General features: G+C 41.3%; 4 protein-coding genes and 1 pseudogene across 5 annotated transcripts; 3 read left to right on the forward strand and 2 right to left on the reverse strand.

Moving 5' to 3' along the window:
- Positions 1 to 429: 429 nt before the first annotated feature.
- Positions 430 to 40,568, forward strand: fa2h (fatty acid 2-hydroxylase). The gene is made up of 7 exons (XM_080875907.1): positions 430 to 827; positions 31,398 to 31,523; positions 34,557 to 34,699; positions 36,288 to 36,388; positions 36,500 to 36,672; positions 37,480 to 37,732; positions 37,823 to 40,568. Exons 1-7 carry the CDS (start codon positions 546 to 548, stop codon positions 37,888 to 37,890), a joined length of 1,146 nt encoding a protein of 381 aa, XP_080732033.1. The 5' UTR covers positions 430 to 545; the 3' UTR covers positions 37,891 to 40,568.
- A 1,894-nt stretch (positions 40,569 to 42,462) lies between these two features.
- Positions 42,463 to 64,305, forward strand: ano10b (anoctamin 10b). The gene is made up of 16 exons (XM_080872264.1): positions 42,463 to 42,887; positions 43,007 to 43,069; positions 44,697 to 44,959; positions 47,497 to 47,670; positions 48,566 to 48,703; positions 58,086 to 58,202; positions 58,373 to 58,489; positions 59,785 to 60,123; positions 60,216 to 60,398; positions 60,548 to 60,603; positions 60,691 to 60,765; positions 61,092 to 61,256; positions 61,438 to 61,629; positions 61,705 to 61,842; positions 61,921 to 62,037; positions 62,128 to 64,305. Exons 3-16 carry the CDS (start codon positions 44,704 to 44,706, stop codon positions 62,149 to 62,151), a joined length of 2,091 nt encoding a protein of 696 aa, XP_080728390.1. The 5' UTR covers positions 42,463 to 42,887; positions 43,007 to 43,069; positions 44,697 to 44,703; the 3' UTR covers positions 62,152 to 64,305.
- A 2,300-nt stretch (positions 64,306 to 66,605) lies between these two features.
- snrkb (SNF related kinase b) lies at positions 66,606 to 83,819 on the reverse strand. The gene is made up of 5 exons (XM_080872269.1): positions 83,497 to 83,819; positions 81,339 to 81,696; positions 80,830 to 81,224; positions 70,308 to 70,449; positions 66,606 to 68,524 (listed from the first exon to the last, which is right to left on the reverse strand). The coding sequence occupies exons 2-5, from the start codon at positions 81,572 to 81,574 to the stop codon at positions 67,438 to 67,440; spliced, it is 1,860 nt and encodes a 619-aa protein (XP_080728395.1). The 5' UTR covers positions 81,575 to 81,696; positions 83,497 to 83,819; the 3' UTR covers positions 66,606 to 67,437.
- A 3,464-nt stretch (positions 83,820 to 87,283) lies between these two features.
- Positions 87,284 to 95,492, reverse strand: LOC308392517 (putative E3 ubiquitin-protein ligase HERC3). The gene is made up of 23 exons (XM_080875588.1): positions 95,237 to 95,492; positions 95,020 to 95,140; positions 94,734 to 94,810; positions 93,880 to 94,101; positions 93,691 to 93,782; positions 93,314 to 93,444; positions 93,074 to 93,198; positions 92,912 to 92,985; positions 92,717 to 92,832; positions 92,550 to 92,609; positions 92,129 to 92,234; positions 91,357 to 91,552; positions 91,095 to 91,243; positions 90,869 to 90,985; positions 90,583 to 90,681; positions 90,034 to 90,189; positions 89,803 to 89,943; positions 89,529 to 89,698; positions 89,270 to 89,333; positions 89,110 to 89,180; positions 88,830 to 89,013; positions 88,611 to 88,710; positions 87,284 to 87,843 (listed from the first exon to the last, which is right to left on the reverse strand). Exons 1-23 carry the CDS (start codon positions 95,460 to 95,462, stop codon positions 87,626 to 87,628), a joined length of 3,015 nt encoding a protein of 1,004 aa, XP_080731714.1. The 5' UTR covers positions 95,463 to 95,492; the 3' UTR covers positions 87,284 to 87,625.
- An 8,249-nt stretch (positions 95,493 to 103,741) lies between these two features.
- On the forward strand, positions 103,742 to 114,058 carry LOC308392751 (E3 ISG15--protein ligase HERC5-like; annotated as a pseudogene). Its single transcript has 15 exons — positions 103,742 to 103,812; positions 104,068 to 104,164; positions 105,604 to 105,734; positions 105,927 to 106,051; positions 106,740 to 106,798; positions 106,926 to 107,044; positions 107,156 to 107,215; positions 107,309 to 107,414; positions 108,381 to 108,479; positions 108,902 to 109,070; positions 109,167 to 109,307; positions 109,412 to 109,581; positions 109,777 to 109,840; positions 109,930 to 110,000; positions 113,860 to 114,058. The product of its transcript is annotated as an E3 ISG15--protein ligase HERC5-like (transcript).
- The last annotated feature ends 18,436 nt before the right edge of the window (positions 114,059 to 132,494 follow it).

The raw sequence follows: 132,494 nt of genomic DNA on the forward strand, positions 1-132,494 counted from the left end.
TTTCATTTGGAATAATCAACATGAGAGATGTTAATTTTCAGCTATTATATTGTAAAGCAATTTATAATAGTCTTTAGCAGCAGGTTGGGTCCACGGAACAGACTTCTTAAGCGGTTGTGTCGCTTGTATCGGTTTAACAGCAACAGGTGCTTAGGAGAGTTATGCTGTATTCGGGGAGGGTTTGCTTTTGCTATTGTGTAAATATAACGGCTTTTCTGGCTACTGTTATAAAATATTAAAATAAAATATTAAAAATCTGCAATCATAAAAAAAAGAATAAGTAATCACCGTAGCATATTATTTAGAAGTTTTCGATGCGCGTATATGCAGACGTGATTGTAAGTCAGTTTAAGACCTACTAACTACGACTTTGGTGAACGCCTCACAAACCCCGCCTCTCTCGTCAGTGTCTCGCGAACGGCAGGAGTTTAAAGCCTCCAGTGTCATTACGAAAGTCAGTTCATTAGTCAGGTCGACTGTCCACTGAGGAGGACTTGCTCTCAGTTTTCAGTTCAGGTGGACCTTTTTACATCTCCACTAACAGGATGTCTCCGTCCACGTCCCCCCGCTACTTCACGGAGACGGAGGTAGCCCGCCACTGCACCAAGGAGTCCTGCTGGGTGCTGATGGGGACCAGGGTTTACGACGTGACAGCCTTCTTGCGGATGCACCCGGGTGGGGAGGCACTAATACGCAGCCGCTCCGGCAAGGACGTGCGCCAGGCGATGGAGGGACCCCCACACCGGCACTCGGAAAACGCCCGGCGGTGGATGGAGCAGTACTACATCGGGGAACTGAACAGAGACAGTGTCACCGGCGAGGCACAGGTACCTCCCTTCCTCCCTAACTAGCTAGGATGACACCGCTGACCTCAGAGTAAACAACTTAAGAGGAATATATATATATATATATATATATATATATATATATATATATATATATATATATATATATATATATATATATATATATATATATATATATATATATATATATATATATATATATATATATATATATATATATATATATATATATATATATAACCTTTTTCCCGCATCTTCTGTCGATGTAGTTAAAGATGTGTTAAAGTGATATCTCATTTTTGAACCACACACCTGTTGAAAGGTTAAAGTTTAATATCTTTCTTGTGAACTTAGCTCTGTGGACTTTAGAGTCATAAAAATGTAAATCGATCCCAGATTTCCGTTGTCAACTTTCAGAAGTTTCTCGCATGTTTGTCATTTGGCGTCTTTAATCCCCCCTGCCCCCCCCTCCCCACGAGCCCTGGCAGGTGAGATCAATATTCCTCACACCTTGTTAAAAAGCTGTCAACAGTCTCACATTTTCTACTGTAAGGAGGTTTAGAAGTGTTTATAGACTTCATTTGATTCCAGACCCAGAATTAGGAGAAGGAAACTAGTCCCGGGCTCTTGGAGCAACAGGTGTATAATTCGCTCTCATTTGACTTTATTGGGCGTTTTCCTTCTTAGGTAACGAGGAAAAGGGAACTGGTATTGATCATTGAGGACGGGAGTAAGGTGTTGGTGATGGAAAAGCAATGCTTGTGTAATTCCTAGGTGGAGGAGGGAGGGGCTAACAGGTGACATGAGAGACCTGTGGGGTTTTGGTGAGCTCTGGTGGGTGTGGAGGGGTCAGACCTGTTAATGAATGATTCAAGGCCTGTGCCTGTGTGCGTGTTTCTGAAAGAAGGCGAGAGAAGGAAACTGGTTCGTCTTGTCCTGGGAGAGGGGGGCTGCAGACTGGGGGGAAACATGCCCCCTTCTGTCTCTGTAAAATGAATCCACACCCAGCCAGGTCCTGCAGGTTTCTGTGTTTCTGTGCGTGTGAGGAGGGAGTTTGCATAAATCTCTTGCAGACACAGTTCACATTTACATGGCTTGCCCACTCTCACGTGTGTCCTTGCTTGTTGGTTGCGTCTCTGCACAGAAAGTTTACACAACTGCTCTAACAAAATGCTCTGTGGGACTTTGAGGGTTAGTGACTGATAAGCTGTAAGTACAAAGGAAATTACTTTTGGACCCCTTTGTCTGTCAGCTGTGAGTTCTGCACATGCATGTAGTTGACAATGCATGCATGTGCATTTGGGGGGGGGGGGGCTGACAAAATGTGGGTGAGGGTGCTATGACTACAAAGGAGTCAGATTGACCCAAAAGATGCCAGACCCTGCCTTTTACTACCACTGGATCCCCACACTATAGAGGCCAAGCGTATGGGTTTTTCCTTTAATTTGTCATTTTTAATGTCTTGTCTTGCTTATGGCTGATGGAGGATCTGCGTGGCAGTTATGTAAACACACATTTTCACACCGTTTCACATGAGCTGTTTGTGATGTTGGTGTTTGTCTCTTGAAGCAACAACAGCAGCTAAGAAAAACAATGTAAAAACGAGTTTTTCAAGACTAAATTGTGCCTCATTTGGATGCAGTTCACGACTGAGGTCAGTGACTGGGTGTATGGAGGACCTGTTTTGACTCCTGTCAAAATAATCCGTATTTCATTCGTCTTTTATGTGACAGAAGCCATTTTAACTAATCATGCCCTTCAGGATTGAATTGAATTGATTGATATACCTTTATTAGTCCCACAAGGGGAAATTTCAGATGAGACTTAAACCAGCTTTCTTGGGATTGGCTGTCCCTCACAAACCAAAAGGGTTAAACGGCATGTGGGAGGGGCTTCTGGGTTCAAAGGCAGATTGGCACAATGTCTGCTCTGTACCAGAATGTGTTCTGCACAAGGGCAAACGAGGCTTCTTCCTCCCTTTCACAATAAAAGTCCTTGACTTATAGATCACTGTGCATGTAAACTGTTTACAGAAGTGTATTGAAGCAATTCACAACAATTTCAAGCAAAGTGAGAAGAAATCAAGAGTCAGATGAAACGAAACCTATAGAAACAAGAGAAAAAATATAAAGGGGGGTGGGTACAAAGTTTTAACAACAGCAAGAAGTGTTAGAGTGTGTGTGTGTATGTGTATATATATATATATATATATATATATATATATATATATATAACTACCGACCAATAACCTGCCTCAGTACTACATGGAAGCTCCTGTCAGGCATCATATCGGCTAAGATGAACAGGCACATGGGTCAATACATGAGCGGGACACAGAAAGGAATTGGCAAGAATACCAGAGGCGCAAAACACCAGCTACTGGTAGACAGAACAATCAGCCGAGACTGCAAGACCAGACTGACCAACCTGTGCACTGCCTGGATTGATTACAAGAAGGCCTATGACTCAATGCCCCACAGCTGGATACTGGAATGCCTAGAATTGTACAAGATCAATGGGACCCTAAGAGCCTTCATCAGGAACTCAATGGGGATGTGGCGTACAACACTAGAGGCCAACTCCAAGCCCATAGCACAAGTCACCATCAAGTGCGGGATCTACCAAGGAGATGCTCTGTCCCCACTGCTGTTCTGCATAGGCCTGAACCCCCTCAGTGAGATCATTAACAAGACTGGCTACGGATACCGACTACGGAATGGAGCAGTTGTCAGCCACCCCCTGTACATGGATGACATCAAGCTGTATGCCAAGAGTGAACGAGACATCGATTCACTGATCCACACTACCAGGCTATACAGCAATGACATTGGAATGTCGTTCGGACTGGAGAAGTGTAGTCGGATGGTAACAAAGAGAGGGAAGGTAGTCAGAACTGAGGGGATTGAACTACCAGAAGGCAACATTGCAGACATAGAGGACAGTTACAAGTACTTGGGGATCCCGCAGGCGAATGGGAACCATGAAGAGGCCGCTAGAAAAGCTGCAACCACCAAGTACCTGCAGAGGGTCAGCCAAGTCCTGAGGAGTCAGCTGAATGGTAAGAACAAGATCCGGGCCATCAACACGTACGCCCTGCCCGTGATCAGGTACCCTGCTGGGGTAATAGGCTGGCCAAAGGAGGAGATAGAAGCCACTGACATAAAGACAAGAAAGCTCCTTACCATGCATGGAGGGTTTCACCCCAAGTCCAGCACCCTGAGGCTGTACGCTAAGCGGAAGGAAGGGGGCCGGGGACTGGTGAGTGTCAGCACCACAGTCCAGGATGAGACAAGGAACATCCAAGAATACATTGGGAAGATGGCCCCAACTGACCGAGTGCTCAGTGAATACCTCAGGCAGCAGAAACCCAAGAAAGAGGAGGGAAACGAGGAACCATCATGGAAGGACAGGCCCCTGCACGGTATGTACCACCGGCAGATAGAGGAGGTGGCTGATATCCAGAAATCCTACCAGTGGCTGGACAAAGCTGGACTGAAAGACAGCACAGAGGCACTAATCATGGCAGCACAAGAACAAGCTCTGAGTACAAGATCCATAGAGGCTGGGGTCTATCACACCAGGCAAGACCCCAGGTGCAGGCTGTGTAAAGATGCCCCAGAGACAATCCAGCACATAACAGCAGGGTGCAAGATGCTAGCAGGCAAGGCATACATGGAACGCCATAACCAAGTGGCCGGCATAGTGTACAGGAACATCTGTGCCGAGTATAACCTGGAAGTCCCGAGGTCAAAATGGGAGATGCCCCCAAGGGTGGTGGAGAATGACCGAGCTAAGATCCTGTGGGACTTCCAGATACAGAAGGAGAAAATGGTGGTGGCTAACCAACCGGACATAGTGGTGGTAGACAAACAGAAGAAGACGGCCGTAGTGATCGATGTAGCGGTTCCGAATGACAGCAATATCAGGAAGAAGGAACACGAGAAGCTGGAGAAATACCAAGGGCTCAGAGAAGAGCTTGAGAGGATGTGGAGGGTGAATGTAACGGTGGTCCCCGTGGTAATCGGAGCACTAGGTGCGGTGACTCCCAAGCTAGGCGAGTGGCTCCAGCAGATCCCGGGAACAACATCGGAGATCTCTGTCCAGAAGAGTGCAGTCCTGGGAACAGCTAAGATACTGCGCAGGACCCTCAAGCTCCCAGGCCTCTGGTAGAGGACCCGAGCTTGAAGGATAAACCGCCCGCAGGGGCGTGCTGGGTGTTTTTATATATATATTATATATTTATTAGGGGTGCAACGATATTCGTATCGATATTGAACCGTTCGATACAGTGCTTTCGGTTCGGTATGCATATGTATCGAACAATACAACATTTGTAATTTATTTTATCAACTTTCCTTCTGACGATGCTGTCTGTGTTGAACCCAGAAGCCCCTCCCACATGCCGTTTAACCCTTTTGGTTTGTGAGGGACAGCCAATCCCAAGAAAGCTGGTTTCAGTCTCATCTGAAATTTCCCCTTGTGGGACTAATAAAGCGCTCAGTGAATCTGTGTTCGACTACTCCGCCTAGGCTGCACTGTCGAGCGCAGATCCACTGAGCGCTCAACACAGACAGCATAGTCAGAAGGAAGAGCGCAGGGCACCTCCCCCACCCTCATTCAGATCTGGCGTTTGGAATTATTTTGGTTTTCATGTGACGTATGACCCTGAAGGTAAGCGAGTCATGGACTAAAGTAAAACAGTATGTTGGATGTGCCATGCAATGCTCAATTACATGGGTGGGAACTAGTGTGTTAGCGCAGTTAGCTCGTTAACGTGTTGGCCGTCTAGCCCCATGCACGATCGGCGGTAGCTCGTTAACGGAGATTTGCCGTGTTGTGGCGTTAAGGTCATTTCAACGAGATTAACCTGAAAGCACTAGTGGGAACACAACGAATATGACTGCACATTTACGCTGACATCATCCTAGTGCAAAGACAAAAACAACAAGCATGCTACTAACTTTAGCCGAGTCATTTAGACAGCTGTTAGCACATGATTCTCCTTATGCTGCTGAGAATATAGCCCAGAAGAAGCGGATAGTATAGCTTTTATTTTGGAAAGAGACATTTCTCTGTAATAAACTCTCTTTTCCAAAGATGAGTGATTCCTCAATCAGATACAGGGCTCGCAAAATCGCTAGCCCGACGTCCTGGGCTAGCGATTTTTTTTCAGACGGGCTACCCTGCCCGTCGGGCTATTGTAGGAAGGAAAAATATATGTCAATGCTTTTGCATTCTTTCAGAAATGTAGCTGGGTAATTATGTCATTGGCATCGGTGAGCCACTGTCAATATGTGACATATTGAAATCGCGTTTGAATTTGCGCTTGTTTTTTTGCTTTCACTTTGCAATCGTGCGAACTGTGTATAGAGAGCGACAGCACTGATCTGTGAGTGATGATAATTTGCGCACCAATTCCTCTGACATCGTCTTATTAATCATTAGCTTACTAATCGTTAGCTTACTATGCAAACATGACAAGTGCAATCTCCCGCAGCAAGCTTAAACATGTGAGAGGTTGATCGCGCAGAGAATCGCTGAGCTTATGTGAGTGCGTGTGTAAAACCAGCAGAATATATATTTTAGTTCTGCTGAGCCAAATAAGACAGGTCAGGGTGAAGAAGTGACAGCCAAAGAAAAGCTTACCACAAAACGGAGAAGTTATGACAAATGAGACTATAAGGCAAAAAGAAAGTGCAGCTTTATGGTTTCATGGACAAAATAATTTCTGTGGCTGCAATATGACGAGCTAAATAACCAGGGCTGCACATAAGTGGTCCGCAGGTGCGCATTCGCTGTCAAAATAAAAAGCACGCACAAGGGTTAGGGTTAAATTTAAAAACTGTACTTTTGAGTTAAAATATATATTTATAATTTTAATAAATGACAAATTAAAAAGGCATGAACATTTTTTTTGTATCGAAAAAATATCGAACCGTGACACCAAAGTATCGAACCGAACCGAACCGTGAATTTTGTGTATCGTTGCACCCCTAATATATATATACACACACACACACGTATGTGTATGCCTTGCCTGCTAGCATCTTGCACCCTGCTGTTATGTGCTGGATTGTCTCTCTAATCATTCATTTAGCAGGAAAAAAAAATCAGGCTTGCTGGGTCAGCTCAGGTCAGATCTTAAAGATATGTGCTCTTAATATCATATAACGCCAAGAGTAGATTATGTTGTCACTAGATTACTTTTCTGAATGATGACTAATTATTGATTTACCATGGGTGTGAAATTCTGAAAGTATGAACACGTAGGTCACATGACAGACCAACTGACTCAACAGGATATTCCAGTCATTTCAGTGAAAGATCACATTTGTATAGTTCGTTCTCTATTCATGGCTGACGAACTGCTCACCCTCTCCCTTCCCAATGAAACTGCTGCGAATGTGTGTGTTTTGTTTTGTTTTTTCTCTTTAATAATTTGCTGATTGGCTGTAACTGGCATTCTCACATCACCAGTGCAGAAACACACTCTGAGACTTTAAAGCAGTTTTAGTTCTTTGTTTTTTGATGGAAACAAATTAATAAATCAACCGTTTAGTGATAAATGTGATATACATTTGTGTGGACTGGAGAGAAAAATCAGTGGAAGTACCACAGTTTGGGCTTCAGACATGAATCTCAATACTGTTATTATTCTTATCAGCTATATTATTAGCCAGAGGTGGGCTTTCTGTGTTTGTGGGAAAATCTGCTTGCAGAAAAAGAGAAACCAAAGTTTAGTGCTAAACTGATTTCGTGCTTATTCCATAACTGTAATAAGAAAGAAATAGTCTTCTAAATATTAAGCCACTGTTTTAGATGCCATCTAAAACACTCCCATTAAGACATTTATATTTTTGAGTCATCAGTAAATAAATTAATTGTTCTGCATGTTTGATCCCAGCTTGAGGTCGATGCTCCATAAGAATGCTCCTAGTTTTCTTATTCTAGGAAGAAGCTGTGGAGCAGCGGGTTAACCCCCTGCTAAGTAGAAAGACGTACAGTCTATTCTCTGTCTCAGGGGAGACTGCCTCATAGGAAAACTATAAGACTGCAAGCAAGTCTGTATCTAGAAAGCTGTGAGCTTGTACAGCGTGCTGTTTGAGGAAGCAGCAGTATTTAAGAAAAAAAAAAAAGAGATTAGAAGCAACAATTTCGTAGTAGGAAGCATGCATCCTTGAGTGAGAAGGAAGAATCTAATTGTTTTCAATCTCTATTTTTTTTTTCTAAACGGTACCTCAGAAACTCAAATGTCAAGATCACCTGAGATTGGCAACATCTCTTGAGTGATAATCTTTCTAAGAACTGCCAGTTAAGAGTTGATCTTCAGATGGTAGATGCTGCACTGCAGTCAGAGCAGGAGGCAGGACTCTCTTTTCCCAGGTGTGTGAATGACAGGTTGTATGTGTATACGCATTTGGGAGGTTTACTATCAAACACTAGGTAATGTTTACACTATCAGCAAATCGAACTGGTTTGTAATAGTTGTTCATTTCTCCTACTGACAAATGGTGTTTTGAAATTACTTTTTTTTTTTCCATGATTTAAAAACAAACTAAAACAGGAAGTAGTGCAGTGTCTTCTGAGATCGACTGCTCAGATAATGTGTAACCATAGATAGTTTAACATTAAAGGTGCTAAAAAAAAAAGGATTTTCGTATACTAAATGATACTAAAGCTCACTGTTGTATTAATAGTACTCATTCGCAACAGTATTGATTTGTTTCAATTTTTTTTTTTTTTTTTAATTTAAATATATACTAGAGGACTGAATCCGAAGTGGACCAGTAAGAAGAGAGCAGAGGCATCTATCACTGTATTCATAACAGCTGAGTTCTTTTTCAATAGGTGTGCATTTTAACCCTCTTTTAAGAGCACTTTAAACCTCTCAAAGGTTGAAAGTGCTTTTAACTTCATTCACTTTTGTTTTTTGTTTTTGGTATGACAGATGATCCGTTTATCCACAAAACCTGCTGACACTCACATCAATACTTTTTTTTCTTTTTTTTCTTTGTCTTTTAGGCTACTGCAAATTTAGATTTAGAAAATCTAGTCATCTTATTAGACCTGACTCTACACAAATGTTTGACTACGCTGAGAAGTTCTCCTGTTGATTAGTAACTATGCATAACATTGTTTCCATGTTATTAAAGTGAACATGTGATGCATATTTTAAGCTCTGTATTGTTGTTCTTACAGCTCTGTCCTGTTCTTCTAATAGAGTAACGTTGTATGATTCAAATTTCAAAGTAATCCCTCTTTATATTAAACTGGGACTTGTTGAACCTTACCTCTGCCTCCTCCAAAAACATCCTTTTTTTTAAAAAAAAGAAGAAGAAGCCAACCTCCTTTTGATTGGCTGCTCTTTGTAAACAGAAGGTTTTGAACAGCAGGTGGGTGGGGCTTCTGAGCATGGTCATCACTGTGAGCACATCCTGTGTATCATTTAGAGTGAAAAGTAGAAAAGCTCTCTTAATTGTTTTCATTGATTACTTGCACATATGCTGATATCATTATGTGTGATATCATTTGTGTGCGCATTTGTAGCAGACTTAAGTGAAGTACAGGGTAGAAGCACTACTGCAATTGCATAGCAATTTCTGTTTTGCAAAAATTGTATAAATTCTCCCACTGATTATCCACTTCAGCACTTTCTAGTTCTCTTCATGCATATTTCAGGTCAAGTGAAAACAGAACTGCACATTCATTCCCAGGTGCAACTTTGTTCTGTGACCCTGCCCCTGTTGTCTTGAAGGAACTGAGCCAACACTGCCTATCAGCCTCTGGACAGTATGTGGAAATACCTGGCCCAAAAGTGCTGAACACATTCCATCCATTTTGTGTCATTCAGCTTGTTTGTCGCACTTGTTCTTTCTGTAAACTGCAGACAGAGAACAGAAGCTGGCATGTAAACTCCTCACATGCAGGAAAAAGGAGCTGCATAGTCATGAACTTGAGAGCATAGTAGCTGTATTCTTAAATGTAAATCTCTAATGAGGGGATTGTGTACATGAATGAACAACAGCTGAACAGAGAGTGGCCATATTTAAGATAGCAGTGTTGGAGTACAACAGCCTAGTTATGTACTTTTTGAGTGGGTGATGATGAATATAAAGTATAAACTCAGGCGTGCCATGATGGTGGCTGTTAAGTTTTGTGGACTGAATTCTGGAGGGCGTCCAGTTCGAGCCGGTGGATCGTAGGAATGCAGACCTTCGTGTGCACAGGTCTTTCCCCACTCAATGGCGGGATTGTCTTTTATCAGAGGGCACAGAGAGGAAGACGGAAGGACCTGATCCAAATATTACCTTTTAATATCAGTATTAAAACATGCTAACTGCCACATGTGTGTGGCCTCTAGCTTTCAGAGCAGTGAAATGATTGTTTATTAAAGACTTTGTCCTTCAGAGCAGGTTTTTTGACCTACATTTTCCTTTTCCTTTAAAAAAAACAAACAAACAAAAAAAAAGCCCTCTTCTCCAGGACCTGTGTCATCACTTCTCCCTCCACCAAGCTGTACAAGTGAATTACTACCTCTTTTACTATTCTTAAGCGCCGCCTTTCCTCTATCGCCATGGTGATACATTACCAGTAACATTGTTGACCTTTGCTGCTATAGGGACTGCAGACGCAGCAATTAGTGCACAGGTGCAGGCCTCAGGTGGCTTACGCCATCACCACAGAAACACCTGAGGAAGGGTGGGGGTCAAGGTGGAGGTGCACTAGGTGGATGGTCAGAGGGGAACAGAACAAACATATGCCTGAAAGATTAAGGTAAAGGTCCCACAGGAGTGACACCGAAGCCTGCCAGCAGTCTTTTCTCTTATTGATTCATTTCACCACAGCATTCCTTAAATATTAATTTGTGTTCATGCACACTGGTCTCAGGGTACGTGGTTGCCCTTAACAACTTACAATTTTTAGTAGTTTTATCCCCAAGTACCCTGACCTTAAAAATAATGTCCTTTTTCATCCTCCACAACTTAGGTTAAGGGTTTAGGGCAGTCTCTGTCAGCTTTTGTCATAAAACAACCCCCCCCCCCCAAAAAAAAAAAAAAAAAAGAAAAACCCAAAAAACTTTGTGGAGCCACAAAGTGCGTCCAAGCCTTTCTAATTAAGGTGATGCAGATTATCAATTATAAATGAAGCCGTCAACATTACTAATAAAAGCTTTTCATTGTAACTGTGTGAGTTCTTTCTTCTGAAATATATATTTATATTTGTTAAACAAATACCACAACATGGAGGGGAAAACCTGCTGTTTTATTTGTCGTGATTAGCTGAGAGGTATTAGTCATTAAAATTCCTTCCACCCCACCTCTTTCTCTAGCTTTACACAATGATAAAAGCACTCTTTCCAGCATGTAGGCCTTGATGGGGCTATGTGTGTGTATACAGATTTCGTGGATGCAGCAGGTTGACTAATAGCTCAGGGGGAGAGCCCAACACATTGACACACATGCATATGCTCAGAGGTGTGTTGTTTCAGAAAAACAAACAGTTAAAGGTGTGGGAGAAACAGACAAGACTTTCAGTCACACCCAGAGAAGGTGCAGGAGATGAAAAGGCCTGAAGAACTTTGCAGTATCGTCTTTAGGGAGCGAAAGTGTTATTAAAGGGGGAGACTTTGTGTGCAGTACAATGTGGCTGCTCATCAGGTTAAGGTCTCTAGACAAACTTTTGTCTCTGGGGAATGCTGTGAAATGAGTGCGACATCTTAGTGTCTGGTGAAAAGAGTTGGCTCACAGCAGTACACAGTGGGAGCAAGAGATAAATGTGTCAGATATCTGGGGAATTTGCTCCTGCCTTTTGGATTTGGGTCTTGCTTATGGTCACAATATATTATACACCACAGGCTGGAAACCAGAGTAAACATACGGGAGAAAGCTGTTAGGCTTTTGGTCCAGGGAGAGTATAGGTATTAATAAGAGGTGTGGTCATTAAAGTCCTGGAATTTTCTTGTGCACCTCTGTAATGGGTTATGTGCAGCTGCTGTTTTTCTTTTTTTTTTTTTTTTCCTTCAGATTACTCTCTACACTCTGTTCTGAACAGTTTTCTCTCGTGTTTTTGTGATTGACACACGAGCGTGTCAAATCAACAGCTAAACACTTGAAGTCAAAGAGAGCCAAATCTGGGTAGTTGGGTGAGAGGTGAGGTTTCGGTGTGCTGTGTGACAGTTGTGAAACTATAACATGCACTACACTTCAGTTAGGGTTGTTTTTTTTGTTTTTTTGTTTTTTTGGTTTTTTTCCCGTATTACAGATGGGTTTTGATATTACAGAGACTCCTGGGGTAAAATGTACAGGACACTGCTTCATGATTTGCTGGTGGGGTGTAAATGACAGTCATGCTACTGGCTGAACTTCTGCTAATTCCTCCTCTCAAAACTGCTGTTTGGTTTGTATTCAAATACTTGTTTTCTTCATCACCACCACAGTCATGTGACACCCAGCCTCGTCTGACACAATAATTAATGTCAGCTCTCTGCAGAAGTTTGAGCTCTGCGATAAAGATACAAAGGAAGTGGTCAGAATTCTGTAGCGTAATTCTCAAATAGCAATATCTGGATGCAATCCAGATATTTATTTCACACTGTGGCTTAGCATGCCCATATGGAAAAGAGATAGATATAGAGATATATATATATATATATATATATATATATATATATATATATATATATATATATATATATATATATATATATATATATATATATATATATATATATATATATATATATATATATATATATATATATATATATATATATATATATATATATATAATCTTATAAAGTTTGTATCTGTCTTGTGTGAGACTTGTATGAAAAGCATATAAGAGTGAAAACAGATATAAGATCCCTTGAAAATTTATATAATGAAACTTGTATGTTTTGGATACTTACTAAAACAATGTATGAAAGTAATGAGAAAGTGGCCACTTTCATGAGTAATCACATATAAGTTTTTACTATCTCTTTTCCATATGGGTGCTCACACAAACAGCATGCTCACACAAAGAGAATACCAATGTAAAAATAACATTATTTGGGGGGGCAGCATGTATATTTGATATTGGTTTGATTGGCTTGATCGGCATCTCTTAAAAAGTGACGTAGCTCTAGTAAAATAGATTTGAATGTTAGTAAAGCTGAAATCTAATTAATAATAATACATTATTTATAGGCGCCTTTCAGACCCTCAAGGTCACCTTACAGTAGCACGTAAACAATACCATAAAAAACATTAAATTTAGACATAAACGGTCATAAAAGTATAAAAGCAAATATAAAAACTGAGCAAGGTAAAAATGGCCTAATCAGGTGTATGCAATTCTAAACAGATGGGTTTTGAGTAGTGATTTAAAAGTGGTGAGACAGTGTGTGGTCCGTAGAGCAAGTGGAAGTGCATTCCAAAGTCTCGGGGCAGAACAACTAAAGGCTCTGAGTCCCGTGGTAGTCAGGCGAGCAGGTGGAACTGACAGAAGGGAAGCTGAAGAAGAGCGGAGTGTATGAAGGGGCGAGTATGTATGGAGAAGATTGGATAGATATGGAGGATCAAAGTTATGAAGCGCTTTGAAAGTGAGAAGCAGGATCTTGAAATTGACATGGAGGTGAATTGGAAGCCAATGGAGCTGTTTAAGAACAGGTGTTATATGTTCAGTGGATCTAGTTCTGGAAATAATACGAGCAGCTGTATTTTGAACCAACTGCAGTTTATGGAGGGATTTATGAGGTAAACCATAGAGAAGAGAATTACATTAATCTAGACGAGATGTGACAAGAGCATTGACAAGTATGGCGGTACTGTGTGGTGTGAGTGAGGGACGAAGACGGTTAATATTATGGAGATGAAAGTAGGAAGACAGAGTGATATTATTTATGTGCTGTGAAGGACAGAGTGCTATCGAGAATGACACCAAGACTCTTAACCTGAGGGGAGGGTGTGACAACAGAGTTAAATGGTAAATGGCCTGTATTTATATAGCGCTTTACTAGTCCTTAAGAACCCCAAAGCGCTTTACATATCCAGTCATCCACCCATTCACACACACATTCACACACTGGTGATGACAAGCTACATTGTAGCCACAGCCACCCTGGGGCGCACTGACAGAGGCGAGGCTGCCGGACACTGGCGCCACCGGGCCCTCTGACCACCACCACTTCACCAGTAGGCAACGGGTGAAGTGTCTTGCTCAAGGACACAACGACCGAGACTGTCCAAGCCGGGGCTCGAACCGGTTACAAGGCGAACTCCCAACTCTTGAGCCACGATCGCCCACAAAACTGAGTTATCAATGGATAACGAAAGACTGGTTGGAACTGTAGTCAGTTTTGATCTGGTGCCTATTAAAATTAATTCTGCCATTAAGTTTAAGAAAGTTGGGAGTAAACCAGACCTTGATTTCACTTAAACAGTCAGAAATGGATGTGGGTGGGAGAGTAGCTGTGGGTTTGGAGGATAGGTAGAGCTGAGTGTCATCTGCATAGCAGTGAAACTGGATGTTATGCTTCCTAAAAATATTACTTAGGGGTAGGAGATAGATGATAAAAAGTAAAGGACCCAGAGATAAGAAGTAAACCATGCGAGTACTGTACCATTGATGCCAATAGATGCTAATCTGTGAAGGAGGATGCGGTGGGAGATAGTATCGAAAGCTGCTGTAAGGTCAAGGAGAATGAGGATGGATATAAGTCCAGAATCAGCTGCAACCAAAAGATCATTGGTGATTTTTACTAGGGCTGTTTCTGTACTGTGACATGAACGGAAGCCGGACTGAAACTGTTATTTCCAATGAGATGATGATGATGATGAACCTGTGCAGCCACTATCTCTTCAAGAATTTTTTGCTAGGAAAGGGAGATTTGAAATTGGCCTGAAATTATTTAGATTGGAGGGATCGGAACCGTTCTTTTTCAGTATTGGAGTTATTATTGCAGTTTTAAGAGAAGAAGGAACAGAACCAGATATGAGAGAGGAGTGTACGATATTAGCAATCAGTGGGGCAAGATTTGTCGGCAGTGGATCAAGTTTACATGATGATGACTTTAAGTTAGTAATTATGGAAGATAGCTGAGTTATTGTGGGAAGTTCCAAATGGGATAGAGAGGATCACAGCTGAGAAGGACAAAAAAAAATGCAGATAGAACAATTGACCATTTCACAGGACGAGGGCAGTTGTTGATGAAGATTCTCAATCTTGGTGTAAAAAAAAAAAAAAAAAAAGTCCATAAATTTGTTGCAAACTGTGGCAGAGTGTGTATGTATGGCAAAGGTATCTGGGGGTTTAACAATATTATGCAATGTAGAAAACAAAGTGCGAGTGTTTCCTTCAGCAGATTCAATAACACAGGTGTGGTAAGCAGATTTAGCATGATGAATAGCTTCTTTATAGTGTTGTATATGACTGAGATACATGTCCTTGTGAATAGTAAGTCCTGTTTTCCTGGAGAGACGTTCTAGGCAGCGTCCAGTAGCTTTAAGTTGGCGAAGTTCAGATGAGTACCATGGTGCAGAGCGAGAGAAAGAAACAGTTTGAGTTTTTTGGGGAGCCAAGGTATCTAAGAGGTTGATAAGTTCATTGTTATAGTGAGATACCAGGTCGTCTATGGAAGCTGAGGCATCAATGGTAGGTAAGTTATTAATGCCATGGGAAAGAGCTGATAGATCAATGCCCCTACTATTTCTAAAAGTAATTGAGCGGTTTAGTTTATTTTTGTATAGTGGGAGACTAGCATTGAATAAAACTAATTTATGGTCTGAAAAAGGCATGTCCAAAACAGCACAATTCTTAGGGGTGACACCAATACAGCAAACAAGATCCAAAATGTGTCCTTTGGAGTGTGTGGGAACGTCCATATATTGGTGTAAGCCAAAATTGTCCAGACAAGATATAAAATCTCTTGTGGCTGAATTTGATGTGTTGTCCATGTGGATGTTAAAATCGCGCAGCAGTAGTATATTTGGAGATAAAAGTAGGGTTTCAGCGAGAAAGTTAGAAAAATCAGTTAAAAAGTCAGAGTTGATTTTAGGTGGATGGTAAACGGCAACTGATACTGTGGGGGTTGGTCCATTAATTTGAATCAGCATGGATTCAAACGAGGAGTAGGCAGGAGCAGAAAGAGGATACCTTATACTTGCTGTTGTACAGGATCGCAAGGCCACGCCAATGTCCCGACACACGGGGCTGGCAGGTGTAAACAAATCCAAAAAAATTAAAAAATTAAAGGGTTTATATATGACTACAAATAGGGCTGTTCGATATAACGATATATATCGGATGACTATATAAAAACGCCTATCGTTTCATTTTACGCTATCGTTTGTTTCGTGGTGTTGCAAAATAAACTCTTTATGGCAATTTTTTTTTTTTTTTTTCACCGTTTTGATGGTCACTGTAGTGGCTAGATTCATTTCTTAAAGTTCTCTCTTTCTCTTATATTTAATATAACCACACTAGGGACGGACAAGCGCCTGTTTTTATGCGTTGTGGTTAGCAACAACGACTGTAACACCATCGCGTGTCCGCTTGTTTATGTTCCACATAAACCTTTCACAATAAAGCTCAAGATCCTGTTGAGACTTTTCAAAATAAACTGAATCACGCGAAAGAGCAGATTATTTACGGATGAAAATTAAAAAAGAGCTGCCAGGTGCTAAAAAATAAACCTTAGACTCAAACGTTAGAACGGGCTTTTCCCCGCAGCACGCCATGTAATAAATACTCACAAAGAAAACAGTGGCCATTACAACTTATGTCTAAAAATGTATAGTTTCATGCATCGGTTAAAACACTGGACTCCAGCTACATGACGCGCAGCTGGAAACACTTCCTGCAAGACGATCTGCCTGAGATTCACAGAATTTACAGAAAATGTTACATTTTTGTGATTTATATCGTTATCAGGACGATACAATTCTTATATCGGGATATGAGATTTTGGTCATATCGCACAGCCCTAACTACAAATAATCCGAACAGGTGATTGGTGTGTATCTAACCAGGTTATGTCGCCGAATGAATGAGGACAGGAGAATGAATTACACATGCGTACGTGACAATTGAGCAAAAAAGATCTGCAAGGGAATAAATATTTGAATGGAGTACAGAAAGTCTGAGAGCCTCACAGTGTTCTGATCCATTACCAGTGAACTGTCACCTGATATTGAAATTTAGTTGAATGGAAACACTTCCTCTATAGATTGATGCAAACAGACACAAATGTTTTGCTGCTTCCATGACTAATGCAGCTGAGGGAGTCGAATACCTTCAATAGCATTAATTGTAATTTTATGATCAAGGGCCTTCAGATTCGGTCTGCTCGTTGCTTATGTTGTTTCATGGTCAAAGTGCATAAAGAGCATAGCAGCATAGTGAAGGAGGTTGCATTGTGTTTGTATGACACTCACTACTTAACATGTGTCATTGTGGGGAATATGACACTATATGGACAAGCTGGCTAGCTACAAAGAGCCTTTGATTCTTGCACAGACAAAAATTCACAACAGCCAGAGAGATGGAGAGGGTGGAATCTTGAGCCCTGGTCAATCAGGTTTGACTGGTTCTTTTAGTGATCTTGTAATCAATGCACGCACACACATACAGTTATGCATCATCGCCCTCACCCACCCTCCATTCCACCATCTTTTTCTCCCCCCTCCCACCTCATGCAGGATATTTGCCCCTCTGTGCAGAAGGTCTGCCTTTCTAGATTCCTCCATAGTTGCAGCTGATTTGGCATTAAACAAATAGATACAGGAACAGTACAACCCTGTGTATTCATTGTACACCTGAAATGTTGTTTACATTGAGACATTCTGAAAGAAGGTGATGACAGGGACTTCTTTTTATTTATTTATTTTCTTCTTAGGTCTTCCTGTCAAAGAAATCATGGCGATAGCAGTGTAGTCAGTAGTCGGCAGCGTTAGTGCTCCTATTTGCATGTCTTTATTCACTTTTTTCCTAACCAGGTAAAACCCTTATCACAAAGATGTTGTAGTAGTTTTTTGAGGTTTTGCTCAAATGGCACTGGATAAATGAACATTTTATTTTATTTGGGGGGGGGGATTCTTTTTAAAAATCCAACTTGTATGCACAAGTTTTTATTTCAGCTTAATGTGTGTGCCTGTCACGCTTTCTGCCATTTACAGCTTCTCTCCCCTCCTCTGCTCTCCGTTTCACCGGTCCTGCACCTTCTAAATATACAAGAGAATTCTTTAATCCACTCGGCAACAACTAGTTATATGATTGTATCTGAACTGGAAACTTTATGGGAAATGTTAAACGTAACGTGCCGGTAAATCAGAACTGAGGACCTGTTTCCTTTCACCTGTATTTCGGCTTTCCTAAATGAACTAAACATGGAACAGCAGGGAATTTAATCAAATGGATTGACCCATAATTAGGGAGGCAGAGCAGATCCACAACCAAAATCAGTATCTGAGCTACAGACTTTGGATTAAAGATGCATTGAGTCGGAAGAGTTCTGACCTACACCTGAGGACAAAGGGTTTGGCCACACTTATCCTAATCCTGGTGTGTGTTTGGCTAATTTGGGAGCGGTGAAATGTTTCATCAGTGCATAATGCATGTTGAGTAATATAAATAATGGGTGCAGGTGCAGCTGTTTCTATATTCATGGAAGAGGAGAGGTGACTGTGCGTGTCTCTCTGCATCTAGCTATCGTGTGTGTGTGTGTGTGTGTGTGTGTGTGTGTGTGTGTGTGTGTGTGTGTGTGTGTGTGTGTGTGTGTGTGTGTGTGTGTGTGTGTGTGTGTGTGTGTGTGTGTTGCGTTCAACCTTCACAGAAACTCATGTGATCTTCCGGCTGACACTGATGTCATTGTTATCAAATCTAAAAAAGCAGGAACAGGCCTGGGCTTATGAATGAGCAATAGGCTAATAACATATATTTTAACTGGTTGTGGTGTACTTTATTCTCCCCCACCCTCACACGCCACACACACAGAGCCAGTATGTGAGACTTTGAGATGTTTTAATGCAGAATATATCATCAATATTTGGTCATCACCATTGGCCTCACTGTTAAGACAAAACACTGACATATGTATTTATTGGTCACAGGTTTTATACCGTGTCCCTGATTAAAATCTGAAGCATAGATGAGCTCCATCGTTCCTATTGGATTATCAAGTAAATAATTTACTTGAGGTTTTCTGTAAAATGTGTGAGTGATTGCAGATAAGTGATCATCAGGATTCAGAGCTCACGGCCTTTTCAGTGTTATCAAACCCTCTGCTGAACTTCAGCCTTTACACGTGTATTCTACTAGGCAACGGCACCTGACACGCCCTCACATACATGTTCAAACACACGCCCACACAATGGTCACAAAGCTCTTGCACAGGTACAGTTTTTCAGAATAAACTGCTCGCTTATCAGGTTCCGCTTCAGGTTTTCCCAGGCTGCCCTCAGACTTTTAGTCCCCATACTGGACATAAAGTTGGGGTGTGTTGTTCGTGAGATATGTGGGGCACACAGTGTTTTTTACATACCCTTTAATTCCATGACAATAATTCTCACTTTTATTTTTTGCGTGCTTTGTTCTGACTTGCCTGACGTGAATCGTAAATGGTACAAGAAAGTTTGTTTTCTGTGCACAGGTTTAGAGTGGCTGATGTGGAATCAGGAAGGGTCATAAAATTTAAGAAGATATAAGCAATAATAAATGTTTAATCTAAATGTTTTATTTTTTTGATGGCAGAGGTTTTCTAGGGCCCTGCTTAATCTTTATACTATCTTTCTGGATGTAATAAACCCCATCAGCCTCCCCAATTGCGCTGACTCGCCCTCCTCCTTCTGCTTTGTAACTAGAGACCAGTGGTTATAAAAGCTGTCCTGTGGATCTGCTGCCTTAAACGGGGCCTATCCTTTGTTATATATGTATATACTGTTACAGTGGCACAGCCTCATACTGAAAATGGTAAAAAATTCAGATTGTGAGGTCAGCATATGTTCTCAGGCTTCAGAGTGCTTGAAAAACCCTGTTATAAGGTTTGTTTGTTCTGTTGGCTCTATATGATGTCATTGATTTCTGGTTGTTAGCACAGAAGCTCCACCCACTTGTTGTTCCGTTTGCAAAGGGGAGCCGATCTGAAGAAAATTATTCACACTCATACAGAGCCAAGAGTTAAACTGTCTGAAATCAGGCTTGTAAAGGAGGATTTATTTGCACATATGCTAATCTTGTTATCTTTGGCCCTGTTTTAATGTGTGCGTCCATTATTGTAACATAAGGGGAGATATAATAAGCCTTTGTGCCCCTCGCAGCCCTCAAAATGTTTAATTCCCTCTCACCACATTCATTTAACTCATCCACCCACCCATCCTTTCTCCTCCTCCCTCTCTCCCCATGGCCCCTGACTATAGTTTCAGTGTTGTGTTGGTACCAGGCCACATTTACACCCCACTCTAAACATCTCCTTTGTTTGTTTTTTTTGGTCTGTCATTCTTGCAGATTTCTCCTCCTCCTGTTGGGACAGAGCGCTGCTTATGTGTTACTCCTCTATCTCATTCCCTCCATTAAATAAGATTATTCAATCTTTGAGTTTTCTTTCTGAAGTGTTGAACCATTCTCATCTTATCATGAGAGGCTAGTCTGAGCTTATGATCTCCATGAGCTTTGGCTTGAAGTTTGGGGGTTGGGGTTTAAAAAAAGGCCTCAAAGGATTTCTGGTGGTTTAGAATATATGTTGTGAGTATATGTAAGCTTGCTGTATGCCCATTGTATAAGACAGAACAGTAATGCCAGGTCTTAAGTGTCCTGCTTCTTTATAATGCAGTCAATAGGTGTCATTCTTGATGTTCTAATGGGTGAAAGTCATATCAACATTGCAGGCATACTACCCATTGTCTCTCTTAAGGCCTGTGGTGTGTACATAGGCACTCCTCCATAGATACAACTGAAGATGGACAATCAGTTACTGACCTCCCTGAAATGTATGAAAGCGAGTAAACAAACAAAACAAACTTATAAACATCGGTGCCAAGGTTGCACATCTAATCTTGGACACTTTTAAACCCGACCCTTCCTGGCCGCCAGAGATTCTACGCGGCGCGGAGAACAACAAAGTACGGGCCGCTCATCCGAGGCGCAGAACAAAGAAGCGCCGGGGGAAACGCGCTGGTATTAGGAACAGACTGAGACAGCAGGCGCATCGCGCACCACTGCCCAGTGTCCTACTGGCCAATGTACAATCCATGGAGAACAAGCTCGACGACCTAAGAGCAAGGGTCACCTTCCAACGTGACATGAGGGACTGCAACATTCTGTGCTTCACGGAGACATGGCTGACCCCCACCGTGCCGGACCAGGCCGTAACTCCGTCGGATTCATTCTTTGTGCTCCGCGCGGACAGAACGGCAGAGTCAAACAAAACCAAAGGTGGGGGAGTGTGTTTCATGGTAAACAGAAAGTGGTGTGATGCCAGGAGCATTTCTACTCTCTCCAGCGGCTGCTCGCCACATCTGGAGTTCCTGAGCATTAAGTGCCGCCCTTTCTATCTGCCCCGTGAGTTCACCTTGGTCATCGCCACGGCGGTCTACATCCCACCCCAAGCGGACACAGGTATGGCTTTGTCCGAATTACATGATGTGCTGAGCTCGCTTCAAAACAAGGACCCGGGCGCAGCCCTCATTGTAGCAGGGGACTTTAACAAAGCGAACCTCAGACAAGTCATGCCAAACTTTTACCAGCATGTCTCGTGTCCAACGAGAGGGGATCGAATTTTGGATCACTGCTACACGCCATACAAGCAGGGCTACAAAGCTGTCTCACACCCGGCTTTTGGGAAGTCTGACCACAACGCCATCTTCCTCATCCCCCAGTATAAACAAAGCATACGGAGGGAAGAAGTAACCACGAGGGAGGTAAAACGGTGGACTGCCCAATCAGAAGCTACGCTACAGGACGCACTCAACTACGTCGACTGGGACATGTTCAGAGCATGCGCAGTCGACATCAACGAGTTTACGGAAGTAGCAGTATGCTTCGTCAATATGCTAGCGGAGGAGATTATCCCCACTGTGAGAGTCACCACATTCCCAAACCAGAAACCGTGGATGGACAGATCGATCCGCACTGCAGTAAACGCCAGGACCGCCTCCTACAACGCGGGTCTCGCCACTGGCGATATGAGCGCCTACAAAGCGGCCTCATACGGCGTGCGGCGCGCGGTGAGAGATGCCAAATGCCGGTACCGGGAACGTGTGGAGTCCCATTTCCACCAGGGCGACACACGGAGTATGTGGCACGGACTACGCACCATTACGGACTACAAAGCCAGGGACACTGCGCTGATCAACGCTGACTCTGCATTCACCAACGAGCTGAATCAGTTCTACGCCCGTTTCGAGGTTAGCCAGGCGGCTAATGCTATCTACCGCCTGACTACCGAGGACAGTGACGTCATCAGCGAGAGACCGGTGACCAGCATCGCGGAGCATGACGTCCGAGCGGCACTGAGGAGAGTGAACACAAGGAAAGCGGCGGGGCCAGACGGCATCACCGGACGTCTGCTGCGCTGCTGTCCTGACCAGCTAGCAGGTGTGTTCACTTACATCTTCAACGAGTCTCTGGCGAAGTCTGTGGTCCCCACATGCTTCAAAAGATCCACCATCATCCCTGTGCCCAAGAACCGCAAACCCTCATCCCTGAACGATTACCGGCCAGTTGCACTGACCTCGGTAGTAATGAAGGTGTTTGAGAGGCTGCTGAAGAACATCATCTCCTCCATCCCAGACACCACAGATCCGCTGCAGTTCGCCTACAGATCCAACAGATCCACAGAGGATGCCATCGCCCACGTCCTACACACCACTCTCAGCCATGTGGACAAATAGGGTAACTATGTGCGAATGCTGTTTGTTGATTACAGTTCAGCGTTTAACACAATAGTGCCCTGCAGACTGTTCACAAAGCTGAGGGATCTGGGACTTAACAGCCGTCTGTGTGCATGGGTGTTGGACTTCCTCACTGGCAGAACTCAGGTGGTGAGGGTGGGCAGGTGCTTCTCCAACAGCATCACCATCAATACAGGAGCACCTCAGGGATGTGTCCTCTCGCCACTGCTCTACTCCCTCTACACTTCAGACTGTGTGGCCACCCATGGCTCCAACACCATTGTGAAGTTTGCTGACGACACAGTGGTGTTGGGTGCCATCTCCAACAACGATGAGACGGCCTACATGGATGAAGTGAAGAATCTGGCATCGTGGTGCCAGGACAACCACCTCCAGCTGAACGTCGGCAAGACCAAGGAGCTGGTGGTGGATTTCAGAAGGGGTCAGCACAGAGACTACAAGCCCATTATCATCAATGGAGCTCCAGTGGAGAGGGTGCAGTCCTTCAAGTATCTTGGTGTCCACATCTCCTCAGACCTGACATGGGCTGCCCACATTCAGGTCCAGACCAAAAAGGCTAGGCAGCGCCTGTATCACCTACGACAACTGAGGAAGTTCAGGGTCTCCCCAAAGATCCTCAGGATTTTCTATACAGGCGCTGTGGAGAGCATCCTCGCACAGAACATGACATCGTGGTTTGGGAACAGCTGTGTGAAGGACCAAAAAGCTCTCCAGAGAGTGATCCATACAGCAGAACGCTGCTGCAGGATTGCTCTCCCCCCGCTTCAGGACACCTACACCAGGAGATGCCGGACTAGAGCAGCGCAGATACTGAAGGACCCGTCCCATCCTGGCAACAAACTGTTCCAACTTCTGCAATCTGGTAGAAGGTTCCGCATCTTCCGGGCAAGGACAGAGAGACTCAAGAGGAGCTTCTATCCCCAAGCCATCCGTGCCCTAAACACACACACCTGCCCTCTCACATCATCTATAATTGACTGAGACAGGACTCTTCCAGACACTAAACCAACGCACAATGTACATTTCAATTCCTTTAATTTTAAATATGTTTATATTGTCTATCCTGTAAAATAGTCAGATGTCTATTCATATTAATGTACAGAATTCACCTGCTTGCTGCTACTACTGCACATTCACCCAATATGTGTGTGTGTGTGTGTGTGTGTGTGTGTGTGTGTGTGTGTGTGTGTGTGTGTGTGTATGTATACTTCCTCTACACCCCCCCCCCCCCCCCCCCCCCCAATTTTTTTGCACATGTCTAGGAGCATGTCAGGCTACATTTCACTGTGTGTTATACTTGTATAACTATGCATGTGACAAATAAAGAACCTTGAACCTTGAGTGGAGGAGAAAAGGCATTGGGGTTGAAGTGTTAATCAGGAGATTAGCGCAGCTTTGTTGCTTAGTCCCAACCCTCTTTGAACCTTTACCTGAGTAAAACTAATTTGCATTACATACATTTGATTCCTATAGTTAAGCCACAAGTATTTTAACCAAAGTGGAAAATCAGTACAGTTTGAGTACAAAGCAAAGAGGAACTCTGAGTTGGCTTGTGACTGCTGTTCCTCTTTGGTTAAACAGCGATCAGCTTCACCACACTCTCATGATGGGGTTTAGAGCTTCTGATGTGACTGTATCTGTCCTCATGCAATGAGTAGAATTCCTAATACTGCCTTGCTCCTTTTAGGGGTGGACACTGGGAATCATCTCCCTCTAGCAACTCTATATTTAAAAATTGTTTTGGTTTTGGGCAGTCTTAGTGCTGGTATGTGAGGTTAACTTTTGGCTGTAGTGCCAAGTTATCGACTAATGCTAGAAAGCTTGGTTAGCAACGCACAGATGCACATAACTGCTAATTAGTGCTAAGTAACAGAGTGTGTAACTATAGTATGTTATTAATCTTTGAGTCTGTGTCACACAGAGCCATATTATTTCTATAATTCTACTAAAAACCCAAAACACTGTGGATACGTCCAGCTCGCTGAGACCAAATGGGGAAAGTCAAAGAAAACAGTCTCTTAAATATACATAGCGATGTTTAGTTGAAAATTTCATTTCACAGTTTACTGTGAACCAACCAATATTTAGATATAGTGGTTTTACAGCATCCATGGTATGAACATTGGTCTACAAGTATGCTCAAGTATGTAATTTCCTCCTTCACTTCCTGGTGGAACTTAATGTTAATTTTGCCTTGAAATCGTCACCCACCAACACTAAATGGCTCAATTTTTTTTTTTTTTTACTTAATGTATTCTTGTCTTTGGATGGGGTTTTGACTTAAACTAAGTAAACAGATTTCTTTGTGGATGCAGATGTCGTTAACATTTTTAAGGTTTTGTGTACCATAAAATTACTACCCCTCAGTGCTTGTTAGAAATTGTTATGAATACAATAAAACTACAAGCAGATTCATTAATCATGGATGAAAAATGAGAGAACAAAACTGGATTGTATGAAGTTATAGTTTTGGTATTTGTTCAAGTCCTAATGTGTGAAAGTTTGGGTTATTAGAGTTGATGCATGTCTCTTTTTCGGTGCTCTGTTTAAAATTTATGTGATTAACAAATGTCTAGATATTAGGGATGTCTTTCCTTAAGTGGAAAAGTAGAACCACAAAGAGACGCCACATCTCTTCATAGTTTTCAGTTGCATTCCGAAAGACTGTTGTGGTTTCACTGTGTTGTTTCAGACTAATTTAAAGTAGGTCGCTTGCAGCCTAGATGGGGGTTTTGTTTATTTGTTTCAGGTAAATGGCACATATGTTTTATTTGCTTGAGGGAAACCATATTTGCTTGCTCAATGGCAACAGGACCTGTGATCTTTTTTTTTAGTCTGCCACGAGAAATAAGGCGATTGATATCAAATACACAACAAAGGAAATTGCGCAGTCTGCACTGAGAGTACTTATCATTTAAGTGTGTACACGTATCAAGTGTGAGGGGCATTCTTGTCAATGTTAAAAGAATAATGTAAAATTCACTTTGTTTTTCTGTCTAAAAGATACAGTTTAAAGGTGAGGTCATTTAGCTATAAATAATAGTGACCACTCTGTTAATTGCTGAATTGCTTCCTGTCTTGGTTATTCCAAGTCAGGTGTGCAAACAAAGCGAAACTTTGGCGACTTGTTAGATGAACAGCCTGAGGGACACCTTGTAACTATGGCGCTGTGGCTTTAAATTTCCCTAATAGCTATTGTTTTTGTTTTGTATTACTATGCAAAACCTCAAAGGCTCACCTTGGCACACTCTTACTGTCGCTGCTCTTTCCTGTGTCACAGAAATGTCCTTTGTTGGCTACCAAGCTGCCATGTGACGCCTCTCAAAGGTGAATGTTAAAGCCGTTGATGGCTTCGCACATTTTGCTTTTGCTATCATAAAAGGTAATCATTACAGTTGGTTTAGTGAAGTTTTATCCTCATTTACACCTTCAGTGCTTAAAGATTACTGGTGAATAACTCCAGGAAAAGTCATCAGACTATCCATGTTATTGATTTGATGTTTCATGGTTAAACAAGACAAATTTCATGTCTTGACTTCATTTGCGTCTTAAGACTGAACACTGTTGTTCTGATCTAAATTGAATTCTTATTTAACAGTAGCAATGATAAGTATAACTGAACTAAATAGCAGTTATTTACTAGTATAGGGTTGTGTGTTTCACCTTACAAAAGAGGGGGGGAAAAAAACCCCAAGTGTTCCGAGTATGTAACTGTCAGAACTGCCGAGTACTACACCTTTCTTTCACATCCTAAGTAATTTAGTGTCAAACAGGACAAAAGAACTTGAGACTTTCCACATTATTCTTAAATTTGGTTTGGTACATGCCCATTGCACAAATTTGACCGCTTTAGTTTGACTGTTTTGTATCACGCTTGTCCTGTTCATCTAGCCTGTTGATGCTGTTCCATTTTATTGCCAAGAAGAAGAAGCAAACAGACACAACATGAATGTAATGTTGTTTGTTGATGACGTTAATAGCAAGTCTGTCATCCACTCACTTTGTTTGCAAGTTTGAGATTAGCATGTACTGCAGGAAGTTTGATGTTATCTCTTGTTTAGCAGCTGGTTTTGAGCTATTAAACAAACATGAAATGCTGTTATTTTATTCCATAACTTCTCATATCGATTGATCAGATGTTTTGTAAACAGCTTAAATTACACTTTTGTAAGAGTAAAGATTACTGTTATATATATATATGTGTGTGTGTGTGTGTGTGTGTGTGTACGTACACGCACGCACGCACGCACGCACACACACGTGTAATTTATTAATTAGGGGTGCAACAACACTCGTATCGATATTGAACCGTTCGATACAGTGCTTTCGGTTCGGTACGCATATGTATTGAACAATACAAAATTTTCTGTTGAGCGCTCAGTGGATCTTCGTTCGACTACTCCGCCTAGGCTGCACTGTCAAGCGCAGATCCACTGAGCTAGCAAGACAGAAGCTAAGCTCGTTGCAACATGGCTACTGCCTCAACGCTACCCGAAACTGAAGCTGTGTCCCAAAACGTCGGCTGCATCCTTTGGAGGACCCGGCCTTCGCGGTCTACGTGGGCCGGGGTCCTTCACAGACATGGACAAAAGTAAAACAGTATCTCGGATGTACCACGCAATGCTCAATTGGTGGGAACTAGTGCGTTAGTGCAGTTAGCTTCTTAACGTGTTGACGCCGTCCAGCCCCACGCACGGGGCGATCCGCGGTAACTCGTTAACGGAGATTTGCCGCATTATGGCGTTAATGTCATTTTAACGAGATTAACGCTGACAGCACTAGTGGGAACACAATGAATATGACTGCACATTAACACCGACATTATCCTAGTGCAAGACAAGTGGAAGCAGACAAAAACAACAAGCACGCATGCTACAAACTTTACCCGAGTCATTTAGACAGCCATGATTCTCCGTATGGGGACCTGATATGTTTAATATGCTGCTGAGAATATAGCGTATAGTATAGCTTTTATTTTGGAAAGAGCCATTTCTCTGTAATAAACTCTCTTTTCCAAAGATGAGTGATTTCTCGATCAGATTTATTATTTTGTTGTTTCAGCAACATTAAATTTAAAAACTGTACTTTTGAGTTAAAATATATATTTATAATTGTAATAAATGGCAAATTACAAAAAAATGTTCATGCCTTTTTATCGAAAAAATATCGAACCGTGACACCAAAGTATCGAACCGATCAAAACCGTGAATTTTGTGTATCGTTGCACCCCTAATATACATGTGTATATTTATACAGAATTTCTCTTTTTCAGTATAAAGTTGACTTGGGTTTACTGATCTTACAAAAATGATGACTTGAATCTCAACTGGAGGATTGAAACTAAAAGATCCTCTGCTGCTCTAATGCGAGCATTGTTCCTGTGTACTTATATGTTTGTGGTGTGTGGTGCTGAGTTCCACAGTGGGTATGATTTATTGTTAGGGGGTTATGTAATAGAGGGTTCACATGTAGGGTTTGTGTACTGTCTTTACTAAAAACAATTTACTTTAAAGCGGTATGTGAAGGTTTGAATGTATTTGTCAAGGCATGAACGTGAGGTGTGTGTTTGCATTACCTGCTGACCGAGACTTGAACAGGTAATATTATATTTATTTTAAAAGTTGGTAAATATTGATGCATATTTAGTGAGGTTTTGCTTAGTAACCAGATGAATGAGTATCTGCCTGCTTTTTGGGGGGATTTTTAAGCTACTTTCATGAAAATGCAGGTAGTATTTTTTTACGTTTTGGGGAGCTGGGTGTCATTTATGTTTTTCAAGCACAGTTTTTGTTTAGTTTTTGGTTTCTTTTTTCACATCAGACTTGCTGTCTAAAATCATCTGTAAAAGCCCAGTTGAGTCAAAAATCTAACACATTGTTAGTTCCTGCACACTGGGCGTGACTCTGATCACCTGTTCTCTGTACTGAGTCCTTCTGCAAGCCGCTTTGCAGCCCACATCAACCCCAGTTCCTCAATTTCATGCTTTTTGTGACTTGGCCATTGTCATTTCTTTTTCTTTTTCCCTCTGAGGGTATCCTGGTGCTGATCTCCCTGATTTTTGGCTTTCCATGAATGTACATGAGAGGTTCCCAGAACAGAGCGACACCAAAGCTTTGAACATTTAAAAAAGAAAAGGGGAAAGAATTGTTTATTTCCTGACCTTTTGTATTTATTTCTAGCACAAACAAATACAGGCTCTGTAAACCTGCAGCAGCTTATCCAGGATCACTAACCTCATCCTTGCCAAAAATAGGCCGCAGATCCTCCCATTTTAATGAAAATCTGGTGGAAAATTTACATTCGCAGTAATGGCCACCCTCACCCTGAGCTCACCACACCTGCAGGGTTCACTGACGGAACAAGGCCTGAGTCACATTTATTCGATCATATGTATAAAGTGGGACGAGGTAGCGCTCAATAAACATTGCATTGCTCACTGTTTCACGTAGGCCATGGCTGCTGCAGATACAGAGGGTGTGTCTGTTTATTGCTTTCGCCATTACGTGTGTGTGTGTGTGTGTGTGTGTGTGTGTGAGAGAGAGAGAGATTTTTTTTAAAAAATGGAGGCGTGGTAGCAGCTATAAGCTGTTAGTTTCTGCTTCTAATTAGCGTCACGAGTATTCTCATATCTGAACCACATTGGTCATAACCACCAACTTCTTTATGAAACTGGCTTAAAGGATTTGGCTTGTTTATAATATTTCTGCTGTTTTAATTTAAAAAAAAAAAAAAAAAAAAAAAAACTGTGGAAGGTTGTTACCGGCTGTAAATTCACAGATACGATGATTTATTGTAATATAAAATAAGGCGCGAGCGAGAGTCACGAAGATGAGAATGTGAAAATCAAGTTAAAGAAACATTGAGCTCTGCTAGTTCAGGGTGAGCTACAACTTCAACACTATTCTCTCAGGATGAGTATGGTGTGATAATGGGGGGAGGGGGTGTAGCGTTGCCTCTGTAGGTGTTGAATTGCCAAGGCGATGTTAGTAACAAACCATAGGAGGCCTTATGTGTGACTCCAACCAGCTGATGAATATTTCACCTGACTGACGTGGGCTGTCGATCAGAACAGGGCGTTAATCCGACAATTCCCAGAGCTGACTTCATACAAACAGAATGTAACTTGACATGCATTCTAATTTTTTTATGAAGGCCGCAAGGATAATCTGCCCACAGTCTACTGCATGAAGACTTGGCAGGTGGCTTTAAAAGGCCAAGCTGCTCTTATTTTCATGGGAAAGAGCTAATGTATCTTTTTGTGGGTTTTTGTCCGTTTGTTGCTTAGTGCAGTTTTGCATAAATCAATTAATTTGACTAATCAAGGCTTTGTTGACAGAACATCAGTCTATCACAGACCTTTTTGTCCTTTTTTTTTCTTTTTCCTTTTTTATTTCTTTGTCATGTGACCTCTTGTTGTTTGCATTTTGCATCTTGATCAATTAAAAAAACAAAAACAAAAAAAAAACAAAAAAAAAATATTACGCAAGCCTATCAGTCATTAATTGGCTCCAACTCATATAAGGTAGAAGAGATATCAATATCAGATGGTTATGTGCTGTGTCACAATTTGGCTCTGGCAAAATATTCAAGAATGGTGTGATGAAGACCAGGACACATGTTTATTCTTTATAATGAAGATAATGAAGAGGGCGATCGTGGCTCAAGAGTTGGGAGTTTCCCCTTGTAATCGGAAGGTTGCCGGTTCGAGCCCCAGCTCGGACAGTCTCGGTCGTTGTGTTTTTGCGCAAGACACTTCACCTACCGCCTACTGGTGATGGCCAGAGGGGCCGATGGCGCAATATGGCAGCCTCGCTTCTGTCAGTCTGCCCCAGGGCAGCTGTGGCTACAACTGCAGCTTGCCTCCACCAGTGTGTGAATGGGTGGATAGGTGTGTAAAGCGCTTTGGGGTCCCTAGGGGGGACTAGTAAAAGCGCTATACAAATACAGGCCATTTACCATTTCTTTAAAAGTAAATGATGCACTACACAAAACATCTGTTGTGCTTTTATAAATCTTCAGCACTGTGTCTGCATTAGCTACAGCTCATCTTTGGATGTCAGTAATCAGAGGACAAATCTGATCAGCAAAACACTCAGATGGTTTTGGACTCCTTGCATATTCATATCACCTGCTGTCATCATTATCCACATGGCTTCTCTCCAGTTGCAACAGCTGTGCCTTCAGTGCCTTTTTAAATAAGAATTATGTAAACATATGTTTGAGTCATTTGTATTGCGTATTGTATTACATTTATATCTGCATTTCCTTCTGTGTAGCAGAACACAAACTAAACATCAAACCAAAGTAATGACTGACTGTCAGTGTTCCAATATGTGATAGCATGATCCTTTGTTGGAGATGTCCAGCGATACAAAACGATTTGAAGGTTGAAAGCATTATGGTATATGTCACACGTGACTGTAACCATTAAAACCCGGTTTATGGGGCTGAGGTAAAAGGGCAAAGGGCAGATGGGCCATAATTGTCAAAAAGACTGACTCCTGTTCTATTTATATATCTTTAATGAGACATAGCCTATGTAATAGGTACTATATTGTGCAGCTGTCTACCTGTTTTGCATAAGCCACGCACTATAAATATGTGTATCTGTCTTTCTCCATCTGTGGTTGGCTTAGGCCATTTTAATAATAAATTATACTTGCTAATGGCATCCTTTTTTCTTTTCTTCTTTTTTTTTTCTCAGACTCTGAGAGTGAGAAATAAAGCCAATAAACAGACCGAAGGAGAAAGGGCACAGCAGATGACAGAGGCGAAAGACGAGGATGAGCGCGACCCATACAGCCTCTGCAGCTCTGTGGACCTCGATAAGGTGGGTGCGTGTTTTGAGACGGGGCTAATATGCGATCAAATGAAGAGTGCGTCTTTTCTGCATCTTTTTTTGAGTCAATGTGTGCTTTTGCTGAAATTATGCAGCAATCGATCAGACACTGGAAACAAAAGGTGGAGGATGACCTAACAAGTGTATTTGCTTACCCGTGACGGGGTAGGTGAACAGCCATCTGGTTATTCACCCTGCTTCATCTGTTTGCAGATTGCATGATTTCCCACACTGCCAGACACAAGCATGTACAAAACAGAAGACAAAGCAGCATTGCTGAACTCCTAAATCTAAGCCAGTGCTGAAAGTCTAGACTCAAAATGGTGCAGGTGTTTTTTATATGTTCATACTAGAAGAATTTGTCCCTGCGTGCTGAAATCTACCTTCAAGCACACACAGTCAGACATTCATTTAAACTATGCTCATGTGATGGTGCAGTTTGACACGTGTTTTTCCACTTTAACAGGCTCAGCACCACAATGACAGATTCAACCAGTCTGTATCGCTCTCTCTGCTGCCAGGCAACGCTTTATTGAACGAGACCCATGACTCTTGACTTCACACACTTAAGTTTTGCAAGGCCGGTTTCAAACACCAGTGTTTTTGTGACACAGGGATCTGTCAGTTTAAGCCCTTCATTCTGAGGGTTTGCTTCTTCCAGTAACTTGAATCCTGATGCTCGGACACTCCCTTCACACATCTCAAACATGGGTAACTGTACCCATGTGCAACACTCATGCAGTTTCTGCGCTATGCAAAATGTTGTTATTATCACCAGCACACTTGTCATGTGCTAGCCTTCCTCATTTAAAAAAAAGAAAAAGGCCCGCTTTTTGTTTTCAAACTGGTTAAGCTGGATCGTAGCCGCTTTAATGTCCTGGTTGTTCGATACTCACCTTTACTCAAGCTAAATCAGTCCGTCCACATTTGCAAGCTGCGTAACACCAGGAATCTGAAGCATGTCTTCACACTTGGCTTGGCTTTGTTCACCTGTTATTAAACACAGAAACCGGTTTCTGTATCTTTTCTTATGCAAGCGAAGCACCACTGTAAATTTTCAGACTTCTTGATATTTAGAGTAAATGTTGAGCTTGGGGCTTTATATAACCAGCAAATGCTAGCTGGATTGTCTTTTTTTTTTTTTTTTTTTTTTTTTTTAAGTCATCCCAGTATATCCATCAGTAGGTTACACTCAGTGACTGTACAAGTATAAAATGCAATGTTTTCTACTGTCATTGGTTCCACTTCAATATGACAACAGTGGAATTTAATGTGATCTTCCAGCTTTTTTTTTTTTTTTTCTTTTTGTGTGAAATCACTTGTTTGTGGGAAGCTCCTTGCAGCATGTGACAAACACAATTTCACTTCTTTCTTTTTCTTGTTATATACAAGACGGTGTTGTAAAAATTAAACTTTCTCTTTGTATCTCTAAGAGTTTGTCTGCAATCACATTTTCTGTTTTAAAGGTTTTTGACTTTAACATTTCTTTACTTTATTGTGCACATTTATTATGTATTTTTCATCGATATGGTTTTGGTTAAAGCAACAACCAAACTTTGTTATGGCAAAGAGAAGCTTCTATTTTCTACTGGCATTGTTTCATTATTCATGTGTGAGAGACGACTGTAAAATGTGTTTTGTATGTCAATTACTGCAGTGAGAAGTAGCAGAAAAGGCAGATTTTCATTCGCTTGGCAGGTGTTCATAAGTCGATCTGCATATGGGCAGATTATGTAAACATGTAACGTCAACGTGTTGACAGATACTTGTGCCTGGTGTGTTCACAGCTCTGATGCAATTCTACCAACTAATTTCCCCCAAAATAAATAAAACAACACGCTGATTTTAATAAATCCAAACCCGAAGGTGTGCTTGTGTATATAGTATACCAGAGATGCATACAATTGAATGGATGTGAGCTTTCTCAATGAGTTAAACTGCCTCGGGTGATGCCAGTGTTAGTTGGGACTTAAGCATACAAATCAAAAAATAAAATAAAGATAGATATGCAGAGAAGTGTGGGGATGACTGCAAGTGAGCTTACCAGAACCTCACCCTCGGGATTAAATCAAGTTAGACGTTTGCTTTTCGAGTAATTTACAGTTGATGCCAAGAAACGGAGAGCATGTGAGACAGAAGATGCAGCATCTCTGGTTTTGCTTTGTTTTTTGGCTCCCCCCTTATTTAAAGTTGAACTTTGTAGTCGTATCAGCAGCTAATCTGTGGATAGCTTAAAGTATTTTTATTTTTTTTGCAGTTCACAGCTGTATTTATGCCTTGAATGAGCAGGGGTAATAAAGAACAGAGATGGTAGTGTTCCAGCGCAGCGCTTCTTCAGGGTCGCTAGCTCCATTAAAACAATGTGATATGTGTCCGGTAGCTAAACAGTCTGCTGCAGTAAACAGCCAACACATGATTAATTGCCGCACACGGAACAGTAAAGGTCCGGTGATTGTGCCTGATGTCATGATAGGGGTGTCTCTCACACACACAGTCATCATCACATGGTCACTAAGCATCATTTTGTGACTAATCACAGGAAAGTGTCAGGGTTAAGAGGAAAATTAAGATTAAAGAGTGGACTTGCTGCTTCTCTTTCACTCTTCTCAACTCACACCAGTGGGGCCATAAGGTCAAGTTCTGACTCAGGACTCCTTCCCACCCTGTTTCCTTACCAGAATGATTCCACCTGATATTTCCAAATGTTATAGTGTGAAACCTGACAGTCTTCGCATCACACACCATGGCAGCCCATTTCCTGTGTGGCTGTAAACACAGGGAACTTGTGAAAAGCTTGTAAAAGCTTTCACTTAGACTTAAGTAAACCTGCAAATGCACACGCACGCAACAAGCAAATTTCACATGCAACACTTCCTGGTCTGACCAGTCCTTTGAGCAGTATAGTTTTTACCTCTATGCTGCCACCTGCTGGAGAAGTTTTGTTTTACTTTTTGGATTCCCCCCCCCCCCTCCTCGTGTATAGAGAACGGGTTTTACTCATTTCATTTCGTTGTACTTCTGCAGGATTTGGTGGACTGGCGGAAGCCCCTGGCATGGCAGGTGGGCCACCTCAGAGAGAAATATGATGCGTGGGTACACCAACCAGTTGACAGACCTATCAGACTGTTTGGAAACCCCATCATGGAGGCCATCACTAAAACTTCTTGGTAAGAAAGGAAGCTTGAAGAAAAATTAGCCATTTATCAGATAAGAACATACATTCAGTTTTGCAGGCTTGGCAATCACTCGTGCAACATTTTCACAGAATTTTACTGTTATTTATTAAGTTTATATTTATATATCAACCAGCTGCAGGTGAGGGACCGGAGACAGGACAAAAGAGACACTGCTGAAGAGAGCTAGAGATTAATAATTCCTAATGACTAATACACTAGCAGTTTATAAACATACAGGGAGTGAAAAGAGAAGCTTGGACCCATTGCAGCATAACTAAGAGAGAATTCAGGTTCACCTGATCCAACCCTAATTATGCTTTATCAAAGCCTGATTTTAAAGTATAGAGGGTGTCTGTCTCCTAAATTCAAACTGGGAGCTGGTTCCATGGAAGACAGGCCTGAAAGCTCTGGGCTCTGCCTCCCATTCTACTTCTAAATACTGTAGGAACCAGACATAAGCCCGCAGTCCGAATGTGAAGTGCTCTAGTATACAGGTACAATGGTCCAGCCTAGAACTAATAAATCACGAACTAGTTTTTCAGTATTACTCTGAGACAGGATGTTTCTGTGTTTGCAGGTATTGCACAAATACAAGAAAAGTGTCCTGCATACTTGTTTGTTGTGGTCTTTGAAGGATACATCCTGGTTTAAAAAAAATAAACAAATAAAATAACTCCAAGTTTCCTCAGTATTACTGGAGGCCAAGCAATTACTGAGGGAAAGTAAATGGAAACATTTATGCAATGGTTTCCGCAAATCATTGTGTGTAATGGCCACACGATGAGGGCTCTGATGTAAAGAATATTTCCCACCTTGAAAATTCTGTCGGCAGTTCTGTGATTGCCAAAGGATAAGCAAACACATCTGCTTCAGTGGCGTGATCAAAGATTGAATTATAATGAAAAGTGCAATTTTATAAATGTATGCAATTTTATGCTTGTTCAGCCTACCTCTGCAAGCTACTTTGCAACCCACCTTCACCTGAGGTTCCAGTCATTTCCGATTTAACCAGTGTCACACCTGTGGTCACGTCCTGCTCTCTCTTTTTCCTGTTTTGATGCATCGTGGACAAAGCCATACACCAGGGGTGTCAAAAATAATGCCCAGGGGCCAGAAATGGCCCAGCAAAGGCTCCAGTCGGGCCAGCTTGACAACTTTGTGAAATATGAAGTGCATAGATTTTGTATTTTTAAAAGATTTACAACTTTTTCCTATTGATGAAGGACCCCATATTCATACTACACCAAAGTAATTAAGTAATAGATTAACAATTAAATGATAAAGTTCCTGTTTATTTTTGTTTCTTTTTTATTTATTATTATTATTATTATTATTATTTTATTATCTACTACAGAAATCCCTTTCTATACCAGAAGGGGAAATAAAACAATGTAGTACAACAAAATGTTTTTTATAATTACTGGAAAGTCTGGACTGAGAACGTTTCCTGTAACTTTACCTCATGTCGTTCACCATTCTGGCCCAGTTCAGATTAATGGCCCACATCGTAAACTAAATACACTGTCCTCTAGTAACAGAGTGAGAGCGTGAACTAATGCTTACACTCTCTTGCTTTCAGGTATTGGGTACCTATTGTGTGGCTCCCTATTGTGTTTTATCTGAGCTGGCACTGCTATACCACCCTGGCACAGGGCACCACCAGGCTAGCCCTCACTTCAGGTAACTCACACACACCTGTGTTTGTGCCACAGTCACTTGTGTTTTCATTTTCATTTGTGTGTCCACATTTCTGTTTGAGCCATCTATAGCCGAGCATGTGTGTGTTCCCAGGCTTCTCTATCCCTATCCACAAGTACTTTTTCCCTGTCCTCTTTATGATGGGCTGGTTCTTGTGGTCATTCATCGAGTACTGCATCCATCGCTTCGTCTTTCACATGAATCCACCAGCTCATAACTACTACCTCATCACGCTACACTTCCTCCTGCATGGACAGCACCATAAGGTATGAACAACCACTGCTGAGGTCACAGCTGTGAGTCATCAAAGCAATATTTGTTTTTGTTTAAAATCATCCTTTATGGCACCAGCTGAGGTGGTAATCTTATATTGCAGGGAGGAGGGGGGCCGCAAACGTCGTCCTGTTTCCAAATACTTTTATGAACTGAATACATATCAAGTATAAGTAGTTACGGATGTGCAAATATTGTAAGTTAAATTATTGTAACATTAACCACAGTATAGTTTAAGCCACAGGGGGAAACTGATTTAGCTTAGCTTAATAAAGAGTTAAAATAAACAATGCAGAAGCATGTGGGGAAAAATGCTGTTCATCTCAGTTTCTGTTTTACTAGGTTGTAAAATTAGAGTATTTTTTTTATTAGCTTCTTCTATGTAAAACCTTATAACTGATAGTCGGTGTAATTAGGAAATGTGATGTTTTTCCTGTAGAAGCTATAAAAGTCGCACTACAAAATCTCACAAACCCCCCGATTCCAAAGATTCTGGGACTATCTATAAGCTGTAAATAAAAAAACACAATACAATGATTTTTCAAATCTTACTAATCCATATTTTATTCACAAAAACAAACATTAGAAAAATATTGTAATATTCAGACTCTAATCTGAGTTTGACGGCAGCAACAAGTTGTTGGGAGAGGCTGAGGAAAATGCTGTGAAAGATATCGCCACTTGCTGATCATTTTTGAATTACTGTCTGATGAATACCTGTGATGGCTTTTTGTTGCGGGGGGGAAAAAGGACATAAAATGGCCACTGTACATAAATCTTTATTTATTTTCTCTCTCCAGTCTCCGTTTGACGGCTCTCGGCTGGTCTTCCCTCCCGGCCTCGCCTCCTTAGTAGTGGCGGTCTTCTACATGTCCATCCATTGCGTGCTCCCAGACATCCTCGGAGTATGCGTGTTTGTCGGTGGGCTGGGCGGCTACGTCGTATACGATATGATCCACTACTACCTTCACTATGGCTCTCCGAAGAAAGGCTCATATCTGTACAGCCTGAAGGCCTACCACGTCAAACACCACTTCGAGCACCAGAGATCAGGTGAGGATTACATTTGCTAACGGCCTTAGAAGAAATATGGTTTTGTTTTTTCTTTCTTTTTCTGATGGGGATCTTTATTTTTCTCACCAGGTTTCGGGATCACCACCACATTCTGGGACCACCCCTTCAACACAACCATCCCTGATGAAAAATTCTGACATGGAAACGGCTCCCCCGAAGGGCCACAGGACTTGTCAACCACCCTCTTTTAGCCCCCAGCCTGCCTTCTCCAACCATCCCAACTCCTTATTTACATCTCTGCAGCCATATAACTTCCACAGACTAGGAGGAACTTCAGGGCCACTGCATCCAGTCCATTAATACTCTGTGTAACACATTAACCAGCACCACAATATTACCTTAAGCTCAGTCACCTGGGTGTGTGTCAACCTGCCTGCACTATTTACTCACTGTGATCATTTCCACTAAGATGTGAGGGCTTTCAGTGCCATTTTTTCCTTCTACTACTTCTTCTTCTGTTTTCATTTAAGAAATCTGCCCCCTGTGCTTTACCAACACCAACCTATCACCTGATCACCACTCAGAATGTCGCCGCATACAGCTGGGAGGGGGCCGTGGAGAGAAAAATCTCTTTTGTGATGCATGTGGTCAATTTGAATTAGATTTAATCTTTTAGTCTAAAATCATACAGGGGGACAACTGTGATTAAAATTACTAATCTGACAGCACAATGCTCACACAGCTCACAAACGCACACTGTTCAAGAGGTAACAGGAAGTGATAGATGGTAGGTGAATGTTGAAGACGGGTGGAGCGGAGGGGGTGAGAGATGATTAGAAAGAGTGCATGTGAGAGAGAAAGTGTGACAGAGATTGAGAGAGAGTACGCTAACTATTTAATCTACTGAGGAAAAAGGCTTCTTCCCGCCTTCGCATCATCTACAGCTTACATATTCCTCGTCACTGTCACTTTTCTCTGCTACGCTGCTATAAACTGTTGCGCTGCTAACAAATCACAAAAGTTCCCTCCACCACATTTGGGTTCGCTTGATTTAAGAAGCAGCCGTGCCTGGAAAACCTTCAGTTTCACATTTGTTTTTGCTGAGATACGTTTAACTTATTATCACCAAATCTGCAGGAGTGAGTTTATACTGTAGGAGGCTAATTCCATGTACTGTTAATGTGATGTAAAAGCAGAGTTCAGAATGTCTGAAACCCCTGTGGAGATATATTTTTGCAAGTCTGTAATATTTCCATCTTTTTATTTTTTTCCTCATTAATAATTCAACAAAGATGTAAAAATAATATTTTGTATGAAGCTTTGTACAGTAGAGGAGATTCTTTAATCGCACAGTCTTCATTTTGTCAGGTTGACTATATGTTAGAGAGTGAGTGTGGTTGTCAGGGTGACGGGGGACAAATCTGAAGGCATGAAGCCAGGCTGTCTGATTTCCTGCTGTGGGGATCTTGGGGTCAAAGGTCACAGATTTTTGGAAGTGTTATTTTCTAAAAGTAATCTTGACATAGAGATTACTTCCTTTTAAAGGGGACCTATAATGCAACTTCTAACACCATGTTTCAAGTGTAGCTTGGCATGACTCACACGTCAAACTAATGCTTATTTACATTATACTAACAAACCATCTTAGCTCTCTTATCCCCTCCTCTTAAAGCCAACTTTCTTCTGATTGGATGCCTCTCAGAGCTGTGTTCCTTAGTTGAATATATATAAGGGATATCTGCTCTCTATGACATCATACAGAGCCAGGAGTAAAGGAAAGCTATCTGAAACTTGAATGTTTAGGGTAGTTTGAAGCCTGAGCTTCTGTCTCATGGATCACTTGCACATGGGTACGAACCTCTGTAACGGCACAAATATTACAGAAAATTAGGAAAAGCATAATAGGACGACTTTAAAGTCGGTGGTTTATTTTGGCCCTGCAGACCCTCCCTAGGATGACGATAAATCAACAAATCTGACTTTACAGCAGGAAGTCTTGACACTGACTGGTGGATCCGCAAAATGTCTCCTGAAAAATGCCCGACAACGCCGATAAGTGAAGTAGAACAAACTTAATTCGCACTCTTTACATGAATAACTGAAGAACAGTAAGAACATACTGCTGCTGCAGGAAATTTATTTTTTATCTACTTTTCTAGCTTGAATAAATACTTCCACTTATAAAAGTGTACATACAGCTGTATGTAATCTAATCCATCTGAGTTTTAACCATTCAAGAAGATTTGTAATGCAGAACCTTAACACCATTTATACTCCTCTTTTTTTAAAAATAAATAAATAATTGTTTCATTTATTTTTATACAAATTCTCTGCAGCAATAACAGTGAAGTGTAAACCTAAAGAGGGCTGAGGGACCCCAAAATGTTTCCACTATGACGAGATGAGTGGATTTATTAACTGATTTAGCACCAAAATGTGTCATTGTCTACAAATATCTGTTGATCTTTAGCTGTGATTATGATGATTATGAATGTTCAAGACTTTGTGCAGAAAGCATTAACTCATCAAAAAGAACCTAAAGAATGTTTTTAATGTCTGTTATGCTGATGGTTCTAATAATAATGATAAGACATGATTGTGCCGGCTGCTAGGCAAAGTGAAATGATTCCACTTGTTGGAGTTAAATTTTAAAAAAAAAAAAAAAAACAGATCTTATTTATGTATATTTATATGGTAAGAATGGAAAAACAGCAAATATGATTCTAACTTGTGAAATTTTTCTCTTGTGCTAAATTTTGCAGCAAAAAGAAAAATTCCTAAATTTGTTTACTTTCATGTCTTAACTTTTGTTTTGGAATTTTTAAGTCCATGCAAATGCAAAGGTATTTGTAAATAAATATCTGTATATTTCTGATGTTGGCCTGTCCAGTTTTTTATTTTTATTCGCTGATTGTGGTGGCTTCCATTCTGCAACCGTGATGCGTGATGATGGATGATGACTTTAAATTACATTGTAAGAGATGAAGGGTGGAGTATTTGAATCTTTTAATCTTATATTTTAAAAACTGAGGTGTTGCTTTTGCCTCTGAATGTAGAGATGTTTTGGGGGGGTTCAAAAGACTTTCAATGTGACGTGGTTGTTCATGTCAGCGGTCACAGTAAAATATCTGGATCCCTTTGAGCTAAAAGAAAAGCAAAAGTAACTCAAAGTCCTTACAGCCAAGGTTTGCAGGCGAGCATCTCCGAATGCACAACACATCAAGCCCTGAAGCAGAACAGCACGCAGTCTTTCTGTTCCTCCGGTCAGCTGTGAACAGGAAACTGTGGTTGTAATTCAGAGGCTCACAAAAGCTGTACACCAAAAGGGTGAAAAAACTTTGCGCTGTGTGATGAGTCACGATTTCTATTGCAACACTTTCAGACACAAATTCGGACAGAATGTGGCGTTAACAACATGAAAAAACGGATCCTTTCTGTCTTAAAGTTTTAGGGTGGTGGTGTAGTAATGTTTTTTTGGTACACTTTGGGGCCAAACAACTTCCTATGAATTATTTAATCATCTAGTTTAATCATTAAGCAACTACTTTTCTGAACACGATAAGCAGTTCACTGCACTCAAATGGCCTCGACAGCCAACATACATCAATCAAACAGAGCACCTTAAAGACATGGTGGAACAGGAGGTTCACATTAGGGGTGTGAAACCAACAAATCTGCAGCGACCGTGTGATCATCATGCCTTAGTTGTTATATACCAGGAAGACTGAAGAAAAAGGCATCCAATCTAATACTGTCAGTGTGTACCTAATAAAATGACCGTGTATTCACTGCATGTGTGGATTAATTTGAACACAAGAAGCAGGGTGTGCAGGGTTATTTCTGCCCTAATTTATTTTATTTTTTTTAAAAAAAAGGTGTTTTATGAAAGAAAACAGATACTCGACAGCAGCTCACAGTTCATGGTTGTGTCCTGTGCACTGAGGCTCTCAGGAACATGTACACTCTAAACAGGTTGCCCATCTGTCACAGGGACAGTCACGCCAATATAAGCCATAATTATTAACACTTATGGACTGTTTGCACCATGTTATAACCTAATAACAATCTAATTCGAGTAGCATCGTTGTGCGTAAGCAGCTTTTTATTGTTTGTTTGATCAGTGGAGATCATTTTAACTAATCTTTGCTACTCTGTAGCTATTGGTTACCGATTAATCTGCTGATAATCTCTTCCCTGTTTTACAAGAACACCATTAGTAAAATGCAGGTAGCCCCAGTCCACCGCTGCAATCACAATATTTCACAGAATACAATTTCCATTTGAAGGATGAGAGAGTAGCTTTTGACCTCAAAATGAAGCCTTCAGTCTTAATGTTTCCTTAGTTAGACTTTCACTTTCACCTCATTGATCTGGGGTCTTGACTAAAGGCTGGTTTGCCAACTTAGATCACTTAATCTCTGGTTTTCCTTCCACAGAGTCTTTTAACCTGTCTCCCTCCCCTCGCCCACAAGTGGCAGCAGGTGGCTCGCCCTCCCTGAGCCTGATTCTGGGAGGTTTCTTCCTGTTAAAAAGGACTTTTTCCTTCCCACTTACCCCAATGCTAAAGTGATTGTTGGGGTTCTCTGTATCATTGCAGGGTCTTTACCTTGCAATATAAAGCACCTGGAGGTGACTGCTGTTGTGATTTGGCGCTATACTGAATTGAATTGACTGATCCAGGTTGAGAGAATCTGATTGGCTCCAAATTTGCATTAAAACCTTACCCACGCATGCTCTGTGTCTTCAATGTTATGGTTCTGGTGTTGTAGGAGGACAACAACAAAATCTTTGTGTCAGCAGCCTACTGTGTACACTTCTGTGTGCCTCGTGTTTCTGTTGCATAAGATCCTGTTTCTGTGTTTTCACAGATTTACTCACGCATTTCTTTTTCAAGACTTTATTCTTTGGAATATTCAAAGCCAGCGGTATAGGTTAGCTGCAACCCCCAAACCGTCTGAACATCTGTAGGTTTGTCTGTTTTTAACACAGCAGCAGAGGTGCAGTAGGACCCTGGGGTGCGGCTGCAGCAGTGTAACCGTGAGCAGACAGGAGGGAGGAGCCTGAATAGAAACCAAACAACCCTCCACACCCTGTGGCCTCTGGGAAGTTTCTCCGCATTCCTGCAATAGATTCAGACACACACACCTAAAAATTAATAGACAGGAAGCTGGAAGGAACCTGAAGCTGAGGCTGGGTAAGTGTGTGCAAGGCTGAGAGTGTGCTGCTCTTTTTCACAACAGCTCATCAGTTGTTGCCTTCATGTCCACTGTTGTGTGTGTGTGTGTGTGTGTGTTTGTGTGTGTGCTGAAACAGGAGTTTGGAGGGGCTACTGCTTTAGGACTGGAGACCAGAACCTCATCATCCCCGCCCTGCCAGGTGCTGTATTTTCCTGACTCATCCTCTGTTTTACCGCTGAATGCTTCTCTGTCACTTTCCCCGCCTGCACAAACATAACTCAGTCACAGGAAGTGCTCTACTGCTTTCAGTTACGTCCTCACTAAGCGTATCTCTTGGTCAGTGTGTGTTCAAGTGCAGATACAGTGAAAATAGAGGAAGCTATTTTTCTTTAAACGTTGTTAGAGCTGATATAACCACAGCTTCCACCCAAGAAACTGCAGCATTTGTAGGAAGTTCGTATTTTAAGAGTTCACCAAGTAACTGAAATGACAGCCAAAGCATGCAGATGTCTGCAAAATGACGTGGTGAGCCTCACATGCAAATCTAAAACCTCCCTTGCTTGCCTGGTAGTTACCATAATGTAATAGCTGATGCATAAACATACGCTAGCAATAAATAAGCTGTTATATTATTGTACTCATGGTGTAAATAATGCGTTGTAAAAGGTCTCAGTGGAGTCACTTAATATGATAAATAACACGCCTCCATCTTGTCCTGCATTATAAAAAACGCTGCATTTAACTTTATTTATGCTACTTTTGAAGTATATGTTTAGTTAGATACTTTATTGATCACAGGAGGGAAGTAATGTGCTACAGCTGCAGGATGATATTTGTGTGCAGTCTCATGTCTCACAGGTATGTTCACCTGTCACAGAAACAAGAGTTATGATTCAGTTTTAAAGTGAATGGTAGGAATGATTTCCTGAAGCATTTGTCACTGTAGGGCTGGATCAGGTGACTCTGAATCCTCCCTTAGTTGCACTGCAATAAGCCTAAGCTGCTGGGGCTTCTGGGGGTTTCCCATGATGCACTGAGTGTTTCTTCTTCACTCACCTTTTTTTTCTCCACGTATTATATGGGTATACACACACACTCTGCATTTAATCATTAGTTATTATTCATCTCTGGTTCTCTTCCACAGTATGCTTTTGGTCCTGTCTTCCTCCCCTTCTTCCTGTTAAAAGGGTGTTTTTCCTTCCCACTGTCGTGAATTTCCACTGTGTGTTCTGGCTTTCTCCCACTGTCCAGATATATGTATGGCGTTAATTATAATTCTAAAGTGCCCATGAATATGAGGTAAATAAAGTTCTGTATGTATGTGTGGTTAAATGTGACTTGTGTAGTCTCTAAAGTGTTTTGAGTGGTCAGTAAGGCTAGTCTGCTCACAGTAACAGTGTTAACACACAAGTATAGCTGAGGTTGATACAAATGTCATTAGTTGTGTGTGTATTTAGTCACCAATTAAATCTGAAAAATAACTTTTTGACCTTAAATGAAAAGTTGAGGATCAGTGTCTGTGAGCTGTCTATAGCTAACCACAGCCTTGTGATCTTTACAGGATGCACATGCTGAAACTTTAGCCTGCTGGCGGTTTTTGTTATACAGTCATTAGGCATTTATCCTCTGGGTACGGTTAATTTTGTGGCGATCACCATGATCAGTCTTCTTTACCTCTGGAGACCGTGAACAGTCTGTCACAGTTGTCACTGCTGACCCTTGAGCCACGAAGCTAGTGTGACTAAATAAGGGGAATAAGGTGGCGATGTTAGCACTGAGGGTAAGAGCACCAGTTAACATACCGTTTTATTGTCATTTGTGTCCAGTCTTATCATGAGTAAGGCAGGCGCTGATGAAGGTGGAGCTGGGGGCTGCGGTGATTCAGCCAAACAGCTGGAGGCTAAAGATGAAAAAGGAGGAAAGTTGCTGAGCAAACCGTCTGCTGGATCCGGCTGGACCAAAGTGAGCTGCCCCTGCTGCTTCTCAGAGCGGGTGGAGCCGCTGGTTCTGGTGAAGCTTGGCGGGAAAGTCGGCCCCGAGACGAAGCGCTGGCTCATCAAGGTGATTGGAGCTCCTCAGAAAGATGGAGGTGAGGGCTCAGATATCAGCAACAGCACAGAGCTCACTTCAGTTTCTGCATCGATTGGAAACTCGCTTTCAAAGAAAAAGCATGCGGATCAAACATTTATGAGGATTTCTCTTGTGCCAGGAATGAACGTAATAGGAGAATCATTTCCAGGAAACATTGCTACTCTTTAAACATTTGATTGAATTTGCATTTCCAAGCTACATGTCAGATAAATGCATTTAAATGACTCCTATGAAAATGTCTGACATGGCTGCACAGAAAGCATATGCCAGCCATAAACCACATGTCATATCAGATAAACACACAGACACAAAGAAACTACTCTTTAAGATAATAATATTTATGTTCTTTCACTTTGTTATCATTGTTATGGCAACTAAAGATGTTTGGACGAATGGATAAAAACTGCTCTGTCCACGACTCTTTGCAGTGTTTTGTGTTGAAGCAATGCTATGCAAACTAGACAAACTCATCTCCACATAACACCTTACTGAAATTCTAGCAGGGACCACAAAGTTGGGAAAGGTTGGGGAAATCTGTATGAAAGGATGAACATTCGTGCTTTATGGTGCAGCGAGAAAAAACAGTTTTATTATTAGACAAGGATGGCCTGAGTAAGTACAAAGTGCAATTTCTAAATTCATTTATTAAAGGAAAAAAGTGGCCTTGTGTAAAAAGGAACTGCCCTCTAAACCCAGTAACTGGTTGTGCCACCTTTGGCAGCAAGAACTTCAACAGCATTTGCGATAAATCTTTCAGATTGGGACAAAAATTCCTTCAGCAATCTTCAAAAAGCCCCTTAAAGTTCTGCTTTTGTCTAATCAGTCCACAGAATATTTCCCTAAAATATTTGGGAATCATCAAGAGTTTTTTTTTTTTGGCAAATGTGAGACGAGCCTTTGTCTTCTTCGTGGTCAACACTAGCATGGATGCAATTTTTGCCAAGTCTCTTTCTTCTTGTTGAAACATGAACTCTGACCTTAACTGATTCAAGTGAGACCTGCAGTTCTTAAAATATTTGTATAGGGCTCTTATGTGACCTCCTGTGAGTCGTTGATGTGCTCTTGGAGTGATTTTGATTGGCTGGTCAATCCTGGGAAGGTTCACCGCTGTTCCACGTTTCTTATATCCGTGGTTCTCTGGAGTCCCAAAGCCTTAGAAATGACTCTGTAACCTAGGGGTAGGCAACTCCAGGCCTCGAGTGCCGGTGTCCTGCAGGTTTTAGATTGCACCCTGGGTTAACACACCTGAATCAAATGATTAGTTCATTACCAGGCCTCTGGAGAACTTCAAGAAATGCTGAGTAGTCATTTAGCCCTTTAAATCAGCTGTGTTGGATCAAAGACACATCTAAAACCTCCAGGACACCGGCACTCGAGGCCTGGAGTTGCCTACCCCTGCTGTAACCCTTTCCAGTGCCATTGTTTTTCAGTTATTTATTTAGATCGTTGCATGATGCGTTGCTTTTTTAGATCTTTTAGCTCCTTCACTTTGTCAGACAGGTTCTATTTAAATTATTTCTTGATTCGACAGGTCTGGCAGGCCTGGGCGTGGCTAGCGAAAGTGTACTCAATGTTAGGTTTTGTATTGTTGATTGTCATTTATGCTTAGAAATATTTAACCATATATGCTTAGAGGTGTATAATCAATTGTGTAGTGATAGGATGTGTGATCTTTAGCAGGCTGCAAAGGCTTGGTGTGTATTCCACACTGGAATGCACACCTACATCCTGGGAGCATGGGAAGAGGTCGTACCTTGTCTTATTGTTTTATGGCAGGATAAACGTGGCTTTATCTGTTTTAGGCCAAGTGCCTTTTGTTTAGATGAACTGTTGGACTTCCAGACCAGCAGGTTTAGGGAAGTTATTTATGGGGTCACACTCTGACCCCACACACACACACACACACACACACACACACACACACACACACACACACACACACACACACACACACACACAGGCAAGGTACTCTTTGTTTGTATGTAGACGTCATATGTTAATGAACCTATGCATATTCATGTAACCTCAATAAAAGAGCAGTGTTACGGGGGAGCAGACGAGAGCAACTGGGGTCAAGCGAAGGAACGGCGTTTGTCCGGTTCTCTCCCGTGCACGAGAAACATGAAGAACTTTGCCTACTTCGTGTCTTGCTTGCTGTGTAATTATATTGTCTTCAACGTTCCAGCGAATAGGTTCAAGCTACAAACATATCACTCGGCTTTCCAAGAAATGGGGTTAATCACAGATGATTTGTGATTTACTTTTTTTAAATAGATTTTTTAGATTTTTTTTCTATTAATAAATAAAATCATAATTTAAAAAGTGCATTTTTTATTGACTCAGGTTATCTTAATGATCTGAAATATGTAAATGTGACAAATATGGAAAAATTAAGCTATCAGGATGGGGAGGAGATGCTTCTTCGCAGCACTGCACGTGTTTTAGACTGAATTGATTCTCTCATTCCTGAATGTAAGGATGTTTAAGGTTTTTCAGCTCTTTGTCCCCGTTTAACCATTGCTTCACTGTGAACAGGTGCTGCATTACTGGCCCACCCGGGTGAGGACGCCAGCGGTGATATCATCGTGGTCTCGGCCCCCCGCTGCACGTTACTACGAGCCGCTGAAGAGTTGGGTCTTTGTAAGACTTACCGCAGCGGGGACATGGAGGCCTTCTCCTACAATGACAGAGACAACTTTAAAGATTCAGGTGCAGTGGAGCAGCTTTGGGGGAGCACACTTTACATGGTTAAACAAGACATTAGGAAGTACCCTGTAGAGCTTAGGGAGACTTATTAGAGCACTGTATCCAAGAACGATTTAGGAATATCCACAATTATTTATTTTGCATGAATTTCCTCTCTAATAGTAGCTTCCTAAAAATAATAAAATGACTTGCACAAACACTCTGGCAGGTGTTCACAGTACAAAGTCCAGTCTGTGTTCTTTCATTACTCGTGTGGGTTCAAAGAGCATTCGAACAGTTGAGTGAGCTTCTTACTACTGTGCTCAATTTGAGCTCCTTATTTTTCTTCGTGGATTCCACTACAGTAGCTTTGCATGATGCACAGCTCAAAATAATCCTCATTTGTCTGCTGTTGCGTCTTGATGTAGCTCTTTCACTTCAGCAAGCAGTTTCAGTTCCTCAGTTTGACAAAGCTGTAACAGATGACAGAAAGTCAGGAAAAGCATCATGGGTAAACGTTGAAGCGATTCCAACTGATTTTTGAGTATGCTGATTCAAAGGATGATAATGGAAAAACATTCACCAGTCTACTTGAACCAACTGAACCATTAGAAAACACTTTATTGTGAAAAGGCCAGCTAATGCATTTTTTGGATGTTTTAGCATGACAGCGAGGGTCATCTGATGTTACAATCTGAGCTTGACCTTTTGCACAAATCTCCTGTATCTGCTTAGATTGATCTTTTATAATACCTTTAAAACTTTGTTAAACTGTGCACTCACGTATTGTACAAAATAAATGTGGGATTTCATTAAAATCTTCACTATTTGACCTTTAAATGCTTTCTGGGGTCAAGGAAAAAAAAGATTAATCTCTATGTGCGTTTGTTTAATGCATCTCTGTTCATGTGTGTGACAGATAACATGGAGGTGTTTCTCACGCTGGCGGAGCGACAGTACATAGTGAAGTATGAGCTGGATGGACTGCGGGTGCAGAGGGACCTGAGGATACCCGGCCTGCCTGAGAGCCGCATGCTGCAAAAAAGAGACAACATCTGTGAGTGTGGTTTGTGCTTTTGTCATGTTTTCAGTGTGAAGAAACAACATCCACGTGTGTGTTAGTAATTTTTCTTAAGTCATTTATCATCATGGTGCGTTTGCCAGGACCCCCTTCCAGCTGTGGGCTAATACAGCTGCAACCCTACAAAGGTTTATGGATTTTCAAGGCTTTCATGACTTAATTTGTGGCTGGTCTAATAATTAGTTTAGTTTGTAATTAGGGATGGGTATCGTTTAGGTTTTATCCGATACCGGTGCCAAACCGGTTGATAGGTTTGTAGCTTGAACCCATCCGCTGGAACGTTGAAGGCAATATAATTACACTGCAAAGCAAGACACAAGTAGGCAAGCTTCTTCATGTTTCTCGTGCACGGGAGAGAACCAGACAGGCACCGTTCCTTCGCTTGACCCCAGTTGCTCTCGTCCGTTCTCCCGTACCACTGTTCTTTTATTGAGGTTACATGAATATGCATAAGTTCATTAACATATGACGTCTACATACACACAAAGAGTACCTTGCCTGTGTGTGTGTGTGTGTGTGTGTGTGTGTGTGTGTGTGTGTGTGTGTGTGTGTGTGTGTGTGTGTGTGTGTGTGTGTGTGTGTGGACTGCTGATCAAAGGGTCAAACATCCTTGGTCAGGAAGAGGGTAGCCTCCCCCTCACCCTAGATGGTTCATCCTAGATAACACGGTGAGGAAGTCCTGCAGTTCATCTAAACAAAGAGCACTTAGACTAGAACAGACGCAACTACGTTAATCCTACCATAAAACAATAAGACACGGTATGACCTCTCATGCTCCCAAAGTGCTGTCTAATACACACAAAGTTTGCAGACTATCAAGGATCAAAACCTCTACCAATCTACAACTAATTACAAAACTCTAAGCATATATGGTTAAATATTTCTAAGCATAAATGACAATCAACAATACAAATCTAACATTTCCCCCCTTTTTGACCTTTATGCTTGAAAAGTTCCCAGGTATGAATACCTCATGTCTGACAGTTTCAATGCAAACATTTTTATACTCAGCATACGTCAAATCACCCTAAATTACTGAAAAGGTACACAGTTCAACAAATGTATTAGCAGTTATCCCATTCCTCATTGATCTCATCTCATGGCAAACTGCATCCTATGAGCAAACAAAGAAATTGTTAATTTAATAGTGAAACTAAAAAAGTAACATTTTCAAAAACATCTCAGCTTGGTGGTGCTTCCTCCGGGTGTGCACATCACATGTCTCTCTGCAGAGTGGTTTGAGTTCTGCAGGGCGTCATGAATGTCTCTTCCAGTTGTTTCCATCACTGTCCATAGGACCAGAGTCCAAATGTATGTAGAATAAACATTCAAACATACCAGTTGGTTTTGTTGTTCGTCAACATGGGTCTCAGCTATTTCCAAGCTGCAGACCTCTCAGCACTCCAGTTTTATGGCCTCTTACCAGCCCCCATCACCTGACTTCAGACCTTCGTCTTGTGAGGGGGATATTTATGACTCCTTAATTGTCCACGCTCTGCAGAAAAAGCTCTCTGTGGAAAGGGTGCTGGGTTCCGTCATCTTACTGCTGTTATGATCCCAGCAGCCTTCAGAGTGTCATCGTATGCACAGTACAGTGGCACAGCATTAGATGATGTTCATAGGAAATTGCTGTCATCACCACCATAGCTTCTGGTTCCTGTGCTTTTCACAGAATCATGATGTCATCCTCGAACTCCTTCTGCGCTGTCGATGGAGCCCTCATCCCTCGAGTTTTCATATCCCAACGCTGCTGAAGATTTAAGGCAGAGCACGTCGTACACCTTAATTGTCTTTCTCAGCGTCAATATTGAATCTTTCATTTTATTTAAAATCTTGCTGTGGGAAGTCTCCTCTTGATCTCCTGGAAGCTCTCTGTGTGATGTCTGCTGTGCTGAAGATGATCTCTGATCCTCCTGAAGCCTCTCTCCTGGCCTCAGCTCCCATCCTGTGGACGATCCTCTCAGGCACTCCTTCTCGTCATGCATAGTCCTGATTTTGGGCCTGCTGGATCTGTCTCTCTTAGGTGAGAGTTGTCATGTGTCCATCTCCTCTGCCTTCCTCCTGGTTCAGCTGTTTCCGGCACCAGCTGGGGTCCTATAAGGATGAGCGTCGTAGTCAAGGTAACCAAGAGGGTCCTGGTCGCACACAGGTCCGTCACGCCTCGCACTTGGTTGCCCTAGAGTTGATCAGAGGCTGGAGGTTGAAGGTCTGATCTCATGATGGGCCCCAACCAGCTTGACCTTTGACCTCAACCACTGCCTGGTCCTGTCAGCTATGCGCTTCTCACTGGGCCTCTGAAGATTTCTCAGGAGATTACTGCTGCACCTGTATTTCCTTGCTAGGAAGACAAACTATTTGGAGAGTATGTCAACAATCATCAAACCACATTCTTTAGTTCAGTGAACTTCACTTATAGGCCATCAAAGCCTCATCTGAACATGGGTGCACCACTTGCATAGGTTTAATATTTGTAAATAAAACGGCTAATCACACAAATCACTGCAACAATAATAAAAAACATTGTTTAATGTTAATCCTTGGACCCCTCCTCTTGACGCATGGACACACCCATGCGTCAACTCACCAAACCTGGATTCCTGTCTTAAAGAAAAAGATTAGCTAGATCATATCCCAGGCAACATCAGGGCATCTCCTCCCCTGGAGCAGCACCACCCTGGACCTATAATCCTGCAATAAAAATGTTAGTGTGTTTTGCATAACACCTGGCTCTGCCAGGAGCCTGCATACACACCATCATGGCCTGGAAAGCAAAATCTGGAAGTGAAATCAAACGTCATACCTGTAAACAATTATATCATAAAAGTAATAAGCATTCAGCACTAGCAAGACAAGTGTCATGTGCAGGTTTTCTCAAATCAGTAAACTACAATTATTACCATAATTTGCCTCAGACATGGATCATCCCATGTACTCAGTCAACAGTAATGTAATCAGTGACTTCTCGTAAGCAAAGTCACTCCACTCATATATTATTTATGGGCTCAAGAGTGGCCAGCAAATGAGCCCATATTAACTATTCCATAACACCGCATCTCTTATTTGTTTGTCTCATGTCACTTGTCCGCTTCTGCTGAATCTTGTACATGCAGTCTCAAAAAACAAACATTAGCAACACACATTGATTGTCCTGGTGGGCAGGCGTCGGCCATCCACATTCCAGAGGTGCCATAAAAACACCATAAAGTTAGCCATCCCTAGCTGTAGAAAGAATGTCATACACATATAAACCCAGAAATCCTATAGTAAAAAAACATTAAGTAATCCTCTTATAAATCACATGATCAAACACATGAAAAACTGCAATGCTGTAGAAAAGAAAATGCAAATGTTAGCGCTTGCGCAGGCGTATTGCATACTTTGTCACCATTACCTCTGTAAGCAACACAAGGTAGTGAATAACACACACATAGTAAATTCACAGACAGAGAAAATGGCATTTAAAAGATTAAATCGTCATGCAACCTCGAATGTTGCTGTCATCTTTCTGCTCCTGTAACAAAAACACATAAAATCATCCACCCTTTTGTCCTGTCTAGGTGGAGGTTAACCTTGAGTCGTGGTCAAGTCCTGTCAGCTTTTACCAGTCAGTCAGTTTGTTTTTATTCTATTTCCATTCATTCATTCATTCATTCTTTCTTTCTTTGCTGATAGTGGAACCTATCGTCGCATTTAGTTTCCACTCTCAGCAAAATGACGTCATTTCAAAAAGAAAAAGAAGTTTAGATAGGATTACATCGCTGAATCCTTTTTAGGACAGGGACTCTCATTTAATATTGTCCCAATAAGTAGCTTTCTCCTGAGTCCATTTCAATGTGGAGAAAACTCACTTGTAACAGCTTTCTCGACAGGTCGTATAGCACTTTTAATTCCCGACGTGCAGATCTGCTTAAAGAAAAGAAATAGACAAACAAAATCAGTGCCTGTTCAAAAAATAAAAATGAAAAATAACAGAGATTATCAAACAAAACTTTCAGTGCACTGTGAAAGTATCAAAATAAAAAGGCCTTGTTAAGTCATGACACAAACTCCTCATCAACTTCACAACAGGAGAAGAATCATCAGCTAGATTCACTCCAAACCAACCATCAGCTGCACAACTCACAACATAAGCCTAATGTCTTCTTTAACTTATGAGTTTAATCACCAGGTCTGTGCTCTTCACTCATTTAGGCCACAGATCTATTTTATTCAGTTTTCCTTTTTTCCCTTCATCATAAAACATGTGACATGCTGTCATGCACTTCACAAAAGAAGTTTGTTCTGACGTATTCAGAGTTGTGTATCTAAATACAGGATTCACTCGCACATCAAAACAGGAAACTCAGTGTTTTAGAGTCTCCACTCAACACACAACAAACTCCAACACATCTCATTCACTCGTGCTAGAATTCAATCACCTTTCATTAATCTAAAACCGATCAACTAATTTGCATATCAGCTATTAACCCACTAAGTTGACAGGACAACAGAAAAGCATGTTCAAAATAGTATCACAAAAGACAATTTCCCTCATACAGTAAATTACATGTGCTGCCTCAATCAAGCAGGAAGCTTCTCCCAATTTACCATTTTAACAACTAAATTTATTGTCTGATCACTGGTTGGTCAAACCAGGATCTTTTTTCCCACAAAAGTTAAACTGTTGTCCTGCAACCTGGAGAGTCAATTTTTGCATTGGATAAATTCAGTATTTAATAACAAGTGTCTGCTAAATTGACACTATTTTAACACTGATGAAAGATAACAAGCTAATTTTCATTGCATGGGTGTTTGTGCCTTTCCTACACATTTCTCTGCTATTATATAATCATTTCTTAACTAATGTGCTATGAGTCCACTGGTCTTTGCATCACACTAAGTGACTTGGACAAGATGATAAACAGACTCACATGCTGAAGATGTTGTCTAATCTTCATGAGCTCTCTTGTGTTTGTGTTAGTAGGGTTAATGCATGTTCTGCTTGTGTGTGTGATTTTGTATATGATGTATATGTTTTTTATATTTGCATATATCCAGACTCCTTCTCAATTTTCCAACTTAAGCAGTCAGTTTTCTTTTCCCCAGGTTTGCTAACCCAAATTTTGATTTCCCACATTAAATAACAGCATTCCTCTGTGTTCTCACCTAGTCTTCTCACTCTTTTGTCCTCTCCCACTTCAACAGTCCATACAGCCGGCAGTTCTCCTTCAGCTTTGTCCTGTGTTCCACTGTCTCTTCTTGCCATTTTACTCCACAGGTGGCAAATGTCAAACTCCAACTGTTCAGTTCTCCTCAAACGTTTTCTTCACATGCACAGTGAAGTTGCAGCTTGTTGTAAACACAGTGCCATCCATCCGATCAGTCAGGATGATGGGTTTGCTCTTCTTCTCTGATGCTGTTTGTCCACATTGCTGCTGCTTTGCTGGGACTCTTTGCTCAGGACTTGCTGCTGTCTCTTTATCATGTTATTGCTTTGGAGCTGCATTCCTTGTCTTCAGGGAGGGGTGAGAGCTTGCTTGCTTGTGAGGTTGAGAGACACATGGCGCTGTAAATAAGTCAGCCAGAAACTTGGCCTGCATGTTTCCAATGATGTTAAACTATAACTTTCTTCCGACTGCTGCATGTGGAAAATTGATTCAGGTCTGCTTTTCACCTGAAAGTGACAAACTAAGACATTTCATTATTATCATCACTGCTTAATCAACACACATCTCTCTCTCTCTGTGTGTGTTTTTGTGAACAGTCTTTTCTTAAAAGCAGAAAATGAAATTGTAGTTGTTTTTGGCTGATCAACACAAAACCTTTTTCCTATGATTTTTCTTTTTCACTCTTTTTTTTTTCTTTTTTTTCGTTACAATAGCTGGTGACCTGCAGAATCACCGCTCTCACTCACAATCAAAGGCAATTACTTTTACACAGCGCACAAAAACACTGTGACGTCAGACACATTCACACTCACTTTGTCATCTGCAAAAATAAATCACATGGCTGATGATATGTGCCATGGTGATCCGTAAATATGATCACCAGTTTATTTAACTATTTTTCAACCCATCAAACAAATAAACAAAAACATGATGCTGATGTTATGAACACGCTACACACAAGTCAAGATGCAGGAAAACTGCTCATGGAAACGCTGCACACTCCAGTTATCACAGTTATCCTAGCTCTGTTTCCCTCTCTTTGAGTAGTTCTCAGACAGCTCTTGATCTGATAATGTGTAGCTTGCTCATCAGCTCAGAAGAAAAAGAAAAAAACGCAACGCAACATCACACAGTAGTTGCATGCTCTTCCCACAGCGGCAAAGTCTTACACTTTCATATTCAACACAGCTTCTCCATCACGTACTTTTAGATGTTTCATACAGGGTTCAGCATATTAGTTGTTTTCACAGGTGTGCGGTATATCTCAACAATGGCTCATAATAAGACGACAGTCTTTCACACAGGTCAAGTGCCTCTATGCACTTCATTAGCTTAAATATTTATCTATAACACTTCACCTCATATGTCATTGTACTGAATTTGAGCAACCACAAGCTTAATGTAGATTACTTTTAACAACTATCCACCTAAATTAAATCTATGGTCTGGCACACAGGCTGTTGTCGATCAGGGCAAGCTAAAGAATAAACATTGTGTCAGCAAGGGGTGGGGGGAAAGCCATTCACCAGAGCATATCTTAAGTGCTGTGGACTGGCCTTCTCCACACGCTCTTCAAGGCTGGTGTGTTTTCTGAAAACTTCTAACATTTGAATCTCTTCCATTTATAAGCCTGCGATTAACCGCACGGCTCAGGTCCGCGTGACCGCGCTCGCGTGAACCCGCGCAGCTAAGGAGCCATCGCTCTCTCTCTTTTTTACATAAATACTTTGTGCTGCCAGGAGCAAAGTCCAGCACAAACGTCTGTCTCCCTCCGACTCACTCTTGGTTGCTTAGAAACCCATGATAACAACAGCAGTCGGTGTCACAGACCACATGTTCTGCTCCGCACACACTCACACAACAACAACAACAACAACGACGACGACAATGACAACAACACAAAATAGGCCTACTGTCCAGCACAATCTGGACCCCGCGGAACCTCTCAACGCCTCACAAAGTGGCGGAGAACTCACCTCTCGCTGCACAAAGTAGCAAGGAACCTCTTACCCCACAAAGCGGTAAGGAACCTCTTACCCCACAAAGCGGTAAGGAACCTCTTGCTGCACACAGTAGCAAGGAACCCGGGTTTCGCTCCACAAAGCAGCGAACTTCTCAACGCCTCACAAAGTGGCGGAGACTGCACAACGACATGGTTATAGAGTCGGCCTCTGTAAACTTACTTGGTGTTGCTTAGCGTGTAATATCAGCATCGAATCCCGCCGATCGCCATTCATCGAGGAGAAAAGACAGACAGCGAATCCACAGGAACTTCCTGGCTGACGTCAGTCTTTCAGCGTGTCCCTCCTCCCCTCGGTGAATGCGATTCCAGGGCTCCGGCTCTCGAAGGACCAATTAATGATAGGTTTGTAGCTTGAACCCATCCGCTGGAACGTTGAAGGCAATATAATGACACTGCAAAGCAAGACACAAGTAGGCAAGCTTCTTCATGTTTCTCGTGCACAGGAGAGAACCAGACAGGCACCGTTCCTTCGCTTGACCCCAGTTGCTCTCGTCCGTTCTCCCGTACCACTGTTCTTTTATTGAGGTTACATGAATATGCATAAGTTCATTAACATATGACGTCTACATACACACAAAGAGTACCTTGCCTGTGTGTGTGTGTGTGTGTGTGTGTGTGTGTGTGTGTGTGTGTGTGTGTGTGTGTGTGTGTGTGTGTGTGTGTGTGTGTGTGTGTGTGTGTGTGGACTGCTGATCAAAGGGTCAAACATCCTTGGTCAGGAAGAGGGTAGCCTCCCCCTCACCCTAGATGGTTCATCCTAGATAACACGGTGAGGAAGTCCTGCAGTTCATCTAAACAAAGAGCACTTAGACTAGAACAGACGCAACTACGTTAATCCTACCATAAAACAATAAGACACGGTATGACCTCTCATGCTCCCAAAGTGCTGTCTAATACACACAAAGTTTGCAGACTATCAAGGATCAAAACCTCTACCAATCTACAACTAATTACAAAACTCTAAGCATATATAAGTAAATATTTCTAAGCATAAATGACAATCAACAATACAAATCTAACACCGGTACTTTTGAAACGGTGTTGGTGCTTAAACGGTGCTCAAACCGGTGCTTAAAGAATGGAGAACACAAAATTGGTCCAAAAACCTCTCATGTTCAGCTGTTTTTTTTGTAAAAATATAACAATGTTAGCCTTTTCTGCAGCTATGGGGCATATATGGTATCACTCTTGGCTGGAAGCAGTGCTTAAACAATGGAAAAAACACAAACTTTGTCCAAAAACCTCTCATGTTTAACTGTTTTCCACTTTTTCTTTGGTCATTTTAGCCTTTTTGGCCAGGGTGAAGGGAGTATCTGCCATTAAACAAGAAGACAGCCGCATGTAACTACGATGATGTTTGCTAGTTCACCTTACATGCATTAATGTAATAACGTGGTTAGCCTACTCAACGTAAATTACACACCAACAACATTAAGCTACTCACGCAGAGAAGAACGGCTGCTGCTGCATCATCATCCTCATCATTTCTGCTACACTGGCAGGGTCCGATAACCGGCAACCCACCCGCAGTAGATGTGCTCGGTGTGAGGTCTCGCAGCAAGCTATCAAATATGGTGCATTTTTTGGCTTTTAAAAAAAAAACGCTATGCGTCGCCAGGTGTTTCATCCGATTTGAGGTGTTACCTCCTTTGACAGTATCACAGTATCACCTTAAAGCACTTGTTGCAGGCTGCTGAGTTTACATATTTTGCTGTGAAGTACAGCCAGACTTTTGACCGCTTCACCTTGGGCATTTTTAATCTGTAGCTCTGCTCTAAAGGAACGTACGTACCTGGGCCCGCCTACTATCCTCAGAAACATAAAAAGATTGGCTAGAATTCAAAGTGTATGACATCTCAGGAAAAAAAAGCACCGAAATAAAGCATGTGCGCTGCTTTTCGGTCTGGTTACTACCGTTTATGTTACTACCGGTACGGATACCGGTACCCATCCCTATTTGTAATGAACATCACTTTTGCTTAGGACCTACTTTTAGCTGCGGCTTTATGTGCAGTTATTCTTCTTTGGTTTGTGGGACTGGCATATGAATGGCAAAGTTTCTCGCTGATCTGAACTGCTTCCCTCAGATGTGCTTATATGTACAGTTTAGGGATTATGATTATTTTTAAGTCTTCAAGTCATCCTGGGTTGAAGAGATTCGATGTGATGACACTGAGTGATGTTGCAGGGCAGAAGCTTTCCTCAGCCGGTGTTGTTGTGGACACGTTTCCCCTCCACAACCGAAAAAAACTGAAGGACCTCGGTGAAGCCTGGTACTCGGGGAATCAGCTGGCTCAGCCACTTGGTGGGTGGAAATACAACACACTGCTTTTAAGCTTGCGTGCAGTTTTGTTCATTCAAATAGCTGTAAAAATCTTACATTACATGCATTTGTCACTCCTGGAACGTATTAAGATTCATAATCGATGGCTGCGTGGATGTGCTCACACCAGATATTTCTGTCTAACTTATTAGATTCAGTCAATGACTATTTTGGAAGCGCTGTGGCGTTTTACTTCAGCTTCCTTGATTTCTACACCTGGTCTTTGCTCACACCTGCAATACTGGGCCTGGCCATCTCATACTTCTCAGGTAGGTGTGTGGATTTATCCACATATGGCCTTTATGATGTATTTGGCACTCAAAAACAACATGCTTATACAGTTGCTTGCAAAAGTATTCGGCCCCCTTGAACTTTCCCACATTTTGTCACATTACAGCCACAAGATGAATCAGTTTTATTGGAATTCCACGTGAAAGACCAATACAAAGTGGTGTACACGTGAGAAGTGGAACGAAAAGCATACATGATTCCAAACATTTTTTAAAAATTCTCTAATTCTCTAATTATTACTTTATATAATGGGCCACTTATAATATATGATATATATTTGTTCTTTTTGAGTAATAGAGAAAAACTGTCCGAAATAAAGGACTTTATTTACTATAAAAGAGGTTTCTTCAGTTCTAAAATCAAATGGTGGAGAGTCAAAGCCCAGGTGGGCGTTGTCCCTTAAGAGGTTTGTTGACCTATTAATCATGTGACTTGACACTGGAGCCAAGGTGTGAAAAAAGGCATGAGTCATTAACAGCAGCGGTTTCGGGTGAAGTCGCTGTGAAACCGTGCATCACCCTGTCATGTTACCATTTGGTTTTAGAACTGAAGAAGCCTCTTAGATGAGCTGTGAAACGTCTTCACGAAACTTAAAGAAGTCCAGTTGCTTTCTTTTCAAGCTCCTTAGACAACCATGAGAACCTAACACAGACAAAACAGTTATGTATGCAGTTCCCACGGCCAGTAATTAAACACAAAGCACAGTGGCAGACCCTTTTTACTACATTTCTTTCTTCTGTTGGAAGTTTGTATTAATATTTAATAGAAACATGTCAAGATGAGAGTTTACTTTTTAAGAATTATTTCAGAAACCAGTTGTGGAAGTTTTATGGTGATTTTTATTAGTTGTTTTCATAAATTGTAGTTTTCAGGTAAGAAATATGCTGTTTTACCATATACAGTATAAAATACTGTGCTTCAAAGAAGAAAACACCTACACAGAATTGTCTTCTGTTCCTACCCTCATCCCCCTGAGCCTGATTCTGCCCGAGGTTACTTCCTGTTACTTCACTGTCACTGGAGTGACTCGAATTGACTTAAAATACAACTAATGCTCAAAGTAAATGTTTTCTGTAAGAAGAAGTGAACTTATATGAATTGGAAACAGTCTGAAGCAGGACTGTTGTTGGCTTTTTCCCACCTTTTCATTAAAGTCCTATCTTCTCCCACAAAGACCAGTGATTCCAGACTGATTAAATCCAGTTATTAAACATGAGATGCCCTGCTGTATGGATGTCACTGACAGGACACAAAACTCTTCCTGTCATCACAGGTGAGGTTAAGAAGGAAATGGTGGATTCGGTCTCGGGATCGAAGGTCATAATTAATGATGATGACTCAGGACCGATGATCAGCGGCCACATGCTTCAGGCGATGTTCAGCATGATCTGGTCCACGGTGTTCATGGAGCTGTGGAAACGCCGGAGCTCCTCGTTGTCGTACCGCTGGGGGACCATGAACCTCGCAGAGCGTTTTGCAGAGCCTCGGCCCAATTTCTACGGTGACCTCGGCGTAAACCCCGTTACAGGTCGCGTGGAGCCTCTTTTCCCTGAATGGAAGAGAGACCTGCGCATGGTGCTGGTGTCGGTCCCAGTTGTGGGGCTGTTTCTAGGTAGGTGCAGAAATGTTTTTTGCTCTATTTTCTCTGATTCTGCAAAGATTTAGCAGTAAAAGATGAAATGCCTGTCCCGCCTCCTCCTGCAGGGCTAGTGGTACTCGGTATGATGTGTTTCTACTGGGGGGAGGCCCAGGTGAAACAGCTACACAAAGACTGGAACTCCCTGCTGTCTCAGGCTTTGCTCTACATACCCTCAGTGCTTCACATCGTTTACACAAACATGCTAGGAAATGTTTACAGGAACGTGGCGCAGAGTCTGACTGAATATGGTGAGTGAGACTGAACTGCAAGGAGAATACAGACCCATGAGTTTGTTAATGCAGTGGAGATGTTTCTCATTTGAACCGTATGTGTGTTGGCAATTTTTAGGATAGAAATCCTGCACATTTAATGAAATGCTTTTACTGCGTCCCTCTAGAAAACCACAGAGAGGAGTCCGCCTTCGAGAACCATCTGACAGCCAAGATTTTGGTGGTTAGTTCCTGCTTTCCTCTCCTTTTGAACCATTATCTTATAAAGTACAGGGATTCCTCTTTGACAGGTTCTCCTTTTTTCCTTCAGTTCACCTTCTTCAACAATTTTGCCGTGCTCTTCCACATTGCCTTCTTCAAGCAGGATGTGCCCCTGCTTCGTAAGGTAACCTACGTCTTGCGCATTTTTTGGTAGAAGCCAAAAGATTTCATTTAGAGTTTCTAACTCCGCCCACCTGTTTTGTAATAAAATCTTTCTGTTGAACATTACATATTCTGTACAGCTATTTCAGTGTCTGCTAAACAGACCCATTTAACTGTGTAAATAAACTGAAAGAGATAAGCAAGCTATAACTGCAAAAAAATTATTCTATATAGAAAGAAGGGCAGTGGTCCTAATATGAAGCTCTGGGGAACTCCTTTAGATAATCAGTGGAAAAGTGGAAGAAGTAAAGGGTGGCAGAATTATATTCCTTGTTTTACTTTCTTCAGCGCCTGGCGTCTTTGTTGATCGTGAGTCAGCTGGTTAACCAGGTGACAGAGGTGGTTATACCTTTCCTGGTGGACAGATTCATCAGCGCCCCCCACAGGACAGAGAGTGAAGATGACCCTAAGGAGGACAAATTCCGGAACCAGAGAACACTGCCTGTTTTTCCTGTGAGGATATAGAAAACATTAGGCATGCACTGATAGGGTGAAATATTTAAAATATAATCTGGCCAATAGCAACTAAAAATATTTTTTCAGGACAGTATCAGTGAATAAAGCCAATAAATACATTATAAAACACAGTTTGATTATAATACACTGAGAGTGATAGCTTCCTGTGGTGTCCCAGGGCCTGTTTGCAGAATATATAGAGCTCCTGGTGCAGTTTGGGTATTTGAGTCTTTTCTCCTGCGTGTATCCTCTGACGGCCGTGCTGCTGCTCATCAACAACATAACGGAGATCCGATCAGACGCCTATAAGATCTGCAACCTCTTCCGCAAGCCCTTCTCCCCTCCTGTGGCTAACATGGGCGTGTGGCAGGTCAGCAGGTCAGAACCTTTGTCACGCTCGTCCCGTTTATGAGCAAACAGTTCACGTTGTTGTCTCGTGTCCCAGGTTGCCTTCGAGGTCTTGAGTTTCGTCTCTGTTATTTCTAACTGCTGGTTGCTGCTGCTGTCGCCACGGTTACAAGAGCTGTGTCGCGAGGGCGGCCTGAGCAGCACGAACGTCCTGCTGTTGGCTGTTTTTGGGGAGGTAAGAAGAGAACTAAACAGCTAATCAAACACATTTCTGTGTATACCCCTGACATGTTTATCTTCGTGTGTTTTGCAGCACGTGCTGATCTTAATCAAGTTTATTATGGCAGCCCTGATTCCCGATGAACCCGACTGGATCAGGAAGAAGAGGGATCAAATGGAGTACACATCCATGCAGGCCCTGAAAGAACAGGTTAACGCCATCTCCACTGACTTCATTGTCTAGCATTTTGGTGCACTCCTTCATCCATATGACATAATTTCTTTGTTTTTCCCCCCTCAGAAGCTGCAACCTGAAGTGTCCTAACTGTGTTTCAAGGTTGATGAGATGGTTCTTGATGTCATTGGAGGCCACCATCTTTAGCGTTGTGTGGAACCCAGCAGGAGAAAAGTAGTGGATCTCCAGCGGGGCCCACGATGTTTACTGCTGTGCCCCTGTGTGATCCCAAAGTGTATCTGCAGCTCTTTTCTCACTGATTAAGCCAATGCTTCTGTGATGTGCACACTTTGAAATGCATCTTCATAATATCCGTGCAATTGAAACAGCAGCTAAATAGTTTATTAGACAGCAAAGGGAATGTAACTGTTACGCTGCAGGTGAAGGCCAAAGGTATTTTTTGCAGAAACCCTCTAAAATGTAATTAGAACTTTCGCCACAAGGTGGCAGTGTTTTATAAGAAAATTTTAGAGTAGTAGTCCAGCCCAACCAGCATCTTTAGCGTTGCTATCTTACAATTTGACTCCTGATTAATCTAATGTTTTTCTTTTTTTAAAGCATGGCCTGTGCTTTTCTAGTTACCAAAATAGGTGGGCAAGTAAGATAGTAACACAAATTCAGTGTGAATGTTGAGCTAACTCTCGCTTGAATAATTGGATGACACACTAACTCGCTGTACCATCTTGTGGTTCAAAGTGGTATTACAATTGAGCGCAGCGAAGCCTTAATTTCACTTTATTTGATATCTCTTCATCGTGATACATATACACAGGGATTTAAGTGGGCTGGATCGATCCAGCATATGCCATGGACTTGTAACATCATAGTCTGTTTACAGTTTTAATTGCTTTTTAAAGGTTTTACATTATTTTTAAATTGTTGTGTTTTTACAAATAGACTGTCCTACAGTAAAGCAGGTTTTTTTTTTAAAGGAAAATGTATAGAGCATTTACAATCAATATTTAAGAAAGGCCACTAGCAATTCTAAAGATGGGCAGTACACTTGGCAATAGTTTTCATGGTTTTCTCTCTGGGGTCTTCTTCTTCTCACTGCTGCCACCTGGTGGTAAGATGCAGTTTGGGATTCATAGTTGGCGACTGTATCTTCAATGGAGTAAATATCAAAAACCAACAATTGTCCATGAAAAGTTAGCCTTTAAAGCTGCTTGAATCAATACTTTGAATACATGCTTGTCTACATCCATGATTTAAATGCTCATCCATGTTTACAGTCCTCTAAAGGCACAATTCTAAATAGATGCTAATGTCACTGTGTGCTTGCTGGATGTTTAAATTAACTTTACAAAGAAACATTTTTTGTGCCGACACCAAAAACTGATTTTTGCAGCTTTTAAAACCTCCAGCTTGAACTTACAGCTTGTATTTTTAGGAGCGATGACAGGTGAGTTTAGTGAGTATTGGAAGCGAAAAAGCAAAACACAGTGGTGTATTTTGCTAAATGTACTTTTATGCAAAGGACCAAATAATAGGAAATACTGTGGATACTCCCTTGAAGATACTGTCAACACGACAACTATAAAAGCTACTTTCAACTGTTTTCTTGTCATAAGGGATCACCACAGCAGCTGCCTTCACAGCTGATCTCACAGTTTTACACCAAATGCACTTCCTGACATTTAGCATGAGCTAAATACAGTAAACTGTGTACCAATGTTTGCACTGAAAGCAGTTAGGAGCAACCAAAGAATCGCTATGTGCTTTGCTTTTAGAAATGCATTATTTTTGTATGTGTGGGATTTTTACTTGCTTGTTGAAACCTTGTAGTCTCTATCACTATACGAGTGTTATTGCACTGTTCAGTGCAGATTAATCTGAGATATTATGAGAAATGTGCAGAACGTGAAGCCGCTAGGGGAAGCCCACCATGCCCTCTGCACATGCTGAACAGTGGTGTCTTGTTCTTAGATAAGTTATTGTATTATTTTTAGGCGTTAGTAGTCTTTTCAGCCACCAGGGGGCACCACACGTTTTTATTTTACTTGCATGCAGCTTTCCACAAGCCTGGTCCCTGCTGAAGGACTGATTCAGCAAAGGTGCTGATAGATGGTGAGAGTTTCTCAAGAGGCTTCAGGTGCACATGTACAATCCTGACACTAATCGTAGGCCTGTGTGTGTTTGTGTGAAGTGGTCACGAGTTAATGAAAAGAAACTTTTAGACAAGGATCGGAGTTTCAGCTCTGACCACAGCATTTGCTGGCTGTCTCAATAAACTGACAGAAGGAATTACTTGTTGTGAAGTTCTTGTATTTGATTATATTGATCACCAGAAAACTAACGGACAACAATCTGGGCTCATTTGTGCAGTTTGTTTTCCTTTTTCTGGATCGTTTAGAACTAAACAAAATGATGGGAATATTTGATAGACACAATCATACTCTTGCAAGAAAAAGCACACAGTATTCTTTGCATGGTGCATTTTTACTGTGAAACAACTATGTAAAGCTACATGTCCACATCTTTGCAGTAATGACACTAATATAATGCTGACAACATTATGAGTTGCATAATAAATCTTGTATTTTATTATTTTAGTAACTCAGCTGCTTATAATGTGTAATTATAATATTTGGTTAGCACTGCTCCCTCACAGCAGTCCTGGGTTTGAATCTAGTCAGAGGTCCTTCTGTGTGGCGTCTCCTTATGACTGTGTGAGTACTTTCTGGGTAACCTGGGTTCTCTTGATAGTCCAAAAACATGCATGGGGTTTGGTTGCCTGTCTCCTCCCCTGACCCTTAATTGGAAAATTGAAGTTTGACTTATGTCTCTGAAAGCCAACAGCTGAGGGCTTGAAAAACAGAAAAATCCTGTATTTAAAAGTATTATTGCATATACAGAAAGTATTCAAAGGGATGTCAGCGTTAAACATCTGCAGCAGTAATATTAAACTATTTAACAGTGACAAATATTTACAGTTTTGTGTGTGGTGAGGTGTTTTCATAATGTTTTGTTTCTTTTCCTAAAGGCATGGTGTGAAAGTTTCCTCTGCCACTTGTCAGTTAATAATAATAATTTAAAAAAATTATAAGGAAGTCAGTGTATTTACTAGTACTCCCTGTGATCCAAAAACTCTGGTCACAGAAGCCCCACCTACCTGCTATTTGCATCTTTCGTTTTAAAGGAGCAGCCAATCAGAAGAAAGTTGCATTAAAGGGTGAGAAGCTAAAACAGCTTGTTTCAGTGGATCGGTAGTAAGGATTTTATGAACTGTGAATCAAGTAGAGAATAAAAACATAAAGGTGGAAATGAGCTTTTCAAGAAGAGCATTTTGTTTTCAATGCGAGTTTCTGTGAAATAAACAGACTGCACACCATCCATCCTGCTGACTTATTCCATTTTAATAAATAAATACAGAAAAATAAGTTCATGGCTCCATAGAGATGTGGTCCTAGTTATAATGCAGGTCAGTAGACAGAGACGCACTGAGGAAAGACAGGCTGCAATCACACAGAAGCAAATAATTTTATCCCTCTACTGCACAGATTTTATGCTTCCACGGCTGATGAAACATGAGCGATAATCAGATTTCACGTGACGGCCGCTCTTTATGTAGGTGGGGAACCGACGATGGCGGGTCCTGATGAGAAATCCAATTTGTTGAGCTCATGAAGCTGCAGTGACTGACAACAGCAAGCTCTGGTTACTGAACTATAGGAGCAAGATGTAGCTTATTGTACAGCTTTGACCTTCTGTCACCCTACAAAACATTACACCTTTGTATCTGCGTCGAAAAGGAAAAAATACAGAACACACAGAGCCATTATATGTCAAAATAATCCCACATGGAGTCTCCTCGGCTACACAATAACAAGCCATTGTGGTTGGGGCCGAATGATCAACAAATCTAGCCATCCAGTCCCCGGACACCGCTTGTTAAAAGCTGCCAGCTACAGTAGTCATACTGTGTGCAATTCATTATTCAGTGGGTTACCTCAAGGTAATTACAGTCACACGAGAACATAGAAACAACGACTGTCCTGTCAGGTCCAAGACACGTGGAGGTATATTGTGATAAATGACAGTATTAACATGCGCAAAGTCACATATCTCTTTAGAGAATTCATATCTTTGTCGCATTATAAAAAAAATTAATCAAGGAACATTATATCTGCTCATCCAAAATAATAATAATAATAATAATAATAATGATAATAAAAAAAGTTACCATGTTTAGCAGAATTAAAAAGAAAAATGGAAGATCTGCATCCCAATCAGTGACCAGTGAGTCTAGAAACACTTTATATGGTAAGTTAGGACAAGCCATTCTATTAATATATATTTATATATGTATGAAACAAGGATTAAGAGGACAGGAAATCATATCATCTCTGTCCTATCATATCATAACAGTCTCCGTCTTTCTTTACAACAGCTTATAATAAGAGCTTTCAAACACAGGCAGGATGTGCAAAAGGAAAGTAGTGCTACTCTGCAGCAGAATCAGATTCCAAATAAAGCGCGTAGACGGTCACATAATACATCTGTGCATCCCAAAAAAAATCTGCAGCTATTTTAATAATTATCTGTTTTTCTCCAAAAAAAAAAAATCCAACAGTCGATGTTCTCATGATGTCAAATCTGTCTATTTTTTAAAAACCTCTTTTTTAGTCTCAATTTAAAGAGAATTCAGGTTTTGGTCCACTGGTCAAACACCCTTTCTCACAGTTTCCTGACAAAATAAACAAATCCATCATAATATTTGGCTGACTGATCAATAATAAAAAAAACACTTGCAGCTCTAGTTTAAAGGTCCATCTTATACATATGTAATAAAATAAGGAATCTGTAGAAGATAATCAATTAATGACTTTCAGAGCTTTTGCAGTCGAGACTAAAATGACACCGCTGTGATGTGAAGTATGAATCCATTTTATGCTGTTAGGCACCATCAAACAAATAAAATGGACTTTAGCTTATTCAATAAAAACTGCTTGTGGTTATCAGATCTCTCTCTCTTCTCTCTCCATCACCTTCTTTCTTCAGTCTCCCAAGTTCATATACAGTTAGGTCCAGTAAAGTTTCTAAGCTACACATTGGAAACAGTCTCGTTTAGTTCTGTGGTGGCTCCTGTACACAGCAGCAAAGGGACGAGGTTCTACTAAGTTTGACTACTGTACTCAGCACCAGCTCTCTGGGTGTTTACCAGACGAGCAAAGTGCTAGAGCGGAGTGTTTGCACGTATGAAGCTGTACACGGTCCTTCATGTACACTCAGCGGCAGAAAGCCTCAGCAGCGAGCTCAGCGGTCTGCCGCTTCACGCGATTTGTTCTCGGTAGCCGGTGACCCGCGGACCGCTAAACAGCCCTTGTCTCCCTAATGTGGAAGCAGCACAACAAATATCGCCGGGGCCGGTTTCACTTAGAGCACGTGGCAGCAGTTGTACTGAGCCAGCGGCAGGATCTTGGGCTTGTTGTGTGTCGGTATGTTGAAGGCCAGAGCTTTCTCACACAGAGGAAACTGAAAGAGACGCTCACGAAGCTTCACGCTGTGCCGTTTTCCCTGCTCCACCCTTGGGGCAGACTCCTCCCGGGTCGTCGCTGCGCTGTGGGGCTGACACCTGTCTGTTAAGAGGTCATCTCTACCGCTTTCTCCTCCCCTGTCGCCTTCTCGTCCTCCTCGTTGCAGCTCCATCTTGTTCCGCCTGGCGGAGGACACCGGGGAGTGATGGGGGTCAGGTTTAGGGAGAGGAGGATGGGGTTTGTTGGTGTTGTTGTTGGGTTCCACCTCCTCGTCCTTTCCTTCCTCTCGGGCTGTGATGTCATGCTGGCCCTGACAGCACGGCACACCCAAAGCCAGCTGGGAGAATGGCGAGACTTCAGGAATCTGACTGACCAGCCTGTCTCCATGACTGACTGGCTGATCTGAAATCACACACCCACTGTCTTCAGTTTTGATTTCTGTCTCCACCTCTGCTTTGTCCCCCTCCTTCATCACCTCCAATGAGCTTCTTAACTCTTCCTCTTCACTGCTGTCTTGATTGTCTGCTCCATCCTGTGTCTTTTTAGTTTCTCTTTCTGGCTCTCCCTCTAGTAAAGAGGCAGAGCCTTCCCCTTCTTTTATCATACTTTCGTTCTCTTCCTCCTCCTCCTCCTCCTCCTCTTCTTCTTCTTCCTCCTCCTCCTCCTCCTCACAGATCTGCTGAAGTGCAGGAAGGTTCTTGGTGATGGGAGGCTCTTCAGCTGGAGGTGGACGCAGGGTGAAGCTGAGGCTGGGCTGCCACGGAGCAGGGAAGGGCTTGTCAGACGATGGCCTTGCAGCGAGTAGATCCCCGCACTCAGGCACTCCTGAGTGGGGAGAGCTGGGAGAAAGGGCCCCTGAGAGCCAGTGCGGTGGGGCCTCTGGACTGAGGAGGGCGTTATCCAACCCCTGGAGCCAGTGGTGAGCCTCAATCTCATCAAGTGAGGAGCGGCGAGATGGATCTTTCTGCAGCATCCTGGAGATCAGACTGACAGGAAAGACAGAGAATTTTATTGTTTGATGGAGGTGATGTAAACGTCTGTTATACTTTAAGCGATAAGCTTTTGGAGCGACTGATTTGACACAGAAAACGACCTGATTCTGATCTGATCTAGGCCATCGGCACACTTATTAAAACCCGTATGTCCAGAAGGATCTTCTGTTCTATTCAGCTCCTCTTCTCAATTGAAACACACCATTGTGTGACCGAGGGCAGAGTCATATGACAAGTGCCGGGTCAGATGTTCGAGGATGTGTTTGCTGCTGCAGATAATCTGACAAAAACCACAGGGCAGAGAGTATTTATGGCTGCTGCCTTTTTAACCTCAGAAGACCGAAGACAAGCTGGAAAAAACCTTTGGGGAGGAAGATGGAAATAAAGCTTCTGTTTTTTTTACACACACACACTCTTTGGTATTCAAGGCTAAGGCCTTTGACTCCCCACTTGTGATGTAAATAAAAAACGGTGTGTAAACGATGTATTTCTAATGGTGCCCGTGTCGTACGGAAACGGCTCGATGATGACAAGAACCGTGAAATGAGCCTAAAAAGTGGCGTGCTGCTGAAAGTCAGATTTATTGTTGGTTTACTGGCCAGTAATCTGAACACACAAAGGAGCTCAATGTGACATGTCGCTCAGACTAAATTTACATCACATTTTTTTTCAATGACCTTTTCCCTCACAAAAAAACAAGACGATAACTAATAAAAATATTTGCGGTCGCCAATGCGGACCCTCAGACTCTTAGTAGATGCACCTGTGGTATAAATGTCAATATCCTATGTGACTTCCTGCTTGAGTTATGGGATTCTCAAGTTTTTCAGAAAATTTGACCTCTGACCCTTTGATCGAGATCATTGAAATTTGAACTTGTTTAGGATATTTAGTAGTAGTCAATATCATAATCCTGCGTTGCCTCGAGTTATCGTGTTCACGCCGCCTGCTCAGCTAAGGGGTAAAAATGAATGCACAAGGACAAAAAAAAAGAAAAAAAGATGACGTGTACTGACACTTTTATCAACAAATTAAAACAAGATGAAAATATCCTCCAGAGACCAGATCCAAGATCGGCGATCAAACTAATGAAGTTATGTAGAAAGGTTTGGAAGTGACCCAATCAGAGGTAATCTCCTTGTGAGTGGGGGCGGTACATCTAGCTCCCAATTCTCTCCTTTCCTCATAAAAAAAAACCCCCACAACAAAATTACATCAATGTGGACAACAGGCAAGAAAATACATATCTGATTTTTGAAAATTAATGTTGTGTATTTGAATTGACTTATTAGGATTTGAGAACTTCCTGGTTTATGTTCACAGGACATCCTGCAGAGGTTGTAACTGGGTTTGGAGGTGTTAACGCTGTCCCGATATTAACCCAGTGTGTGTGTTTTGGATCAGACTGTTAGGAGTGAAGGTAAGATTGTGAAGACAGATGTGCACCTGTGAGCTTTATTTTGTTTCCGGATTAGCAAAACTAAAGACCCAGAAGTTTCTGTGTTGCAATGTTTGGGATGATTCTCACACTGTTAGGGAGAACTATATGTGCAGCAGGGTAATGGAGCCTTTGAGGAAACTAGGACACTGAAATTATTCAGTGAAACGCACGCTAATGAGATGATTTTACGGTCAGCAGATTTTTAACTCATCTACTGAACAGCAGAACCCTCTGGCAGAGAAATCAAAAATAAAGCATTCAGAATAATAAAACCTTTTTCTTCCTCTGAAGATCTGGCCTGAGAGGACCTTGATTGTAAGCTAAGATTTTACTCACTCTCTGCACTCGTCAGACACATGTTCAGGAATGGAGTAACGACAGTCCAAAATCATGACCAGAGTCTCGCTGTCGTTGGTTTCCTGGAAGGGAGGGACTCCACACACCAGCATGTAGAGGATCACCCCCAGAGACCAGATATCTGGAACACACACACACACACACAAAAATCACAAAAATTTGCCTTAAATAGCAAATAATTTCCAGACTGAAAATAGCCTCCCATCCCTCTGCTCTCTCATCATAGTTAGAATACTCCGAGCTCCACGGGTCAGATAGGGTATTTAAAAAATTGCCTTTTTGAATGTAGCTCTACTCATTGATCTCAAGTGGTCTCCTGTCTGCCTTAGAGCAACAGTGAGGTCTAGGGTCAGGGTACACACAACAGAGCAGCTCAGATTAAACTACTGCATTCCTCAATGACGTGAAACAATCTAAGAGGAAAGCTTGTGAGTAACAGCTGGATGTCCGGTTTTTAAGAGTCAAAACTTTAAGCGCTAAGCTGTAGACAACTCGGCTAAGCGCTCCTGACCCCGACTGTAAAACCACATTCACACATGCCCGGGCTTCCTGACCGACAGCACTGCTGACAGCGTGCCCTTTTCCCGTCTCCTCCCTTTCCTTCCCCTTTTCCACTTGCCTACCCTCCCTCTCCCGTCCTGATGTAGCAAGAGGAAGTCGATTCACACTCAAAACGGCCTCAGTGAGGCAAGAACACAGCAGCCGGGTCAAGGAAACTCACGCAAGCTGAGGAAAGCGATCTGAGGGCTGAAGGCCATAACAAACAGATGGCTTGTTGTGGTGTTGTGCTATTCTGAGAATGAACTCCCTTCTATCTTTTATGCCTCTTCTCGTGTTGCTTCCCAAACACTGGAAAAAAGAACACTGAACACTGTTTGCATTGTGTGCCAGCCCCAATGTAACACTGTAAATATCACAGATCGTAAATCTTCATCGCTAAAACCTGTCTCTGCTGATATCCCGTTTCCTTCGTGTGCGACCTAAAGGGTAATTAAAGTGGTCTGACCTTGATTTTACAGCTTTTGCTGCTAATCTTTCAGTTTTCCCCTCCACTGTGGATTCTTCAGGGAACACTGCGCTCCACATATAAAGCTATTAAAACTAATTTTTTTAAGCGTATTTACACATCTTTTGTGTTCTTTCCTGCAGAAGAATTACAGCTGTGAAACCGAGACTGAAACTATGATACAAACACTTGTCATGCCTGTACTGCGATACCTCTGAGGGGCTGTTAATGCATGGTTAAAGCAGGCGAGGTCTGGTAAAAGCCGTAACGCTCGTCAGAATTCAAATACCTACATTCAAAAACATTGACCGTTCCAAGGGGCGAAATCCTAAAGATTTTAGTGCCTCAGCTTCTTAACTATCAATCCTTCATTAACCAGCTCATATTACTTGTCCTTTAATTCAGCTTAAGGCTCAACCTGTGACATCAGTGATATCACAACATGAACAATAATCTCGGTTCAAACTAACTGTCCACACCAGTAATAAAATATTAAGCTGTACTCCTGACTGTGAGAAAGACAATCATCACTGGTTAATGAGGTTGTGTTATGAGATAATGAACTAAGGGGACACAGCGTGCTCATTTAGTAACATTTGTCAGTGACACAACCAGTTTAAATCTGAAGGGAACTGACGTTTAAAAAATGAACATCACGCTGTATCAAAAGAGACTTGATATTACTGAACGAGACCAAAAAGTCATCCAGAAAGATACTTTGTTGCAAAAGCAGACAGTTTGATCAGATTTCTCTATTTGAATTTAGTTGAAAAATGCCAAGAGACATGCATAAAATAGCAGTTTTGTACCTACAGGATGATTACCAAAGAGGGATTAGCTGAAAACTTACCATATTTCAGCAAAATAAATTTGAGGAAATTGGACAAAAAGAAGAAGTGGGAGTCCCTTAAATCTATCAGCAACACAGAAACAGTATCTGAAAATTATGACCTTAAGAACCAGGAAAACAAAAACAAAAAACAAAGACCCGCCTTACACTGTATTTCCATTTATGTTTGCATATGTCAATAAATTGCTGCCTCGATTTCCCTTTTTCTTAATGAAACAAAGAAATGAGTACAAATAAAACAGTAGTAGTACAACAAGTGCTTTTTAGAGTTTAGTTATGTTATGTATGACAATCGCTTCGTCTTTTGAAATTAATTAATTTACACATATACCCCAGCTATTTTTTATTTTTATTTTGGAGGGCTTTTTCAAAACTTTTACTAGTTTACAATAAAAGGGAAAGAGTGGGAGAGAATGGAGTTGGGCCGTAGGCAGACTGGTTTTTAGATCTGAGACACATTGAACAGATTGGAGAGACTGAGATAACCAAAAAGCACCACTGAACGACCCTGTACAACTCCTCCATGTAATACACTGTACACACCGTAATAGCTCCACCCTTTGCACATGCTCTACAGTAAAATAACAAATGTTTTACAGGTTAGAGTTAAATGTCAATCATATATATTTCACCTCTATAATAGTCTTGATATTTAAGTGATTTGTATATATTAGTGATCTTTCTTTGTAATATATCATATTATTTAATTAGGTTAGTCTGTTACTGTCTTAGAGCAACTGTAACCCACACAATTTCCTTAGGGATTAGTAAAGTATTCTGATTCTGATTTTAAAGGTTATTGCATTCAGTGCTAACAGACACATGCTAACACGCTACACACAAATGTTTCCAGTAAAAAAAAAAAAAAAAAAAAGATTCAATGGAACAAAGTGAATCAGCAATCTGCCGATTCGATTTGTTCCATTTAAAGCACCGGATGCACATGTTCGAACTCTTTACCCTTTGAAATCCTACTAGGAGTAACCTAGTATCTGTCATATTTCAGGCCTGCTTATAGAACGAAATGTTTGCACCAGAAGTAAGTAAATGTGGTCTCTGCCTATGCAGCTACCCCATAGGATGTGGTCATCAAACCACATAATTGTCAAACTTTATGCAATAGTTCAATGAAACTGGAGAGCTGTCCCACACTGGTGCTACAAGAAAGACGAGCAGTAACCACAATAAATAACATTTATACGGAAAATGTGGGGGAGGTTTAGAGTTAATAATAAAAATGACACATGTATTACCTGAGACTGCTAGACTGCTAACCATAACCCTGAGATGCTGTTTGTTTTCTAAATATCGACATCCGTTTCTCAGAATTGAAGCCCTTGTGGACACAGCACACTTGCAGTGCAATCAGTTTTGCAACTAATTTAGTTCACATTAGTTTAAAATAACACATAATAGTGGACATGTTTTAGGGCACAGGTAATCCTGAAACTGCAGAGATGCAGTGTGCCTGCAGCTACACACACCGTTATAATAACACAAAACAAAACCCTCCTTATTAAATCCTGAGCAAGTCAGACATAAAAGGATTTCAAAAATATTTTTAGGAGTATAATAAAACATTGTGGTACATTCAAATCCTCCTCCATCCAGTGATTCTCACATGTAACAGCCCCGTATGTGATCAGACATCCAGCCATTGTTCCACATTGTTCTCATGACAGTCCAAACAAGAGCCCTCAGTTCTCACCACACGACTATCGCACGCACGCTCATGCACACGCTAATATTGGTCCAGGGACGTATTATGCAACAGGGAGGAGAAACCACTGAGTGCTGGGAGTGTACTTTTCTCTGCTCACTGGGGAATATCACACATTCTTACCATGCATTAGTGGCCTGCTGACAGGACAAAGATCAACAGCAGACACACACACATACATCCATACAAAGTAAACACAAACCAGATGCAGATATAGGCTGAATCACGTTAGAAAATAAGTTAAACTATGAAAACTGTTGCGATACAAAACCTCGTGCACAGAATTCACTGCAGCTTCAAAGAGTTAATGACTGATCTGTGGTTCTCTACTGGGGCCATCTCCTTTTAAGTACACTTTTCAAGGCCAAATACGTCAGAAAGGGTCAGCACAGCTGACTCGTTTCCAACGGGTCCTCAAGTTCAGACTAAATATAAATGCAGCCCTTTTTTTGCCCACATTTGGCCAGCATGAAAAATGCTGTTAGATCATCAGTAACCGATGTATTACAGGAATTTCTCATGATCTTGGGAAATGTTATTATTTTGATATGATTATCTTCTAAGTCTTTCATAAAAATCTTGATAAGGAAGGAAGTTGTCAATACATGAAAATACATACTCATATTATTTTAATAACTGTGAAGTCATCTGGTGTGGTTACCTTGACATGAAACTGTGTTACTTCAAAAGAAATGCAGTAATAAACTTAAAACAATAGTAAATAACAACACCGGCCAAAACGCTAAATTGGAACATTAATGAAATAATGTGATAGTTTTTATTAAATTTTTTTGCAGTGCGTATCAAAAATTCAGGCAAATTACATTTAGCGAACTATTCTGGACCAAAACTGGCATTCATACAGATACTTTTCAGGTTGTTCTGGTAAATGTAATTTTACTAATATTGCTACTGAATCATGTGTTCATCCCCTTAAAACAAATGTGAAGCTTACAGTGAGCAGACTGGAGAGTCCACACAAAAGTAGCTGAACTAGTCAGGAAGTACAGTTCCCCCCTTAAACACAACAGAAAAGTATTCAAACAAGGTTTTGCTCTGTAGGCACTCTTATGACAAAGTCAGGAACTTATTTTGCTGTGCCATTGATATCTTAAAATAGAGACCAGTTGGTGACCTCCTTGGAAATCTCTGGGAAAAATGTCTATATAAGAACAGTCTCAACTGACTGGTGAGTGGCTGCTGCACCAAAACCCTGCTAATGACTGCTTTAGTTGCTAACAGATTGCTGCTGTTGCCTTCAGTTTGCATGACATGTACCGATTCGTCTGCAAATGCTCGCTATTTTCTCACCAAACTATAGTGACACTGTAAACACCTTCAAAATAAAAGTTGTATCTTACTGCTGCAACCAACACATTTGGTCACAATTTCACTGCCATTTGATGAGTAATACAAAGTACTGGTGACCATGGCAACCTGCAGGCAACCTAAGCAATTGCAAGGAGGTTTTCGGTGCAGCACCGTACACTTTTTTTGTGACCAATTCAGCTAGCAATTTCCAGAAATCTCCAGAAGCCACTGGCCATGTAATCAACCAGTAACTACTAGATATCTCCACCTCAGATAATATACTGGTTGCCGACAGGTCTCCAGGCCTGTGTGACTGAAGCCTTACACTGACTACTGAAGTTTAACACATTAAGAATGTATTTATTTATTCAGAATAGGATGATGCCATTTAAAATACTTTAGCAATCAATTTCATTTATGGATATGCCATCAGTTCATTAAATTAACAGAAAATTCCCCCCCGCCCTGGTATCACAGAAAGCCATGTTGCTTTCATGTTGCTCTCTTATCCAACATGAAATTCTGAAATACTGGAATTTTAAAAAATATGCCAAAATGCATGTTTAATGTTGAATTCCTATTAAAAAAAAGTGCATCATTTTCCTGGATTGAGACGGTCAGGTGGGAAGCGTTTGCTGACCTGACGCAGAATAACCCTTTAGGCTACTTTCGGGCAGGTGACAGCAAAGACTGTTTAAAAGAACAAGAAAAAAAAAGTTGAGAAGCATTTCTTAGGTCCTAAGAGAGAGCCATTACATATCACATGCTGTGCCCAGAAACATCGACTGATGCACACTGTTGCACAATATTCCCCCCAAGAAGGATGCATCTGTTTTTGGATTTAGTTGCTAAGAGATAATCTGTTCACTGCACCATTATACTTCCTAGTATGTGTCAACGTTGCTGGTGCTGTGGTTTTCAAGCTTTGGAAAAGTACTTGTTGCTACAAACAGTCAAGCAGCCTTGAGGTTGATATGAAAACACCAACAAAGAGGTTTTGTGCGGAAAACCTCTCGGTAAAGAAGCTCTTCCTTGGTCTAAAATAGGATGTTCAGAGGGGGCTTTACATGTGCTACTCCCCACTGGGTAATGAGCAGCCATGACCCTCCACCCTAAAGCAGACAAATGAGTGGTGTGTATGATGTGGCAGCCAGATACAAAGACTGAACACATTTGTCGACACTGGAGAGCACATCAAAGAGTTCAAAGCCACCTGTAACCCCCAGATTTCATTACTGTTTCTGACTTACTAAGCATTGTATCTAGCATGTAGGTATTTAGAGAATCTAACTGACACAAAAAAGCCCATACATTTAATGCTTCAGTCTGTAAAAAAGCAGCTTTTCCTCTATCACATTTGGAGTTTTTCTTTCTGATTATGCCATCTTTATAACGTTAGTGCATTTTGCTGAACCTTTCCATGGCAACCAGCTGTCAGAAACACAAACATTTGTAGCTGACTCTCAGAATAATCAGCCAAAAGCAGAAGTTCCTCCTGTACAGAACATACCCGACCACTTTAGCTCTTCCTTTTTTCTTATCTGACATTTCCCTCAACTATATTGCACAGCCCTACTCTTTGTCATAACTCACCTCTTGCTGTCATATTTACATTTGTTCAGGAAGAGCTCTTTCCCACACTGATAAGCTACTATTTTTGTCCTCTTTAATTTATGACAAACTAATTCTCATTAGCCAGTGACTGGGAAAAATAAGGAAAAGACCCACATATATCGTTAACACGATGACCTTGGTCTGTGAAGCCTAACAATTACACTTAGAGTGCAGAAAGTGTACACACATGCACGCACACGGTAAAGGGCAGATATTATGTAACTGCAGTGTTTATCTTTTTCAAAGGCAAGAAGTCCTGCAGACATTCCTGCCTCTACTCTAAATCATATGACCGTCATCAAACACCAGCACCACGTCTTCAATCAAGCTGCATGTTAACTATTGCTGGACTGCAGATTTTGAAAGTTTTACAGTATATTAGGGTTTTATTATGATTATTATTATTATTATTATTAATAATAATAATAATATGACTTTTGAACACGACAACATTTTTATTGGTTTATAATGCTTCACTCTGCTGCTAGAAGGTTTTAATGTCATCATACATAAAGAAACAATAAAACCAATTAAACCAAAACAACAAATAATGTACTCATATGCTTTCATTAACAAACATTAACATCTGACAAAGGGGCTAGTACAGAGCCAGTCCTTAGCAGGCTGCCTGTTATCTTCTTCTGTCAGATACAACACCTCTTATTGTTGCTGCTGTTTTTTTAAACACAGTCAGCATACAGCAAGCTTATTAGTGTTGCAGCGTTGGTACGATCTCCATTCGGAGTTCTTCAAAACTTTCTGTACACTTTTTATCATCATGCATGATCTCGGCCTCACTTGATTCCCTGTCGCTGTGTAAGGAGGAGCTCTGAGCTCAGAAGCAGAAAGAGCTCTCATCCTTCATCCTCCGACTTTACAGAATGTTATGCTATCTAGGTAGCAAGCATTGCCGAGCATGCTGCATGGTGTCTTTCAAATTATTGCCCCCCTGAAGAGAAGTTTCAGATTATTAGCTGCTGCTTTATATTGCTTTTTGTACCACATAACTAGAACTGTGGGTAAGAAGGCTGAACAGTTAAAATAGATCCCCTCTCCCCTGCATGTCAGTCCAATATTATAGTACATGTAAGCCCCTTGAAAAGCCACAGAAGCTGCTTTGTCGATTTACTGGTTTGGTGACATCCTGTATAAAGTTATCAGATGTACATCTAGTATACTTTCAGGCTTTAAAGTATAAAACAAAATCCCCACAGCAGCCTGATTATATCAGACTGAAATATCAAACGGACACAGACTGCAGTCTGTGTGTGTGCGTGCAAAGATAGGTTTATGAGTCATCTTACTAAGCTGAGATCACTGAGGGACATCTCTTCTTCTGTGCAGCTCAGGATTACGACAAACATTCATGAATATATAGATGCATGTGTGCACGGAGTGATGGAAGTGTACATTTCTGTCAAAGTGACGACATAAACATGAAATCTACAGTTTGAGTCACACTAAGACGAGCAAAAATAGAACAGAAAAATGCGCTTCGAGTCAAGTGAAGCAGAAAACAGGCTTAAAGGATGTAATAATAATAAATGGATTTCAATGGACGCCCTTCGAGTGGACGCTTTTAGAAACAGGAAGTGACATTAAAAAGGAACTAATGCAACTTGTAAGTCATGCTGAAGTTATGTGTGCGTGTGAAAAGATTCTTCAGATCACAATTCTCATCTTTACGACACCCATAAACAATATAGCAAATTCAAAGCACTGGTTTCTTAAATTACAGTTTTTCTTGTTTTGATCCATTTACATGTGCAAATGCCAGTAAAAGCCCTTCTGCAAGAGCACAAACTATTTTACATTCAAGACAGATGCATTTGTAGTTGACAGAACGGCAACCAGACCTTGCCGAAATCCAGCCTATTCCAGCTTAGCAGATAAGACCACCGACATCCCTGAAGCCCACATGCTGAGTTTGCCTGCCCCCCCGGGATGCGCAAGACCAAATCCCTCAATTCTCCTTCTGTTTCTATAAACTCAAATCCCACAATCTATCTGCCGGCTTCACCTCTAAACTCCCACAAATCCCAACAGTACAGAGCAGCCTTTCTAGTAAGGATAAACAGTGATGCACAGTAGTTTCTCTATCTGCTATCTGTCTCTGTCCTCATCTCCCTCTCGCACACATACACACACACACACAAATGCTTGTTATGCAGAGTGGGGGCATGCTGGTGAGCTGCAGTGGTTGGTTCCTCTGCAGAACGTGCCCAGTTGGCTCATGACTGGCTGGCTTGCTTAGACTGACCCAGATACACACACTAATCCTCAACGGATATACAAACACACACACACACAGACAATTGCATACTAGCACACAAATATGGAAGAGACACACTGAGACACAAGGAAATGCACAGGGATACCTACACAGGGTCAAAGAGACAAATATGGGCACCTACTGTTCACCCACACAAACAGTTGGGCTCACGGAAACAGACAATACAGGCTTGTTGGTGAATTTTGACTGTGTTAGCAGTTTGTTGCAGCTGCATCAAACACAATCAGTAATTTTTCCACCCATTGGCAACAGCACATGACAAAACAGCTTCATCTTATCTTACCTAATCTGCTGACTCTACTGTGTGAACAAAAGATCTTCAACAGCCGTCAACCAGACTTTAAAAAAGTAAGTTTTTCTAAACTACTTAATCTAAGGTTAAGAAAAAGAAATGTTAAAATCCTCAGACGAAAATGTATATTTTAACAACTTTGCTCCCATGACGAATGGGTAAAATCTGATGTGGGTGCCGACAATGATAAGGCGTCTGGTAGAAAGCTACTGAATTTACCCTCAGGCAAGTTTGCTCTGCTCAGAGTGGAAAATAATTAAATGACATGAAACAGATATTGAAGCCTCGATGGCAAAATTACACATGCTAATCAAAGAAAAGAAAGACTTTGATGCTGCATGCAACCTCTGGGCATCGCTCAAAAGTACAGAGGCCTTTAATCATTTCATTTTTTGAAAAATCTGTAAATTTGTTTCTCTATTAATCGATTTTACGAGAAAAAATAGAGCACACTGACTGCTTTAATTTCTCCGTCGTGTATGTGTTAGAATGCATAACAACTTAAGCATTCCAATACACAAAACAAAGTTCATTATCACATATTTGAGGAGGTAGAACTGACCAATGTCTGCTATTTACACTTTAAAAATGTTCAAGTTTGATAATACAAACACTCCAGTGCAGTTTGTGCTCACCTGTCTACTTATGAGCCCCTGTCACTGGTTTTACTGGACTGCGAGTTTTTCCCACTGTACTTGAGAGGGCCACCCAGATATATTTTGTTTATTATTGACACTTTATATAACTGAGACAACAACTACCTACAGTCTTTCCTGGCTAGTGTGTCTGTAGAGACATGCATGTTGCTATTATGGTGGTTGTTCAGCTGTCTCGAGGCTTTCGTTCAGCAGCCAGATGGACTCCAGCTTCACTCTCTTGGAGTGCATAGTCCTTTTTTCTGTTCTGGAGCTCTGAGGTAAGCTGGAGGCTTGCAGAGCAGGCCAAGAAGGCAAGCTAGTCCATCCAAAGGATGAGGAACTCACTGTCGAGGCAGCTGATTACTGCCTCGTTAAATGTAGATATAGAATTAATGACTACAATATAATTATTTACTTGGAATTTATTTAGGAACACAAGGAAGTATTGTGTGAGTATTGTGAGTATTTCTGTGGGATATATCATAAACCTACTAAAAATACTCTTACATTCTACCACTGTTCAACAGTTTGTCAAATATTGTTTTTCCCCCCTCATAATATTACCATAATAACAGAGTATAAAAACAAAGCCAACAAAGCGGATATTTCTAAATATGATGATGTTATATAAGACTAATTTGCATTTTATGTTTGCCTCCCTTTGTCCAGGTTTGCCTGGCAGCTTTAAAATCTCTGATCTCAAGCTCAGCGCTTAAAAAACAAAACAAAATAACAACACATAGATACAAAAAAGAAAATACATTTTCTCTGTCTCACCCACAGCCGGAGCATCGTACTCTTCTCCCAGCAGAATCTCAGGAGCAGAATATGCCAGCGACCCACAGCTGGTGGCCAGCATCATCCCGGGCTGGAATAAGTTGCTGAACCCAAAGTCAGTGAGCTTGACGGCGCCTTGCTGAGGGAAGAAAACCACGTTCTCAGGCTTCAGGTCCCGGTGCACTACATGCAGCTGGTGGCAGTAGGACACAGCACGCACAATCTGGGCGAAGTGACGCTTGGCGGTAACCTCGGCCACGCCTCCCTCGTGGCGGAGGATGTAGTCGTAGAGGTCACCGCCCTCAGCCAGTTCCATCACCAGGTAGAGAGTGGTGGGTGTGTCGATGACCTCGTAAAGGCGAACCACGTTGGGATGCTGCACCCGCCTCATGCATCTGATAATGGAGGGACACATTTAAACAAAGATGGTTTCAACCATTCATCTTGAACAGCAAGCTTCTTAGTCTGAGATCAGTATCTGTTCAATCTTTATTTTTTATCATTCATACCTCACTTCCTGTAAGAGGTGGCTCGTTGCCATTACATCTAGTTTTGTCTTGTCTATCATCTTGACAGCCACCAGTTGCCCCGAGTTGACATTACGGCCCAGTTTAACAACAGCAAAGTGACCCCTGCCCAACGTCCGACCCAGATGGTACAGTCCGCTGAGATCAGAGCGACCAGGGCTGCTCTGCAGGTCCGGATGTTCATCCTGGGAAGCATTTATACCTCCAGAGGAGTCCATATTTAAAACTGAGAGGGGCTTCACAAGGGAGCAGGTGGAAATTGGTTGCGTGAAGGTGTCAAGGACTGAAAAAAGGGAGGGAAGGTGCAAGGCAGCGAAGTTCCTCACTGCTGAAGAGTCGCCTGGTTGGACAAAGAAATGACAACACAATGAAACTAAATTGACTGTGCTGATTATTTTGGCCTTTGGCCCGAAGGGAAAAGGGCTTTCGATGAGGTCAGCTGCTGCCATCAGGCACGGGACCAGAAAGAGGCTGATATTAAACATCGCTTAACGAAAGGCACAGAAAACAGGACACGGTTAAATTAAGTAGCGAGGACTAGATTAGAGTGTAGCAGAATTACAGTCTAGCAATAAGAGCAACAGAGTGTAAAATATTGTGTTATTGTCTGAGGGGCTGCGTTTGGCTCCATCTCAAATAACACCATCAAGCACAAATGGCACGCTTAATCAATACTGTAACAAGAAACCATAATGTACATCTGTGCGCGTACGCGAGTGTGTTTGTGTGTCATTAGTTCGGTTAAGAGGGTCACAAGGTGGCAATAGACCTGATGATATCATCATTATATCATCCCCAGCTTCACTGCTGCTTTCTTTTGATTTTTATTAGGTTATTCAGTTGGAGGAAAACAGGTAAACACACGGATGGGAGTTCATCTATAAAGGTGAAAAACAGAAAAATAAAGTAGATGTTGTTCAAAGTTACTAGAAATTAAATCTTTGTTGTGTGGGAAAACTTTAAGCCCAGTAAATTAAAAAAAAACAAAAAACGTTGTTCTACACCTCTGAAGTATCCATTGGCAGCTAATAGCCCCTTTAGTGAATAAAACCTTAAAAAAATTTGTAAATACTGTTTCTTAGGGGTTGTTTTGCATCTCTGTAGGTACTCTGTATCTGTAGTTATTCCATAATTTCTGTAGAGTCCCTTTGCTTCACGGTGTGATTGTTCTTTTGTGCCTACCTGCAAGTCAGTTTTTTACATTTCTGTTTTCATTTTGATTTCGTTTCAGTTATTTCCCAGACTCTGCTTGCTTTCGGTTTAGTTTTTAGTGTTAAAAATGTAGCTAATATTGTTTTTTTCCACCAAACTTTTAGCTTTTATTTTTCTCACGCCGTAGTTGTTTTCACAACTTTTTTCTTCCCATAAGCAGAAGAAACTTTTGCATCTCTTTGTATCTCTAAGTGGGCTTTTCTCTGTGACTTTTCTGTTGTTTTGAGTATCTGCAGTCACCGTGCATCTCTTTCCACAGTTGTTTTTCTCTACTTTTTGTCATGTTGTATCTCTGCAGTTGTTTAACATCTCTTTGCAGTCATTTTCCACTTCTTTGACGGGAGTTTTGAGTGTATTTGGCATCATCTCTGCTTGTTTTTGTGCCTTCTCTCTAACTGTTTTGCATCTCTTTTGAGTTAGCGTTCACTTGATTACACTGACAACTACAACAATCATTTCAAACAAAGGCTCAGAGGACCCTTTTGAGCTATTCTGAGGCAGACATATGATTTTATCAAAACGGACAACTGTTTTTTTCATCTACAACCTTTTACACTATGATTTATTTATCACCAGTATATAACGCAGCATCACTATTATCGGCAGCCTATTTAAAGCCCCTCTGAACAGCTTCTCCGGGCAGAATCAGGCCTCCCTGTCTTAGATATGTGCTAATGTCCTCGGTTGTACAGTTGTATCACATCCACTGCACCCCGTAATCCTGACTCGGGGCTGCCACACTTGTGTTAAGGCCAGCTGTTCTCTTCTTGGCCTCAACTGCAGTCCCGAGTTGGCACACACACGCACGCGCATGTAGTCATCCTCCAAAACAACCATTACCAACAACCTCACGGACACAGACAGAGCTACGGCAGTAAAGTGCCGTTACTGCTGTGAAGATACAGCGGTGGCGGCGGTGCTAACTTACCATTGTCGTGTAAATATCCCGAGTAGCGAGCGGCTCTTTCGGTCACTCCGCGGCTCCACGCTCGGTGTCCCCGCTGAATTCTGCTGTGTGAGTCGGCAGCTTCTTGCTGTCTTTCACAACACTCCCATGTTCCCGGTCCATACTTTTCTCATGACCGCCCGCCTCACTTCGCACTCTCTCCGTGTCCTCGAGCTCCGCGACCGCGCGCCCGCTCATCGAAGTTGCAGAACGGAACTTGTCGTGCGCGCGCGCGTGTCCGGCTAGCTTTTGACGTCAATGCATATTTCGTCTCGCTCGCTCGCTCGCGCGGAGCAGCCAGCGGTCGCGAGCCTCTTGTACGCAGTGAGGAGAGGAAAATAACTGAATGGACGCTTCGGAAGTCCAAGAATTATGTAACGGCTGAGGTGTTTCGCTCTGTAAACAGGAGCAGGGAACAAAGAGCTATAGCATAGCGTACTGACAGGACAGGGGCCCCAGGACAGACGCACAGCGGGGCCCTCGACCTTACAAGATATCAAAGATGTCATGAGTCTTTGTGCTGGTTTCGTTTTTCTTTGCAACCGCTCTTTTTCCTTCTATCTATAGTTCCTTTATGCTTCTCTGTGCCACCTCTTTGTAATTCTTTTCATTAGTTTCAGTGTTATTGTTGAAGATTTGTCTTTTTGGTTGTCTTTTGGATCCTTGGAGGGCAGTTCCCAGTTCCCATACAGCCACTTTATGTTTCAGTGTGAAAATTTTTGCGTGTGTTATCTTTGCTTTTTATATTCTTTCTCTCTTCATAGTTCAAATGTAAATACACTATATTGCCAAAAGTCTTCACTCACCTATCCAAATCTTGAATTTCTGGTGTTCCAAACACTTCAACAGATGCATAAATTCAAGCACCTACGCATGCAGACATTTGTGAAAGAATGGGTCGCTCCCAGGATCTGAGTGAATTCCAGCATGGTACCATGATAGCAACCATAAATATTCCACAGTAAACTGTCTGATATTATAACAAAGTAGAAGAGGTTTAGAATGGCAGCAACTAAGCCATGACATACTAGTCAACATTCACAGCAAGTACAATCACAGCAGATGCTGAGGTGCATGGTGCACAGAAGTCACCAACTTTCTGCAGAGTCACTCACTACAGAGCTCCAGACTTCATGTAGCCTTCGGACTAGCTCCATAACAGTTCACAGAGAGCTTCATGCAATGGGTGAGCCATGGTCTTAGATGGTTAAGACTTTGGTTAAGGCTTTGAATTGGGTTTGATGATCTAAGGATCATCAAACCCAATTCAAAGCGTCGGATGCAGTGGTGTAAAGCACGCAACCACTGGGCTCTAGGAGTGGAGATGTGTTCTCTGGGGTGATGAATCACACTTCTCTGTCTGGCAGTCCAATGGATGAGTCAGGGCTTGGCGGTTGCCAGGAGAACAGTACTCTCTGACTGCACTGTGCCAAGTATAAAGTTTGGTGAGTGGGCGTTATGGTGTGGGGTTGTTATTCAAGAGTTGGGTTCGGCCCCTTAATTCCAGTGAAAGGAACTCTTATTGCTTCAGTGTACCAAGACATTTTGCACAATTTGATGCTCCCAGTTTGGGGATGGCCCCTTCCTGTTCCAACAAGACTGTGCACCAGTGCACAAAGCAAGGTCCATAAACACATAGATGAGCATTGGGGTGAAACGGCATTTCGGTATGCTGTATACTGTGTATATTATACTGACAATGAAGTCCTTGAATCTTGAATATGTGTGAATAGTTTTGGAATTATAGTTTACTGATTGTTTAGCAGATGTGTCCTACTGCCTTGGTCCTTCCAACCTAAAATAAGTCAGAATTCTTTGCAATATTTTTGTATTTGTATGTATTTAGGATAGTTTTGTGTCTCTTTGTAGGGCAATTTATGCATCTGTGTGAATTGTTTTGCATTTGTGATTGTTTTTTGCCTCTTTTTTATGGCATTAGTTTTCGCTTTGTGGTCACTTTCTGTCTCCCTGTAGTCCTTTTTTGTAGCGGATCTGTCCCACTGATCCCCTGACCAGTTGTCTTCCCATGACCATATGACTTTATTCATTTGACCGGAAATCACACAGAGTGACTCAGAAAGCCTCGAGGGAAATCAGGGCTTAAAGTTGACCTATTCTTCTTTTTCTTGTTTTCTGTCATTTGCTACAATAATGGATGATCACATTAAATGTGATAGTTAGTTTCACGTAATTAGGCCAGTTTATGTTAAACAATGTGAGGCAAGAGCTCTATTTTTTATTATTTTGGATCTCTTTCATTTTGCTGGGAGCTGGTATCGTCGTCATCTGAGGCACACAGCTTTAACTGTGAACACTGAGCTGATTTGATGTTCAAATTTTCTGTTTGTGAGGAGAAGCCTCACAAACCCTCAGGAAGGGAAGAGCCAAAACCTTTAAATGTTTTAACATAAATAAGGATTATTTCAGAAAAGCTACTCTCCAAGTCCAAGAATAGAATTTGTTGTCACAGTCAACATGAAAAAAAAAACCGATCCACTGAAATTTTAAAAAAGTCTCAATTTATAATTTTCCTTATTCAGAAAGAAAACCTGTGCTGTCTCTTTAAAGAATCCAAATAGTATTATTAATGATGTCATGCATAAATATAAGTTCAAAGGTATATGTTAATTTGAATTGATGTGTAAGATATTTTCATTCTTGAATGAAGATTTTATTTGATGTTTTTTGTTGTGTTTGGTTTTGAATGTGAAGCATTGTTACTCTGCAAAGCTGCATTTGTCTGCAAGATGATCTCATCCTAGCTGTTCTTTGTTTCATCGAACCAGACAGCCAACCAGCAGAATAGTGGGGACATCTAGTGGTTTCTTTCTTTCTTTCTTTCTTTCTTTCTTTCTTTCTTTCTTTCTTTCTTTCTTTCTTTCTTTCTTTCTTTCTTTCTTCAAATGCAAAACCCCCCAAAAGCATGCGATTCAAACAGCACTATTGTTACATCAGGGTTACACTATTATTCCTCTTTCAGAATCATGTGAGATCCTGAGATGCAGTGTATTTTTTATGTCCTCTGCAATGGATATTTTACATCTTTTGAACTTATTGAGCTGCCCTACTAAGTCCCGATGTGCTCAATAAAGGATATCCTTGGCTTTCCAACGATATCTCACGTGTTTGTGTGGCCTCTTTTAGCTCAAAAGAGGCAGGAAATAACAAAAAAGGTTAAAGTGAAAGATATTACTGTCTTTTTTCATGTAATTTCAGGTGGCTTCAGGTTCCTAGACTCCGTAAAGATTTTCATTCAACTTGGATTTGAATTAGCAGCTTATTGGTGCGTCTGTTCAAGTCGACAAATAATGTTAAAACAAATGAAGCCACTGGATTTAAATCTGGATCCATCTGGTGGTTGAACGGCGCTCTAGCAGAGTCTCTGGACTGCATAGTAACTTTTCTTCTCTTTGACATAAGTATACAGAAACATAGCGTGGGCAACGGTCTGAGATACTAATATTATCAAATAAAATCTGCACTTCATTATGATTTCTACTTTAAATAGTGTGAAGGAAACCTCAGACTGCAGTGTTCAGTGATTTATTGACACTAGGTAAGCAATGTTTAGTGTAAAATACACATTTTTATTGTTCAAACACATAACCATGTTACATTTGTTAAATATTTATAACTGGTAATAATTCAACCCCACTAGGATTAAATAACACACAAAGAATAAAGTGATAAATAATACAGAAGTGATACTTTAGATTGTATTACACATAGTCAGATGTTTATAACAAGTAATAAATTATTCTGTTCATCTTTGTCTGAGCATAAAAATTAGATTTGATTCATTGGAATAATTTAAATTATTGGATAAATTATGACATATTAAGAAACGTTAGATAATTCTAAAGTGCCTTATGATGCTGATGCTGTTACACAGCTGTCTTATGTAGGAATGTTGAATTTTTTTTAAAAGAGAAATCTTACAAAGTCAAGTTGTGCATTTGCTATAGTGTAATATTATTGTAATACACAGTGTAAATTATCCTGAGGTACCACAGGAAAAAAAAGATGAGTTCCAAGAGTAAAAATAAATCTCATCCCTCCTCCTCGGCTCAGACACAGTGCACGCTCCTTTAGAGCTGCATACGATCCACCATCACAGTGTGAATTCTGTATCTGCTAGCAGGGCCTCTGTCAGTCTGTCTCGCAGGATCTCCTTAGTTGAGTAAAAAGGCAGATTCAGAATAGAGTGACATGTCAGGGCCTCAGGGAAGTGCTGATCACAGGTGCTGCTCTGAATTTGCTTGACCCGAACCTTCATATGGACCTGGTCCATGCCAAGAATTGGAGCTCTTCTATAACCAGTCAGGAACCCTGAAGAACAGCAGTGGAAGGAAAATCTTATTACAAACTTATTGTAACAAATCTTGTTACAATAAGTACATAGGGTTTCTTCTGACCTAGCCACTTCATTCTAATAGACTAGAATGGTTACAGCATTTTGTGATTTGTTTCTTTGCATTCACAACCCTGCGTTTTGGTTTCACATCTAGTTCTGTTCATTATATATTGTATTTCTTGTGTACTTCATGTCCCTGTGTCTGAGCTGGTCTATTTGTTTGTCTTGTATCCCTTTGTGTCAAGTAAGTTGTGATTCCTCAGTGTTTATCTGTTTGATTTTGAGAGCCTTAGTTTTCCTCTTAGTTTAGTGTTTCTAGTTTTACACCTTCTTTATTTGCTTATCTGGGTTCTGTTTCCAGTTAAAGTTTGTTGTATTCTAGCTCTCTTTTTATTTATTGTGCTTCCCCTGTGTTTAGTTACTATCTTTATGAGATTTTTGTTAGTCCTTTGCCTTGTTTGCACTGTGTCTAGTTTAGATTCCCTTGTCTCTTCCTGCTGTATCTATGAGCTGTTTTCCCCTTTTCTAAATACCTTGTGTAGAAATTGTCTGGATCTTCCCACGGTCCTTTGTCATGTCTGTTTTAGATCATGTCAAAGATTTAACTTTGACTATGAAGCAGGCAAATACTTTTACACAGCACTGTACATACCACAAGTCCTTAATATTGCCCACATTTTAATAACATATCACAGGGAAGATTTCAACAGTGAAAAGCTGTAGAAATTTGTCAAGTACTTACGAAGGAAATCTTTCCTCTGCTCTTCAGTTAGTTCGTCAAACACCTCCCAAAACATCTTTATGGTGGAATGGCGAACATGCTCCAACTCATAAACTGTGTTCTGTAGACAGTGAAAATTATTTTTTTGCAAATGAGTTGATAAAGTCAGGCACATACACGTACACAGGTATTCTGTTGCAGCTGTGAAACTACAGCCTGTGTCTGTTTGGCTGACTGTACCTGTTTGAACTTTTCCCAGTCATACACATCCTGGCCGACCAGCACTCCCTGCAGCTCCTCTGGTCGAAACAGCCTCACCAAATCCTGGTCACACACCAGGAAGAAGCCTCGCTTGAACTCCTGGAACACACTCTCCACTGATGTGTTGAAGGCATGATTCACATAGGCCTCCACAAACTCCTTCCTGTTTAGGAGGGAAATTTTTAAATCAGCAAATATTTCACCGAGACAAAGGTGCTGCAGATGAACCTCACAAGCACGTCATGTTTTATATGCTTACTTATTTTGACTTGTCAGTGGCTTTCCAGGAGTTTGAGGATCCAGGTCAACATCTATTCCATCCCAGTTTATCTGTAAATTAGTTATAAATCAGATGAGTTTAGCTGCAAAACCTGAGAATGAGACAGATTACTGATCATCTTCTATAGTAAAACACATACCCAAAAGTCCATGTAGAGATTATCCAGAACATCATCTTCATAGTTTAAGATGGTCTGCAGAGTCCTTTAAAGAAATTAAAACAAAAAGTTGTATTAAGAGAAGTTCAACTATGTACATTTTACAGCAGTCACAAGTTACTGTAACTTTTGACACACGACAACTTAAAATACATCCATCCATACATTTTCTTCTGCTTGTCCGGGGCCAGGCTGTGGGACCAGCAGCAGCATGTGTTACTGAAATGAAATGGATACTTACCGTCCTACAGTCGGGCTGAACTCCATCATATCCTCCAGTGTCGGCTCTAAACTGAGTAGCTTCTTGAACAGAACCAGTGGGAATGGTAAGTGTATGATACACTGGTTGTACAAGGCCAAGCCACACAGTAGTCCAAACAGGAAGAAGTTTCTCTTGCTCTCTTCTGTTGCCTGCATTAATAAAAGTTCACTTTGGTTCTATTATTGCTTATCGTTAAAATTTCAATCCTTTAACCAATTTTATACAGTTGGTGGGCTCAGTTTTAAAGTCTTACATTGGAGGGAAACCATGCCAGGGTTTTGGAGTCATTGAGCATGAACATCCCAGATTCTTCTGACACCATTTTAAGAAACAGGTGGTGAAAAAGGTCTCGTTTGTAGACATCTTTGGTGTTTGGGTCCTCATCAAAATAGACCTGCGAAAATATAAGAGTTGCAGAAGTTTTTGATGAGAACAGTTGCAGAAGAGTCTGGATATACTTTAATCATCAGGGGAAAATATTCACCACAAGTGGCTTCTTGCAGGCGCTGTGAGGAGCAGCTTCCAGCTCTCTGAAGGTGCCTTCGAAAAGTGACGCACGCTGCAGCCGCAGTTCAAAAAAAATTGGATTTGACTGAGGATTCAATTTATCAGGCAAACCAAAAGCCATCTGGTGCTGTCTCTACAATAGAGATAACAAAAAAAATATTTTTAAAAATTCTATTTCTCTTTGAATGACATTTTATTGAATACAGCAAGTCTTACTTCTTATAATGGCATTTATTTTGCTGTGCACTGGGGGGCAGCACAGTAATCCATAATAACAATGACTACTGCCTCACAAGATTACTGGGACTAAATTTGCTGATAGTTTCATAAGTGAAGAACAATATTATCATTTGACACAATTCCGGTCACCTGATGAATAATCTGTGTCATTTAAGCACTGCTCAGGTTATCAGGCTGCTGACTAATTAAATAACTCCTCCTGTTTTGTTTTGTTTTTAAATATTGCAGGTAGTGTAAAGCAAATTTGTGGAAGATAAAGCAGTTGCTTGGTTCAGGCTTAAGTTACCTGAGTGCATTCAGAATTCATGTCGAACACTGTTTTCTTTGATTGCAGATCCATCACGATTGGGAACTTGCACAGGATGAGCGGCTCAGCATTTGCATACTGAAATAGAAAAATCCACATAGATCATTTAGGTTTACCAACACATGAAAACCATTTCTTTGTAATATCAACATCAACATTAGGCATTGACTAAAAGTGACAGAATCAAAGATGAGAAGAATGGAATAACAAAGTATGACACAGTAGATTACACACAGACACACTACTTTAGACCAGAACATTTTACCTTTCGTTGTGACTGTAAAAGCCAATGTTGCAAATCCTCAAAAAGGAATGCTTCATCAGCTGACACACAAAAATCACTTTCTGGTATCCTTCGAGACTCTGCAACCCTGCTGTTGGCCTTTAAAGGAAACATTTGACTTTAAATTTCTTTTTTTTTCAGGTAAAATAACTGACAGATAAAGGCTTAAGAGGGAGTAAAATGACTGTTTTAGGATATTTATACTAACATTGTACATATATTGGAGGACTAGCAGCAGATGTCTGACTCCAGAGTTGCGAGGTACAGGTTTGAAGGACAAGATCTCTGATAGGGCCTTCTTCCACACCTTAACGTATCGCACCATGGTGGAGGGTGACAGCGAGGACCACCAGTCACCTGAAGCAAAACAGAGAGCAGATAAAAACTACATGCCATGAAGCTTTGAGCGCTTTCTCACCTTCCAGATTAAAAAGAGTATTGTGATATCATGTAGACAGCTGTGACAGTACCTATGATCTTAAGGCTTTCATTCGACAACCTTGCTACTGCACCAGCTACCGCCTCAGCAAGCTCTGTGCTCTGTTGCCATGTTTGTTTCTGGATTGCATGCAGAAGCTCATTGAGAAGAAGGTAGATTCTCAACCCCTCCACTCCAACTGGTTTCTGATCAAGGGAAGGGAGCAGGTGTAGCACAGCAGCCTCGATCTGTTTGAAGATGATTCCAAAAATCACTGAACAGCAGGTAGCTCCAGGTACATTGAATGTGGCTTTTGTTCGACGGTGTTCAGAGGAAAAATGCTAGGACTATATAGTCATTCTTTAAAAGTCAGGAAGTTCATTCAGTTAACACAGACAAGAGCAGTGCCTGATCAGGGAGAGTGTAACCAGTTACAATCTGAAGTTGTCGAAAAGGTTAGCTATAAGGATACGTTCACTAAATGTGTCATGTGTGTATGACTGTCTGATCAGAATGTGGCCATGCAGAACAAACTGAATATCAGTTGCAGTTTTTTCAAGAACCGCTCATCTGAACACCACGAGTGAGGAACTGAAGTTCTGATTTGGATGCTCATCAAATTAAATTCTAGTATTTTATTAGTTTCTCAATCAACACTTAGAAGATATTTGTGTCTGTGTGACACGTCTGTACAGATTTAGCTTTATATTACTAGGCATTTATGGACAAACACAGATTTCTCAAATTATTAGTAAGATATTTATAAAATAACAAACAAACAAACACATAACTTTTCTTACAGATTACTTCTGTATTCAACATACCTTTGCCCGAGCACTTTCCTTAGTTAACAGTTTCTTGAAAGCAAGCTGTGCATGGTTCAGGTTTAAGCCGTGGTACTTTGGTGAAGTTTGGAAATGTTTATCACCGCTAAGAAGAAAAAGAAGAAAGTCCATATCAAAGTATTGCACTTATCTATCTATCTATCTATCTATCTATCTATCTATCTATCTATCTATCTATCTATCTATCTATCTATCTATCTATCTATCTATCTATCTATCTATCTATCTATACATATATACATATATATACATATACATATACATATATATACATATATATACATACATATATATATAGCAACTATAGCCATACTTTAGTTATTTCAGGCCCGAGAGACTAGATAGCCCACCTTTGAGATGAGAAAAAGAAGAATGTGGTGCACAGAAACTGTGTATTTACCTTTGCTCAAGGAAGCTTTTATTCAGACAGGATGCAGAGGAAAATGCCCTGTAGATTTCCCTGTGAAGATTTAATGTTTTCATTCCATTGCAGAAAAAATGAATAATTTGAGTCACAGAAACACCAGGCAAATCAACAAGCTGTGACTGCCAGTGCATCATACGTACTGTTTTTTCTTTTTCCATGGCTTTGAATCACATTCAGAGATCCATTTGTCAACCATGTCATCAAGACAGTGTTGTGATGCAATGCCACAGTTAGTCTTTGAACCCTTGTGAATGCCCTGTGAAAGAAAGCAGTGATTGTTTACATATTTACACCTCCTCCATTATGGTCTGTACTTTATGTGTTAGTGTCAGTACCTCATCAGACAAGCATCTTGCAAATGAACAGTTATCTTCTGCGAAGATGTTTCTGATTTTGGGCTCACCAGTGTCTGAAATGGCAGGTAAACACATCATTTCTTTCTCAGATACAGCAAATTCATTGTATCCTTAAATCATTAATAACAGAGGTGTAGTTACCCTGTGGCAGTCGAACAGGCAGTGGCACAGATGGATTACTCTCCTCTCGATGTCCCAGCTGCCCTTGATCCTCACAACCAAAGGAGTAGACCCTCTTGGATTCGGTCAGCACTAAAGTGTGATTCCTGTGTAGATGATAATATACTAAATATTTAGACCTAAAAACCATAGTTACACTTTACTAACTGCTTTCTTCGAGCACTGTTTACATCATAAATTTAAACAATATGTGTGTCGTACCTTCCACATGCAATCTTGGTGACCTTTGCCCCCCAGAGCTCCGCAACAAGTCGAGGACGCAGTTCGTTGTGTAGTGAGTTGTGACCGAGCTGTCCGTGTTGACCGGAGCCAAATGTAAACACTGCACCATGCTGAGGAGCCAAACACACAACCACAGTGTAAAGTCCCACAGCCATTATTATTGTTTTTCTTCACTGTACTGTTACAATACAGCAGGTAGCAAAAGGCTCAGATAAAGAAACTGGGCCATGCTGTCCCAGCACCAGCTTACACCAATGAACAAATGGAGTATTTAGCAACCACATTTTTCCATTAGGAGCTGGTAGAAACCGAAGAAGAGTTTAAAGGAGAGCACTAAAAAGCTCCTGTTGTCTAACCTTTGTCAAAATGGCGGTGTGGTCCTGTCCACAGGAAATGCGCTGAGCTTTCTTCATATTCAAACACTGAACAGGAGCTGGTGTGTGTCTGTCTATAAGGAAAAGGATTGTCAGTGTTATTATGTTACCAGATTATAATGCTCATTAACATACAATAAAGTTAGGACATTTATTTTAAAGCCACAGTACCTTTAGTGTCTCCCAGCCCGAGCTGTCCACAGTCATTTCTTCCCCAGCTGAAAACACCTCCAGAGACAGAGAGGGCAAAACTCTGGTCTCCTCCTGCAGCGACCTGGATCACGGGGATCGCTGACAGTGATGGCACATGTTGAGGTGATCTGCAGACAGACTCTCTCGTACCCAGACCCAGCTGACCCCTGCAGTCCTGACCCCACGTATACAGCTGACCATCTGTGGGAGTTTATGAGTTCGTGATCAATGTTATGACAAGCCCATCAGTTGGATGGTCACAAACTGAGGGTGTGCAGTAAAATTTTTATATAATAAAATTTTATATCCTGGTGCAGATCCCAAAGTTCCTAAAGATAAATCTTTAGGAAGATAAGTCACGCTGAAGAAAGTTGATTACATTTTTATAAAATAATGCACAAGAAATTTCCATTTCAAATAGAAATGTAGACATGCATTGCAATGTTAATAATGTGAAAATTCCTGATGGAGAGTCAAGTGTGAAAATCAAGGATAATGTTTATGGAGGACAAAAATTAATCTCAGCTGCAATCCCAATTTATAAGTGTATCTTTTTGCCCAACCACATACGCTGACGGTTCAGCTGATACTTCAATCCCTTGTTTGTTTGATAGATAGATAAACTATGATACCATGCATGTATTAGGGATACATACCTGTACACACACGTGCCAAAGTAACATGAACTACATGAAAACAGACTATGATATAAAATTACATGTGTATTATGAAGTGCAACCAAATGTGATTGAATGTAAGCTGGATGGGCTGACTCAGTCTGTTTTAATCATTTTTACTTGTCCATTTGTAGCACTTGCAGAATTCTACTGTACCTTTGGTGAGTGCAACGGAGTGCTGACTCCCACAAGCAACTTGAGAAACGTGTATGTTAGAAAAAGCTTCGAGTGGCCTGAAAAAGATGGAGCAGAAGAAGAGAACAGAGCTGAAAGAAGCCATATATATATATATCTATACAAAATCCAAATATAGGCATTGTCCTAGGACTAGGAATACTAACAATGGTGCTACCTACCTACCTGCCTACTACTACTAATAATAATAATAATACATAATATGACTTTTTATGCCAGTCTGTGGAGCATAATCTGTATCTGTTACCTGGGAGTGAAAGGTGGGTGTCTCGTGTCCACACAGAGAACTTTGCCGCTCTCAGACAGCAGTGCGACCACATCATCGCCACAACTCACAGCCTCTATCTTCTCTTTGTGTTTCACAAACTCTGCAGATTCACAAGCCACAAACACAGCAGGTGTGAGTGGACACAGTTCGGTTAAATGTAGCAGAGAGTGAACTTGTTAGTGACACCGATACTCACTCTGCCTGCCTCTCGCTCTTCTCCCATCCTCGCTCTCGTTTATTTGGATAAAAAACGCGTTTCCGTTACTTTTAACGAAAGCCAGCACGTTTCGACCTGCCGACAGATCCGCGATGTGATAGCTGATGTTTAAATAATGAACTCCATCATCAGTGGTCGTGCTGTCGGTACCGGAGCCGTCTTTCACGTAAAACCCGCGCTGACAGTCCTCTCCCCAGGAAAACATGTTGTCGTGTGTTTAGGAGCAACAGCTGATCCTCACTGTGTCACTCTGCAGTCTGTCAACAAGAAACGAAACTTACCTGGAAAACAAAACTTAAATACGGTGTGAACAGCGTGACGAAAGGAAACAATAACACGAGTCAGCTGATCAGTTAAAGTAAGGAAAGCGAAAGTGAAACTGATGATAAATATGTCAGACAACGAAAACGAAAATTGTGTAGTTATGTGGGTTTCGTTTCACACGCAGAGAAGGAGGATTCAGGACTGTTAAGGAAGATGTTGTATTTAAAAAGTGAGTGAAGAAAACTCGAAAATAAATAAATAAATAATAAAAGATCCCAGCAAACTCAGTGGTAAAGAGTATGTTTCCGTGGTACAGTGTGGGAAATGTTAATAATGCTGAGAGATGGGCTCACATTTTTACTTAATAATCTACAAACTACAAACAAACTACAGCATGTACATTATCATGTGAGCGTGAAATGTATAAAGTAGTAAGTAATACAGTTAAGCTAAAGTGTGTTATTATGCTCATTTGTGTTAGTCTTCATACTGTGTAATCATTCTTAACAGGTGGGGTTGCTGGGAGTGCCTGAGGTTATTAAGGATTTCAACTTAAATTAAAGTGATACTGTGCCAGGAGCAGGAGAAAATGGAGAGTCTGGAACAATCAGAAGCTTTTTGCTTGCAGGGATTGGTTAAGTATACACTGACGTCATTGTGTGAAACGTTGTCCTTGTTTGATGTGTAGTATCAATGCAGACGTCATTTGGACATTTGCACTCTGTGGAGGTGGATAAGTGTAAGACATGCAAATGAGAGCTTGTAAATTAATTCAGGATCAGATATATCGACTGCCATAGACCATAGAAACAAGGGACATTTCTTGTTTATACACCACTTCGAATTTAGTCATCACAATTATTAACTCTTTCTTTATTTCACAGCTTGTCTTTTGTTCTTTCTTCCTACCCTCACCTCAAATGCCCCTGGCCTTGGTTCCCTTGCAACTGCCTGGAAATCAGTGCTATATTACAGGAGACCTTTTGTACTTTCCCTTGTTTTCTATCACAGATATATTTTCAAAATGCTGGTTCCCCCACCTGAACATAGCCAAAGTTTAAAATAAATGTCTGTATAAATAGCCATGGCTTGGTATGATGTCAGATAGAGCAGATATGGTCAGATATGGAGGCTCCACCCACCGACTGCTCAAACGTTTTGCTTGTGGAGGTAGCCAACCAAAAGAAACTTGGTTTAAAACGAAAAGGTTGGATTATTTTGAACATTGAATCATGCAAAGCTACTTTATCAGAGTCTAGGAATAATGCAGTTTATTTTGAAAACAATATTTTTTTCTTCCAAATTTTGACCAATTTCCTTTCCTTGGGCACAGAGGGTCTCTAATCCAGTCTTTTTATCCCAGCAGATCCACATGAATCCTAATTAAAACGAGTCCTCCCTCCAACATCATTAGATTCTTTAAAAAGCAAAACCAGGTTAAAAAAAGCAGGGAGTTTTAGCTCATGAGTTAAAACGGTGAGCTATGAGTTAAAATGGTGAAAAGCATTTTAAGTTGTGTGACGTATGATTCACCAACTCAGGGGATTTTTCTTCTTTCTTTTTTTTTGACCTGCTGAGTGCAAAACAGCCACCGCACTACCTGCTGCCACTCCTCCACTGGCCACAGGAGCTGCAGCTGCTATTCCAGCTGAGGTGAAACCAACAGCCCCCAGGACAATAGGAGCAGAGATCACTGCTGTACCTGAGACCAGGAAGAAACACTTGGTGACTGGGTGTGTAAAGCGCTTTGGGGGGACTAGTAAAAGCGGGACAAGTGGGAATTTGTCTGAATTTAAGAGAAGATGAATAAAAGTGAGGAGTATTTACTACATGCTTTGGGTGACTAAATGGAGGATGGATAGGTGACGTGAAAACACTACTGACCCTTTATACTGAGCCAATAGCTCACACACTTCTATTAAATCTGTCTAAAGAGCCAGTAATCACAGAGGATAGATACTGGAAGCAAACTGAAATGTTAGGAGGAACTAAATCACACATTACAACACCAGTGGCAGCACCCTGCTGTCTCACACATCGGGATCACGGTCCTGTTGAAACGGGCTAATCGCTAAAGCTCACAGTTGCATTCGTCTATACTCAATATGATCGAAAAAACTATTTTAACAAACAATTAAAAAATGAAGAAGTAAAAGATCTACTATAGCCAAAAGAAGACCATTTACAGACTATAGCGCTGTGAAAAAGTATTTGCCTCCTTTCTGCTTTCGTATCTTATTCCATATTTGTCACACTTACACGTTTCAGATCAATACATTTATAACATTAGACAACAATGTCTAATATTAAACGGCAGTTTTCAAGGGAAAAACGCTATCCAAACATACTTGGTCCTATATGAAAAAGTAATCGCACTGAAAACCTTGTGTGTCACCTCTGACACCAACAACTGCAGCAAGCGTTTGGTGCTAGAGGTCACATTTGGACTCTGGACCTCTGGGGAGTGTGCAGATGATCTCATTACTGTCTAAAAATCCAAGGAGTGCTGAATCATTGAAAAATACACAGTAACAGGTGTGTAGCATCGCTAACTAGGTAGCAACAAGCCTCTAACACAGTGTGTGTATGCTAACGGCTAATCTAGCAAACAAATGAACAGAGTGCTTTTAAGAGGATAAGATGACAAGCTGTGTGTCTTTTTTATAATGACCTGCTTGAATTTACCTTAATCCAAGGAGTGGTCAGTGTGGGGAAATCTGCCATGAGCAGATAAAGTGGATGAGTGGGACTAGGTAGGTGTGCCGAAAAGAGGCAACAAAGCTGACGCTGAAGACTGTGGTAAGAACATAGTGGTGCTGCCAGCAGGTTTCCGGTTAGCAGGAAGACTTTGGCACAGTAACACCTGCAACATTGGCAGTCCCATTTTGTGAAAGGCAATAAAAAATAGCTAGGTTTCCATGTGTCATTTGTGTGGAACAATACTGCACAAGAAGCTAAACAGATATTTTTTTTTAAAAAGGAAGAAAAATGTTGAACAACAGAAGATAAATGTCCTTTTTTTCTAATGTCAACTGGCCGGCTGTGTGGTGCACGGCATTAAGAGGCCAGCAGTCAGACCCCAGAGTTTAACGGCCAAGTTCGAGTCTCTGATGGTCCGTCTGCTACAGCGGGGTAGGCCGAGCGAAAGACGAAGCTCCGGGCTCCTCCTTTTTCCAGCGTTTTTTTTTTCATTCACATTTATTTACATTTATTTAGATATCAAGCTGCAAGTAAAAGCTCAGGGAAACACTTTTAAGGCGCCCTTTAAGGTACCCTATATATGTCCTTTCACATCTTATCACTTCATACAGTGCTATGGGACAGTCTACACGTGCTACTTTCTGCACAAGCTTTTATCACACACGACCCACTGTTTACAGGTAACAAATACAGTGTCATTAATGTTAAAGTGGCTGTGTGGAGTAGCACAACCATTGCTAATATAACACTTTTCACATGCATTTCTACATATTACAGTGTCTTTTACCATCTTTATGGTGCTAGCTTAAAGTCATGCTGTAAATGTTAGCTTGTAGTGAAACATATTCAGACCATGTTAGGACAGAAATATTGGCTTCTATCATGACTAGTTAACAGAGATGTTAACTGCCCACGCTTTACTGTATTCCGATTACTTTTTTCAAGTTTACAGCAGTGTGTCATGTTGTTAAAAAAGTGAGTGACGTGAGCACAGTTCTGACATATCAGGAAGTGAACACAGTGACTGAAGCGGTGTTCACATTCATCCTTTAATCATGACAAAACGTGAGGAATCACACTGAGGTGAGACCTTGACAACAGACAAATCAGGAGCCACAGAGTGTCAAGTGTCAGCAGACACCAATCGGGACAATGATAAGAAAGAAATTCATTTACAGACACAAAAAGCAGTTTAAGGTTCTAGATCTGGATTACAACACATCATTATTTATTTAAAGCAACCCAAAATGCATAAATGACTATAACCAAGTACATCCTGTGATTCAGCAGCTGATAGAACCAACTTTAGCAGCAAAAACTTGAGTTAATCATTTTTTATTAGTGTTTCACAGCCAGAGATGGGCAGTAACGCGGGGTAAAGCGTTACTGTAATCCGATTACTTTTTTCAAGTAACGAGTAATATAAGGGATTACTATTGCAAAAAAGGTAATTAGATTACTGTTACTTTCCCGTAAGCACGCTGCGTTACTGCGTTACTAAAACTGTAATTTTTTTGCCAGAGTGCCTCATGACAATAACAGCTGTGTGCAGATCAACAATGGATAATCTATGGAGGAGTGCAGAGAGAGTATGACCGTGCAGCGTTTAAAGCGTGGAAGTACTGAGCTTACTTTGAGTTTGATTCCGTAAAAAGTGACAAAAACTTTTAGAAACTTCTTTTTACACCGAAAAAAACCCTTAACTTCCGAGCAAGCACCGAGTACGCTACTACGGGATTGGAAATTCACAGAGAGACTCGCGGATTCTTCCACAAATTTCTTCTAGTCAGAATGTTGCATATAATTTAATTTTTGCTTGATGCATAAAGTTAAAAGATTAAAACTAATAAAACAAGTTTTAAAAAGAGACTTTTCCATTTGATTACATTTTGTATGATGGATTATGCAGAAAAAGTAGAATTGGGCTGAAAGATCTATAGCTTTATTACCTATTCAGGTCATAAATCATGGTTTTAAAAAGTAACTAAGTAATTAATTACTTTTGAAAATAAGTAATCAGTAAAGTAACGGGATTACTTTTTGGGGGAAGTAATCATTAATTAGTTACTGATTACTTTTTTCAAGTAACTTGACCAACACTGCTAGTTAAGTTACTACCATAGTTAATACAGTTACGGGTAACATGATAGTGCTAACCCATAACCCCGAACTCTGTAATACTGTAAATGATGAGTGATTTAAGTTAACACTAAACATGAAACAGTGTCTCCTGAACATTTATAATCAGGTTCGAGTCTGGCTGCATTGACTTTTGAAGATGCAAATTTAGCATGATGGCTGATGGTGCTGTGTAAGCTTCTACTTACCTTCTACACTGTGTTTAACACACATTTCAGAATAGCAAAGAGGAGCACTGTTGCTTCATCCTTAATACTTTAGAGGAGAACTGGGCTGCAGATCAAAAGGTCCTTAATAGCTTTTTGTCCTCCCTGACCCTCAAAGCCAAACCAGCCATGAGAGCTGATGGGACACAATTTGTAAAAGTGACATTATCAGAAACAAAGGGGAGCAACAATACTTCATATTTGCATTCTTTAGAGAAAAGTATTTGAAAAGGCTGTCTGCTGTTTTGGATTGATGTTGTTCTCCAGAGGCTCAAAGAAGTAGGGCAGTGTCACGGGACGGCAAACTGTGGTGTATTTCAGGAACAGTTACATGCCTGACAACTACACTTCTGAACAGGTCCACCTTTTGATTTGCACTCAGAATGATTATATCAAAGAGTTTAGTTAAAAACACTAAAATGAAACCTGCAGACTTGCTTAAAGTGATTCGTATTCATGAGAAACTGGAACATCATTATCATTAAGTTTATTTCTTTCCCTGCTAAGCAAAGCAAGGCAAGGCAAGTTTATTTGTATAGCACAATTCAACAACAAGGTGATTCAAAGTGCTTTACAGAGACATTAGAAACAAAAACAAATAAAAAGCATGATTTAAAATTGATTAAAACAAGCAAACAAACTAACTAACTAATTAACAAACAAACAAACAAAGCAGTATATAAAATCAAAACAGATAAAATCAGAACAGTAGATAAAATCAATAGTTAAATATAAGTTTTGAAATTTAAGCTTAAAAGTGTGGATTTGGTGCTTTATTCAAATGCAGCTGAGAATAGGTGTCTTCAACCTGGATTTAAATAAACTGAGTGTTTCAGCTGATCTGAGGCTTTCTGGGAGTTTGTTCCAGATATAAGGAGCATAAAAGCTGAATGCAGCTTCTCCGTGTCTGGTTCTGACTCTGGGAACTGATAAAAGACCGGATCCAGATGACCTGAGGGATCTGGAAGGTTCATACTGGGTCAGGAGGTCACTGATGTATTTTGGTCCTAAACCATTCAGAGCTTTATAGACCAGCATCAGAACTTTAAAGTCTATCCTCTGACGGACAGGCAGCCAGTGTAAGGACCTCAGAGCTGGACTGATGTGGTCCACTTTTTTGGTCTTAGTGAGGACTCAAGCAGCAGAATGAGCTTCTGAATGAGCTGTAGTTGTCTGACTGATTTTTTAGGTAGACCTGTAAAGATGCTGTTACAGTAGTCAAGCCTACTAAAGATGAATGCATGGACTAGTTTTTCCAGGTCCTGTTGAGACATCAGGTCTTTTATCCTTGAAATATTCTTGAGGTGATAGTAAGCTGATTTTGTTATTGTCTTAATGTGTTTTTCTAAGTTTAGGTCTGCATCCATCACTACACCCAAATTTTTCACCTTGTTTGTGGTTTTTAGGTGTATAGATTGAAGTTCTCTGGTGACCTGTAATCGTTTTTCTTTGGCGCCAAAGACTATTACCTCAGTTTTGTTTTTGTTTAGCTGGAGAAAATTGTGGCACAACCAGTCATTAATCTCCTCGATGCATTTACCAAGAGCCTGTACAGGGCCTTGGTCTCCTGGTGACATTGTGATATATATTTGTGTGTCATCTACATAGCTATGATAGTTTATTTTGTTGTTCTTTATAATCTGTGCCAGTGGGAGCATGTAAATGTTAAACAGAAAGGGTCCCAAGATGGAACCTTGGGGAACTCCACATGTGATACTTGTGTGCTCAGATGTGAAGTTACCTATTGATACAAAGTATTTCCTGTTTTCTAAGTATGTTTTGAACCAGTTTAGTACAGTTCCTGAAAGACCTGCCCAGTTCTCCCGTCGTTTGAGTAATATGTTGTGGTCAACTGTATCAAATGCTGCACTGAGATCCAGTAAAACTAAGACTGACATTTTTCCACTGTCTGTATTCAGACATATGTCATTGAACACTTTGGTCAGAGCAGTTTCAGTGCTGTGGTTCTGTCTAAAACCTGACTGGAAGGCATCATAGCAGTTATTCTGTTTTAAGAAGTAATTGAGCTGTTGAGAAACTGCTTTTTCAATGATCTTACTTAAAAATGGGAGATTTGAGATCGGCCTGTAGTTGTTCATTTGTGTCTTGTCAAGATTGTCCTTTTTCAGTATAGGTTTTATTACAGCAGTTTTTAGTGATTCTGGAAACACACCTGACATTAAAGAAAAGTTGATGATCTGTAACAAGTCTGACTCTAAAGTCTTTGAGACCTTTTTGAAAAAAAAAAAGGAACACCAAGTCTTGCCCTGATTGGCTGATATAAGTGACAACAGACCTGTCGCTGTGTCAGTCTGTGTACATAATCCTCACCTGGGTGTTGCTGTTCAGTGTAAGCAATATCATTTGGATTTTATTCCTCTGATTTATTTCTCTGTGGTTGTGCTCGTCTTCAGGGTCCAGAGAGGGACAAAACAGTATCAGTGGCCTTGTCAGTAGCAGAACGGTTTGTCTTGAAGTCTTAGCGAGAAGTAGGAGGTACAGCAGGGGGGATAGAAGCATCTTTAAAAAGGTTGAAAACTTCTGTTTATTGCTCACCATTTGTTAAACTAGGGAAGTTTAAGCAGTGCATGTGTGGATCTGCACACACATGCAGCATTTGCTTGCATTCCATGTATGAGCTAGCCTCAGTCAAAACAGTGACGACACATACATGACTGCCTGCTGTTTTGCATTACTGTGTATCTACTGTGATTCATGCATGCTGTACTGTGACTGAGATAATAGTGTATATGAGACACACTTGACAACAACATTGATCAGGATGTGAAAAAGCTACCAGATACAAGTTGTCAGCAGGTTATGGCTGACTAACCACCCTGCCTTACATCACTCTGGGCTAATACTGTAAAAAGCAATCATTAGTTTGTAATATCAGATCATTTGTTTTGATAAATACATAGTCCAGTATCAGAGTTCATATGAGCTATTTTAGCAGTAATTTTACACCTCCACTGTGATAGTATTTAGCTGTTAATCATGTTAGCAAGGAAGCTCGGGTTTGTTATTCATTCTTAATTTAGCCACGCTGCATGAATTTGGATGATGCGATTTTTGAAAATGACAGTTTCATTTATCGGGCGTTTATAAAATCGTATTTCTTAGGCTGGCTTTTAAGGAAGGACAAAAGATATGTATCAGTTGGCTGGGAAGAAAGATGGAGGTGGAAAGGATGTGCGAGCTATGGGACAAAGTTGCTGAGACTAGGTTAAAAAGAGGTGAGGATCAGTGAGCAGGAGTGTGGCTTTGTGCTGAAAAGAGCACAACAGATTGTCTGGAGAGAAGGTGAAGGAAAGTCAGCTGAAGCAAGACAGTTTGTGGAGTTTGTGTTGGACTGTATGTTATGGTGGGAGCCTGGGGATTAGTGGACTTTGATTCCAAGTTAATACTAGCTAGTGTTTCTCACTGGTTTTTGGGTGGTGGAGTAAAAGGGATTGGTTGGTGGCTGTTTCTAATGTTAGCCTTTTCTTGGTTTTCTTACAGGCAGGGTAAAGACATGGTGATGAATGAGTGTGTGGGCCGTCTGCTGAGGACCAAGAGCTCAGGACAGTCAGACAGGGGCGTCGCAGCAGGAGTCACTGTGCTCGACAATCCTCTGCTGTTCTGAGATGTCACACTCCTGCCTGCACATACAAACCGCAGTGAAGTCAAAGTTCCACCTGCACCTCCACCTGTTCTTGCAAAAGCATGAAAACTGACAGAGGTGAGACAGCAGAAAAGTTTTTGTCTATTTTTTTTTACTAAGTTAAGGAATTAAGTTAAAAAGAATGATTAAATAAATTGTTTCTTGCATTTTTGATTTAATGATTGTGTTTAGGATTATTTCAGAAACATGTTTAGAGGATCTTTGTAAGCCTGTATTTACTTTAAAAGAAGGGAAGCACTTTTTCATTCTACAGAAAAGGTGACACATTACAGATGAGTTCATAAAAAGTGTCACTGTCACTCTTTCAGGGCTCTGTCACTTTTCCTTTTTTTACTGGAACAGCATGGTAAAGTAGGCCTAGGCTGCCATCTTGTGGCAGTGTGTTGTTACTACAACATATGAAATTGTGTTTTATTGGAAATATAATTCAGCACTACTGAGCTGTTTGTAACTCTCTCAGTTACAAACTGAACCTGTTTTGTAGACATATAAATTACTTTTCTTTTTTTTTTGCCTGTCCTGTTTGGATCTTCAGCCATCAGAATTGTTGTCTGAAGGCCAAGAAAGATGCCAAGTGGATTTAGTTTACCAAGTGGATCATCATGGCCTTGCCATATTGGTCCATTTGATTGCCCTTTATTATAATTATGTATTTATTTTATTTTCGTTTTTTAAAGACGGGACAGACATGACTGGGGGAGAGGGAGAGAAAGAAAAATAGAGGGGAGAAGAGATGGTGAGAAAGGGGGGAAGAAAAAAAAGAAAAACAAACAAAACACCTGGATCACCTGTATGGAGATAAAAAACCAGTAGAGAAAACAAACAACAAAGAGCAACATAATAAAAACAACACAATCACAATAAACTAGCTAACAGTAGATACTAAATATTACATGTTATTGTTTTTTGTTTTCTTTTCTTTTTTAATTTCACCTGTTGAGAATGAAAAAAGAAAACAAGCAGAAGAAAACGAGAGCAATAGAACAAACAACATCACGATGATATATGGGAATATAACTGTAAATACTAAATATTAAACATTATTGTGCAGCACATAAGATCGACAGTGCACAGTGTGCTTTGAGGTAGGAGCCAAAAAGGGAGTAGTTTGTGTGTGTGAGCACCCGTGTGTACACTGTGAACATGAACGCACTAGTTGACTCCAGTTATTTATACTGAGGTTTCTTTTATTTGTCTGTTTTTTAATAAGAAGAAATTCCAGTAATTTCATACTATCATTGTTCATTTTGCATTAATTATGAAAGTGCCTTTTTGTTTCTTATTCTTTGGCTTCTGATTGCTTTTCCACAAACTCCTGAGATAACTATATGTACATGGCAAAAATTTAATATGGACTGTTGTCTGGTTCTCAGGACGGTGCAGTGTTTACATTTGGCTCTGGTCAATATGGACAGCTTGGCCACAACTCGTTACAAAATGAACAGTGTCCTCGGCTTGTTGCAGAGCTCTGGGGGGCAAAGGTCACAAAGGTTGCATGTGGGAGGTAACATTTAATTATAATTATATCATAAATACTGTAATTGAAAAAGAAAAGCGTTTACTGCTGAGCGAACAGGAAACTTCAACTTCTGTCTTATATCTTCAGAGTGATCATACTGAGGTCCACCAACAACACAGATGTTTAAAATGTTTTACATTGTGGACTTTCCTTTTCATGCACTCTTTTCTCAATCAGCTGTCACACACTGGTACTGACAGAATCCAAGAAGGTGTACTCGTTTGGGTGTAATGAACAAGGGCAGCTGGGATGTGGAGACGAGACTCAGGCATCAGTGCCACTACCTGTGCAACTGCCACATGGTAAATACATTTATCTGAACAGAAGAGTCGATTCAATTTACAATTTCACAAAAATAACAGTAACAATTAAATAATTTTATTACTAGAGTAATAATTAAGGTGTGTCACATCCAACTGTATAGATAGAGGTTATAAACCTGACAAAGACACACACATATATTCACTATGCAGCAATAAAAAGTGCTACTCAGAGGTACTGCGTCTTCTGACACCAGTGAGGAGCTGCACTGTTGGGCTTTGCACTTGCTGCAGGTGTAACACAGATGAGCCAATAGCCCAATAGATAATTGGGTAAAGCTTTAGTTTAAAATAATTAGTAATTCTGACTATAAGGGCTTGAATATAATCATAGACAAAATGTTTGGCCACACATCAAATACTGGAAAACTTAAAATAATCTAAAAATAAATGTCATGAACTCACGGCAGGTTTTAGGTTTTCTGCTGTATGTTTTTAAAGTGCTGATAAAAAAAAATAATTTAAGCAAATAAAACTGGACCTGAATTTGATCCAAATAACCGAGTTAACCACAGTTAACAACAAAAAGGTTTATTGCCTAAATGTCACAAATTAAGCCCACTGTAAGAGCAAGTCGCTATATCTTATATTTCTTTCTGGAACTGAAAAACCATCCCATACAGTACAGTTCACTCTTAGGTAGATAATTTCTCATCTGTTTTTATTCTAGACATTTCTAACATCTATGCAGGAGGAAACACTTCATTTGCAACATGCACGCCTAATGAGGTACCAGCACAAATGCATACATTGCAGTAAGGATACCTGTGGGAGGATGTAAACATGGCTTTACCAGTTATATCTACTTGTGAGGTCATGTGTCTAAACCAAACATGAACCTTTGCTTCTTTCACAGGGCGCTGATCATGAGTCAGGCAGTGGCACAAAGAACAAGGTGACAGAACACTCTATTGATAACATGATTGACAAATGGGTCTCTGCATACAATCCAAAGCTGTGGAAAAATCTAAAAGAGTAAGTCTAACACAAAAGCAGCTGTTATTGTTGTTGTATGTAACTGGTTTGCTGCACAGCATGTACACTGTAGTCTTAGTGTTACTGACTAACCTCATGAACTCTTCACAGGGAAATTCACAGGATGCTCACATCTCCATCCTGTATGAATCAAAGCTTTCTTGACAGGAGGTAAGAACACCATTTATGAGCATGATCACGACTTCTTTATATCTGTTGAATTTAACATTTGAATATACACATTTGTCATTTTCTTCATGTCAGCAAAGATAAACATTTCCAAACTTCACCAAAGTACTCCGGTTTGGACTTGTCACTTGCACGGTGAAGTTTTGAGAAGCTGGTGATTCGAGATGTTGTTTTTGCAGAGGTATTGAACTGGAATGTGACTAACACACGTTTGTAACCTGATGAGTAATTAACTAAAAAAGTAAGAAGTGGACTTTAATTAAACCTTTAATTAATAATAAGTTGCATCAACAGGCTGAGACTGCTGTTCTGCAGCTGCTTCCATCTGTTGATATGAACCCTGTGGGAGTGGAAGGATTGAGGATCTTCCTGCTTCTCAATGAACGTCTGCATGCATGCATAGAGAAATGCAGATGGCAACAGAGCAAAAAGCTTGCTGATGCAGTCGCTGCTACCATTTAGGCAGACTTTAAGAACTTTAAAACCTTCAGCACGTCTATTAAAAGTGTATTTATTGGATTAGTATATACTGTTTAAATGCATCAATGTATTAAATGATAGCATTTTATTCTAACGAACACTCTAGACTTCTTAAACCATGATATCAGCCAGTGAAGAGCTGACTGTAACTTTGTCATCCTCAGGGGAATGGTGGTCCTCACTGTCACCCTCCGACACGATCAGATATGTTCAGGTGTGAAAGACGGCCCTCTCGTGGATCCCAATCTTTAAGTCTGCTTCTTGCAACGCTCAAGCCAGAAACGTACTGCTAATCCTCCAGCATATGTACTATGTCAGTATCAGAAATGATCAAAAATTAATTAAATGTATTACTGCTCAGCTTTTCAACAAAAAAAAGTTGGATTTTCACACAGCCAGTATAACAAATACTACCACTTCTTGTTTTAAGACCAATGAGATAAACAAGAAAATCCCAGAAACAACTTTTTGCCTCGAGCTTAGCCAGATGTTTCTAAAGGAGGATCTCAAACGTTGGCGAACAAAGTCAAAACTCAAGGTGAGGTCAGCTGACAACAAGTACTTTGAACCTGCTAAGATGGCAGTCAACCCAGAAAATGACTCATTCATGTTAACACACTGTTAAGCTCACTAACTGTTTATGTGGGTTGTTTTTTTGTTTTTCTAGAATGCAGATGATCTGCCTGTGATTCTTTGCAAGTACCCATTTGTGATGGATCTGAAATCAAAGAAGCTGGTTTTTGACATGAATTCTGCATTCACTCAGGTAACTTCACCACCCTGTTACAGGAAAACAATAGCAGAATTTGTAATTTTCCAGTCTGCATTAGTGTGTTTTAGTGATCGCACTTTAAAGCTACACTATTCAGCAGTTTTATATAACAGACAAAACAACCATCTATAAAAAACAAAGGAGTCACAACAGAAAATAAACTAACAGAATACAATCATAAATCAGCAGCTGCCCTCAGTGCTGCAGAAGATTCCAACATTTTGTTGTTTTATTTGTTTTAGTTCTCTCAGCACTCTTTTCACTCACAGTTCAGGCAGGCGTCAGTTTCAGAACCTCAGAACAGAAGCAAGAGCCAGTCTAGCTCACTTGGTTCACCAGCTGCCTTATATACATCACAATTGGAATTTAAATAGAGAATTTATTTTAAAATCATGATACTTTGTTTTGTCGTGCAGAATGAACAGCAGGCGCCTCCACAGATGCTTTTTGTTTTTCCTTACGGATGGATTCCCCAGTCAAAACCCAAATTTTTTAAACTGCAGCTGCAGCGCGCATCACTTTTCGAAAGCACCTTCAGAGAGCTGGCAGCTGCTCCTCACAGCGACTTCAAGAAGCCACCTTGTGGTGAATATTTGATTGATTTTCCCCTGATGATTAATGCATAGCCATTCTTCTGCAACTGTTCTTTCCAGAAGCATCTCTAATATTTCTATTTCTCAGGTCCATTTTGATGAGGACCCAAACACCAAAGATGTCTACAAACGAGACCTTTTTCACCACCTGTTTCTTAAAATGGTGTCAGAAGAATCTGGGATGTTCATGCTCAATGACTCCAAAACCCTGGCATGGTTTCCCTCCAATGTAAGACTTTAAAACTGAGCCCACCAACTGTATAAAATTGGTTAAAGGATTGAAATTTTAACGATAAGCAATAATAGAACCAAAGTGAACTTTTATTAATGCAGGCAACAGAAGAGAGCAAGAGAAACTTCTTCCTGTTTGGACTACTGTGTGGCTTGGCCTTGTACAACCAGTGTATCATACACTTACCATTCCCACTGGTTCTGTTCAAGAAGCTACTCAGTTTAGAGCCGACACTGGAGGATATGATGGAGTTCAGCCCGACTGTACGACGGTAAGTATCCATTTCATTTCAGTAACACATGCTGCTGCTGGTCCCACAGCCTGGCCCCGGACAAGCAGAAGAAAATGTATGGATGGATGTATTTTAAGTTGTCGTGTGTCAAAAGTTACAGTAACTTGTGACTGCTGTAAAATGTACATAGTTGAACTTCTTTTAATACAACTTTTTGTTTTAATTTCTTTAAAGGACTCTGCAGACCATCTTAAACTATGAAGATGATGTTCTGGATAATCTCTACATGGACTTTTGGGTATGTGTTTTACTATAGAAGATGATCAGTAATCTGTCTCATTCTCAGGTTTTGCAGCTAAACTCATCTGATTTATAACTAATTTACAGATAAACTGGGATGGAATAGATGTTGACCTGGATCCTCAAACTCCTGGAAAGCCACTGACAAGTCAAAATAAGTAAGCATATAAAACATGACGTGCTTGTGAGGTTCATCTGCAGCACCTTTGTCTCGGTGAAATATTTGCTGATTTAAAAATTTCCCTCCTAAACAGGAAGGAGTTTGTGGAGGCCTATGTGAATGGTAATCCCCGAACCAAATGGTGGACACCAGAGGTGAAGGGAGCCACCAAGCTGAAGAAGGAGTCCTATCGGGCTTGGTTAGCCTGTGGGACTCCGGAGGCAGCCGACAGGTATCGACAGGCCAAGCGGAATGCGGCTCGGGCAGTGGCTGAAGCAAAAACTCGGGTGTGGGAGGAGTTCGGAGAGGCCATGGAAAAAGACTTTCGGACTGCCTCGAAGAAATTCTGGCAAACCGTCAGGCGTCTCAGGAGGGGAAAGCGGTGCTCTACCTGCACTGTGTATAGTGCTGGCGGAGCGCTGCTGACGTCGACTGAGAAAATTGTCAGGCGGTGGAAGGACCTCGAGGACTTCGAGGACCTCCTTAATCCCACTGACGCGTCTTCCGAGGAGGAAGCAGAGTCTGGGGATGAGGGGAATGACCCGCCAATCTCCGGGGGCGAGGTCACTGAGGCAGTTAAACAACTCCTTGGTGGCAGAGCCCCTGGTGTTGATGAGGTCCGCCCTGAGTTCCTGAAGGCTCTGGACGTTGTAGGGCTGTCCTGGTTGACACGCCTCTGCAATGTTGCGTGGAGATCAGGGGCAGTACCTGTGGACTGGCAGACCGGGGTGGTGGTCCCCATCTTTAAGAAGGGGGACCGGAGGGTGTGTTCCAACTACAGGGGGATCACACTCCTCAGCCTCCCTGGGAAAGTCTATGCCAGGGTGCTGGAAAGGAGAGTTCGTCCGTTAGTCGAACCTCGGATACAGGAGGAACAATGCGGTTTTCGTCCTGGTCGCGGAACACTGGACCAGCTCTTTATCCTCTCCAGGATACTTGAGGGTGGGGTGCATGGGAGTTTGCCCAACCAGTCTACATGTGTTTTGTGGACTTGGAGAAGGCATTCGACCGTGTCCCTCGGGGTGTCCTGAGGGAGGTGTTGCGGGAATATGGGGTGTCTGGCCCATTGCTACGGGCCATTCGATCCCTATACAACCGTTGCAAGAGCTTGGTTCGCATTGCCGGCAATAAGTCGGACTCGTTCCCGGTGGGTGATGGGCTCCGCCAGGGCTGCCCTTTGTCTCCGGTTCTGTTCATAATTTTTATGGACAGGATTTCTAGGCGCAGCCAAGTGGCAGAAGGCTTTCGCTTTGGTGGCCTCAGAATCTCATCTCTGATTTTTGCGGATGATGTGGTTCTGTTGGCTTCATCGGGTGAGGGCCTCCAGCTCACACTGGAACGGTTCGCAGCCGAGTGTGAAGCAGCGGGAATGAGGATCAGCACCTCCAAATCTGAGGCCATGGTTCTCAGCCGGAAAAGGGTGGAGTGCCCACTCCGGGTCGGGGATGAGTTCCTGCCCCAAGTGGAGGAGTTCAAGTATCTCGGGGTCTTGTTTGTGAGTGATGGGAGAAGGGAGCCGGAGATCGACAGACGGATTGGGGCTGCAGCTGCAGTAATGCAGACGCTGCACCGGTCCGTCGTGGTGAAGAGGGAGCTGAGTGTAAAAGCAAAGCTCTCAATTTACCGGTCGATCTACGTCCCTACCCTCACCTATGGCCACGAGCTGTGGGTAGTGACCAAAAGAACGAGATCGCGGATACAAGCGGCAGAAATGAGCTTCCTCTGAAGGGTGGCTGGCCTCTCCCTTAGAGATAGGGTGAGAAGTTCGGCCATCCAGGAGGAGCTCAGAGTAGAGCAGCTGCTGCTCCACATCGAAAGGAGCCAGTTGAGGTGGTTCGGGCATCTGACAAGGATGGGCCCTCCTGGGTGAGGTGTTCCAGGCATGCCCCATTTAAGTTAAAAACAGGCGATTCACAAAAATTGCGGAAAAATCTTCACCTGTAAACTGTAAATTGCGAATTCTAGAGCCCCGGCGCAGACCCAGGACACGCTGGAGAGATTATATCTCTCGGCTGGCCTGGGAACGCCTTGGAGTTCCCCCGGATAAGCTGGAGGAGGTGGCTGGGGAGAGGGAGGTCTGGGCCTCTTTGCTTAGACTGCTGCCCCCGCGACCCGGCCTCGGATAAAGCGGATGAAGATGGATGGATGGAAATGAAAGATTCTTCATAGCCTCGTTAAGCCTTTAAAAAAAAGCCCTAATTCTGTTTTTATTATGCTTGTTCAAAGTACAAAAACGTATGCCAAGGAAAGTGGGCCAAAATTCCTCCCAAAGCTATGTAAAGATTCATTACCAGTTATTACAAACACTTGACTGCAGTTCTTGCTGCCAGGATGCTTCCACCAGTTAATACATTTAGAGGTCAATTGCTTTTTCACATAGGGCCAGCTAGGCTTGAATATTTTTTTCCCTTAATGAATGAAATTATAAATTAACAATTGTGTTTTGTATTTACTTTTTACACATAAATGTGACAAATATGCAAAAATACTTTTTCCTGTGATGTGATGATGATAAGATGTATGTAAAAGTTTTCAAAAAAAATAAGATAAGTAAAATTATATTTTCTTTCCATTGTTGTTCTTCAGGGTTCCTGACTGGTTACAGGAGAGCTCCTATTTTTGTCATTGACCAGGTCAAGATGAAGGTTTTTGCTATTCAGAGCGGCACCTGTGATCAGCACTTCCCTGAGTCAGAGACATGTCACTCTAATCTGTATCTGCCTTTTTACTCAACTAAGGAGATCATGTGAGACAGACTGACAGAGGCCCTGCTAGCAGATACAGAATTCACACTGTGATGGTGGATCGTATGCAGCTCTAAAGGAGCGTGCACTGTGTCTGAGCCGAGGAGGAGGGATGAGATTTATTTTTACTCTTGGAACTCATCTTTTTTTTTCCTGTGGTACCTCAGGATAATTTACACTGTATTACAATAATATTACACTATAGCAAATGCAAAAAATTCAACATCCCCACATAAGACAGCTGTGTAACAGCATCAGCATCATAAGGCACTTTAGAATTATCTGACTTTTCTTAATGTCATAATTTATCCAATAATTTAAGTTACTGCTGCATTATAATTCTTATGAATCAAATCTAATTTTTATGCTCAGACAAACATGAACAGGAGAATGTATTGCTTTATAACTACTATATTGCTATAAACATCTGACTATGTAATACAATCCAATAGAGCACTTCTGTATTATTTATCACTTTATTCTTTGTGTTTTGTTTAATTCTGGTGGGGTTGAATTATTTCCAATAACAAATCTTTAACATATGTAACATTGGTTATTTGTTGGAACAATAAAAATGTGTATTTTACACTAAACATTGCTTACCTGGTGTCAGTAAATCCCTAATTACTGCAGTCTGAGGTTTCCTTAACACGATTTGAAGAAGCAAGAGTACAGTAGTACAATAGAGTCACAAGTGATGAAAGCTGGGACATATATTTGAAAAAAAAGATTTCATGCTATAGATAATAACAAGTCATAACTTATTATGATCTAATCTAATAACTCTACATCAGCCTACAAAGGCAGCTGATCTGTAAAGTCAGCTTACAGAAATATATAACTGCATATCATCTACATAGAAACAAAGCTTTATTACATAAACTCTTTTGTGGCCAATGTGAAGCATCTAACAGAAAGAGGTCAAATGCATATCCTTGAAGCACACCACTAATTTTCAGGTTTCTACACAATGAATTACCATGGGCCAAGTAACCACAGTAAAATATCAGTGGCAGAGATATAAAGCGACCACTCTTTAAACAAAATGGAACAGAACAGTTCATGATTTGACCAAAGTGTGGATGTAAATCACTACTTTTATCTTCCAAACAGGAAGGAGTTTGTGGATGCCTACGTGAATCATGCCTTCAACACATCAGTGGAGAATGTGTTTCAGGAGTTCAAGAGAGGCTTCTTCCTGGTGTGTGAGCAGGATTTGGTGAAACTCTTCAGGCCAAAGGAGCTGCAAGAAGTGATGGTGGGCAAAGACTTCAGTGACTGGGAAAAGCTGAAACAGATAAACAGCTGTTAGTGATACAAAGATGTAATTTGTCTGCAATTCTTTTATCACATCCCATTATTGTGAATGAGTTATCTTTGGTATATCTAACTGTACAAAAGGCCCTGTAGTTATGGTTTTATTCTGTTCAGTTGTTAGTTCACCTGTAGTTTTTAGAGTGGCCAGTAGAGGTCACCCCACCGCTTTGTATGAGAGACTATGTCCAGGGAGAAACGTGGGCAAAGCACCTGAGCTTTTCTGCTCCAGATTACCGGCAGAGAATTGGTTATTCCGTGAGAAGTGTGCATTAATGAGCAACAGACCACACACACACACACACACACCCATGCCCACGCACCTAAACCTGTATGCAATACCTGCTCCTCTGACAATCCCTGTTACCTTCAACTGTGTGAAGTCAATACAAGAGTCTGCACTATCCTCGGTGTCTTCATTGTCTCCCTTCTGAACATTCATCCGGGCCTTGAGCAGTGTTCTGGCCGACACTCCGGGGAGTGGTAGCTGCAAACCTGAACAAGCACCTTACAGTCCTTCCAGTACAAGCTATCTACCCAACATTAATGGTCCTTCGAGCCGGATATAAGCTGCTTCTACCCTAACAAGATGGATGATATTCAGAACTTCTCAGCTCTTGGTGCGCGCCCACGGCGTAATGTACGTCGTCCCCTCCGCTATGAAGCTTATGAGACTGACTTCCCTGGGCTTGGTGCAGGTTACCAGGAGGAAAGTGGGACAGGAGGCGACAACCGTTCTTCCCACCATCCTCCGTCTGATCCCTCTGATGACGGCTCACACGGCCATGTCACACCATTGAGAGCAGAGTTAGAAGATATACAGCGTGAAAGGTTCCTGTTCCAGCAGTCGCATGACGAGATGAGAGCCGGGCTGGCTAATTTCCAGGCCCTTCATGCTAGTTTGCTGCAGTTGCTGGACCGTGCAGAGAGTCTGCAGCTCAGTCCACCGCCCAGAGTCCCTGCTGTTCATCTCCAGCCACCCCCTGCTGAAGAGGAAGAGGACTGGCCTCCACCACCTCCTCCTGTTGTGTTCAAGGAGGAGTCTGTCTCCAGCCAGGGTCCAGTTGCGGACCGCATCGATACGATGCTGAAAGAGCTCCAGGATCTGAAGAGGGAGTCTATGGCTGCACAGGAGAGTCAGATCATCCCCCCACATGAATCTAGGCCAGGGTTCACTTCTCCTCAGCCAAGGATCACCTACCCTCCAGCGCCGCCTCCGAGAGCACACACCCCTCCATTGCAACCACTGCCAACTCCACCCCCGTCCTCATCTACTCCTTTCTTGACCTACAGGGGGCCTTGTCCAAGCATTCCCAAGCTCTCACGCCGTGATCCTGGGGAATTTGCTCGTCTAAAGATGGCGCTAGAGAACTTATTGCCCCCGGAGAGTTCAGAGCTCTTCAGGTACCAAGTCTTGTTAGATCACCTACACCTGGAGGAAGCAAAGTTGATAGCGGACGCTTACCTCCATTCTGCCACGCCCTTCAGTGACACTATGAACGCTCTTAACGACAGGCTTGGGCAGCCCCACCAGCTTGCCCTGAGAAGAATTGCTGCTGTCATGGATTCACCTGACATCCGCCGAGGGGATGCAGCCGCATTTGAGCGATTCTCTCTCCACATCCAGTCGCTCGTGGGCATGCTGAAGACTTTAGGCCCTGATGGGGAGGTCGAACTCCAGTGTGGCTCCCATGTGGCTCGACTCCTTAGTAAGCTTCCTTCAGAGCAAAGAGCTGATTTACGTCGGTGCATGTATAACCATTCTGGTCAGGCTTACACCCTGGATGACCTGGCTACCTGGTTAAAGTACAAATCCTGGTGTCAGGACTATGACGGCCTGCCCACTCCAGCGATCACCAGAGAGAAGCCTGATGTCAGACCAAGCAGACGCTCTGTTGCGGTTCTTCACAGTGGAGAGAGCTCACCCAGGTCACTAGGTACCACTCCAAACAAAGCTAGGCAGCCACCCTACTGCGCCTTTTGTGATAACCGTGCCCATCACCTGAGTCAGTGTCAGGAGGTCATCAAGCTGAGTCGCGAACAACTCACAGACTGGATAAAGACTAACAAGAGGTGCTGGCGTTGCGCACGCTCCCATCAGGCAGCACAGTGTACCCTCAAGAAACCCTGCAGCCTGTGTCAGGGTCGTCATCTGCAGGTCCTTCACGACGTGAATTCGAAGTCCTTGAAGCCACATGGCCCAGTGTCTGCTCCCCCACGAGAAGGTGAGAATCCTACGGGCGTCCTGTACCTCGATCGTCCTACAGAGAGCGGCCAAGTCCTGTTAAAGGTTGTCCCAGTCATCCTTCACCATAATGGCAAGACTTTGAGCACTCACGCAGTTTTGGATAATGGGTCAGAGAGGACTATGCTGCTACCCACCGCTGCCCAGAAGCTTGACCTTCAAGGCATCCCAGAGACACTTCCATTGCGCACTATCAAGCAAGATGTGCAAACTCTGCATGGATCATGTGTCTCATTTGAGATCTCCCCTGGTGGCAAACCTAAGCTGAAGTACAAAGTCCGCAACGCCTTCACCACCACCCGTATCGACCTAGCCGAGCACAGCTACCCAGTGGAGTCCTTGCAGCGGAAGTACAGACACCTCCGAGGCCTGCCTCTCCAGTCCTTCAAGAAGGTCAAACCTCTCCTTCTTATTGGCAGTGACCACCCACAGCTCATCACTCCAACTGAAGCTGTCCGTCTTGGTCCACCGGGTGGTCCTGCTGCTATGCGCACCAGGTTAGGGTGGACACTACAGGGTCCCTCCAGCCTTATAGGTTCCTCTTCGCTGCCACAACAGTGCCTCTTCACGACTGCCCTTCCTCCCCAGGTGAGTGAGCTACTCAAACATGTAGAGAAGTTATGGCAGGTAGATGTTGTCCCGGTGCCAGAAGGCAAGGTGGTTACCCGTTCAAGAGAAGATAACTATGCAGTTAGCCTGCTAGAGCAGAAGACAGTTCGTGTAGATGTCGAGGGCATCCAACGCTATGCCACCCCCCTCCTTCGCCGCGGGAACATGCCACACCTTAAAGCTAGCCCTAACGCTGTCGTTCCCAGTTTGAGAAGTGTGGAGAGAAGGCTCCAGAAAGATCCAGAACGAGCTAAGATCTACCGGGCGGAGATAGAGAAGTTGGTCCAGGCCGGTTCGGTGGTTAAGGTGTCCCCCTCTGAGGTTGCTCAAGCAGATGAGTCATGGTACATCCCTCACCACCTTGTTAGCCACAATGGCAAAGATCGCCTTGTGTTTAACTGTTCGTTCCAGTTCCAAGGCCAAGCCCTCAACGAACATCTTCTACCTGGGCCTACCCTGAGCGCATCGCTCCTTGGTGTCCTCCTTCGCTTTCGAGAGCATGCCGTAGCCATTAGTGGTGACATTAAAGGTATGTTCCACCAGATTTGCCTTCTTCCCGAGGATCGTTCCCTCCTGCGGTTTGTGTGGCGGGATCTGCACCCCGAGGAACCGGTGGCCGTTTATGAATGGCAGGTCCTCCCCTTCGGTACAACCTGCAGCCCATGCTGTGCAACCTTCGCTCTGCAGCGCCACGCCAGGGACCACACGGAAGGAGATGATCCGCTACGTCACTCTGTGGGACAGTGCTTCTATGTTGATAACCTTCTCCAGAGCGTGCCAACCCCTGAAGAAGCCCGGGACCTAGTGGACAGGCTAAGAGCCCTTCTGTCTTCTGCTGGATTTGTCCTTCGCCAGTGGGCCAGTAATGAACCCAGCACCATTGGCCACCTACCTGAAGACCTCAGATCCACAAGTGCAGAACTTTGGCTCACTCAAGACAAATCAGACACCTCTGAGCCAACTCTGGGCCTTAGCTGGCACTTCCCCATGGACACCTTGGGTTACAGACACCGCAAAATCAGTTATGGCGCCCCCACCATGCGGAATATTTATAAAGTTCTCGCAAGCCAATACGACCCACTTGGCTTTATCCTACCGTACACCACCCGAGCCAAGATGCTGGTGAGGCGCCTTTGGGATCAACAGAGGGGATGGGATGACCCGCAGCTTCCACCAGAACTACTCCAGCAGTGGAAAACCTGGGAAGAGGAATTGCTGTTCCTTGCACAAGTCCTGCTTCCTCGCCCGTATCTCCCAAAGCACATCATGGAGGCAGTTAGTGAGAGAGAGATTCACATATTCTGTGATGCATCAGAGCAGGCTTATGGCGCAGTGGCCTACATGAGAACAGTGACAGGTGATGGCAGCTCACATCTAGCCTTCCTGATGGCTCGCTCCCGTGTTGCCCCTAAACGCATTCTCTCCATGCCTAGACTTGAGCTGTGTGGTGCCCTCTCCGGAGCTCATCTTTCCCGTCTCCTGAGAAATGAGCTCACTCTGGACATAAAGAGAATAGTGCTGTGGTCTGACTCCACAACTGTACTCACCTGGTTGAGGTCCCAGTCATGCCACTTCAAGGTCTTCGTCGGCACCCGCGTGGCTGAGATCCAGGAATTAACTCACTCGCACACCTGGCGCTATGTGGACTCAGCCCAGAACCCCGCAGATGATATAACCCGGGGGAAGTCCCTTCTCGAGCTGACCAGACCCAATAGATGGAGTCAAGGGCCTCCTTTCCTGCTCCTAGGTCCAGAACAGTGGCCTCCAGAGCCAAGTGGCACCCTGGCTGAGCCTCCAGGCCCATCTGAGCTCCGTAAAGAGACCTTTTGTGGATTTTCTACCACCTTCGACCCCGCCACCTCGAACTTCAGCAAATATGACACCTGGACACAGCTGCTGGAAGCTGCTATTACGCAGTTGCATGGGGCGGCCAAAGGCGGTGGAACTTCATCGGCTTATGACTATGTTCGAGCAGAGATGAACATCCTGAGAGAAGCTCAACAGGAGAGCTTCCCTGAGGAGTATCGACTTCTTAAGCAGGGGAAATCCATCAGTCGCAGCAGTCGTCTCCTCGCACTATCCCCTGAGTTCGACCACGAGAATGAGGTCATCCGTGTAGGTGGACGTCTTCGCCGCTCTGAAGATCTCGCCTTTACCAGCTCCCATCCTTTAGTTTTGGATCCGACACATCCAGTCACCCGCCTGTTCATCCAGGACGTCGACAGTCGCCTGCGCCATCCAGGGCCAGATTCGGCGCACTCATTGGATCCTGAGAGGCCGGGAAGCAGTTAGGCGTTTTCAAAGGACCTGTCTTGAGTGCCGCAGATGGAGAGCCCGACCAACTGTTCCCAAGATGGCGGACCTGCCAGTTGCGCGCCTCCGCCTTTACAAACCTGCCTTTTATTCGACAGGCGTGGACTGTTTTGGACCCTTTGAGGTCAAAATCGGGCGCCGTGTGGAGAAGAGGTGGGGCATCATCTTTAAGTGCCTAACTATCAGAGCGGTCCACCTTGATGTCCTAACCTCCATCGATACAGATGCCTTCCTAATGGCACTTCGCCGTTTCATTGCCAGGAGAGGAACTCCAGCTGAGCTGTACTCAGACCAAGGGACCAACTTCCGTGGGGGAGAAAGGGAACTCCAAGCAGCTTTTGCAGCCATGACCTCTGACCTGCAGAAGCTCCTGGCTCCCCATAAGATCGTCTTCCACTTCAATCCACCAGCGGCTCCTCATTTCGGGGGAGTGTGGGAGCGGGAGATTAGGTCTGTCAAGACGGCACTCTACACTACAGTAGGATCCCAACCCCTTCAAGAAGAGGTCCTCCGCACGGTCCTTGTGGAGGTGGAGGGCATCTTGAACTCCAAACCACTAGGTTATGTCCCGTCTGACATCAGTGATCCTGATCCAGTGACCCCCAACTGCTTTCTGATGGGGCGGCCTGACAGAGCACTTCCTCAAGTGGCTTACCCCAGAGAAGAGCTCCTGAGTCGCTGGAGGTGGAAGCACTCCCAGGTGCTGGCTGACCACTTCTGGTCTCGATTCATCCGGTTGTACCTTCCAAGCCTGCAGCTTCGGCAGAAATGGCGGTCATCCCCCGCAGATGTCACAGAAGGTTCAGTGGTGATGATCGTAGATCCTCAGCTGCCTCGTGCTTCCTGGCTCGTGGGCTGCATCTCCAAAGTCCACCCCAGTCCCGACGGGCACATCAGGTCTGCTGACATCAAGGTGAAGGACCGGACCTTCACCCGACCTGTGGCGAGGCTGGTGGTGCTGCCTGCCCTCCCGGACGAAGACAAAGGACAATCACCGTGACTTTGTTTGTAAAATTGCCTTTTGTTGTGAGCAAATGTACTTCATACATTTGGGGGCGGCTGTACAAAAGGCCCCGTAGTTATGGTTTTATTCTGTTCAGTTGTTAGTTCACCTGTAGTTTTTAGAGTGGCCAGTAGAGGTCACCCCACCGCTTTGTATGAGAGACTATGTCCAGGGAGAAACGTGGGCAAAGCACCTGAGCTTTTCTGCTCCAGATTACCGGCAGAGAATTGGTTATTCCGTGAGAAGTGTGCATTAATGAGCAACAGACCACACACACACACACATACACACACCCATGCCCACGTACCTAAACCTGTATGCAATACCTGCTCCTCTGACAATCCCTGTTACCTTCAACTGTGTGAAGTCAATACAAGAGTCTGCACTATCCTCGGTGTCTTCATTGTCTCCCTTCTGAACATTCATCCGGGCCTTGAGCAGTGTTCTGGCCGACACTCCGGGGAGTGGTAGCTGCAAACCTGAACAAGCACCTTACAGTCCTTCCAGTACAAGCTATCTACCCAACACTAACAGTCTCTTTCACTATGATTAGAACACACATTATGAAGGTGAATAAAGCGCAGACCATCTCACCATACAGATGTTTTGGGAGGTCTTTGATGAACTGACTAAGAACAAGAAGAAAGCTTTCCTTTGTAAGGACTGTATTTCATGTTAACGTGTAAAACAATAAGTGCGAATGTTATTCTTCAGTATGTCCCAAGAGTCACAACAAAGCAACGAATCACAGGAAGTTAATAAAGTAAAATATTGGGGTTTTATGACCTGAGTTTGATGGAAAAAGCATTTGACCAACAGCTGAGATGGTTGAGCACTAATGCCTGAATTGACAGACTGATTTCAGATGTTGTGCACAAAAATTATATATAATAATTATATAATAAATAAGTATGTATCCAGTAAGTATAAAATCCACAAAGCTGCACAACATGGGGTGGTTCATTTCCAAACACAAGTCCAACGTCAGTTTCACACTTTTTTATTATTAGAAATAATTGAATTGTTACATGTTTAAATTTATACAAAATACCAGAAATCTACACTGTCATGAACACTTTTTTCACCAACATCTAAAAAACTATTAAAGATAAAAGGTGAGTGGATGGAACGACCACTATATTACACAGTTTAAATGTAACGTTTGAAAAGCACATGTCAACTGAAAGTGTAATGAAAGAAACAAAACCTTAAATGCATTCTTGGTGGATTTTAATTCACCCAATACGAGCAATCATCGCCAGTACGATTATTTGTGTTATTATGTACTCTGTGTGTTAATGTGTTGTATCATCTTTTTTAGGTTTCCTAGTCATTGTCAGTTATATTAAACACAAAATATAAAAAGTTTAAATCGGCCCTCATCTTCCAAGGTGGAGTGGCACCGTTCCCTCTATGGCTGCTTAAACTCTTAAAATTGTGCATTCATATCAGTGTAGACATGTGAAGAAAATACAGGCAGAACTAAGTAGATCCAGTTTTCATTCAAAAACATTGGTCCTCATTCAGTATGTGTATGGAAACGTTGTTATTCTGTGCAAACAAAAAACACGTGCACACACAAAATTACAGAAAACCTGTGCAAACTTTGTTCTTACCACTGTGTGTTTGTTAATGACTCTGGATCATGCACATACTGTCATGCTTCTACTTCTCTTTGCAAATAAGCAAGTTTACCTCAAGGTGAAGTGGAGAAAGTGATGATGGTGTAAGAGAGACGCCTGCATCGCTAAAGCAGGAAAACAGGAGGAGATATGACTAAAGAAACTGAAACAATAGTGTCACAAGTCAGTGATTCATCTGTATTTCATTACATGAATATGTTTGTGTTCTACACACAGATTTAGAACAAAGGATGAAGGTCTGGTTGTTTTAAAAACTCTTAGTAACATTATTATTATTATCATTATTGCTGTTGTAGTTATCATTTGATCATTAATTACATTTCCAAAACACCATGTAATAAAATGATTGATTGATTACAATTAACTTAAAAGAAAAGTTCTGGAAATGGCTTTAAGGCTCCTGTGCTTTCCTGGCTGGCACATCTCTGCAACATTGTGTGCAAGTCTGGCGGTGGAACACGGCACCAGCACTTTATCCTCTGAAGAACCCCGCATGTCTTGGGGTTGTTTTGTAGCATGTCTGTTCTTACAAACTGAGCATTAGTACAGATGCAGTGACAGCTTGTTTCACATTGTTAGAATGATTCTGTTCATAGAGTTTGAGCAGAATTTCTACGTACGTACAGTGATGTGAAAAACTGGTTCAGATCATTAAACAAATTTAAATATAAGACAATGATAACACAAGTGAACACAAAATGCAGTTTCTAAATCAAAGTGTTGATTATTTATGTCAAGATGCGTGGCAAGAACCGGTACCAAATGCAGGATTTGACCATCAGAGTCGGTGTGTTTATTTACAGTGAGAAATGTGAACAATCGTGAAACAGAAGGAAAGAAGTGGTTTCCATGAACGTGCTCCTGACTCCCGCTCCAACACTCGAAATTTACAATTTAAGTTTGTAACAAGACAAGACAAGATCTTCTTCTTCTATAGACATGTTCCCTGTTTAATGGTGCGTTTGGCACCAAACTCAGTATTTAGATCCAGCCGTCAGTAAAAGTGTTTTCACTCACTCCCAGCAGAGGGCATGCAGACATCTCACCTCTCATCTTCATCTTCAGTTCTAAAACAAGCTGAATAAGATTGATGATGAACTGTCCTCCTGAGGTCTTGGCCTTCTCTCTGTCAGTCAGATTAATTGTGTCTATTGACAGTGATCAAATCCAGCACACCTCAGAGCTCCATTAGAGCATACAAAGACTCAATATATTTTATAGAGTCATTCAATTGTTGATCTGTCCTGTTAACATTATGGATTAACTAATCCCTCTCTCTTTCATCCTTTAATTACATTAAATGAGGGTGCTGTACATATTTTTAAACTACTATACAAATAATAAATGTCTTTGTTGCCTCTCAGTCCAAGTTTTATGATGATTTCAGGTGATTAAGTTCAGCGTTTACCCTTAATTATGTGTGACTGTCATCACATGCATCATCCACCATTCATGTCACACCCCTGGCTGAAGGGGAAAGACAGAAATGGACACCTCACTGAAAAAATGAATGTATTTAAAAAACAAAGTCAATGTCTGTAATATGTGAAGTAAATAAAATTCAAATAATCCCAAATGACCTGTAAGAATGAGCGATAGAAACCGAGGTTGCAGACGTCCATATATAGTCTCAGTTGAGTAACTAAGCATGGTGACAAATATTGCTCTAAACAAGCCAGATTTGATTGACCTGACAACATTTTTGATTTGTGCATGTAAAGAAAGTCAATTAAAATGAACAAGAAAAAAAGAAGAAAATGCCCGTGTTATGTAAGCTTTGGATGAGATGGAGATAATAGCTAACACATTAATGAGCCCACTCCTGCAGCATGATAAGTATGAAGGCTTAATTTGTTACCCAGATGATTTCAATGAGAAAAAATACATCTCAGCACAGGACACATGAAGGTGCAGCATGAGAAGAAATACAACAGGAGAAAGATGGTGCAGAGATAATCGTGGACCAAGTAGAAGAAGCAGACAGCAAACTGTGAGCAGACAAAACAAACTAAGAGCTCAAAATTGTTGCGCTGATTGAAGAAAAGTTACATTTGGTTAGTTTGGGCTCTGAAGCTCCAGCTGTGTGGTTAGTTGTTTTGAAGATGAAGATGAAATTAGTTCCAAAAAGAATTGGAGAAATATTATATGTGAAAGTGCAGAAGGCTTTAAAGATCTGGGTGGTTTATTCACAGCAGAAAAAGAAAATAGGATGATCATGACATGATAATGTGGCAAAAAAATGTCTTGTTTCCTTAATCAGCACGACAGTTTAGGTCTCAACTAAAAAAACTTGGAAATGGGTTGCCTTATGCTCAGTGTGTTAAATGTTTAGTCAGTTCTCAGCAGTCTTCCATTGTAATGGTACATTTAATTAATGTAGTTTATTTGAAGAATTGTAGGCCTTAGTGAAATGGAGACACAGCTCCTAAACTCTGAAGACAAACATAAAAAAAAAGACAGCTTCTGAAGTCGTTCAATGTTGCTTAGCCCTTTGAACGACAGGAAATACAATAACAAACGTAAAAGAAATTGTAATTTAAAAATAATAATTTCATTTGGCATCTGTTGAATTTGTTGTCACAACGTCTTAAAATGGGTGGAAGTAAAGGATTTTTAAAATTTTATATCAGGAAAAAAAATTATGTTTAGACATGAAAATTCTTTCATAAATGAAGCTGATAAAAAGTTGAAGGCAGTGGCACACCCAAATGTTCACATTGTTTATGGAAAAGTGCCAACTTGGTTTAATCCGTGTGAAAAGAGAAAATGGGATGATCCACACAGTAATGAGTCCAATGTATTATTTTCTTAATCAGCAAAGTAGTTTTGGTCTGTGCTGATATCTTTGGAAAAAACTTTTGACTGATAAGTTGGGATTTAACATGATAAACTTACAGTAGATAACAAAATGTACCACTGGAAGACAGGAGACATTGTTGCTGTAAATGGGCTTTTGTACATCTGTGTTAATATTCCATTAAACCTCATTCATGATTTATGGTCAGTGTTACTATTAAGTGTTCATATTTCTTTAATTCTCTGATTAATTATGTGTTACTCAACATTAAACTAAAAATAATTGTAGTCATAGAACAAGACGTTTTTAATTGTATTTAATTTATTTATTATTAACCCTCTGGGGTCCAGGGTATAATTGGCCGCTTTTGACTACTTTTGATTTTACCTCTATATTTCACCTTTAAAATATGTTTTTCTTGCCTTGTTTGGTATCATTATTTTCAGCACAACCTCAAATATCTGAAATTTGAGTTATTTTTTCATTTTGGTATACTATATTAGCACAGTTGATCTAAATTCAGACAAAAAATTCAAAATCAGAGTACAAAAAAGTTGTATTTTTTACTGTAAAACCCACAAACATGTTTAACAAATGATTTTCATAACTTGAAATGCAAATACAAATTGTACATTTCTAAAAAATTATGCACAAGTTTTGCAAACAACAAAGTTATATGGTACCATTTACCTAAAAATGCAGCCAAGGCCTCAGGCGTTTTTTATATAACCAAAATCTATTTACAGAACAATCAGGTGTGCTGCATCAAATAAGAAGGCACACAAATTATTTGTGCCAGTCCAAAAAATGTAGTTTGTGTTCAGTACAGAGGCGGAGCCAGACATTTGAAACACCCAGGGCTTAGCCCTAAAGGGTAGTATGCATGTGGGATTTTTTTTTTTTTTTTTTGGGGGGGGGGGGGGGGGGGGGGGGGTAGAAATGACTGAAAGATTAATAGGCTCTGTTTTGAGTTTTGTTCAAAAAAGAATGACTTCATATAGGAAAAAAATATATCACATATGCAGGACACCTTAAACTAGTTTTTTAATTAAGCAGCAAGGCAGAACAAAATCAGGGCTGTATCAAGACACAGGGACTAAACCCCAATTCAACCAGACCCAGGACTGATCCGGAATTAAAATAGGACTACAACAGTTCAAAATCAGGACTACTGAGGACTTAACCAAGACAGAACAAGAATCAGAACTAGATGATAATAGAACTAAAAATCATCATAGACCTGCACTACACTTATTTTTTAATTCTACCAAAGTACACTATTTAGATTGAGAAAAGTTTATATAATTATTTAGCCTTGTTGTGCAAACAAGCCTGCATAACTTAATAAATATAGAATTTGAAAAATAACAAACCTAAAAAGAAACACTAGGTACGAGATACATGAGTACCTATGATACGGTGATACTTTTGGTAAACAATCATTTGACTAAGGCTATGTCCACACGTACCCGGGTATTTTTGAAAACGCAGATTTTTCTATGCGTTTGCACCTTTCGTCCACAGGTAAACGGCGTTTTTGGTCACTGAAAACGGAGATTTTTAAAAACTCCGGCCAGTGTGGATATTTTCTAAAACTCAGTTTTTGCATTTACGTGTGGACGAGAAAAACGCAGAAAACGCAGCGTCAAAGATGTGCGCCTTTTTTGACGTCACAGTGTGCGCCACGTTATTGTTTCGGTGAAATGAATTTCTACAATACTGTTACTGTTAATTGTAGCCTCTGCAGTGTTTAAATGCTTACATATACACACACAGTTACTGTCCCTCCACACATACGACTGGGTTCTGCTTCTATGCCCCAGCTTTGTTTACTTTTTGCCACCGAGGCTTCTAGACTTTCTGATTGGCCAACATTTCTACACGGTTAGGAATCTAGCGCCATCTCCTGCTTTGGCATGTTCCTAGCAGCGTTTTCTTTCATTTCTGCCTTTATGTGTGGACGGGATTATTTTTTAAAACGAAAGATCTCCGTTTTCAAAAATACCCGGGTACGTGTGGACGTAGCCTAAGAGGTCTGTCTCACCTGCTCTTGTTCCATCTCTGTTCTGTCCTCATTCTCCTCTCTCTCACTCTCTGTTCCTTTCTCTCCCTTTTTGTGCTGACAATCATCAAATATACAGTTGAAACCAGATATTTACATACTCTTCAAATAAAAACACTTTTTTAATTGTAACATCAAATCAGACTAAATGTTTATTTTTTTTAGATTGATAAATATAAAAAACGTATTTGTTAACTTTAAGAGTAAAGAGAGAAATTGTCTGTATTTCTTAATTGTAAATGGCACCAAATTGTATTCAAAACTGAGCCACACTTATGGAGCTCCACAATTCTTTCCCAGGTGTTTTGGTTGATATCTCTTGATTTTCCCATTTCAGAGAAACAGGCTCTGGCTGTGTCCCAATTAAGAGACTGCACGCTTGAAGTACGCGCACTACTATGTACGGTGCGTACTATGAGGACGAGAATAACCGGACGGACCAGTTGCACGAACCAAAACATGCTAACAAGTGCACTGGGACTGGGAGACACTTCAAAGAAGTGGAAGCGGGGCGGCCAAAGAGTAAACTTTCAAAAGTAAGTTCTGAATATTATGTCACTTATTTATGTGCAAATGTTTAATAATGAAGAACATTAAAACATTACTGTTGGCTACATGCCGGCAAAGTTATGTGACATTAGCGATGTTTGTACTTTCAGCATTTACTTTGTTTTAAAGCCTTTACTTTATACGCCGTTCGATAGTTGACCTTAATCTTACAGAGAATCTGATGATTTTGTGGATAATTAAAGTCAGTCATATATCCACAAACACAACAAGCTGAAAGTCAGTGATGCTGCTCGGTTTGCAGTCCTGAATATCACTGCACAAGCAGGATTCACTGCACTGTTAATGTTAGCTATGTTATATTGCTGCCTCTGTTCAGTGGTGTCGAGCCAAACTGACTTTAACGTGTGTTTGAACGAGCTGACGGTTCACTCGTTAAGCTGAAAGAAAGATGCTTTAATCACAGGAGTCACACATGTGTCCACTGTACCATCTGGGAACTCTTCTTGTTTAGCACTTGTAATAACACAAACACTAAATCCTCCTTCTCTTGTGCTGTTTTGTAGCAGTGTGTACACCTGAGACTGTCACCTGTCTGTCTGTCCTGCACTCTCTCTCTTTTTCTTTTTCTCTGATTGTGGAATAAAAGTATGAACATGTGTTTATAAGTTACACTTGTGTTTGAATCCTGCAGCTTATCACACATTTGATTTCCATATGTGACAACTGCAAGCAAGGGTGTAGATTTGGTTTTGGCATTGGTGGGGACGGATGATTCAACCACTGAACGCTGCCCTGTTTCCTTTTTTTTCCTTTTCGTCTTTGCTTCTTGATAAAACAAAAAAAAATGGAGAAATATACTTGCCTACATATGCTATTCTACATGCTTTTAAACCATTTAAAATGACAATTCATAGTTTTATATGTGAATTATATAATGTTAAGTTTCCCGATTCTTTTGTCCCCATGATAGAACAGAGAAAACCGACTCATAGTGTGTTAAAACATTTATATTTCTTTTTATTCAATCATCTTCTGGAAGAGAGAGACCCCTGCACAACTCAAACGCCAGTTGCAAGAGCTCTAAAATTTTTAGCTCAACATGTGTCTTATGTGGTATTATTTCTGTACTTCAGACGTCACACACAGTTTCAAACATTGCTTATATGAAAAGTTCCTCCTTTCTGTGTCTTTATCTATTAATATGCCTGTGCACTAAAACTTCCTGTTTTTTAGTCTGGGTGATCACTTTGTGAGTCAAAAGTGGCCTTGCTCTACAAGCCTTCATTATTAAAGCACATAAAACAATATAATAGGAAAATAAGGATACCAAGGATATTGATTTCATGACAACAGTCATGAAAATAAAAGAATATGACCTTAAGGACTTAACAACATTACTTCAGTTATACTACACTAACATCTCTTATACATTAGCACTAAGGGAACACTGAATGACCTGGTGGTTTTTGTCCATAAAACTACTCATCTAAGATTACCACAAAGTAACAGATCTCTTAGCAAAATTATGCAACCTTTTAGGCACACTATTGCCCCTATCAAGTCAGTGATCTGGGATGTTTTACTCTAAACATGAACTACTGTTACAGCAACAGACATGGACTACTGGTGTCCCACACAACAACTCAATGTCCACTATGTGAAGGAGCCAAACACATGCCTTCTCCTCTCATTAACTGAGATAAACTGCTGGCATATTTGTTTTACATCTATACTGTCCAGTCTCTCCTGGTGGACATGGCAACACGTTATTCATGGTTACATACAATTTTAGACTGATGTGGGCCAAAGCCTGCCGGGAGTTTGCTGTTCTCCCCGGTTCAGGTATTTGAAGTTTGCACAGCTACGTTCTCGCCTAGAAAGACTAATAAGAGGGACACTGAAATTCGGGATTGTCCGAGAAAAAACGGGAGGGTTGGCATGTATTGCCTTGCATAGCCTGTAACGTTATTATGATGGACAGGTTTTATGAGTGAACTTGACTTTAAGTCACTTACAGGTTTCTTTGAAAAATAGAAAAAATAGAAATATATATATGGTGGATACAATCATGCATTCCAGATGCAAGAATCCATTTGAACTAGCCACTCAGCAGTCTAAAAGCAACACACACTTACACACCTTGGAGGGACGAGAAAGAGAAAACACACTCTGATGTAAGAAGCCAAACATAAAAACAACAGACATTGATTTTTGATCATAACAGCATTCCCCCAGGGATCAATAAAGTATTCTGATTCTGATTCTGATATTAAGCATGTAAATATGTTACTTGTTTAGGAGATTACAGTGTCCAATTAACATATATTATATATGACCATGTGATAGGATGTTAGGTTGACTTTCTGACTTTACATCATGAAGTCATCGGTTTGTCTGCTTCATCTCCTCCTCTGCATGTATAAATCTTTGTTGGCAACAAATCTTATAGTGTTGAAAAGCCTGTTTGTTTACCTTGAAATGATGCCACATTTGTGTAGAAAATGCATTTGTGGGTTGAGCAGCAGTGCAACATATATGTGTGTGTGTGTGTGTGTGTTGTTGAACCGATTTCTTCGGCCTGGTCCCCACACAGGGACCTCCAGAATGGGGAAAAACAATAAAACAATGCACCACATTTGATGAAGTTCAATTCTGAGACACAAGATGGCAGTAGTGAGACTGTTATGACAGTTTAAGTTCAGATTTCCACAAAATCACCACCTTGAGTGATTAATAATAGCGACTATTTCTACTACTACCACTACTACTAATAATAACAAAAAAAAACTACTATATTGTTGTTGTTGTTTTTGTTGTTGCTGCTGTTGTTGTTGCTGCTGCTGTTGTTGTTGTTTTTTGCAAGTTCTTTCACATGACTCTAATTATTGTATGTATGCCTAGATGAGAAATTGAACCAGCTTTATATGCAGTATAGATTCTCAAAAAAAAAGAGGAGATTCAAGAAGGTTTTTTACAGAATAATGTTTTTAATGCTTTGTCAATGTGGTGATGAAGGAGTGTTGGAGATTTAGTGTCTCTGTCTGTTATATAACAACAATAACAAAAAATAATGTGATTAATTAGATTAATCAACTAAAGCTATGGAATAAACACAGCAAAACTGATTTCTGATCTGATGCAAGGAAAAAATGCAAATTCTCAAATAGACATATAAACATAGAAATATGCAGCACTTGCTTTCCCCCCACTGAATGCTGCAGCTTGTCCAGGTATTTAAATTTATGGCTGTTATAGTACAACTTGAGTTCAGCTGCTCCAGATGTTAAGATCAGTGCACCTGAAAGAAACTTTTGGTGGACAACATCAGCAGATTCTACCAAGATTTGAAGTCATCTGAAGTTTGGTGCCAGATAGTCACGTAAAAACATGAAGTATAGGGGTTAGAGGACAAAATGATGATTGGAGTTCATGCAAAGCAACTTTGAAGCCATGAAAGAGGTGTAAAAATACTACATTGCACTATCTGATCACCCATAATATCTGAGTGACTCTCTATTCATACACAAATGGTGTAAATCATTAATGAAGAGGCCTGGATTAGGAAAATAATTCATCAGCTGTAGAAGTCATTTTAAATGCAATGTGTTATTTAAGTTCTTCTGCATTATAATGGAATACAAAAATAAGGTAATATGATATGGAAATACTCCATACTCAGAGTTCTTAACCTGAGCTGCAAAAAATCTTAATTATGTTTGGGTTGCTTTAATAATGCTTAAAAAACTGTGCTGTGTATTTGAAACAGTTGTTTTACATATGATATGCTGAATGATTCATTGACTCATTGAGGAATGAGTGCACGGGAGCTTTTGCAGAGCAAAGAAATCAACATTGTCTATTATGAACACAGCTGCTCATTTTCTACTCACTGTGCTGCCCATTCCAAAAAGCGAATAGTCAGTGGAAATGCAATGTCTCTTTAAAAGGTAAAAGCAGTTGGAGTCCATCATAGCTGTTTTGTTTTTCTGATGTTTAGCTGCAAATTATTATTATTATTAGTAGTAGTAGTATTAGCATTATTAAGATGGTGGAGAAGAACTCCCCTACTGGTGGAAGAGGCCTCTGGCAGAATCACACTCAGGGATAGGCAGTCATCTGCACTTTACATCAATCATCACTGACTTGTTATCTAATAAGACTTTAACCTAGTGACTGAGACCATAAACTCCACAGGAAAGTGATTACTGAGGTCATAGATCAAGGGAACCAAGTGCCATTTTCCAAAGATTTCCTTCCAGCTTATGAATGCCAAAAACCGTAATTTTCCATAGTTTAATTGACTGTGGCTCTGAAAGTAAAGTTGGTTGCCTATTAGTTGGAGAGTGAGTAAGTGTGTGATTGTTGGAAAATAGCTCTGCATGATTTGTGTGTGTGTAAATGCGTAGAGAATGTGGCTTTTAGTAAAAGCATTTTGAATGCTCGGTTGGAACAGCAAGTGTACCAGTCTAGGGTACCAGTTTAGGGTGGTGATTAGTGCTGACGCTTCACAGCAGGAAAGTTCTTGGTTACAACAAGTATGTAGGTTCCCTTCAGGTAATCTTTCACCTGTAGTCCAAATTCATGTATGTTATGTTAAATGGAAACATTAAGCGTTTAAATTGTGTAGAATATACAGAATAGAATATTATTTTATGGGTAAATGTGACTGTAGTATTTTAATGCGCTTTGAGTTGTCCATAAGACTAGAAAACGTTATATAAATGCCTGTCTACTCACTCGCCCTTCCATAGTAAGTACAAAATTAACGGTAAATGGAGACCTATAAAGATTATGCTAATCATGAGTACCACATTTTTTATTCTTGGACACTTTTATTCAGTTAAAATAATCCTCATACATCTTCTGCTGTCTAAAGCAAGACATTTTATCTCCCTTCTTTTCATTTTTAAGGCAACTTTCTTCTGACTGGCTGGCCCTCATAAACAGCGTGAGCCTCTTGAACACCAGGTAGGCTGGGTGGGCGGGGCTTCTGTGCTAACTGCAAGAGCTGGGTGCTTGAGATGACCATATTGGCGATATCTTCTCTCCGTGATGTCACACAGATCTCACTGCTTGAAACTGAACATTAAGAACAGTCTGAGCCCAAGCTTTGGCTCACAGATATTACATGTTCATATAATGAACTCATTATTTGATTATCATATTGTATAATTTTTCTATGATAGAGAATAAGTAAAAACATAATTGGTTCCTTTTAAGGTCCATGCAATAGACAATGTTGCAAAGTGTTG

Source organism: Rhamphochromis sp. 'chilingali' (assembly GCF_963969265.1).
Source record: "Rhamphochromis sp. 'chilingali' genome assembly, chromosome: 2".
NCBI lineage: Eukaryota > Metazoa > Chordata > Actinopteri > Cichliformes > Cichlidae > Rhamphochromis > Rhamphochromis sp. 'chilingali'.

Excerpts from the sequence above, each read along its gene's own strand:
- LOC308392517 (XM_080875588.1), bottom strand. The coding sequence starts at position 95,462 with ATGTTTTCCTGGGGAGAGGACTGTCAGCGCGGGTTTTACGTGAAAGAC. Across the intron at positions 92,986-93,073 it reads GCCTGTTCGACTGCCACAGG|ACACTGGTGAGCCCAAAATC; the intron begins GTAACTACACCT and ends CTGCCATTTCAG. Across the intron at positions 89,699-89,802 it reads TGGCATGGTTTCCCTCCAAT|GCAACAGAAGAGAGCAAGAG; the intron begins GTAAGACTTTAA and ends TTATTAATGCAG.
- ano10b (XM_080872264.1), top strand. The coding sequence starts at position 44,704 with ATGAGTAAGGCAGGCGCTGATGAAGGTGGAGCTGGGGGCTGCGGTGAT. Across the intron at positions 60,766-61,091 it reads ATGTGCCCCTGCTTCGTAAG|CGCCTGGCGTCTTTGTTGAT; the intron begins GTAACCTACGTC and ends TACTTTCTTCAG. Across the intron at positions 61,843-61,920 it reads TGTTGGCTGTTTTTGGGGAG|CACGTGCTGATCTTAATCAA; the intron begins GTAAGAAGAGAA and ends TGTGTTTTGCAG.
- snrkb (XM_080872269.1), bottom strand. The coding sequence starts at position 81,574 with ATGGACTCCTCTGGAGGTATAAATGCTTCCCAGGATGAACATCCGGAC. Across the intron at positions 70,450-80,829 it reads GTACGATGCTCCGGCTGTGG|ATATCTGGTCTCTGGGGGTG; the intron begins GTGAGACAGAGA and ends TGTGTGTTCCAG. Across the intron at positions 68,525-70,307 it reads GTGTCTGACGAGTGCAGAGA|TCTGATCTCCAGGATGCTGC; the intron begins GTGAGTAAAATC and ends CTTTCCTGTCAG.
- fa2h (XM_080875907.1), top strand. The coding sequence starts at position 546 with ATGTCTCCGTCCACGTCCCCCCGCTACTTCACGGAGACGGAGGTAGCC. Across the intron at positions 31,524-34,556 it reads GCTCTGTGGACCTCGATAAG|GATTTGGTGGACTGGCGGAA; the intron begins GTGGGTGCGTGT and ends GTACTTCTGCAG. Across the intron at positions 36,673-37,479 it reads TGCATGGACAGCACCATAAG|TCTCCGTTTGACGGCTCTCG; the intron begins GTATGAACAACC and ends TTCTCTCTCCAG.